Below are 137000 nucleotides of genomic sequence, written 5' to 3'. Positions count from 1 at the left end.
TGTGACCCCAGGATTCTATAACTCTATGGCCCCAGGACTGTAGGAGTCTATGAGTCTATGTTTCTATGAGTCTTTGATTCTGCAACCCTATGATTCTGTAACTCTCTGATTCTAGGGCTCCCTGATTCTATGACATCCTCAGGTGCAGGCAGTACCTTCCTGCATCTGTGCAAACACACAAGCAACACAAAACCACAGAATCATAGAATCAACCAGGTTGGATTCTATCAAGATCATCCAGTCCAACCTATCACCCAGCCCCATCCAATCAAACATGGCACCAAGTACCTCATCCAGTCTGTTCCTGAACACCTCCAGTGATGGTGACTCCACCATGTCCCCAGGCAGCACATTCCAATGGCCAATCTTTCTCTCTGGGAAGAACTTCTTCCTCACATCCAGCCTAAACCTCCCCTGGCACAGCTTGAGACACATTCCAACATCTTTCCTAAACTGAGGGGCCGAGAACTGAACACACAGTACCCAAGGCATGGCCTAACCAGTGCTGAGTACAGGGGGAATAACCTCCCTGCTCCTGCTGGCCACGCTATTCCTGATGCAGGCCAGGATGCCACTGGCCTTCTGGGCCACCTGGGCACACTGCTGGCTCATGTTCAGCCTACTATATCTATATCTATCTATATCTATCTCTATATCCCTAGCTCTAGCTCTAGCTCTAGCTCTACATCTATCTGTATATCTATATCTATAACCATCTCTATCTCTATCTCTATCTCTATCTCTATCTCTATCTATCTCTATCTCTATATCTTTATCTCTATCTCTATCTCTATCTCTATCTCTATGTCTATCTCCATCTCTATCTCTATCTCTGTCTTTATCTCTGTCTTTATCTCTATCTCTATCTCTATAACCATCTCTATCACTATCTCTCTCTCTCTCTCTCTCTATCTCTATCTCTATGTCTGTCTCTGTCTATCTCTCTGTCTATGTCTATCTCTATCTCTTTCTCTATCTCTATCTCTATCTCTATCTCTATCTCTATCTCTATCTCTATCTCTATCTCTATCTCTCTGTCTTTAGCTCTGTCTCTCTATCTCTATCTCTATCTCTATCTCTATCTCTATCTCTATCTCTATCTCTATCTCTATCTCTATCTCTCTATCTCTCTAACCATCTCTATCACCATCTCTATCTCTATCTATCTCTATCTCTATCTCTATCTCTATCTCTATCTCTATAACCATCTCTATCTCTATATCTATATCTCTATCTATATCTATAACCATCTCTATCTCTAACTCTAACTCTAGCTCTATATCTATATCTCTAAGATGCATGAAGAGATCTTTGCAGTTTTTAATGCAGCCAAACATCAACAGGAACAACAACCACAACAAAACCCCAACCAACCAACCAACCAACCAAAACAAAAAAGGAGTAAATTAAGTAAGAAAAGAGGGAAAAAAAAAGGCAAGAAAAAGGCAAGCAAACTCATTTTTAGGCCCTACAAGACAAATGCTCTTTTCAACCCACTGGCAATTACAGAGAGGTCCTGATCCTTTCTGCATGCTACTGTCAGGCAAGTTTTCAGTAGGAGTCAATAAAGTGATCTGACATTTCTTTGGAGATCTTTGCACACAGTAGCTCCAGCCAGGAAAGAACTTCACTTCTGGCAGCTATGTGAATATTTTATTTTGCCCAAAGCTAGACAGGTGTGATCAAGAGGAACAGGGGGGGTGGGGAGGGAGAAATCTATTAGCACAAGGCCCCTCAGTGGCAATACAGGTGTTTGCTGGAGCACAGTTGGGCTGGGTTGGGTGATGGCTTTTTTTTTACTCTATTTATTTATTTATTTTTTCTCAGGGAGAAGATCTTAGCAGAGCAAGATTAAAGGCACAGTGCATTCAGGCCTTGTAGACTGCAAGTTGGGGGAGCACTTAAAAACCAACCAACCAAGAAAAAGAGGTTACAGTGCTAAGGGATGAAGTCACTGACTCTGCATTTCTAGCCAGCTGCTATCACCTTTAGCCACTGGAAAGAGTAGTTTTGAGCCACCTCTGCAACAGAACAGAACAGAATAGAATAGAATAGAGTAGAGTAGAATAGAATAGACCAGAATGGAATGGAATAGAATAGACCAGAATGGAATGGAATGGAATAGAATAGAGTAGAATAGAATAGAATAGAATAGAATAGAATAGAATAGAATAGAATAGAATAGAATAGAATAGAATAGAATAGAATAGAATAGAATGGAATAGAATTGGAATGGAATGGAATGGAATGGAATGGAATGGAATGGAATAGAATAGAATAGAATAGAATAGAATAGAATAGAATAGAATAGAATAGAATAGAATAGAATAGAATCAATAAGGTTGGAAAAGACCTCAAAGATCATCAAGTCCAACCTGTCACCCAACACCTCCTGACTAACTAAGCCATGGCTCCAAGTGCCACATCCAATCCCCTCTTGAACACTTCCAGAGATGCTGACTCCACCACCTCCCTGGGCAGCACATTCCAGTGGCTAACAACTCTCTCTGTAAAGAACTTTCTCCTCACCTCCAGCCTAAACCTCCCCTGGCACAGCTTGAGACTGTGTCCTCTTGTTCTGGTGCTGGTTGCCTGGGAGAAGAGACCAAATCCCACCTGGCTCCAACCTCCCTTCAGGGAGTTGCAGAGAGCAAGAAGGTCTCCCCTGAGCCTCCTCTTCTGCAGGCTAAGCAACCCCAGCTCCCTCAGCCTCTCCTCCCAGGGCTGTGCTCCAGACCCCTCCCCAGCCTCATTGCCCTTCTCTGGACAGATTCAAGAGCCTCAATGTCCTTCTTAAATTCCTCATTCCTATAAGCTTGAAGAGGCTTTGGCACATTAGGGATGCCCTGGATCTGAGCCCTTCTCAGCAAGCACTGGGGAGTCACCAAAGAGTTAATGGAGTTCATAATTCACAGAACAAGTCAATGCACTCATTCAAACAGTTACAGAAAGGTCACAGGCTGAGATGCCTGAGACCTGCTTAAGCAACAATTTTGTTGCTCCCAGGGTAATCCAAAACACAGGACACATTTCCTGGGAGAGGTTGGAGATGTTGCTAAAGCCCCAGGATCAGGGGAAGGAGCTGCATGAGTTGTTTGAGATCTAGGAATCCAGCTTCCTCCTCAAGGGCTCAGGAAGTCTGTTAAAGAAGAGATGAGGAGAATGCTTGAGCAAAACTGATAATCAAGGGGATGGAGAAGGGAGGTCTTGAACTGAGCAATAAAGACAAAGTGTGAGAGAGGAGCTGGGACCAGGTCTAGCAGGAGTTAGATCCCCTGAAACCTACTTGCAGCATCTCTCTCTGGAGGTGGCAGACAGCCTGGGACCGTCTCTTCAGTTCAGCTTAAGGGGATGCCAAAGAGCAAAGGTGGAGGGCAGGGAGCAGCTGGCCAATAGGCCACAGTTGTGTCCTGGAGGAGGCGGGAGAAGGCAAAACCACCAACCACATCCAGCTGAGATGGCCTGCTGAGGTCATGCAAGATGTCAGTGACAGACAGACAGTGACCCAGAAGTGCAGGACACAGGACAAGGCAAAATGTCCACAAAGAAATAAGCTGAATCTCTTCTCCAAAGGAGCAAAGGAGGTTGTGCTGCCCAGGGAGGTGGTGGAGTCACCATCCATGGAGGTGTTCTAAAAAGGATTGGATGTGGCACTTGGAGTCATGGTTTAGTTGTGAGGAGGTGTTAGGTATTAGGTAACAGATTGGACTTGATGATCTCTGAGGTCTTTTCCAACCTGGCTGATTCTATGATTCTATGGTTCTATGATCTCAGGACCAGGAGAGCCCTAACCTTCCCTAACCTTCCCTAACCTTCCCTAACCTTCTAAACACTCAACTACTACTGAGTCAGGATGATAAATGTGGTAATTGCTTTCCCCATTGTGTCAAGCAATACCTGGTGGACAAGACATCTCTTGATGACCAACCTTCCTTCAGAAATGTCACAGAGGAGGAAGCAGATGGGCACTTTGGCCCTTTGGCTTGGGAAAGCCAGTTGGCTAAATGGCTAAAAGCCATCTGCAAGCATCAAAGAGATGTGAAACCTTCACAAGGTCTTCCATGAAGAATTCCAGACTCTCTGTATAGTCACTGAAGGGAAATGGAGAACAGAATAGACTAGAGTAGGATAGGATAGGATAGGATAGGATAGGATAGGATAGGATAGGATAGGATAGGATAGGATAGGATAGGATAGGATAGGATAGAATTAACCGGATTGGAAAAGACCTTGAAGACCATCCAGTCCAACCTGTCACCCAACACCATCTGATCAACTAAACCATGGCACCAAGTGCCTCATCCAGGCTCTTCCTAAACACCTCCAGGGATGGTGACTCCACCACCTCCCTGGGCAGCACATCCCAATGGCCAATCTCTCTTGCTGGGAAGAATTTTTTCCTCACCTCCAGCCTAAACCTCCCCTGGCACAGCTTGAGACTGTGTCCTCTTGTTCTGGTGCTGCTTGCCTGGGAGAAGAGACCAACCCCCTCCTGGCTACAACCTCCCTTCAGGGAGTTGGAGAGAGCAAGAAGGTCTCCCCTGAGCCTCCTCTTCTGCAGGCTAAGCAACCCCAGCTCCCTCAGCCTCTCCTCACAGGGCTGTGCTCCAGACCCCTCCCCAGCTTTGTTGCCCTTCTCTGGACACCTTCCAGCATCTCAACATCTTTCCTAAACTGAGGGGCCCAGAACTGGACACAGGACCCAAGGCATCTCTTCTTCACACTAAGGGAAGTCTCCCTTTGGCTGTATTGATCACACACACAGAGCACCACGGTCAGGGCTGATGGACCTCAACTGCCATCACCAGGGAAAAGTATCTCTGAGAGCCTTTAGAAAGATTGCAAAGCCATGAAGTGCCTCTGGGAGATGACTCAGAGCAAAGCCTCAGCTCAGGAGATCCAAATATTCTTCTGGAGGAAGTTTTGCCCTGAAGACAGAGCAACCCCAGGCAGATGAGCTGGTAGTTGAACCATCTCACGGACATCATAGGATCAGAGAATCATCAAGGTCAGAAAAGACCTCTAAGATCATCAAGTCCAACTGCAACCCAACCACCAGCACCACAGAACTGTCCTGCAGTGCCACATCTCTTGAGCCCCTACAGGGAGGGGACTCCACCACCTGCCTGGGCAGCCTGTTCCAGTCCCTGACCTCTCTTGCAGGGAAGAATTTTTCTCCTCATATCCAACCCAATCTTTCCCTGGCACAACTTAAGCCTTCATCTGGCTACTGCCTGCTCTGTGACACCTGCTGAAGAGGGCTGGCCCACAGCATGTCTCTGTGCTTTCTCAAGAGGAGATGGAAGCTGTGGAGCTGATGAGCACAGATGGGACAGGGTAAATCCCAAAGAAAGAGAGCAGCATTCATTCTGCAAATGCAGTGGGCACTGGAGGTATCTGGCATGGGTTCTGTCACCTCTTGGGCCATCTCTTGGCCTGTGCTCCCAAAGATAGCTCTGTTTCCTTGCAAGACAAACTGTAGACTGAACCACACCAAAGTCCTCTCCCAGCCACAGGGCGAGTGTGATGCACACAGACACAAGTCACTGGAGGTCAGCCTGCTGTGGTACATTTTGCAGCTGGGAAACTGAGGCAGGAGGCTTTTTGTGCCCTGCCAGCTGAGCAGGGGCTTGAGGCACCTCCAGCATCATGACTGGTCCAAGTTCTTTACCTACAAACCCATCCTCTGCACTTGCAAAGTGGATTTACAGTCCCAAGAATGGAGTTTCTTGAAGTTGTGGAGCCTTCTATCCATGGCTGAGAAGACACCCAGTGTCTCCCTGCACTACATCTGGTTTGATCTGGGGGACTGGAGGAAGATAAAGCCACTTCTCTTGCTGTACATGCAACGTGGCCCCTTGCTGAAGAGAGGCTTTCTTGCTCAGAACCTTGCTGCTGGCTCCAAGGACCTTCTCAGAAGCCTTTTAATTACTTTGGAAACAGGACAGGTCTCCCTCTTTGGGGAACATCATGAGACCTGAGAGCAGAAAAAAGCTGAGAGAGCTGGTCCCCACTGACTCCCAGCTCCAAGCCAAACAGGTTTGGCCAGCTCTAATTAAGGTAATTAATATCCTCAAGCCTGTTATTAAGCAAGAAGCAGTAAAAGGGAGTCCTCCCTTTACCTCAGGGTCCTGTTGAACGCCTCAGCCCAACAAGCAACCCATTGTCAGTCATGGGGCCAGAGCCTTCTGCCAGGGGGACAGTAGGAAGTCACCAGATGAGCCCACATCCCCTCCTTGGTGCTGAGAAGGCAGTTCCTGGCCATGTCCCATCCCATGTGCTGGATGCAGTGATGGCTGGTGAAACATTTAGGTGGTGGGAGGTGTGGTTATCAGGTGCTTGAAAGGTGACCCAGCCTGATCACAGCAAATGGGGAAAGTCAGGTGGGAACATCCCCAGAGCCAGGCCAGCTCTGCACATCACTCCCAGAGACCTGGAGTCTGCATTTGGACTTGAATTTGGCCCTTGAGCCAGAAGGGTGATGAGCATGAAGAAGCACTGGCAAAGGAGCTCATTTCAAAGACCTTAGGGCATCTTCCAAAGAAGATATTCAAGAGGACACAAGCTGGAGTACAAGAGGACACAAGCTGAAATGCAAGAGGACACAAGCTGGAATGCAAGAGATCTTACATCGATATGGAAGGAAAACTTTTTCACTCTGAGGGTGGTCAAACATCAGACTGGGCTGCCCAGAGAGGCTGTGGAGCCTCCATCCCTGGAGATATGCAAAACCCAACAGGACACACTGCTGGGCAACCTCCTCCAGGTGGCCCTGCTTGAGCAGAGGTTTAGGCTAGATGATTTGCAAAGATCCCTGCCAACCTCATCTCTTTCCATGACATTGTACCTACACATGCAGTAACCACATGCAGCAGATGAAGGGAGTGTGTAGGACACACCATGGTGGAACACAACACATTCTGCTCCTTCCTTGGCTGATAGACTAGACTAGACTAGACTAGACTAGAATAGAATAGACCAGGTTGGAAAAGACCTCAGAGATCATCGAGTCTGACCTATCACCCAGCACCATCCAATCAACTAAACCATGGCACCAAGGGCCCCATCCAGGCTCTTCCTAAACACCTCCAGGGATGGTGACTCCACCACCTCCCTGGGCAGCACATTCCCAAGGCCAATCTCTCTTTCAGGGAAGAATTTCTTCCTAACATCCAGCCTAAACCTCCCCTGGCACAGCCTCCTTTGCTTCTCTGACTGAGCTAGCTGTGGTTTCTTTCTCTGTGGGGGAGGGAGAGCTGGGCCTTCTCTCAAGCACCACACTGCTCTCCAGCCACTCTGCCCCCAGCCTGTAGCACTGCCTGGGGTTGCTGTGGCCAATGTGCAGAACCCTGCACTTGGATGTGTTCAATCTCATGCCCTTGGCCTCTGCCCATCTGCCCAGCCTGTCAAGATCCCTCTGCAGAGCTCTCCTACCCTCCAACAGATCAACTCCTGCCCCCAGTTCGGTGTCACCTGCAAACCTGCTGCTGCTGGACTCCATCCATCCCCCTCTGCCAGCACACAAGGGGAACAGAGCGAACAGCCCCAGGCACGGCGCGGTGCTGGTCCTGGGTGCGCAGCACACGCAGGAGAGGTGATGCTCTGCTGCCAGCCTCCCATTCTGCTCGTGCAAAGAAAGGCTCTGACAAATTTTTTCACCTCATGCCTGTCTGTTCAAGCCCTTTCCCCACCCCCAACCCCCCCCACTCGTCGCCCCCAGGTAGGAAAATTCCTGCCAGAGGAAAGCACTGTTGCAATCTATTTTGATTCGCAGTCAAGTGCAAGAGTTTGGTATTTTTCCACTGGAAATTCTTCTCTGATGCCTTCTTTCAAACGTGCCTGGAAGGAAAATGTGCTTTTTTCCCCCCCACTGCTGGTCTGTGAGAGCCCAAGGTGTCAGGCTGCCCGCAGGAATGTGGCGTTTGAGGCTGGTGAGAGGAGAGGAGCAGCCCCTGGAGCAGCACGCCAGGGGAAGAGCTGCTCCATCCCAGCCACCCTTAAAGAGGGAAAGCAAGCATTGTGGCTCAGCAGAGCAAGCAGCAGTGAGGTCCTGGATGAGTTCCCAGAGCTGAATGAAATAGGAGTAAGTCCCCTGTGCTACCTGCACCAAGCAGGTGGTTGCAGCTGGCTCTGCTCAGCATGCCAAGGAAGCACTTGCCATCCAAAAGTGGTACAACTGAAGCACACTCCTCATGGCAGCTGTTACCCTGAGCTGGAGAGATCACAGCAGAGAATCTGCGTGGTTTGGCTTGGAAGGGACATGGAAAAGCCAGCAGGGTGCTCAGAGCCCCAAACAATCTGACCTGGAATGGTTCCAGGGATGGGGCTTCTACCACCTCTCTGGCCCACCTGGCACAGGGTCTCACCATCCTCATTCTTCATCCTACATTCTCTCCAGTCTGAATCTCCCTCTTTCAGTTTCAAACCATCACTCCTTGTCCTGTCACAAGAGGCCCTGCTCAAAAGTCTGTCCCCAGCTTTCTGATCAGCCCCTTGAAGCACTTAAAGGCCACCAGAAGGTCTCCCTGGAGCCTTCTCTTCTCCAGGCTTGGCCTCACAGCAGAGGGCTTCCAGCCCTCCCATCACTGCTGTGGCCTCCTCTGGATCCACACCAACAGGTCCATGCTAAGTTCCTGCCCCCAAAATGTGTGAGCTCTCACCAGCAAAACTAGCAGCTGTTCCTGGGAGGGACAAAGCACTGTGACCACAGCTCTCAAGTGCAGGGAATAGGCAGATGTGCCCCTGGGCAATGCCATTCCAGGTACTGGAAGTTTGGCAAAGTTCAAGGAGACTGGAAATACCATCTTCTGATGGGAGATGTCACACCAACCTCTCTCAGAGTCCAACACAAACCAGGGCACAGTGCAAGCTGCAGCCTGCTGCTCTCTCAACCCTCCTCTGTGGTCAGGACCCCCCCACACAAAAACAGAAGTTTGCCTTTGATCTCTGTGCCGGGGCTCACATTAGCAGGAAGATGCTCCTCACACTTAAGAGAGGTCAGAGGCACTTGGTGGGAGCTCAGGGCCATGTCTGTGTCCTGGGGCACTCAGGGAAGTGTGCTGCTGTGGGGTGGGAAGAGACCTGCACAGATGCAGCTGCACCGGCCCCGAGGCAGGCGCTGAGTGAGAGCCAGGCTGGCCCTGGTCCCCCAGCCAGGTCATCTCCTTTGGTGGTCTGCAGGGCTCCATGCTGCAGCTCAGATTGCTGCCTGTTGATGTGTGCTGTGTTGCCAACACACTGCTCTGTGCCTGCAGCTGTCTGCAAAATGCAGCCACCCTCCAGGCAGCCCTGCTCAATGCTGAGAGCCAGGCTGACTTCCAGTCCCCTTCCATCTCCTCCTTCCCATTAGCCAGTGCCCCTCCTTGCTCCCAACCCTTCCTGACACCAGGCCTGTGTCCTTCTCTGACATTTTCAGCTCATTCCCAAGCTAAAGCCATTTCAAATGCCACCACCTCCCCTTCCCATGTTCTCCTGGATGATGCCACCAGCTCCTGTCTCTTCTCTTGCTCCCAGGTGCTGAGGGTCATGCTGGTTGTGTGTCAGCTCCACTCTGGAGCATGAGAGCACTTTCCTCCAAGCAAAGGCTGCACAGCAGGCAAATGGCTGCACCAGGCTGGCTCTAAGGCTGTCCCTAAGAGCTCCCCATCATGACACCAAGAGCACAGCACCCAGACCAGGTGCTAGGGCAGTCATAAACCATCCATCAGAGCACATCCATGCCCTCCAGCAAGGGGGGCTGCATCCAAACTGCCTCTTAGGGTGAGGCTGAGGTCTGAAGTCCCCTCTCTGCTTCAAGGAGATTGCTGGGGAGAGCCCTGGCCATGGTCCAAACCACATCAATGACAATATCAGATTTAGGTGATGGAGAGCTGAGTTTCTGTGAGCTGCAGAGCAGTGTCAGCCATGCTGCCTGCTGGGAATAGCCACTGCTGTGTCATGAAATCCTGCTAGCTGGTAGGCACAGGTCAAGGGCATGGCTTAGAGCATACCATGGGTTGGAACAGATGACCTCTGGAATTCCTTTCCTACCCACATCATTATTTAGTGAGTCCAGGAAAGGAGAATCCCCCTGCAGAAGACTCCAAAGCCTTTCAGCCCATTTTTCCTCCTCAGCTGTGAGCCTGTGGGCTCAGAGCCTGACTCCAAGTCTATGACAGCTTTGCATTGCCTTCAAGAAGCTTTGGAGCAGGCACAGAGTGAACTCAAAACCAACAGCTTCGAGCTCCCTGAGGAGAAATTCCCTCCCTTAACACTTCTGAAGCCAAGCAAACACTTTAGCACAGTGGCAGCTTTCAGGGCCGGGCTCAGGTACATGCCATCAAGTGCATTTGCCAGAGCAAAGGAGGAAGCTCTCCACACAAGTATGGGGTTTGGGTTGCTGGAGGAGGAATCTCTTGAACAAAAAGTGCCTGAATGGATAAACATCCTTCCTTGACACAGCCCAGCCCCGATAAGGTCCCAGCACTGGATGGGCAGAAGCTCTCCAGCAAGTTTCTCTCACTCCCTCTTGGGCAGATGCCAGTTACTCAACCTGGGTAATAATTTGCTTCATGAGTAAGTACAGCCAGGTCCCTCATGTCTGACTGCTGTCCTTGCCAGAGCCTTAAGACTACAGAATCATAGAATGATTTGGGTTGGAGGGGACCTTGAAGATCTTCTAGTTCCAACCCATCTCACCATGGGCAAGCACAGCTTCCACACCTTGAGTCCTGTGTCCAGTTCTGGGCCCCTCCATTTAAGAAGGACATTGAGACTCATGAAGGTGTCCAGAGAAGGGCAACAAAGCTGGGGAGGGGTCTGGAGCACAGCCCTGGGAGGAGAGGCTGAGGGAGCTGGGGTTGCTTAGCCTGCAGAAGAGGAGGCTCAGGGGAGACCTTCTTGCTCTCTCCCTGAAGGGAGGCTGTAGCCAGGTGAGGGTTGGTCTCTTCTGCCAGGCACCCAGCACCAGAACAAGAGGACACAGTCTCAAGCTGTGCCAGGGGAAGTTTAGGCTGGAGGTGAGGAAGAAGTTCTTCCCAGCAAGAGAGATTGGCCCTTGGGATGTGCTGCCCAGGGAGGTGGTGGAGTCACCATCCCTGGAGGTGTTTAGAAGGAGACTTGATGGGGTGCTTGGGGCCATGGTTTAGTTGTCAGGAGGTGCTAGGTATTAGCTAATAGGTTGGACTTGATGATCTCTGAGGTCTTTTCCAACCTGGCTGATTCCACTGGACCAGGTTGCTCCAAGCCTTGGCCAGCCTGGCCTCGGACACCTCCAGGAAGAGAGCAAGATCATCAAGTCCAACCATTACCCAGTCTGGTGCTAAACCAGGACCCTCAGCACCGCACTTCTGTGTCTTTTGAACACCTCCAGGGATGGGTATTCCTCTTTGTAGCCAGGCTCCCAGTACTGGAACAGGGTGCTAAGGTCTCCCCTGAGCCTTCTGCTCTGCGGGCTGCGCAGCCGGCACACGGAGCGGCGAAAGGGAGGCGGTGCGGAGCCCACGGAGACGAGCGTTCCCTTGGGGAGAGTCTGATTATATCATAAACCTCCTGGCTAGAGGAAAACAGCAGGCAGCTGTGCCAGCAGCAGGAGTTTGCCTGCTCACGAGCCTGTTGGAGTGGAGAGCCAACAATCTGTCGAGAGAGAGAGAGAGAGAGAGAGAGGTGGAGGGGAAATGCTCAAACAGCAGGTCTATGTTGCTGTTATTATTAATAATAATTGTTTTAATGGATTAATGAAATCACAGCGATTCACAGCACTGCATGCATTCAGCAGCTTGTCATGATGGAACACAAAAGGGGGGTGGGGGGGAAGGAGGGAAGCAGAGAGAAGCCAACTGCGCTACCTCGCAGGGTTAAGCCGATGCAAATCCTGCCCCCGGTGGAGCCCGGAGGCTGCTGCCAGCCTCCCCTCCGTGCCCTACCGAAGGATGCACAGCGTGCTGGGGAAGCCCATCCAGATGCCTGCGGGGAGAGACAAGTGACTAATTAGAGTCCTGACCATGAAGGGCGCTCACCAGCCCTCTGAGGGACTCTCCCAACACACTAAGGTAGCCTTGCCAAAGCAAACCCATGCCAAGCACGAGCTGGGAGCTCCACTCACACCATTCTTCGCCCCTGTTTTGCTGCTTGTTTCGGTTTGTTTGGCGGATTTTTTGTGGGGTTTTTTTTTTCCTTCCTTTTACTGGTGGCAGGGGAAATTTTAATAATTATCATCTTCAGTTGCCAGGCCTTAATCATCTCACAGCAGCACAGGGCTGGCACATCAACTATGCAGCAGCTGACAAGCGACGGAGCCCTGGGAGGGATGAGCGGGCTGGGGACGGGGAGGACTTCCAACACGTGTAATCGGTTTAGCCACCTAGGCTTGGGAGGCAGCCCCTTTTCTTTCAGCTAACTTTGAGTTTGTAGAGTCCAGCTCTTACAAGGCCTGCCATGCTCCTTTAGCAGCTGCAGGCTGCTGCCTTCTCAAAAGGAAAGTGTGGTGGCTTGAAATTGAAATCACTGTGTCCAGTTCTGGGCCCCTCAGTTTAGGAAAGAGGTTGAGATGCTGGAAGGTGTCCAGAGAAGGGCAACAAAGCTGGGGAGGGGTCTGGAGGACAGCCCTGGGAGGAGAGGCTGAGGGAGCTGGGGTTGCTTAGCCTGGAGGAGAGGAGGCTCAGGGAAGCCAACTCCCTGAAGGGAGGTTGTAGCCAGGTGGGGGTTGGTCTCTTCTCCCAGGCAAGCAGCACCACAACAAGAGGACACAGTCTCAAGCTGTGCCAGGGGAGCTTTAGGCTGGATGTTAGGAAGAAATTCTTCCCAGCAAGAGAGATTGGCCATTGGGACGTGCTGCCCAGGGAGGTGGTGGAGTCACCATCCCTGGAGGTGTTTAGGAAGAGCCTGGATGAGGCCCTTGGTGCCATGGTTTAGTTGATTAGATGGTGTTGGGTGATAGGCTGGGACTTGATGATCTCAGCAGTCTTTTCCAACCTGGTTAATTCTATTCTGTTCTATTCTATTCTAGTCTATTCTATTCTATTCTATTCTATTCTGCTTGCTTGTTGGGGTTTTTTCCTTGCTTGTTTGGGTTCTTTGCTTGCTTGTTTGGGCTTTTTCCTTGCTTGTTTGGGGTTTCTGCTTGCTTGTTTGGGCTTTTTCAGTGCCTTTTGTTTTCTAAAAGAAGAGCTTCCCCAGGCACATCTTAGTTCCCACCCAACTTGCCAGGAAATATTCTTTTGTCCCAGAATTTCTAATTCAAAGCAAAGGAGAGCAGTCCATCCCCAGAGCAGTTCCTAGCCACTCTAATGAGTCATGAAGTACTTGCACTATCAAATCCCTCCCTTCCTTAAAGAGTTTGTGATAAAGGCAAGGCAGAAGGTCGAAAGAGGCTTGAACTTGGATCTCTGACCTCTGGAAGGGCTGATCTGTCCACCAGTCCTCTTCCCACAGAGCTGCTCTGTGCTCTTTTCTTCATGGTCTGGAGCTCACCTTGCTGAGGAATGGGAAAATTTCCTACTATTATAATTCTTTCTTTCCCACCCTGTTCAAGCTGGAGGAGACACCTGCACACCTCACACCACCCACTGACCCCTGGAAGGGAAGGGAATAAAGACCTGTTCTTATCCTTCACCTGGGTCAGGGCAATCCCTGGCATCAATCCAGGCTTGGAAATGATGGGATTGAGAGCAGCCCTGCAGAGAAGGGCTTGGGCATGCTGGTGGATGGAAAGCTGGACATGAACTGGCACTATGCACTGCCAGCTCAGAGCCAGCTGTGCCCTGAGCTGATCCCCATCAGTGTGGGCAGCAGGAGGGGGGGGGGGGGGGATTCTGCCCCTCTGCTGTGCTCTGCTGAAGCCCCACCTGCAATTCTAGACCCAGCTCCGGAGTCCTCAGCACAGGAGAAACATGAACCTGTTGGAGTGGGACCAGAGCAATGCTGGGAGGGCTGGAAGCCCTCTGCTGTGAGGCCAGGCTGGGAGAGTTGGGCTTATTCAGCCTGGAGAAGGGAAGGCTTCAGGGAGACCTTCTGGTGGCCTTTCAGTGCTTCAAGGGCTGATCAGAATGCTGGGCACAGACATTTTAGCAGAATCAAAGCATGCTGGGTTGGAAAGGACCCCAAGGATCACCTGGTCCAACCTTTCTAGGTGATGGTGTAGTTTAAATGAGGTGGCCCTGCCAAGCTGAGCAGGGCCTGCTGTGACAGGACAAGGGGTGATGGGTTTAAACTAGAGGAGGAAGATTTAGACTAGAGAGAAGGAAGGAATGTTTTACACTTAAGAGTGGTGCAGCATTGTTACAGGTTGCCCAGGGAGCTGGTAGATGTCCCATCCCTGGAACCATTCCAGGTGAGGTTATCTGGGGCTGTGAGCAGCCTGCTCTGGTTGCAGATGTCCCTGCTGGCTGCAGGGGGGTTGAACTAGATGACCTTCACAGTCTCCTTCCAACCCAAGGCACTCCACGATTCTATGACCTTCCCAAGGCACTGGGTCAGGGTACCCAGGCACAGGAGCCTGGGTGGAACTAGCAGAGCCAGCCTTCTCAGGAGCCTTTAAGTAGCACTCAGGGGTGGATTAGCTGGCACATTTCTTTATTTTCTTAATGCTGAGTTTCTCTTTCTTGGCACTCGAGAGGCATCAAATCAATTACTTAATCCAGCAGATCTGCATCAGTAAATCATCCAAGTGTATTGGCCAAAAGGGGCGTGGAAGGGGGGGAGGAAGAAAGGGGGGCAGAGGGGGAAATCAGCTGCTGGTTTCATGGCTAAATAACCATGCTGCTTGACAGCTCCAGGAGTGAGCTTGCAACTCACCCACTGAGCTGGAGACTAATGAAAGTAACCCCAGACCACACAGCTGGTGGAACAGTGTCCACCCCATGCAGAGCCCACGGAGCTGGGCTGTGTCTGTGCAAGAAGAAAGAGCATGGATGCTCTGTGAGGACCTGGGGTGGAGGCCCTCAGTAGCAACTGAGGTGGGATGTCAGTAACTTAAGGGGGCTACAAGAAAGCTGGGGAGGGGCTTTTGAGGGTGTCAGGGAGTGATAGGACTGGGGGGGATGGAGCAAGACTAGAAATGGGGAGATTCAGATTGGCTGTTAGGGAGAAGTTGTTCCCCAGGAGGGTGGTGAGAGCCTGGCACAGGCTGCCCAGGGAGGTGGTGGAAGCCTCATCCCTGGAGGCTTTTATGGCCAGGCTGGATGTGGCTGTGAGCAACCTGCTGCAGTGTGAGGTGTCCCTGCACCAAGGGAGGTTTAGGCTGGAGGTGAGGAGAAAGTTCTTCCCAGAAAGAGAAACTGGCCATCGGAATGTGCTGCCCAGGGAGGTGGTGGAGTCCCCATCCCTGGAGGTGTTCAAGAAAGGACTGGATGTGGCCCTTGGAGCCATGGTTTAGTTGTCAGGAGCTGTTAGGTGTTAGGTAATAGCTTGGACTTGATGACCTCTGAGGTCTTTTCCAACCTGGCTGATTCTATGATCCCGTGAAAACCTCTGCCCTGCTTTCAGACCATCACGCAGGAAGGCTGCAGCCTGCAAAGAGGCAGACTCAAGCATCACCAGCCTTTGGGATTACCTGTCTGCCTGGATGGGCTCCATGTGACACAAACACAAGCACGCTGAAAATGCCAGGAATTGCCCCGCTTTGCTCCGGGGAGGGTCGGAATGAGATAACGTCTGTCCCGCGCGCGAGAGGAGCCACAGCCACTGCGAAGCATTAGCAGCATTTCAGAGCTGGGTTTGTCACTCAAGAGGGAAATGATCTGGGGGAAGATGGCAGCTTGCCACAAAAATGTTCCTGATCTCCACGTGGCATTCAAAGCTTCGTGCCGCAGACGTGCCCCGGCACGGAGCGCGGAGCCTGACGCGCTCCGCGGCGCTCGGCGGCACCTTCGGGGCTGGGGAAGGCCTGGAGTGGACAGCCCTCTGTTCAAACTGACAGCACCATCTCCCTGGGGAATTCCAGCAGAGAAACCAGACCTTGCAGGAGAAAAGGGATCCAAGGGCTTGAGCCAGTGTTAGACTATCCCACGTAGATCGAGGGTTTAAAGGACCATGGTGGTTGGAAGCGATGCTGCCCACGACGGGAACGTGTCCAAGAGGGGAGCCAGAGATTGGGGGAGTGAGTTGCTTTGGGAAGATGCCTCTCTCTGTGGACCATGATTGTTGCTCAAATGGGAACATACCCAGGAGACAAGGCAGAGGTGTGATGGGATGAGTTGCCTGGGGATGGTGCCTCTCTCTGCTGACCATGCTGCCTGTCCACTCACATTGGAGCATATCCAGGAGGGAAGGCAGAGATTTGGTGGGACAAGTTGCCTTGGGAAGGTTCCTCTCTCCACTGACCACTGCCAGGGAGAAGGCTCATTTCCATCTCAGGGCATGAATCTTGTCCTCAGTGGGGGAAACCTGAAGCAGAGAAGTGGCAAGTAGGTTCTCAGGTGGACCTTGTGCTGGTTCCTCTAGTGCTCACACTCAGCCATTTTCAGTTTAAAACCACTGCATGGTGGAGAGGCAAAACTCAAGGATGCAATCCTTCGTGCATGGAAGCATTCTGGGGTTGGACATAAAGGTTTATCAACCCCAAGGTAGACCAGGTCAGTACCAGGAGAATAAGGTGAAGCAGGTTAGTGAAGAGAGGAGGATGGGGGAGGAACTGGGTCAGTGCTTAGTCTGGGACACTCCTTACTCAAGGGGCTCTCCCAGCTACATCTCACTGTGTAACAGCAGTAGGATCATAGAATTGTGTTCTTTGGAAGAGGCCTTTAAGATCATGAAGTTCAGCACTGCCAGGGCACCACTAAACCATGTCCCTCAGCACCACAGCTATGCATCATTTAAATCCCTCCAAGGATGGGGACTCCACCACTGCCCTGGGCAGCCTGTTCCAGGCCTTGACAACCCCTTGGGGAAAGAAATTTTTCCTAATGTTGTCCAACCTAAACCTCCCCTGGTGCAATCTGAGTCCATCTCCTCTTAGTGTATCACTTGGGAGTAAATTCAACACCTTGGGAGATTTCAGGCTGTGAGAAGGCTGCATCCCAGGTACAGCTGAACAGAAACAGCCATCTCCACCCCCATCAGCACTGAGGAGACACAGAGAGCTGTGGATGCTGGAGCAGAGGAATCAACAGCATCATTCTTTCTCCAGTCCCGAAGGATTCAAGCCAGGGAATTGCCCTAGGAGCAGTTTGTGCTACAGCCTTGCTGGCCAGGATCAAGCTGAGCATGTCCAGCACTCCCACAGGGACCAAGATGAGGCCCAAGCAAGGCAAAATGAGGCTTAGACACTGAGTGGTGAGAAAGGGTTTGGAGGGCTTTTCCAAATGGAGAGAAGGGGAATTCACTTGTTGCACAATTAAGGTGCAGGAGGTAAAGTGAACCCTCCCTTCTTTCCCACCCATCACCTCCTGCCTTTCTCCTGGCTGGGTGGGTAATGTGCTTTGGCAGCAGCAGAGCTCCCCAGCCCATCTGGCAAGGCCACAGCCCCTCAGCATGTCCATGCACATATGGAAAGCTACTGCAAAGCCATCCCAGGCAGGAGATCAAGGGCAAGCCCTGGAGATGTGTTGCATCAGGCCAAGGTGAGAATAGGCTCCACAGGTCTTGCAGCCAATTAATGTTGATCCCCTTCTGGACCACCCCACATGTTTCTCTGGCACAAAGGCCAGGCATGGTTTGAGGACAGGTCACTCCAGCATTCACACCCAGTATGGACTGGAGAGAAATCTCAGTCCCTCCTTGGACCACCAGCTTCATGCCAGCAGGTTTTACACCTTGATAATGGAAGGTTCTTCACCCCATGCTGTCAGCTCTGCAAAGCCCAGGAACATCATCCAATGTGGTTGTCACCATGGCTGAGCCTTAATGGAGCTATTAAACACCCAAATTGGGGTGTTTAGCACCCCCAATTCAGCCTCAAGATCGAGACTGCATCAGACACTCAGTCCCCACTGTGTAGCACCTAGCCTTGGATCATGGTCTAGAGCCCTGTGACACATTGATCATTCTGGGGGGTGATGGCAGCTACAAGACCTAGGGCTCTGCCTCACTCAGTCAAGGAGAGTGATCCAAAACAGATGTCTAAGCCTCCCTGGTTGTCCCCCTGCAGCACTCACAGACTTCTGAAGCAAGTTTCCTGCCCTTGGTTGAGATGATACACAGGAGGTGAGGCACCCACCACGCTGAAACAGCTTCATTAAGGCTCAGCCATGGTGCCAACCACATTGGATGATGTTCCTGGGCTTTGCAGAGCTGACAGCATGGGGTGAAGCCTCCTATTATCAAGCAGGCAAAGCCCAGGGGCTCTGAGGGGAGAAAAGGAGGATTAGTGCCCATTTGCTAGAAGAAACAGGTATTTTGGGCAGGCTGGGAGGTCACCCTGCACACCAAGTGCAGCTGCCACAAAGTTCCTCTCAGGCATCTTCAGCCCATCAATACTTTGGGGATTCAGGCCACTGAGGAGGAGTATGTCAGAATTTCCTCTTTCCCTGCCCAATCAGCAATGGTCCCAAACATCCAGCCCCCAGTCTCTTTGCACTCAACTTCCTCAGGAAGACTTAAGTGCCACAGGTCAAAAGGTGGGGGTGCCCCCAGCTGGCTTTGCCAAGGAGGGCCCACTCCCAGCCCTGCTGAGCACCAGAGAGCTCAGCCCATGACACCACAGATGTGCTCAGACAGCCACACTGGCTCTGTGCTAGGAGGCAGCATGTTGGCACAGAGAGAGAGAGTTGTAGAGACATCCCATCAGCAAAGTGGTGACCAAGGGGAAGCAAAAGACACATCTAAAGAGTGGCAAACACCAGGTGCTGCACATCCAGTGGAGCTGAGGGTCCTGCAAGGGGAGTCTGAAGCCAGGAAAGTCTGCAGAACCCAAAGGGAGAGGAGAAGAAGGCAACCTCTGTGCCCAGTCCGAGATCAGGGCAAACTTGGCCATGGGCAATGCATGCAGGTGGGCACCAGAGATGGGGTTACTAACCCACACTGCCACAAACCAACTCCCTTTGCCTCTCTCAGTGCCTCACTTCTCCTACTTGCCCACATAGGCTAAAATCCCAACCTTGCACTCTCTGGAGGCAGAAAGTGCCTTTCCACATCTGTCTTCACCTGCAGAGCTCCAGCTAAGAGGCTGTTTGGGAGGATGAGATAAGGTGATGCCAAGGCTCTCTGCCAGCCTGCCCAGCAGCAACAAGCTGGTTTGACAGCCAGAAATTACAGGGAAAGGAGGAGAAATACAGCTGGCTGGCTGCCTTGGGAGCAAGGCAAGACATTGAGGATGCCCATGGATTTCATCTGGCAGGTCTGGTCACCTCTGAGGTAGCTGAGGATCATGAGTCGTCCACAGCACCTTACCATGCCCTGCAACACCCATCCCTTGCTCCAGGGACTGTTTTAAGTGGATAACCCCCTGAAAACTTGCTTCCCTGCTGGTGCCTGGGGTGGTCAGTGGACATTCTGGGGTCTTTGGGAGGGGCTTATTCCCCAGGAAAATGCTGGGACAGTGAAATTTCCAAGGGATGTTGTAACTGACCACAGATCATCCTCCTCAGCATCATTATTTCCATTATTGAGCTATTGCTCTAAGACACAGCTGAAGGCAGCAGTGGAGGAGGTGAGAGTGGCTTTCTCAGGCCCCCCAAAAGTAACAGAGGCTCCAGAACTGGACACAGAGCTCCAGCTGTGGTCTCAGCAGAGTGGAGCAGAGGGGGGGAATCACCTCCCTCGACCTGCTGGCTCTGCTTCTCTTGCTGCAGCCCAGGCTCTGCTTGGCTTTCTGGGCTGCAAGTGCTCACTGCTGGCTCCTGCTGAGCTTCTCATCCCCCAGCACCCCCAGGTCCTTTTCTTCAGGGCTGCTCTCAAGCCAGGCCCTGCCCAGCCCACATTGAATCAATTCAGTTTGTTTTGGCATTTTCATGCTTGCTTGTGGTTTGATTTCTCATTTGGTGACTATGCTTCCCCTGATGCAGCCCAGGATGTGATTTGCCTTCATTTTGCTTGAATGAGACCTTTAAGACCATCAAGTCCATAGGAGACAGGTGAGAAGAGCGATGGACGTGAAGGTGGTGGGCAGTGTTAGGATAGGATAGGATAGGATAGGATAGGATAGGATAGGATAGGATAGGATAGGATAGAATAGAATAGAATTAATCAGGTTGGAAAAGACCTCTGAGATCATCCAGTCCAACCTATCACCCAACACCATCTAATCAACTAAACTATGGCACCAAGGGCCTCATCCAGTCTTTCCTAAACACCTCCAGTGATGGGGACTCCACCACCTCCCTGGGCAGCACATTCCAATGGCCAATCTCTCTTGCTGGGAAGAACTTCTTCCTCACCTCCAGCCTAAACCTCCCCGGCACAGCTTGAGACTGTGTCCTCTTGTTCTGGTGCTGGTTGCCTAGCAGAAGAGATCAACCCCCACCAACCCCTGGCTACAACCTCCCTTCAGGGAGCTGTAGAGAGCAAGAAGGTCTCCCCTGAGCCTCAAAGCCTTTCCTCAACACCCATCACTTTAGGGGTGGGGTGGGGGGGAAAAGAGCTTTGATTCTTCTCAGTGATTAATATCCTCAATTATTATGATCTCCAACCACCACCACTACCACCCCACCCCCCAACCTGCTGGCATCCATGTGCTCTCAAAGTAAATTTGCTTTGCAAGGAGGCTTAGGAAAAAAAAAAACCCCGTGCACTTTGAGAGGAAGGGAATAGACCCAACTCGTTTACACAAACAAGCAGGAGAACGGGCTTGTCACATTCCAGGCGTGCTTCCCCCGGCCGCTGGCCCCCTCCTGCTCCACCGAAAGGGGGGAAAAATGCAAAAAAAATCTTTTTCTTTCTTTTTTTCCCCCCAAAGACATCCAGCACAGAAACCTCCCCCATCTGCCACCGTCCGGAGGGGAATCTGTTTGCAGGGTGATCTGGACACGCACTCAGGTCGCGTTGGAGCTCCCGGGGCATTGGGTCCCCGGCAGAGCAAATAGCAGGGGGTTGAATTTTCGATCTGCCCCCCGCAAAAGAGCAGCTGATCAGGAGGGTTGTCATCACCTCATCCCCTGCCCTGAGCAACAGGGGCTGGCCCCTGTCCGGGCAGGGAAATGGTTCAGTGCTTGCTGAAGAGTGGCTGCACCCACGCTGGGGGGCCACGCTCGCTGGGACGGCTCTGGGCAAGCCACCGGCACCCTGCTGATGCTCTCCCGAGACATCTCGGCACCCTGCTCATGTCCTCCTGGGACATCTCAGCCTGTGAGCCCGGAGGGGAACCTCAGCCTTGATCTGCAGGACTAGGAAAAAGAAAATCCAGGAGGGAAATCAGATAAGGCACATTCCTGGGTGCACATTACTGAGATGACTTCGCGGCGCAGCGCTAATGCCCATACTTGACCGGGGAGCTGCACAAATCCACTTGATTTATAGAGACGGAGGCAGAGAGAGGCTGAGAAGGGGTTTTTTTTAACCCACCCTATTCCCCCCTCCTCGCCTGGTAGCCGGAGGAACAGTGACAATGTCTCTCTTGTGCTTGAAGTGCTGCAAGAGAATAGATGGGAAATGCCGGGAGGGCGATAAGCAGCGTTCCAGCTGGCAAGGCAAACTCGGAGCACGTCCATCACTCCTCGGCTGTTGACCGGCCAGCCAGGCGCCCTGCACGAAGTGATTCCGCCTGCTCAGGGCTTGCTGCCGTGAGACGAGAGCCCAACAGCAAGGAGAGACGGGAAAGCAGCTTGTGGTTCAACTTCACCCCACGCTGCAGGGCTGTCCCTGCTTTGTCCCCGGGGCCAGCCGGGCACCGGGCAACACCAGCAGCTGGGATCGTGGCATCATAGAACTGTTCTGGTTGGAAAAGACCTCTGAGATCATCCAGTCCAACCATCGTGGCACTTCAGGACGTGGTTTAATGACCACGGTGGTGTTAGGTTGCCAGTTGGATGTGATGACCTTAGAGGTCTTTTCCAAACCGAACAATTCATGATGCTATGATTCCAAGCTCTCCATCTCGCCCAGGTGCAGCAGGTCTCCTCCTTACACCTCCTGACATGAAACTGAGTTTCCCCTCTCCCTGAATACCCAGCAGGGAACATTTTAGAATGCCACAACTACCCTCAGAGCATCCCTGAGGGAGCACAGTTTGATAGGGGAAACTGAGGCACAAAAGAGACAGGAGCATCTCCATCTTCAGGACTTGCAGGCAAGCCTGAGCACAGACTGGGAGCTCTTTAAGTGCTGCTTGACCTTTCTCACAGAGACATTTCCTTGCCCTCACATCTCAAGCTAGAGAGGAAATTCAGAGAGATGGGATAAGAAAAGTCTCTCTGGGATGCAGCCTTGACAGCAGAAATTTGGGGCTGTTTCTTTCCTGCACTGGTCTGGCAGAGAGAAGAGAAACTGAGGTCACAGTGGGGGCTCAGGAGCATGAACCACCATCTCCCACATGCTTCCTGCCTCAGGTTCCCCACTGTGCTGGCCTCTCACGGGGTGAACTTTGCTTTTACTCCCTCCCCACCTTGGAAATCCCAGGGGAGTGCTGTGATTTCACCCACCAGCCCAGCCAGTGATGCAGCCCCAGCAGCCTGGGTGTTCCTCAGCGGCTCTGCCTCAATCTGCCCTGGCTCTGCTCTCCCCAGCGAGCACTGCCCGGGGTGCTGCGATTAGCAGCTCAAATCTGCTGCCTGGAGTTTTGCTGCTATCCTGCAGACATACCAAGCCACTGACTTCTACCTTTGTCCATCTCAGCAGTGGAGTTTCCTGGCTGGCTGCTTGTTTATGCATGTTTCCTCCTGGAGCTGTGAGTCAAGCCTCAGGTATTTGAGAGTTTGGTCAGTGCAGAGCTAAGCCACCTCCCCAGCTCTGGGACTCACTTTTGAAGACCTCACTGAAGGCATGCACCCCAGTTCCCACCACCCCAGGGCTGTGGTATGGTTTCCCCTGCCCCACAAGGGTTTGCACCCCAGCATGATGGAGAGGCCTGCATGGTTTGGTAGCCCAAATATGTGCCTTGAGCCCAGAGGAAGGTTTTGGAGGGGCAGGACATGGAAGCCTGAACCACATCTACCTTCATGGAGAGGTCCAACTTCAAGAGGAACAAATAGCTCCATGTCCTGTAGGGTATGAGGGATGCACTCTGGGGGGTGAGGGAATGTCGTCCTGGGGCTCAGTTTGGATCTCTCCTTGCAGGCAGACCCACAGCATAGGGACACTGTGGGACATGGGCACTTAGAGCTATAAAATTGTTGTGGTTGGAAGAGACACTCAAGGCCATCAAGTCCAACCCTTAACCCAGCACTGCCAGGTCACCACTAAACCATGTCCCCACAGTACCACATCTACATGGCTTGTCAGTCTCTCCAGGGATGAGGAGGGAGCCTGGAGCAGCCTGCTCTGGGACAACCCTTTCAGGGAAGAAGTTTTCCAAATATCCAGCCTAAACCTCCCCTGGTGCCACCTCAGGCCATTTCCCCTTTCCTATCCCTTGCTACTAGGGAGAAGAGACCAATCCCCACCTTGCTGCAGCCTCCTTTTAGGGAACTATAGAGAGCCAGGAGGTCTCCCCTCAGCCTCCTTTACTGCAGGCTGAACACTCCCAGTTCCCTCAGCTGCTCCTCACCAGCCCTGTTCTCCAGACCCTTCACCAGCTTCATTGCCCTTCCTTGGATGTGCTCTAGCACCTCAATGTCCTTCTTGTGGTGAGGGGCCCAAACCTGATAGATTGCTCCTTGGTTTGCTGCTACCAGTACCCTCTGTGAAGTCTGCTTAAAGTCATGTTGATTCCCAGATCCATCCATCAAAGAGCAAGAGCTTGGCTGAGCTTCCACAGCTGGGAGCTGTGTCTGCCAGGATGTCTAAAGACCAAACAGCCCATTCTGAGCTGCAAGAACTCCACTGACTGCCATGGACAAACATCAATATAGGCACAGCTTCCAGGAGCCCAAAATGCAGGAAGATGGATCCAAAAGTAAGCCAAGAGGATGAAGGGAGTTGTTGCTATTCACCCTGCACAACATTTGAGGCCAAATCAAAGTCCTGGCCCTGGACTTCTCAGGCTGATGAAAATAACCTCTTCCTTGGGTGACTGGGGACCACTCAGCTCATGGTCCTGATCTTTTGCAGATGGTGAGGATGATGGGCCCATGGGAAGGAGGTGTGAGTGGACTGTGTAAAGTTGCTCAGGGGCATTAAAATCTATCAGCAACCTTATGAGGGTGACAAGGACAATCTCTACCATCAGGGTGATTTGACCTGCTGCATCATGGAAAGGAGAGTCTTTGGGTACCAGCCACACCTGGGCATACCAGCCCCCAAAAAGGGCTGATGGAAATACTCTCCTCCAATTCACATCAGCACATCATGCCACAAAGATATCAACCAGGTGAGATGCAGCCCACAAGCAGCACTGCAGGCATGAGATGAGAAAGACAGACACCCAGGTAAGACACCAACCACTCTTAAGAGAGAAGTTGCCTTGTAATTATAGCCCAAGGAACTCCCAAAGTCTTTCTCAGCACTCAAGCTGCACCAGGGGAGGTTTAGGCTGGAGGTGAGGAGAAAGTTCTTCCCAGAGAGAGTTGTTGGCCATTGGAATGTGCTGCCCAGGGAGGTGGTGGAGTCAATGTCCCTGGAGGTGTTCAAGAGGGGATTGGATGTGGCACTTGGTGCCATGGTTTAGTTAGTCATGAGGTGTTGGGTGACAGGTTGGACTTGATGATCTTTGAGGTCCTTTCCAACCTTATTGATTCTATGATTCTATGTCCTGAATCTCCCAACACCCCCAGGGAGCTGCAGTATCACTTTCAGCTTTCATCCTCAGAGGTAGACTGAGGCACCAACCAGAGGGAGCTTGCTCCTGGAGGCTCCTGCTCACCTGTCCAAGGTGTTTCCTACACACACCACCAGGAATGAGGCACATGTGTGCCCTCTCACCACTGAAGGAGCAGCATTTTCCTGCCTAAATCTGTGCCACTAGCCCAGATACAGATGTCCTGCCTGGATGAGAAATGAGAGCTACGACAGGGAAGGAGGAAGCTGCATCACTGCTCTCCCTTTCACTCTGCATGTTCAGAGGACCTACAGCAGGTAGGGGCAAGCCAGCACGGCCATGCTCCGTGCCACTCCAGTGGCCTCTGGGGTGAGAGCCAAGAACTCTCTGCTAGCCCTGGAGAGCTCCCCCCAGCTCCGTGCAGCCAGCTCAGGCAGGCAGCAGCCCGGCCGCCGCCGGACAGCCGGCCACAGCCGCGCTGTGCTTTGGCCGCAGATGTCCCTCCGTCACCTCTTAATCCTCAGCCTTTGACCTTCTGCCTTTGTGCAGCCAAGTTAAAACCACACGTGTTAAGGCAACAAGGAAATGACCCGGAGTCTGATCCTCCTGATCCCTGCCTTCATCTCCTGGGACGGGAGAGATGTCCCCCCCAGAGGAGAGACCCTAATCCCTCGGCCACCACGGCTGCCGCTCCCCGCCACAGGATGCTGAGCGCCCACCAAGAGCCTGAATGCTGGCAAAAAAAACCCCAAAGCCCAGTTGCTGTGCCCCAAATTCCCTTGGGGGCCGAGATGCGGGGCAAGAAAGGAAAGAATCAAAGCAGAGCCGAATCTTTTTGCTGCTTCATGCCTAGGGTCGCTGCTCCATCTAGTGTTGGAAGTGTTCCTTCAGCCGGCGCTGCCGCCCGGCCGGGAGGTCACCGCTGGGCAGGGACGTGCCAGCAGCCTCCAGAACATCTCAGTGAATCCTTTCTGGAGGAACACAAAGCTCTGATGTTTGTTTTTTGTCTGTTTGGGTCCTCCTGGGAGAGGAGCTGCCTCTTCTCTCTTATACATCCTGAGCTACTCTCTACAGCTACAGGAAGGGCAGTAGTTGTGAGATGGGTTTTGGTCTCTTCTCTCCATCCCTGGAGGTTTTTAAGGCCAGGGTGGATGTGGCTCTGAGCAACCTGATGCAGTGTAAGGTGTCCCTGCCCATGGCAAAGGGGTTGGAACTTGATGATCCTTGAGGTCCCTTCCAACCCTGACTGTTCTATGATTCTACACACTGGCCACAACAACCCCAGGCAGTGCTGCAGGCTGGGGGCAGAGTGGCTGAGAGCAGCAGGCAGACAGGGACCTGGGGGTAGCGGTTGACAGCTGGATGAACATAAGCCAGCAGTGTGCCCAGGTGGCCAAGAAGGCCAATGGCATCCTGGCCTGCATCAGGAATAGTGTGGCCAGCAGGAGCAGGGAGGTCATTGTGCCCCTGGACTCAGCACTGGTTAGGCCACACCTTGAGTCCTGTGTCCAGTTCTGGGCTCCTCAGTTTAGGAAAGATGTTGAGAGATTGGCCATGGGAATGTGCTGCCCAGGGAGGTGGTGGAGTCCCCATCCCTGGAGGTGTTTAGGAAGAGCCTGGCTGAGGCACTTGGTGCCATGGTTTAGTTCATTAGGTGGTGTTGGGTGATAGGTTGGACTCAATGATCTGTTGGACTAGATCTGTAGGGGTCCCTTCCAACCTCTACCGTTCTATGATTTATATGATTGGGTAGGCATGCAGCTGGGAGGCTCAGCCCACTGATGTCCATGTCTCAAGCATCTCACAACCCCTGTGAGATGCAGAGGGGGAAGCCAGCCTTGCTGTTGGCTTTGCTGGCCACAGACAGTGTGTGTGTGAGAGTGAAGGCTGTGGGCAGAGTGATTCATTTGTCAGGGGGTGCACACAGGCAGCCACCCCCTTGCTGCCACCTCTTCCTTGGCTGCTGTGCTCATGCAGCAGCTGCAGAGGCGTCTGCCAGCTAATGTATGCAAATCCATGCATAGAAACACACGGAAACCTATGGGAAGAAAAAGGGGGGGGGGGAACCCCAAGCTGTAGAATCACTGCAGCACAGAATCATAGCATGTTTTGAGTTGGAAAGAACCTTCCCAGGCCATCCAGTCCAACCCCCCTGCAATAGGCAGAGACATCTTCAACTGGATCAGGTTGCTCAGAGCCCCAAACAACCTGACCTGGAATGGTTCCAGGGATGGGGCATTCTCCACCTCTCTGGGCAGCCTGGCACAGAGTCTCACCATCCTCACAGGGAAAAAAAAGTCTTCCTTCTCTCCAGCCTGCATCTCCCTCTTTTGGTTTCAAACCATCACCCCTAGTCCTGTCACAATATGCCCTGCTCAAAAGTCTGTCCCCAGCTTTCTGATCAGCCCTTTAAGCACTATAAGGCCACCAGAAGGTCTCCCTGGAGCCTTCTCTTCTCCGGGCTGAGCCCAACTCTCTCAGCCTGGCCTCACAGCAGAGGGCTTCCAGTTCTCCCAGCATTGCTGTGGCCATCTCTGGCCCCACTCCCAGCAGGTCCATGTCTCCCCTGTGCTGAGGACTCCAGAGCTGGCCCCAGCACTGCAGGTGGGGTCTCAGCAGAGAGGAGCAGAGGGGCAGAATCCCCTGCCTCCACCTGCTGCCCATGCTGCTGGAGCTCAGCCCTGGCTGTGTGTGTGCATCCTGCTGAGCAGCCAGCAGGTCCCAGCCAAACCATCCTCACAAACCCACTGCTGCCATCTGCTGCAGGAGATTTCCCTGGGAACCAACGGCCCACGAAACGGGGCTGAAGAATAGAATAGAATTAACCAGGTTGGAAGAGAACTTTTGAGATCACCAAGTCCAACCTATCACCCAGCACCACCTAATCAGCTAAACCATGGCACCAAGCACCCCATCCAGGCTCTTCCTAAACGCCTCCAGGGATGGTGACTCCACCACCTCCCTGGGCAGCACATCCCAATGGCCAATCTCTCTTGCTGGGAAGAACTTCTTCCTAACATCCAGCCTAAACCTCCCCTGGCACAGCTTGAGACTGTGTCCTCTTGTTCTGGTGCTGGTTGCCTGGGAGAAGAGACCAACCCCCTCCTGGCTACAACCTCCCTTCAGGGAGCTGGAGAGAGCAAGAAGGTCTCCCCTGAGCCTCCTCTTCTCCAGGCTAAGCAACCCCAGCTCCCTCAGCCTCTCCTCCCAGGGCTGTGCTCCAGACCCCTCCCCAGCTTTGTTGCCCTTCTCTGGACACCTTCCAGCAACTCAACATCTTTCCTAAGCTGAGGGCCCAGAACTGGACTTACCAGCTGGGAGAAGAGACCAACCCCCACCTAGCTCCAACCTCCTCTCAGAGAGTTGTAGAGAGTCAGTGATTTGTAGAGAGCAATGAGGTCTCCCCTCAGCCTCCTTTTCTCCAGGCTGAACAGCCCCAGGTCCCTCAGCTGTTTCTCACCAGCCCTGCTCTCCAGACCCTTCCCCAGTCCTTCTCTGGACCCACTCCAGCACCTCAATTTCCTTCCCATACTGAGGGGCCCAAAACTGAATCCAAGATTCGAGCTGCGGCCTCACCAGTACCCAGTCCAGGGGGAGTAGAGCAGAATCACATCATCAAAGGGTTGATCTTTTTAATGCACTTAAAATCCCAGGAGCAGCCAGGCTGTTTCCCCTCCAGGAGGAAATACAGAGACTTTCCAGTGGGACAAGCCCTTCCCCACAAGTATGTTAACTCATGGAAAGCAAAAAGGCCACACTTGATGCTGTTGCTCCCTGGAGAAGAGTGGTCAAAACATTCAGTTGCAGGCTTCTTTGAGCTGCTTGTTTTTCTATTTCCCCCTAATTTTCCACAGTCTCCTACTTGATCTCAAGCCAGGCATGCTCAGAACATGTCCTCTGCTCTGGCATTGCAAAATAAAGCTGCCAGATGTTATTATTTGGCTCCAAATGGTGGGGGGTTTTAATTTCTCTCTCAGAAGCTTCACTTTTGCTTTCATTTCAGTTTGGAAAGGATGTGGGAGGGGGGAAAAAGAAAGTAAAAAAAGAAACCCAAAACTCACAGAAGAGCAAGGCCTGCCCTTGCCCTGCTCTGGTGCAAAGAGCAAGACTGAGGACTTGCAAATCATTAAGGGCCTTGTTAAAACCAGGGGAGCAGGCAGCATCCCCTGGGCACACATTGCAGTTCCCTGCAATCATGATTAGATCCCACAGGAGCTCAAAGATGAACTGCCTGGGGTGACAGGTTGGACTTGATGATCTTTGAGGCCTTTTCCAACCTTGTTGATTCTCTGATTCAGGGACTTCTTCAGGATGATGGTTTCTGGGTTGGGAGATGCCATGAGGACGAGCACTCTGGAAAGCTATTTATTTCAGGACACCTTGGAGCAGCTGATGGAGGGATCTCAAGCCAAGGAAAGTCATTGCTGCAGTTTGTTCCCTGGGAAAAAAAATGGGATTTGAGCCCAGGCTCCTTCTGGGAGGTATTGAAAGCAGCTGAAGTTAGACAGGGTCAGGCTGAGCTCCTCTGGAGGAACCAGCGGTGCAGGGGAGCTTCCATGCTGACTCAAACTTGGGATCTCATGGACAAATGGCTGCTCCTGGGGCCAATGGGCCAGTTGGGACTTTTCCCTACCAAAAGTATGGTCTGCATTCAAGGAGAAAGACCTTTCAGGCAGGTAATATGTGACAGGTAAAAAATACTGAAAGGGGCAAGTGCCAAGCCCATGCCTTCCCCTCTGCTCAAGTCACCAATCAACCTTGCCCCCAGGCCAGGGGAAAAAGATCTCCACAAGATCCATTCCCACCATTGCAGATCACACCAACTTGGGAGCAGGAGTTGATCTGTTAGAGGGCAGAAGGGCTCTGCAGAGGGAACTTGCCAGGCTGGACAGAGTCCAACAGGATGGCATTCAACAAGTCCAAGTGCCAGGTGCTGCACTTTAGCCACAGCAACTCCAGGCAGTGCTACAAGCTGAGGTCAGAGTGGCTGAGAGCAGCCAGGCAGAAAGGGACCTGGGGGTACTGGTGGGCAGCAGCTGAACAAGAGCTAGCAGTGTGCCCAGGTGGCCAAGAAGGACAATGGCATCCTGGCCTGCATCAGGAACAGTGTGGCCAGCAGGAGCAGGGAGGTCATTGTGCCCTGTGCTCAGCACTGGTCAGGCCACACCTTGAGTCCTGTGTCCAGTTCTGGGCTCCTCAGTTTAAGAAGGGCATTGAGACACTTGAAGGTGTCCAGAGAAGGGCAACAAAGCTGAGGAGGGGTCTGGAGCACAGCCCTGTGAGGACAGGCTGAGGGAGCTGGGGTTCCTGGAGAAGAGGAGTCTCAGGGGAGACCTTATTGCCCTCTACAACTCCCTGAAGGGAGGTTGTAGCCAGGTGGGGGTTGGTCTCTCCTCCTAGGCACCCAGCACCAGAACAAGAGGATTGTTCTTTATTTCCATCCCAGATGTTTTAGTTTCTTTCCCAGCCCATCAGTCCCTATCCCTTCTCCCCATTCTCTTCCCTTTGGGTTCACACAGTGTCTGTCGCTTGTCTAGTGGCCAGCCCAGCCCTAGCCCCTGACACCAAACAGATTTTCTCCCATTTATCACAGAATCATAGAATGGTTTGGGTTGGAAGGAACCTTTAAATGTCATCCAGTCCAACCACCCTGCAATCAGCAGGGACATCTTCCTAGATCAGGTTGCTGAGAGCCCTGTCCAAGCTTTTTACTCCCTTTTACTACCAGATCTCGTTCCTAATCCCAAACCCTTTTCTGTGCTACTTCCTCCAGCATCCTTCTGTCTCAAACTACTTCTGCCTTGCAAACCTTCGAATCACAAAATCAACCAGGTTGGAAAAGACCTCAGAGATCATCAAGTCCAACCTATTAGCTAATACCTAGCACCTCCTGACAACTAAACCATGGCTCCAAGTGCCACATCCAAGCCTTTTTGGAACACCTCCAGGGATGGTGACTCCACCACCTCCCTGGGCAGCACATCCCAATGGCCAATCTCTCTTTCTGTGAAGAACTTTCTCCTCACCTCCAGCCTAAACTTCCCCTGGTGCACCTTGAGACTGTGTCCTCTTGTTCTGGTGCTGCTTGCCTGGGAGAAGAGACCAACCAATTGCTGTTGTAGACAGCAAGAAGGTCTGCCCTGAGCCTCCTCTTCTGCAGGCTAAGCAACCCCAGCTCCCTCAGCCTCTCCTCACAGGGCTTGTGCTTGAGACCTCTCCCCAGCCACGTTGCCCTTCTCTGGACATTGCTGCAAGCAGCCCAGGATTCCCCTTGGACACTGCCATTTCTTGCTCCTGCCATCACACCTATTGCAGCAAGTTTTCCTGCAAGGTGTCACCTCAGATTTCTGGGGGGGAGAGGCGGGGAACACTGCTGGATGTACAAACCCCTTCAAGTTGAAGTTGCTTTCCAGCCTGGACAACCCAGAGCAGCCACATCCTGGGCAGTTGCACAGAAGATGGATCCTGAGAGCCACCATCTGGGCTGGTGGGTTTTTTCCCCTCCATTAGGCAGGTGTCCAGCAGGGGTATGTGACCTGACATTGATGGTATAATTAGGCTGCTCTCCATCGTGCTCCTGGCAAACGGAACAATCAGCACCATTCTCGCCGGCGGTCAGAGTTCAGCCTGGGTCTGGGGCAGCTGCCACGTTGATTGGCAGGTCCCAGGGCGACCTTCATCTTCTCCTTTAGAGGCAACTTGTCAGGTCTGGGCATATCAATTAGTGGCTGTGCAACTAAATGAGGTTTTGATGATGGAGAACAGCCAAAACCTCCTTCCCAGCCAGGAAAACACTGCAATACTCACCTCCAATACCTCTGTGTTAGCATCAGCTTAGGAAAGATGTTGAGTTGCTGGAAGGTGTCCAGAGAAGGGCAACAGAGCTGGGGAGGGGTTTGGAGCACAGCCCTGTGAGGAGAGGCTGAGGGAGCTGGGGTTGCTTAGCCTGCAGAAGAGGAGGCTCAGGGCAGACCTTCTTGCTCGCTACAACTCCCTGAAGGGAGGTTGGAGCCAGGTGGGGGTTGGTCTCTTCTCCAAGGCAAGCAGCACCAGAACAAGAGGACATAGTCTCAAGCTGTGCCAGGGGAGGTTTAGGCTGGATGTTAGGAAGAAGTTCTTCCCAGAGAGAGAGATTGGCCACTGGAATGTGCTGCCCAGGGAGGTGGTGGAGTCACCATCCCTGGAGGTGTTTAGAAGGAGCCTGGATGAGGCACTTGGTGCCATGGTTTAGTTGATGAGATGGTGTTGAATGATAGGTTGGACTGGATGAGCTCAAAGGTCTTTTCCAACCTGGTTAATTCTATTCTATTCTATTCTATTCTATTCTATTCTATTCTATTCCATCCCATCCCATCCCATTCCATTCCATTCCATTCCATTTTAATTTTTCTTCTAGACCTCTGTAGCCAAGCAACTTCAGAGAGAGAACATCAACAAATATGGGAGTGAGTTTCATCCCAAATCCATTCACGTGTTTTAACCCTCAAACATAGAACACAGAGGTTAAAGTGAGTTTTAATACTTAAGTGTTCAGCTCAAGCTTTAGCACTGCAGGGAAACAAGATCTAGTGAGACCCCACCTGCAGTGCTGGGTCTGGCTCTGGAGACCTCAGCACAGGAGACAGGGACCTGTTGGAGCAGGTCTAGAGGAGGCCACAACAATGATGGGAGGGCTGGAAACCCCTTCTGTGAGGACAGGCTGAGAGAGTTGGCAGTGTTCAGCTTGGAGAAGAGAAGGCTCCAGGCAGATCTGGTGGAGAAGGGGGCACTTAAAGGGGGCAATCAGAAAGCTGGGGACAGTCTCTTTAGCAGGGTCTGTAGTGACAGGACAAAAGGTGATTACTTTAAATAGAAAGAGGGGGAATTAGACTAGGGAGAAAGGAAAAAATGTTTACAGTGCAGGTGATGAGATCCTGGTCCAGGATGCCCAAAGAGGTGACAGATGCCCCATCCCTGGAACCATGCTGGGTCAAGTTGTTTGGGGCTCTGAGCAGCCTGCTTTTGAAGATGTCCCTGCTGACTGCAGGGGGGCTGGACTGGATGACCTTCAGAAGTCCCTTCTGTGATAAGATGCAGGTGACTGTAAATGCCTTTGCTACACAGCTCTGCTCCTTTACAGCTCATTAACTGGGAATCCTGGCTGGAAAAAGCCAGGGGTGAAAGGATACAACATGAATGTCTGAGAGGTAGCAGCTTTGATAGCAAAGTGAGGGGTTTCAGAATGCTGTGCTGCTAGAGGTGAAATGTTCCAGCTGAGGAGCATTTAAAGCCCAGGTCTGCTGTGCATTGGCTACTAAAAGCAGGAGGATTTTAATGGTACCACCTACCTGGCAGCGTGGTACCCTCGTGATGGGCAGACACCATTCCCTGTTGGAACTCTGTACAAACTACACAAAAGCTCTCCAAATCATTCTAGCAGGGTCTGTTGTGGCAGGACAAGGGCTGACAGGTTTAAATTAAAAGGAGGATATTAGACTGGAGAGAAGGAAGACTTTTTTTGACACTGAGGGTGGTGAAACCCTGGCCCAGGCTGCCCAGAGAGGTGGTAGATGCCCCAAGCCTGGAACCACTACAGGTCAGGTTGTCTGGGGCCCTGAGGAGACTGATCCAGTTGACTCTGCTGACTGCAGTGGGGGTTGGACTAGATGAATTTTAAAGGCCCTTTTGAACTCAAACCATTCTATTACTGGGGTGGTTCAGCCTGGAGAAGAGAAGGCTCATGGGAGACCCTATAGTGGTCTTCCTGTACCTGAAGGGAATCCATAAGGAGGCTGGAAAAGGCCTGTTTTACAAAAGCAGGCATGTGGCAAGAGGTCAAGGGGCCATGGTTTGAAACTAGAGGAGGGTAAATTTAGATTGGAGATGAGGAAGAAGCTCTTAACTATGGGTTTGGTGGAACACTGGAACAGGTTGCTCAGGGATGTGGTGGAGCCTCCATCCCTGGAGACATTCAAGGTCAAGCTTGATGGGGCTCTGAGCAACCCGATCTAGTGTGGGAAGTCCTAGCTTGCTGCAAGGGGGTTGGACTAGATGGCTTCTAGAGGTCCCTTCCAACCACTGCATTCTATGATTCTGTGAAATGGGATGTTGCAATGCTCCCAACTTTTGCTTTTCTCCCTGTTTCCACCTTTCTTTTGCTGCCAGGATGATAAAGCATGGGCAGCAAGAACAGATCTGTTGGCTTTTCAACAGTCCAGACCCCAGGACCACAAACCCAAGGAATAATTGCTATTTCTTCAGCAGATAAGGCAGCAAATTGCTCCCAGGGGGTAATTTCACAGCTCCTGTGAGCAATTGCAATTCTCACCCCAACGTGAGAGACTCAGAGGTGACAAATTGTCAACTCAACAGCACAGCCTCACAGAGCAGGAGGTTTAAGGCAGCAGGAAGAAGAGCAGTGACTGACACTGGTGTCCTTCAGCTCCTTTCACATGGGTGCTCACCCTAACATGCTCCCAAAATATCCCAAAATGACTTCACCAGCATCATCAGGAGGGGGTCAGTGGTTGGACATTGGTCAGAGGTCTCCACCACCCCCTGATAACAGATACCATCTCTGCTCTAGTGAGACCTCACCTGCAGTGCTGGGGCCAGAAAGAAAGCATGAAGAGGCCAGGAAAATGGTCAGAGGGCTGGAAGCCTTCTGCTGTGAGCACAGGCTGAGAGACTTGAGGTTGTTCAGCCTGGAGAGGAGAAGGCTCCAGGGAGATCTTCTGGTGGCCTTTCAATACTTAAGGGGCTTATAGTAAAGATAGTGAGGGACTTCTGACAAGGGTATGTGGTGAGAGAACAAGGGGTAACAGTTTAAAATGGAAAGAAGGGAGATTTAGATTAAATGCAGGGAAGAAATTCTTAAGCATGAAGGTGGTGAGACACTGGAACAGGCTGCCCAGATAGGCTGTGGATGCCTCCTCCCTGGAAGTGTTCAAAACCAGGTTGGATGGGGCTTGGAGCAACCTGGTCTAGTAGGAGACATCCCTGCCCACGGCAGGGGGGTTGGAGCTATATGATCTGCAAGGTCCCTTCCAAGCCAAACCATTCTGATTCTATGACTATCATCAGGCTCTATCTTCTTGATAAAGAGAAGTGTGCCCACACTGGGGGAAGATTCTTTTTGGGGCCCCTGGAGTCAGAGCACATCCAGGCCAGGGTATCTTTCCTGGGGCAGATGCAGAAGGAAAAGCATCGCTCGGGCCAAGCGCTCGGTGACTCCAGCTGATATTTTTATAACCTCAGAAAATCTCCTTGCACAAACACTTCTTTTTTTTTCCCTCTCTTTTTTTTTTTTTCCCCTTTTGCAAAAGGCAGTGAGAACAGGGTGTAGCTCAGCAGCAGATTTGTCATCCCAGGCTCCCAGCGGGGAGGAAAATTCTCCAGCTCCAAAGGGGACGTGAAGGAAAACCCAAAGGGCTCTGTGCGACCCCTCAGGAAAGGAGCTGAGCCTCCCTGAGGGACTCCTTCCCCCTTCATCCTTCTCCTTCATCTCACACAGAAGTGAGAAAACAAGTGACAGGTCTCCTCTCCCAGCTGTGATAGAACTGGAGGCCCTCTTTTCCCCTCATAAATGTCATGAGTCACTGGGCAAAGTGTTCCTTATGCATCATGGCAACCATCGCTCACGCATCAGACCAACGAGGCCAGATTTGAGCAGCTCCACACACACTATGTGGACTTGGGTCTCCACAGAGATGATCAGAACAAAATTACAATGGTAGAGGACATCTCAAAGATGCAAACAACGAAATAAACCTCCCTCAACTCGCTTTGCAAGCCTGGCTGTCGCCTTCATCAGCGGGGTTTTCACTAGGGAAGGGAGGTGATGGGATGAGCATCTTCTCCCAGCCCTGTGAGCTAAAGCTCTGGAATTGCTCTGGGTTAAAAATAAAGCAAGGGAAGGGGGGGGGGAAAGTAAAAAAGGGAGAAGGGTTATTTTTAACCCAGAGCAGTGCCCTGATCTGGTTCATCGTCCGGGCATGGAGCAGGGCTGCAAAACAAGCAGTTGCTCAGCTTGGCTCTGGCCAGGAGGGGAACTGGGGCTGGGGGATAAATGCATTAATGGGGTTTTGCTGTTGCCTTGAGAGCAGCTTCCCCATATCAGCCTACACACAGAGACACAGAGTGTGGCCTCCCAGCACAGCTCCCACCCCAGGGCTTAGCCAAAAAGCCCCCAGTCAGCGAGGACGGTGGCAGAGATTGCCCAGAAGCCCCAAGCAAGCACAAAGTCTCCTTTTTCAGAGGCATCACCAAAGGATTCAATCCCACTTTGTGTTTCAGGTTTAACTTGGTATCTCCTAAACCAGGTCCTAAAGGATGCTGTGCCCCAGAGGGTTCACAGAGACAGGGACATCTGCCATCCCAGTGGGAGACGTCCATGCCTGGATGTCGAGGTGAGCAGCAATCTGTTCACTGCAACACTTACTCTCTTCCTGAAATCCCCCATTTGAGACAGGTTGGCTGCTTTTTGACTGTTAGGGGGAGATCTGAATGCAAATTAGGTGCTTCCTTAAGGAAAATCCTGACAACAGCAACTGCTTGCTCAGTCACAGGACTGGTGCCTCTCTGCAAGAAGCACAGGGCAGATCTTAACTCCAGCCCAAGCTCCCTCTGGGCGTTTCTCAGCCCTGTTGCTGCCTTCTCTCTTCTGCCTGACCCAGTTTTTGAGGAAAAGAAGCTTTTGGGCTCACATCCATCTGTCTGTCTGTCTTCTCTCAACTCTGTGCAATGTTCTCAGCTGCTGGGCGATTTCCACTCCATTTGACAGGGGGATGGAGGACTTTTGAGGTATTAATTTCCTAAGAGCATTGGGGGAAATCTAGAAATAAGCAGGTTTTGTGGCTTCCTGCTGTCTCTCAAAACTCCTCTTCCTGTCTTTAATAAAGGAAGTATTTAGTATTTTAGCATTTAGTGTTTAGCCAGGAGCAGCACATGAACTAGATTTATCTCAAAGTTACCCCACAAAGCAAAGGAAATAATCCTCAATGCATTGTGCACATGTGCTAATGGTTGCTTCTACTTCTACACTGATCTCTTGAGCTCTACGGTTTTTTTTCCATGGAGAATTAAAACATTGCTCCATAATCAGCTAGTGTGTGTCTCCCCCTCCCCCCATCTATGTACTATTAAGGTGAAAAAACTTTAAAAGGGCATTTCCCTAGATAGGGAAACTGAGGCATAGAAGGTCCAGTGCAGCACTTGATACATTCCACCCTGTAGGTCCTCTCCAACTGTTTAGTGTTTTCTAGCTCCAGGAAGAGTGACACTTCTGGTCTGGCTCCAGTTTGTACCCACTGTCCCTTGTCCTGTCACTGAGCACCACTGAAAGGTGTCTGGCCCAATCCTCTTGCCCCCTACCATTTAGCTATTGATGAGCACTGAGCAGATGCCCTCTCAGGCTGCTGTTCTCCAGACTAAACACCCCCAGGACTCTCAGCCTTTCTTCCTCACACAGATGCTTCAGTCCCCTCAGCAGCTCTTTAGCCTCTGTTGGACTCTCTTCAGTAGTTCCCTCTTGTGAACTAGGGAACCCAGAACTGAAGCCAGTCCTCCAGATGTGGCTTCACTAGGGCAGAGTAGAGGGGGAAAAGAACCTCCCTTGACCTGCTGGCCACACTTCTTGTAATGCACCTCAGAAGACCATTGGCCATGAGGGCACATTGCTGGCTCATGGTGAACTTGTCCACCAGCACTCCAGGTCCTTCTCTGTGGAGCTGCTTTCCATCAGGCCAACCCTTCACCTGCACTGGTGCAGGGGGCTATTACTCCCCAAGTGCAAGGGAGTGTCCTTGTTGAAGCTCATGAGCTTCCTCTCCACCCAGCCGTCCAGCCCGTCCAGGGCCGGCTGACTGGCAGCACAGGCTGACAGGAGTGTCACTCCTCTCAGTTTTCTGTCATCAGCAAACTGGCTTAGGGTCCACTGTTTTTTCATGTGCTGGTCAGGCACTGGAAGAGGTTGCCCAAGGAGGTGGTAGAGTCACTGTCCTTGGAGGTGTTCAAGAAACACGTGGACTCGGCACTTGAGGACGTGGTTTAATGGCCATGGCTGTGCTGAGAGTTATGATCTTAGAGGCCTTTTCCTACCAAAACAGTTCTGAGATTCTGTGATTCATGCAGCTCACTGATGAGTATGTTGATCAAGACACAACCCAGCCGTACCCTCTAGGGACCACCACCAGCCAGAGGCCTCCAACTACACACTGCGCTGCTGACCACAACCGGCCAAGCTTTGCCCTTCAGTCAGTTTCCAACCCACTTCATCTAACCCGGCCTTCCCAGCCCTCTCTAGGTGTACGTGATGCGCACCAGAGCCCCGGGCCTGGCCAGCCCCCCCAGCCCACGCCGCCCCCGACCCTGCACACGGAGCTCCGCACTTCCGGTCACGAGCGACGCGTGGGCGTGGCCACCCGCCCACTCCGCGCGCTCCCCGCTCTGCGGCTCCCCTGCCGTAGCCCCGCCCCCTCCCGCGCGCTGCCCTCCTCGGTTACCCATAGTGCCGCGCGCGGGGCTGGCACTGACGTGGCCGCCGAGCGCCGCCATCTTGTGTGCTTGGGCGGAGAGCGGCCGAGAGGCGGAAAGCGGGGAGCCGGCTCCGAGCGGGACGGTCTGAGGACAGTCACAGTCACTGTCCGGGGCAGCAGCTGATCGCCGGTGGGTTCACCGACACCTTCCCTTTCCTTTCCTTTCTTTCAGCCCTTTTTCTCCCCTACCCGCCGCCCCACCTCCCCCGCCCACACCCTGCGGCGGTCCGCGGCCGGGTGTGAGGCGCCGCGGCCTTGGCGCTGAGGGGAGGGGGCGGCGGGGCTTGGAGGAATGGGCTCAGTCGCGTCTTTCCGTCTGTCTTTCTCCTCTTCATTACCGGCCCCGTTCGGCTGCTGCCAGCGGGGGGTGGAAGCCGCAGCCAGGCCGCAGTGCAGGCCTTGGGGAGCGGCGGGGCTTGGGTCGGGCGCTGCCCCATTTCACCCCCCTCCCTCCACGGCTTCGGGGTTGGGTGGCTGGGCTGGGGTTAGGGGGTGTCAGCCCTTTCTTTTCCCTGCTGGGGCGGCGTGAGCACGGGCGGGGACAGGGGGGGCGGGGGAGAGACGGACACAGTTCCAAGTCCCCAGCAGCTGTACAAGGCCCGGCTCCGCTCCCCCTACTGGGATGCGGCGGGATGGGCTTCTCCTCCCTTCCCCGAACTCGCTCATTCCGGCCTCTGCCCCGCCCGTGAACGAGTCTAAGGAGAGAGGTATTTCCTCCTTTTCCTTTCCTCTCATAGTGAGGAATGTCGGAGATCTCTTAGCCCTGTAGTAGGGGGTGTCGGAGATCTGTTAGTCGAGTAGGAGAAATGAGGCTTGAACTAAACACGTAGGAGAGGGGGTTGGGATTGGGTGGTTTTTTGTTTTTTTTTTTTTTTAAGTCTTTGACTGCTGACTAGGACTTAACTGCTGGACCGTGGGGGGTGATGGTAAGAAGTTGAGCTTTAGCCTGGAGCAAACTCTGCTTTGCCAGCCATGGCTTGGGTTTGATGGTCTAAGAGATCAGTTTCCCTTGGCATAGCAGCTCCCCTTGGGAGGATATTACATTCTGCCTGAAAATACTATATCGTGGCTCTCTGAGTAGTTAACATGATACTTTGGGCTGATAACCTCTTTCAGATAAAGTGATAGGCCAGCTATGCAAGCCTTTTCACGGAGGAGTCCGTTTGCCTCAGCGGAGCACAACTGAAAACCCTGCTGGGTCATAAAACTGTCTGAATGTTGTGTTTGACATTGACCTTGCTGCTTTGCTGCTAGGCTCTTGCCAAACCAAATTCCACAGGTTGATTAGCCTTGTATCCAGAGGTCTTGTTTTGAAATGTGGCTTTGTCAATAACTAAAATGCAAAGTATTTATCTAATACTTTGAACTTTGTTTTGCAAGAAGCAGGGCTTCCAACACCCCTTTGCAGGGTATTCTATTAACCTTCTTTTTCAGGCAAATAAGTCAGAATACAGTGTCCAAGGTCATTTGGTACTGCTGTTATTACTATTTTTGCTCCCCATTTGGAGCGCTTCTGCAGGGAAAAAAAAAGAACTGTAGCTGAAGCTAGAGAATTGCTGATGGGTTTTACAATCATATGATCAGCATAAGCTCTCACAATCCTGCAGATACAGAATGGGATCTCAAAGTTTTATGGGGCTGGCACAGCGCGTCTGACTGCCTCTGTTAAAAACGTACCTGCAGTGCTCGGGAGCCCTGTTGGGCTGCTTCCCCTGTTGTAATTACGTTGGGTGAAAGGGTGAGGAAACTCGCCTCACTTGAACCTCTTCAACTAAATTGCTTTGCCAAGTTAATTGGCACTTCTGCCATGGCAGAGCATCAGGAGTCAAAAATGACTCGAGCCCGTGTCGCCCCTGCTCGGAACATTTGCTGCTGAGGTGGTCTGCCGTAGGTGTAATAGCCTCTGGATCCTGGTAAAAGGCAAACACCTGAAGGTAAAGCAGCCCCCGGTGGTGAGGATTTTTCAGCTTCCTGGGTTGTGAAATAGAGTTGGAATCTGCAGAGGGACTGGGCAGGAGTGGTGTGTTTTTTTTTTCTCGGTGCCAGTACTTCCCTCTGTTAGTCATGCTGACCCGAGTCGCGGGGGGAGGAGGACTAGTCGCAGGTTTTCAAGGCAAACAAAGTGTGTGTGTGTGTGGGAGTCCTTATAATTCACCAAATTGCATTGAGCTCCAGTTACACCTGTTTGAAAGCCTCTTTAAGCAGCAGTGTTCATATATCTGAGGCACAATTATCAGAGAAGCTATTGATTACAGTAGCTGGTAGAAGGAGGACAAGCTCACAGCCCAGGATTCCAGCTGCAGTGGTGGAGTTTAAAAATCAAAGATAATTTAGGGAAAGAAGCTGCTGAGATGTGTAAGGATGGCCTTCCAAGCAAGAATTTTAATGGATTTCCCCAGCTTTCACAAGGATCTCCATTGCCTTGCCATGGATGAATTAGGTGAACCAAGTTAGCTTTCTCTGAAAAGAAATACTTCCAATTCTTTATTTAGAAATCTCTCCAAAGTTTGCTGCTGGAACTCTGTGGAGCTCGTATTAGAGCTAGCACTGTCCTCAGCCATTACTCCCTTTCTTTAACTGATGAGTAAAGAAGTTTATAATCAGCTTCCTACTACAGCAGCTGTTTTTCTGTGTTATTCAGCAATTTTTTATCTTTGTGTTTGTGAGTATCCAGTTTTATTTCTGGTTTCCAACACATGCAGACATTGAAGGACTGTCGTGCTACTTCTGCTGATGTTTCAGTTCTAATAAAACCCTCGTGTCTGGTACAGCCCTTAATTCAGACGCTGATCCCCTACCTACCAAGGAGCTGTGCAGGCTCTGCTTTGACATTTCCCCCAGCCCAAAAGCCAGTTTCACTGCTGGAGCTCCCCTGTGAGTTCTTGCCATTTTTCCTAGGAGTGTAAATGTTGACTTACTGCCCAGTTCCTGGGAATGAATAACAGGATATTTAGCTTCAAATTTAAGATTTGGAACCCGTGAATAGTTGGGCCTGTGCAAGGCTTATCTGAAAAGAAACACTGTAATAAGTTTCTCACAGCAGTTGAACGGGTGACTATGAAGTCAGCTCAACCTTGGGTGTCACAACCACATGTTCAATGCTGCTTTTATTTCCTGAGCAGCTAGGGGCAGCCTGCAGGGAGGGAGGTGGTGGATCTGAAAGTATGGATGGTGACTCGCCCTGTGCTTCCCAACCTGTCCTTTAAATAAACTGCTTTTCAGGTCAGGCTTTTCCTCTGTGTTGGTTTGTATGCTGTTGGGTTACACCTGGTAGCATAAAACTGCTGGAAATAGTTGGAGGTTTTGCTGTGAAACAGAAGTAGCTTGTTCCTCCTCTTGAAGGTGGGAATAAGGGAATAACTCTGGTTTGGATTTGAGTATCAAGTTGAGCTACAACTGACTGTTACTTTTATTCTGACCAGTATTTTAGGAGTGAGTTGTTCTTGTCTGAGAAACAGCCATGACCCCAAAGGAAATTTTTCCTCTTTTGCCCTTGTTTTGATCTTGTAAGTGGAAATATTTCCTGTTTGCCTGCCACTCTGAGCTCAGTGCTCTCAGGAGAATGCTACAGCACGTGGAAAATGGGTAATGTGGATGGACAGCAAGATGTTCAACCTACTTAGGTTGTACAAAGGTGCTACAGAAGGAGCAGCTCCTTGCTGGATTTGCTTTCATCTAGCTTCTTGTTTGTGGTTGGCTTGTCCTCCATCTGCCCTGAACATGCAGTCTGCTTCTGGGCGCTTCTTAGCTGGTCACGCAAGCCTTTGGTGGCCAAACCCGGCTGTACCTCTTTAGATGCAGCTACAGCTCTGTGTATTTTAACTTTGCTTTCACGTGACACCTCAATGTCAGCACCTTTCCTGTAACCTGAAAGACAAACAACGAGGTTATGACCCTTCAGGACACAGTTTCTATCTTGTGCTTGGGAGAAGCACTCCCGGTGTGAAGTGGGGAAAATTCTCGCAGCGATAGGTTTTGATCTCCACACTTAATGCTCCCCTAGTTTTAATGGGTGTAGCTATTAAGAGGATGGGACTTAAGAGCTTTGTGAAAAGGTTCTTGAGGTGGCTTTTGTTACAATGGTAATTAAGTCCAAGAAAAAGCCTGGACAGCTTGGTAGCTGTCCACAGATTTTGTGCATAGTCTGGGCCTAATGGTGTTAATATGGTCTGAAGTCCTAGGTAGCTCTTAAACAGTTACTTAAATTTGAGTGTTAAGACCCCAAAATTAAAGGTTTGAGTTGATATGTGGTCAGCTTTCACACAGGTTATCAAATGTGGAAGGCCAGTAAACAACTTCCAAAAGTAGCAGAATATAACTGCTCAGAAATTGTCCTGTATTGGGCCACCCTGACTATGTGTAGAGTGTTTTGATCAGAATTCACTCTTAACAACACTTCAATCTGTAAAGGAATTAATCCAAGTTGAAAAGGAGGCAGCTGTGCTTAACTGACGGTGCCTGCTGAGTGGTGGGGTGAGATCCTGCAGCCCTGGGTGATTCCTGTGTTTCAGCAGTGTTCTATTGTTGGATCACTTCTCACATCCTCTTTTAAATTGCACTTTATATCGTAAGGAACAGGCTGCCAAGTTACATTTACACTTTAAATTATTTGCCAGTTGTTCTTGCATGTAACACCAGTAACAGCTGTTGGACTGGGTTATTTTTCTTCCTCCACAGAAAGCTTTTTCGCCTCTTGTATGCACATGGGTTCAGTGACCTTTTGTAGGAATATTCTGCTTCTCAACCTCTTAATTCAAGACCTTCAAGATGTGGAAACATGATATGAGGCCAACCAGTGACAACTGATTGGATTTCAAATGAATTTTTCTGTTAAATAACAAATTCATGCATTTTTGCTCTCTCCTGACTGGCACAACTAGTGTGTGAGTACCAGGTTAGGAATTGTTAGGGATTTGGGGCTCTTCCAGGTGTATTCTTCACTGGAGGGGTTCTCAAGCATTGGAGGTGTTAAAAAGCTGCTAAGATCTGGTGCTGGAGCGTGTCCTTGAGCACCAGGCTTGAAAGAGTTAGGTAATAGTTGGACTCAATGGTCTTAAAAGTCCTTTCCAACCAAAAGGATTCTGTTAGAGATAGAGTTAATGCTCAGGCCAATGTCAAACAGACTTTCTTTAAATGGAGATATGCTTTTCATAGTCAGTTGTCTTAAGTGCACCAGTTTTACTTGCCATGGGTGTATAAGCAAATAGAATGAGGGACAAAAAGCTACTAGGAAGAAGGTCTTGGGTAGACCTGCAACTGTTCCAGGGTTTAGCTAGTTCTTACAGCATTCATATTTTGAATGGCTGTATAGCATTATTGGTAGTGGCTCCAAGTCTCTCTATCCTGGAAATGGGCATTTAAACCAAAATATAAACATCCTGAGGAGCTCCCAGAGACATCCCTCTGTATTTCTGTATCTCGGTGTGCTGAGAAGGGACAGAATTAAGCTGTTCTTGACAGATCTTCATCGCTGCTGGTATTTTGCAGCTACAGGACACAGATTGCCAAAACTATTGTGCCCAGTGGGTGTGGTCTTGAAAAGTTCTGAGCATCATTTTGTCACTGTGGGAGCCTTAGGTGGCAAGTGCTTGTACATAGAAGTGAAATAGAAGTATTTCTGTATCACAGGCGTAATTTGACTGAATAATGCATAGGGCATCCTCTGTCTTAGACTCCCATTTTGTCTGCTGTGGTTTGCCTGTAAAAAAAAAGGCACAAACCTGAAGGAAACCATGGCATTTGCCACAGCTTCTGGCTCAGTGAAATTTAGTCTCTGTGGTCAAGAAGAACTCTTTCAGAGGTGCAGAATTCCAGGTGTAGTTGTACTCTAATGTGCTTATACCCTTGTTGTTGTAGTACCTCTGTGGGACAGCTTGTTAACCAGCAGCTCATCCACGAAATTCAGAGGTCAAGAAGCTGCTTTGACTTCTTAAGATAAGCAGCCTGAATGAAATGACCTGATAAATGCATTAATGGATGGTTCAATACACAATGCTGCAGAAGATTAAGTGTTGAATGATCTTTAGCGTTGAGATCCTCCTCAGAGCTTTTCTTCTAACCACCTACAATTAATAAGAGCAAATTCTAATTGTTACTCCTGGGCCATATTGCTTTAAGAGACTCCAAGCTCATTTTTAACTCAGGAAAAAAATACTCTGCCTCCTCTCCTAATTGCTTATCTAAATATATCACTTATTGGAGAGCCAGCTGCTGAAAATACCTTGTTTCCTGAAACAAAACTGCAGTCTTAGCCAGTCATTGTGTCTCTTGCTGTTTGCCAATGGTGTATTGTGTCTTACCCAAACCTGCCTAACAGGTTTGTACTGCTGTGAGGATCTCGAGGTGGAGCAGACTGAGCTAAGGTGTGCTTCAGGGCTTCTAAGGGCAGGGAAAACCAACATATAGTTCAGTTTTGGGGTGATCTGGGTTTGTTGGGCAGAGGTGAGCTTCCATTTCTAGAAGCTGGAGATGTGCTGAGGGAACAGGCCCACGCTAAGCTCTGCAAAAATAGCTTGTGCTGTTTATTTAAATAGTTCCCTTTCATACACAAATCTTCCTACTTAGCCTGACATACCTCTTTTGAAGCTGTGCTGAAGTACTACAAGCAGCTCACGAGCCGAAGTCTTTTATGTCTTTCATGTTTTCAGGCGTTTTATTGAACTAGTGCTTCTAAAACCATCAGTGCAGCGATTACAACGTTTGGATTGAGGAAAAGAGAAAGCTTCAGTATAGAGTGTAGGCAATATATAGGCAAGATTTGATGGAGATTCCAAATCTTAAAGGTGCCTGAAAAGTGATTGGATTGCTTGGAACACCTAAAAGCTTCTTAAATTGCCTCCTGTTTCCAGCCTGTGTGTTGGCTGTCGTGGTCCAGCTAACAGAGTAAGATGAGAATTAAGCAGTTAGCTCTGAAGCATGGTGGAAGTGATCCCATGACCCCTCAGCTGACTTGTATTAATGGGCAGCAGCAAGTCCTGGGAAGCAGCTCTGAACTGCTTGTGTCATGAGAGCTTCTGCTGTGGTAGTGTCCATGCTGTGTCACAGCATGAGTAGTCCCAAAAGCAGAGACCTGATGGCTGGGCATGGCTGTGGTGGTGGATTGGTTAAGGGTTTTAATGATACCAAAGAAGGAACTTGAGGTGCTTTTGCTCAGATAATAGAAAGTAATGAAATGCTGGCAGGGACAGTATGGGGAGGGGAGTGTGATGTACAAAACTGCAAGTGTTCTGTGGCAGTAAGTGAACATGATCCTAAGGATGGGCCCAGCAGTGAAGACAAGACTCTCTTTTGCTCCAGCAACTCCCTTTTGCTCCAACAGGTGACTGGTGGGACCCAGAATGGTTAGTGGCAGTTGTGCAGATTATAGCCTATTTCTTCCAGTCAGCAGTGATTCTGCTACTTTCTAGTCAACATCTGAACACTGCTCTAGCAGCAGTGATTTGTAAGTTGCCCTTTGCTACCTATAAAAATGAATTGGACTGCTGGCAATGTCTCCTACCCTGAAGAACAAAATAAGCTACACAAGTAGTTTAGATCATAGGGATGTGGAAGAGAAGAGGAAGGAGATGGACCAAAGTGCTTAAATGTTTTAACCTACATCTTCATGGAGTGGTTTGGGTTGGAAGAGACTTTAAAGATGGTAGAATCACTAAGGCTGGAAAAGGCCTCCAACATCGAGTCCAACTGTTAACAGTGCTAAGTCCAGCACTAAACCATGTCACTAAGTGCCACATCTACATCTAGTTTGAACACTTCCAGGAACAGTGACTTCACTTCTTCCTTGAGCACCCTGTCTCAGGGCTTGACAACCCTCAGGGGGAAGAAATTTTTCCTAATATCCAACCTAGATCTGCCCTGGCACAACCTGAGGCTGTTTCTTCTTGTCCTATTGCTTGTTCCCTGGGAGACCAGCTCCCTCTTTGCTTTCAGGGACTTGTTGAGAGCTGGAAGGTCTCCCCTGAGCCTCCTTTTCTCCAGGCTAAACAGCCCCAGTTCCCTCAGGTGCTTCCAACAAGACTTGTTCTCCAGACCATTCACCAGCTTCATTGCCCTGCTTTGGACATACTGCCACAGCTGAGTGCCCTTGTAGAAAGGGACCCAACACTGAACCCAGTATTGAAGGTGCAGCCTCACCAGTGCCAAGTACAGGGGCACAATCAGGTTGTTCTTGACAGGAGAAGAAAAAGAGTATGGATGGTAGAGAAGCAGCTTCAGTGGTGGAGGGCAGCTGTGACCTGGCCATAGCTGCCAGGAAAGCAAGGATCTAACGGGATTCACCACTGCTAGTGCCAAGTTCAGCAGACTCTGACTTCCCTGGGGTGTGGACAGATGTGGATGTAAAGGCTGAGAGTGCACTCTGGGACCTGATGACTGCTGTTGACTCTAGCATTTCATATTAATTAATTAAATATTAGGTGTTTGAAACATACAGAAAGCAAAGCAGTGCATTCTTGTGCAGGGCTTGTAAAGGTCTCTTGCAGCAAAAGTTGTTGCCCTCACCTTGAAGGGCTCCAGAGCTCTGGTGAAAGGTCACAGCTCAGCCCTGCCTGTTGCTGTTCAGGAGCAGCAGAAGATGGAGGCAGCATGAGCAGGAGGACAAAGGAAAGCCTTGCAGCCTCCCTCCAGCCCAGGCCGAGCTGCTGTTGTGGGCTGGGCAGGGAGATTTCCTGCTGTGTGTGTGATTTGGCTAAACAGGGACTCCAGCAAAACTCTTTTCTCCACTTCCTAATTAGCTTTCCTGTTTATCTAGCTTTCCTATAGTCAAGTGGGAGTTGAAAGTTGTGGTCATGCTGCAGAATGATGAAGGAAATGGAGGCATAGTCAAACTTGGGAACCTTCTGTTTGCTTTCAGTTCCCAGGCTGCCCTGCCTGGCTTAGGGAGGAGATGAGTTTTCCAATTTCACTCTGGGTGAGCTGGACTCAGACTAAATAAATGAAACTTTGAGTGGAGTTTCATCAGCAAGTTGAAGTGGTGATGTCATTCAGGACCTGGGGAGTGGACTCTGAGCTCCACTGTGGAGCTGATAGTGCTGGGTGGGACTTGGGACTTAGTTAATGGTACAGCACTGAAGCGCTGGCTTAAAAACCACCTCCAGCCTTGCTGCTTGGAGCCTTCCTGGAGCTGAGGGAGGAAGCCAGGCTTCAAGCATTCCTAGCACAGTGCTGAACGGAGCAGGACAGGGCTGCTCAGTTCAAAGCTTGGTTTAACTGTGTGAACCAGATCTCCTGCAAAGTGTTTCCAGTGAGGATTGCACTTCAAGAGCACAGCTTCATGGTGAAACTCAGAATATCTTCAAGAGGTGATTCAAACTTCAGACTGCTCTTTGGGTGATTTGGCTTCCAGGAATCTCATCCTTTCAACTTTGGACATCTTGGCTGTATGTGCTTGTACTGTCTTGAGCTTCTCTTTTCCGTTGTCTCAGCTGCTTCTTCTCAAAGGGACATCCAAGAGCTTCTAGAGAAAGCAACAGCAGAGGTGTAAATTGTCATAATCTCCATGGAAGGTCCTTATCTACACCTCACTGTGGAACTTTCAGACTGCTTTTTGATGCCTTGTGGGACTAATTCTCTTGATGATCTCAACATGGCTGTAACCTGTGTAGTTTTAAGTTTGGAAAAGGGGGGAAAGTGTGGAATTTGTGATGGGGTGGATGGTGTGTCGCAGGGAGTGTCGATGAGAGAGCTGGGGTGGTGAGGCAGTTTCTCCAGGAAGGAAACAGCTGAGCAGGAGAGAAGCTGAGCTGTATTCTGAGCTTCCTTACCCAAAGCAGGTCCAGCTGTTGGTGTGCTCAGCAGCAAAAAGATGAGCATGGGTTTAAAACATTTTAGCTGCAAGTTGACTAGGAAAAATGCTGATTAGAAAAAGTGTGTTTGATGGTGACACTTGGGGCTGCAGATAAATTGTCCAACAATAGGGGACAAAGTCATTACCTGGAGGGGTCAGGTGGGTTGAAAGCAAACCATGAATTCTGTGAACAAGTTTGAGAGCAGCATTTAATACTCAAGTCTCTGAAGGCATACTTGAGTCCTCAAAAGCCACATTTAATGAGCTCAAAATTTAGGCTTACTTGTTCATTTGTTGATTATGCTCTGGTTGGAGCACAGCTGTTGAGAACCCATGAGTGATAACTGATTCTTTCCCTCTAGATTTCACTGGCCAGTGAGAACATATCTCAAAGATGGGCAATATTTTTGCAAACCTCTTCAAAGGCCTTTTTGGCAAAAAAGAAATGAGGATCCTAATGGTTGGGCTGGATGCTGCAGGGAAGACTACTATTTTGTACAAACTTAAACTGGGTGAAATAGTAACTACTATTCCTACTATAGGTAAGAGCTTTACACTTCTCCTACTGCTTGCTTTGAGATTTGGGTTGTGTTGTTTGTAGCAGGATCTGAGCTGCTGCTCTAAGTGACTTGACTCAAACCATGGTGTAAGGGTGGCACAGCCAAATGTTCTGGCATGAGAGGAGATTATCTGACTCTTTTCACTCCATGCCCTGTCTTCAGTCACTTGTGGAACAAGGATTTATGGGCTCCAGAAGGGCAGTCTGCCCTCCCAGAGCATGTTGTGGCATCAAACAGATCAGGCTGAGAAGCCATAAGAGATCTGTGATCCTTAAAGCCCATATTTGCCTGCTCTGAGGGCTTCAGTGTCAATTTTGCTCATTTGAAATAGATTTGAACTTGCAAGCTGACTTTTTAATGATGGCATTCTGAGTATGAGTTGGTCAATACAGGAAGTTCAGAGCTAACTATGCTTGGCTGAGTTTTGTGCCCTGATTTCTGCTTTAGGTTTCAATGTGGAAACAGTAGAATACAAGAACATTAGCTTCACAGTCTGGGATGTAGGTGGTCAGGATAAGATCAGACCACTCTGGCGCCACTATTTCCAGAATACACAAGGTGAGTCCAAATCCTTCAATCAAAGCATCTCAAAGGGGGTTTGTTTGTATCCTTCCTCAGGTAAATTTGCAGGTTTCTGAGAGGGGAAGAGAAATATTTATTATCCTAAAAGACTGTGTTTGTCTGCTGCTCTGGCTCTGCTGTTATGGTAGTGCAGATGCACAGAGGGATGGGAAGGCACCTAGGAACCAGTCTGCCTTGTCCAGCTGACTCAGAGTGAGCTCAGCATTTTGCTGATCTTCGCTCTGCCTTCACTTCAGAGCAGTCTCTTCACTACAGGCTCAAACACCCCCATGAGCCGAGAGCTTCTCACTCGTTCCACTGCTGCACCTTCACATTCTGCACGCATCTGAATCTGTCACAGGCTTTCGAGAGTTGCTGCTCGCAGGGAACATACCAAGTGGTTCTGTAGGTGAAGCACAGAGGTTCCAAACCAGAAACACAAAATAGACATTTGAGACTGAGTCCAAACAGGAACCCAACAGTACCAAGCCCACCACTAAACCATGCCCCCCAGCACCATGTGTACACATCTGCTACATCCAGGGCTGGTGATCCAAACACTTCCCAGCGCAAGATTACAGTCAAATGAAAATGGTATTTTGCTGATACATGCTGAACTGGTTTAGATTATTTTCTCCTCAAGGCCTCACTCTCATACCCAGAACTAATGATTATTGGTAAATGTCTTCTGCTGAGTGCTTATCCTGATTGTTTGCTTGTTTCTAGGTCTCATTTTTGTGGTTGACAGTAATGACAGAGAACGTGTGAACGAGGCCAGAGAAGAGCTTATGAGAATGTTGGCAGAAGATGAGCTTAGAGATGCTGTTTTATTAGTGTTTGCTAACAAACAGGTATGCCCCACAATGGTGGAAGACCTCTTGACACACTTGTGACTGCTTGAGCTTGAATTTGACACTCGTGTCTTCCAGTGTGAGAGTAGATAAGCCCTCAGTAAAGATCCATTCAGCTCTGTTGAAGACAGCAAAGTCATAGATTGCATTTCCCTGTTCTCATCTGGAAGGAGCATCCTTCTAAACAGCCTTGGCTGATAGGAATGCTTCTGTTTCCAGTTTTAAGGAAGAATTCTTCCACTTTGAGTTCCAAGGCTGGCTTTGGCTCAGGTACAGCATCTGCCCAAGCTTCCTCCAAACAGGACTGCCAGAACCTCCCTGAAATCTTCAGTTAGGGCGTGTGAGGGCTCTGCTGGTGGTGGTTGAAGCACTGGGCTGACATCAGGATACTTGTGTTGACCTGTGAGCTCTGCTCTTCCAAGCCCCAAAGCAAGTTGAGAGTTCTGCCTTCTGTTGCTTGTGAAGGCTGTGGTAGCTTGAATCTGAACACTGAGGGCCTTAAATGATGTCTCGATGACTCGGTCCAAAGATCAGCTGTGTAGCTTCTGCAGTGAGCTGTTCCATAGTGGGTGCTTTTGATTGTGGTGGTAAATCTCTGAGGCTTGAGCCTAGAAGTAATGCCCTGAGTCTGTCTGAAGGAGAGGCTCCAGGGGCTCTTGACTTTCTCGTAATGGCTTTAAAGCCGCTGAGCAAAAGCGGCTGAGGCAGTTGGACGTTGTGTGAGGCAGCAGGGCAGGCACTGACTCTTGCTCCTTCCTGCAGGACCTGCCCAACGCGATGAATGCAGCAGAAATCACGGACAAACTGGGACTGCATTCTCTCCGTCACAGGAACTGGTACATCCAGGCCACCTGTGCCACGAGCGGGGACGGGCTCTATGAAGGACTGGACTGGTTGTCCAATCAGCTCCGAAACCAGAAATGAAACCATCGCCCTTCCTCTTCCCTCTTCTGCCACCCTCCCCTCTTTATTTCCTCCTCCTGTTCGCCCTTCGCTTTACTCTAATGTGGCAAACTGTGCTACTTTGTGGTATCGAGTGCCGGAAGCTGTTTTCATTTCTTTTGTCACAGTATATATTGCATCATGCTGTAAATGTGGCAAACACAAGCCTGAAAACAGTTAGGTTTCTTATTTAATGTAAATAGTTTTTGTTTCCAATGAGGCAGTTTCTGGTACTCCTATGCAATATTACTCAGCTTTTTTTATTGTAAAGAATCCCAACTCACCGTTTAGGACTCGGAAGGGATTGGAGTGGGTTAACGCGAGGGTTGTCAGCAGGCCTCGTGCAGCAGAGCTCAATAGTATTCTGGCTGGGTTGTGAGAGCTGTTTTGGTGGTTGCTTTTTAATCTGAATTCTGTCTGTTTGTTTTTTAAACAGTTAAGGAAAGGTAAAAACACTTCTATGTACCAGCGTTTGACACGGCTTCTGCTGTCCTGGCTCTTAATGTGGTGACTTCTGATTCTTTTGCACTGCTGAAGCAATGAGCAACACCCAGTTAGCTTCATCTGGTTAAAGAAATGATCCTGACTCCGAGCGAGGTCTCTGGCTCTCTCTGTAGCTCAGCATGTGCTCATGTTTGTTCCTACTTGTTAAAAGGTTGGCTGGGCCTGGTTTAGGTGAGCTTCGCAGACTCACGCTAAACATTTGACTTCGGTTCAGGTGAGACTTCTCACTTCCATTCAACTGGAATCACTTCCAGAAGTCAACATTTTTAGCCTGTTGCATTTATCAGAAAGTGTTTTGTGCTTTTTCCTTGGGTTGTAAACCACTCCAGAGGGCAAACCCTGTCCACAGAGAGCACAGCCTCTGCTAGCCCTAAGCTCTGTAGGCAGACAGTACTGTACTCTAACGTTAAAGATTGCCATGAAGAGCCCCCCCCCACCCAACATCAATGTATGAGCATCTAGGAAAACCAAGCCACCAGACAAAAGCAAAACAAAAAGCATGACAGTTTGGAGAGCCATTCCACTCTAGAAAGTTACTCAAGCCCATGTCTGTATATGTGTGGAAAAAACCCCCCCTTGGCATCCCTCATACTGCAAGGTTCAGATTTGCCATCAGAATTTCAACAAAAAAACAAAAAAAGAAAGAAAAAAAAGAAAAAAACACTCTTTAAAAAAAAGAAAAAAAAAAAAGAACCTCTTTACTTTGTTTGTTTTGGTTTGGTTTTTTTTTTTCCTTTTGTATTTTGATAAAACACTGAAGAAGCTGGAGCTGTCCAACTCGACCTCGAGGAACTATCAGAGCTGGTTTGTTTAGCGGCGTGGAAACCTTTCTGGCTTTGGGACACCCGATCAGTAATCAGCTGTTTTGTATTCTTGTTTTCAGTTTCCATCTCCACAAACAAGCACTGTAATTAAAGCTGGTAGAGGAATTAAAAAAGAAAAAAAAAAAAAGACAAAAAAAACCCCACAAACACAAAAATCTCTTTAACTATTTCATGTTTTTTATGCCTTGCTGTTCATTTGATCATCTTGGCAGAATCATAACGAGATACTTGTTGAAATAAAACCGTTTCATGAAACTCGCGCTGGTAGCCGCCTTTGCTTTGTGTCTGCCCTCTCCCAGGGCAACCTGCTCCGGGGTTTCACCACCCTCAGAGTGCAAAGCCTGGGTGGGCCACACCTTGAGTCCTGTGTCCAGTTCTGGGCCCCTCAATTTAAGAGGGACATTGGGACTCCTGAACGATGTCCAGAGACTGGGGAGATGCCGTGAGCACAGCCCTGTGAGGAGAGGCTGAGGGAGCGCTGGGGTTGCTTAGCCTGGAGAAGAGGAGGCTCAGAGGAGACCTTGCTGTCTACAGCTACCTGAAGGGAGGCTGTAGCCAGGAGGGGGTTGGTCTCTTCTCCCAGGCAACCAGCACCAGAACAAGAGGACACAGTCTCAAGCTGTGCCAGGGGAAGTTTATGCTGGAGATGAGGAGAAAGTTCTTAGCCATTGGAATGTGCTGCCCAGGGAGGTGGTGGAGTCACCATCCCCGGAGGTGTTCAAGAGGGGATTGGATGTGGCACTTGGTGCCATGGTTTAGTAGTCATGAGGTGTTGGGTGACAGGTTGGACTTGATGGTCTCTGAGGTCTTTTCCAACCTCATTGATTCTGTGATTCTATTCTACGATACCTTTGTGCAGTGCCCTGCCCTCCAGCCCTGCAAATCCTCCAGTGGTTTTGTCACAGTCTGCTCCAAAAGGGGAAGTTTAGGCTGGAGATGAGAAAGTTCTTCCCAGAAAGAGTAATTGGCCATTGGAATGTGCTGCCCAGGGAGGTGGTGGAATCACCATCACTGGAGGTGTTCACGAGGGGATTGGATGTGGCACTTGGTGCCATGGTTTAGCAGTCATGAGGTGTTGGGTGACAGGGTGGACTTTGTGATCTCTGAGGTCTTTTCCAACCTTGTTGATTCCATTAAATTGTTCCTGTGTTCCCTTCATTTTCCAAATGATGTATCACTCCTGGTTGGGTGAAGAGTTGTGCAGCAGCTTTGGTCCTGTTGGCTTCTGCTGGAGTCCCTTCATTGCCTGAAGGGTTGAGCTTGAGTAGCTCCATCTCTTCCCACAATTGTTCTTCCTCCTCATCCCACTTAGAATCCTGATAGAACTGTGGAGGTTTGAAGAGACCTTTGAAATCCTCAAGTCTCACCACTTGCCTAGAGCTCCCACTGCCACCACTGCTGCTAAGCAGATGAGCAGCACTTCACAATAGCCTTCATCTATGAGAAGATTTTTTTGGGAGGGAAAAATATGAAGTCTACCTTCTTAAACATCTTGTTTTGCATGTTTTCATTCTCCAGCTGCTTCTGGACTGTGCACAGAACTCCTCCCAGCTGATCTTCCTGCCTTCCACCATCAGCTGCAGCTTCTCATTGCTGCTGCTCAGGCTTGGGCTGCTGGCCAGCTGCTGGCTGTTCTAGCTGGAGCTGCAGCAGATTCCTCATTACACAGGCTGGAGATCTAAGAGGAATGGTGCATTGTGCAGGTTAGGGAGTGATTTCTATTGAGGAGACTTGGGGCTGTGGATGGGTATGGGAGGGGGTTACAGCTGTGCTTTTTAGGCTGTTGACATGGGAGATGTGATTGCTCTCCTAGTTGTGTTTCCTCTGGATCCTTCAAGCGGCAGAGCAGCTGGTTAACGTGTTTGTACAGACCAGCCTTCATCAGGAGGACAGCTGGGACTCTCCCCTCGTGCACAGAAGTTCATTGATGCAATGGGTGCCATCTTCAGCTGGTGGGAGGGTAGGGCTAGTTGGGCTTCCCAGCAAGGGCTTCCTGAGTCCTGTGTCTGGTCCTTGAGCTTGTCTCAGTACTGAAGAGCAGCAGTGGGCAAATAACAGGTCTCTAATTCAGGGATGGTTTTGAAGCTCTTTGTCTTGCTTTGAATTTCCAGCTCTGAATCAGGATCCTTGCATGCCCAATAGGGTGGGACATCTCTGTTCCCCTTCTGGGAGGGAATTGAACAGACCACTAAGGCTGGCAAAGGCCTCCAATACCACTGGTTCCAACTGTTAACAGTGCCAAGCCCAGCAGTAAACCATGTCACTAAGTGCCACATCTACATCTGGTTTGAGCACTTCCAGGAACAGTGACTTCACCTCTTCCTTGGGCAGCCTCTCTCAGTGCTTGACAACCCTCAAGGGAAAGAAATGTTACCTAATATCCAACCTAGATCTGCCCTGGCACAACCTGAGGCTGTTTCTTCTTGTCCTATTGCTTGTTCCATGGGTGACCAGCTCCTCGTTTGCTTTCAGGGACTTGCAGAGAGGCAGAAGCTGTCCCCTGAGCCTCCTTTTCTCCAGGCTAAACAGCCCCAGTTCCCTCAGGTGCTTCCAACAAGACTTGTTCTCCAGACCCTTCACCAGCTTCATTGCCCTGCTTTGGACGTATTGCCACAAGGTAGAGAAGCAGCTTCAGTGGTGGAGGGCAGCTGTGACCTGGCCATAGCTGGCCGGGATTCACCACTGCTAGTGCCAAGTTCAGCAGACTCTGACTTCTCCAGGGTGTGGACAGATGTGGATGTAAAGGCTGAGAGTGCGCTCTGGGACCTGACTGCTGTTGACTCAAACATTTAATATTAATTAATTAAATATTAGGTGTTTGAAACATGCAGAAAGCAAAGCAGTGCATTCTTGTGCAGGGCTTGTAAAGCTCTCTTGCAGCAAAAGTTGTTGCCCTCACCTCGAAGGGCTCCAGAGCTCTGGTGAAAGGTCACAGCTCAGCCCTGCCTGTTGCTGTTCAGGAGCAGCAGAAGATGGAGGCAGCATGAGCAGGAGGACAAAGGAAAGCCTTGCAGCCTCCCTCCAGCCCAGGCCGAGCTGCTGTTGTGGGCTGGGCAGGGAGATTTCCTGCTGTGTGTGTGATTTGGCTAAACAGGGACTCCAGCAAAACTCTTTTCTCCACTTCCTAATTAGCTTTCCTGTTTATCTAGCTTTCCTATAGTCAAGTGGGAGTTGAAAGTTGTGGTCATGCTGCAGAATGATGAAGGAAATGGAGGCATAGTCAAACTTGGGAACCTTCTGTTTGCTTTCAGTTCCCAGGCTGCCCTGCCTGGCTTAGGGAGGAGATGAGTTTTCCAATTTCACTCTGGGTGAGCTGGACTCAGACTAAATAAATGAAACTTTGAGTGGAGTTTCATCAGCAAGTTGAAGTGGTGATGTCATTCAGGACCTGGGGAGTGGACTCTGAGCTCCACTGTGGAGCTGATAGTGCTGGGTGGGACTTGGGACTTAGTTAATGGTACAGCACTGAAGCGCTGGCTTAAAAACCACCTCCAGCCTTGCTGCTTGGAGCCTTCCTGGAGCTGAGGGAGGAAGCCAGGCTTCAAGCATTCCTAGCACAGTGCTGAACGGAGCAGGACAGGGCTGCTCAGTTCAAAGCTTGGTTTAACTGTGTGAACCAGATCTCCTGCAAAGTGTTTCCAGTGAGGATTGCACTTCAAGAGCACAGCTTCATGGTGAAACTCAGAATATCTTCAAGAGGTGAGTCAGACTTCAGGCTGCTCTTTAAGCTGGGTCATTTGGCTTCCAGGAAACTCCTCCTTTACCAAATACTGGGTTTGATGGTTGATTATGCTGTGGATGGAGCAGAGCCATTGAGAACCCATGAGTGACTCTGTGACTCCTTCCCTCTAGATTTCACTGGCCAGTGAGAACATATCTCAAAGATGGGAAATATTTTTGCAAACCTCTTCAAAGGCCTTTTTGGCAAAAAGGATATCAAGTTGCTGATGGTTGGGCTGGATGCTGGAGGGAAGACTACTATTTTGTACCAGCTGAAACTTGGTGAAACAGTAACTACTGTTCCTACTGTAGGTAAGAGCTTTACACTTCTCCTACTGCTTGCTTTGAGATTTGGGTTGTGTTGTTTGCAGCAGGATCTGAGCTGCTGCTCTGATTTGAGTGCCTTGCCTCAAACACTTGGTAAACCCATGGTGTAAAGGTGGCACAGCCAAATGTTCTGGCATGAGAGGAGATTATCTGACTCTTTCCACTCCATGCTCTGTCTTCAGTCACTTGTGGAACAAGGATTTATGGGCTCCAGAAGGGCAGTCTGCCCTCCCAGAGCATGTTGTGGCATCAAACAGATCAGGCTGAGAAGCCATAAGAGATCTGTGATCCTTAAAGCCCATATTTGCCTGCTCTGAGGGCTTCAGTGTCAATTTTGCTCATTTGAAATAGATTTGAACTTGCAAGCTGACTTTTTAATGGTGGCATTCTGAGTTGGTCAGCCCAGGAAGTTCAGAGCTAACTATGCTTGGCTGAGTTTTGTGCCCTGATTTCTGCTTTAGGTTTCAATGTGGAAACAGTAGAACACAAGAACATTAGCTTCACAGTCTGGGATGTCTGTTCTCAGGATAAGATCAGACCACTCTGGCGCCACTATTACCCGGATACACAAGGTGAGTCCCAATGCTTCAGTCACAGAATTTAAAGGGGGTTTGTGTGTCCTCACTAAGGTAATTCTAAGAGGATGTATTTGTGTGCTGCTCTGGCTCTGCTGTTAAGCTCGTGCTGCTTCACAGAGGGATGGGAAGGCACCTAGGAACCAGTCTGCCTTGTCCAGCTGACTCAGAGTGAGCTCAGCATTTTGCTGATCTTCACTCTGCATCACAGCTCTGCCTTCACTTCAGAGCAGAGTCTTCACTACAGGCTCAAACACCCCCATGAGCTGAGAGCTTCTCACTTGCTCCACCTTACATTCTGCACATATCTGAGTCCTGTCACAGGCTTTCAAGAGTTGCTACTCACAGGGAAAATCCCAAGTGGTTGTGCAGATGAAGCACTGAGGTTCCAAGCCAGAAACACATCCTAGCAGCACCTTTCTGCAAGACCAGGCTTCCTGTCAGACACACAACCATGGAATCATTCAGGCTGAAAAACACCTTTAAGATTGAGTCAAACCATTATCCCAACACTACCAAGCCCACCACTAAACCATGCCCCCCAGCACCACGTCTCCACATCTGTTACATCCCTCCAGGGCAGGTGATATAAACCTTTCTCAGCACAAGATGAGAGTGAAAATGGTGTTTTGCTGATGGACACTGAACTGGTCTGAATTATTTTCTCTGCAAAACTTCATTCTCACCTCTGAAAGTACTGACCACTGGGTAGTGACTTCTGCTGAGTGCTTATCCTGATTGTTTGCTTGTTTCCAGGTCTCATTTTTGTGGTTGACAGTAATGACAGAGAGCGACTGAGCGAGGCCAGATATGAGCTCATGAGAGTGTTGGAAGATGATGAGCTGAGGGATGCTGTTTTATTAGTGCTTGCTAACAAACAGGTATGCCCCACAATGGTGGAAGACCTCTTGACACACTTGTGACTGCTTGAGCTTGAATTTGACACGCGTGTCTTCCAGTGTGAGAGTAGATAAGCCCTCAGTAAAGATCCATTCAGCTCTGTTGAAGACAGCAAAGTCATAGATTGCATTTCCCTGTTCTCATCTGGAAGGAGCATCCTTCTAAACAGCCTTGGCTGATAGGAATGCTTCTGTTTTCAGTTTTAAGGAAGAATTCTCCCACTTTGAGTTCCAAGGCTGGCTTTGGCTCAGGTACAGCATCTGCCCAAGCTTCCTCCAAACAGGACTGCCAGAACCTCCCTGAAATCTTCAGTTAGGGTGTGTGAGGGCTCTGCTGGTGGTGGTTGAAGCACTGGGCTGACATCAGGATACTTGTGTTGACCTGTGAGCTCTGCTCTTCCAAGCCCCAAAGCAAGTTGAGAGTTCTGCCTTCTGTTGCTTGTGAAGGCTGTGGTAGCTTGAATCTGAACACTGAGGGCCTTAAATGATGTCTCGATGACTCAGTCCAAAGATCAGCTGTGTAGCTTCTGCAGTGAGCTGTTCCATAGTGGGTGCTTTTGATTGTGGTGGTAAATCTCTGAGGCTTGAGCCTGGAAGTAATGCCCTGAGTCTGTCTGAAGGAGAGGCTCCAGGGGCTCTTGACTTTCTCGTAATGGCTTTAAAGCCGCTGAGCAAAAGCGGCCGAGGCAGTTGGACGTTGTGTGAGGCAGCAGGGCAGGCACTGACTCTTGCTCCTTCCTGCAGGACCTGCCCAACGCGATGAATGCAGCAGAAATCACGGACAAACTGGGACTGCATTCTCTCCGTCACAGGAACTGGTACATCCAGGCCACCTGTGCCACGAGCGGGGACGGGCTCTATGAAGGACTGGACTGGTTGTCCAATCAGCTCCAAAACCAGAAATGAAACCATCGCCCTTCCTCTTCCCTCTTCTGCCACCCTCCCCTCTTTATTTCCTCCTCCTGTTCACCCTTCACTTCGCTCTGCTAGGCCTAAGCTCTGTAGGCAGAAAGCTCTGTGCTTAATGCTGATTCCCAGCAAGGGCTTCCTGAGCCCTGTCTCTGGCCCTTGAGCTTGTCTTGGTACTAAAGAGCAGCAGTGGGCAAACACCTCACTCCTCTAATTCAGAGGAGCCTGCAGTGTGCCCAGGCAGCCAAGAGGGCCAATGGCATCCTGGCCTGTATCAGGAGCAGTGTGGCCAGCAGGAGAAGGGAGGTCATTGTGCCCCTGTACACTGCACTGGTTAGGCCACACCTTGAGTCCTGTGTCCAGTTCTGGGCCCCTCAGTTTAGGAAGGAGGTTGACTTGCTGGAATGAGTCCAGAGAAGGGCAATGAAGTTGGTGAGGGGCTTGGAACACAAGCCCTATGAGGAGAGGCTGAGGGAGCTGGGGTTGCTTAGCCTGGAGAAGAGGAGGCTCATGGGAGACCTTCTTGCTCTCTGCAACTACCTGAAGGGAGGTTGTAGACAGGTGGATGTTGATCTCTTCTCCCAGGCAACCAGTACCAGAACAAGAGGACACAGTCTCAGGCTGCACCAGGGGAGGTTTAGGCTGGATGTTAGGAAGAAGTTCTATACAGAGAGAGTGATTGTCCATTGGGATGTGCTGCCCAGGGAGGTGGTGGAGTCACCATCATTGGAGGTGTTCAGGAGGAGACTTGATGGGGTGCTTGGTGCCATGGGTTAGTTGTTTAGGTGGGTTGGAGTGGTTGATGGGTTGGACTCAATGATCTTGAAGGTCTCTTCCAACCTGGTCTATTCTATTCTATTCTATTCTATTCTATTCTATTCTATTCATCTTTCCTTGAATTTCCAGCTCTGAATCAGGATCTTTGCATGCCTAATAGGGTGAGACCTCTCTGTTCCTCTTCTGGGAAGGAATTGAACAGGAAGGGCCAGCTCTTCTGCTGGCACAAGTCACTGTGCTGCTGAAGTGAGCAGAGACCCCACTGCACCAGGGGAAATTCAGGCTGGAGGTGAGGAGAAAGTTCTTCACAGAGAGTTGTTAGCCACTGGAATGTGCTGCCCAGGGAGGTGGTGGAGTCACCATCCCTGGAGGCGTTCATAAAGGGATTGGATGTGGCACTTGGTGCCATGGTTTAGTTAGTCAGGAGGTGTTGGGTGACAGGTTGGACTTGATGATCCCTGAGGTCTTTTCCAACCTTGTTGATTCTATGATTCTCTCATGCCCCATCCCTAAAAGCTGCTGTGACACATCCCAACCCCATCAGCAGTGGGCAGGCTCCTCTGAACCGATGGTTTTCACCCAAGTGGTGCCCTCACTGCCATGGCCACACCACAGATCCTGCTCCTCTGTTGGCAACCTCTGCTGCTGGCTGGGAGTGGAGGAAGGAGAAGATGGGGAATGTGCTGATGTTACCTGAGATTAGCTAGCTGTGGGAGCCATGTAGCTGTGCCCTCTGCTCAGGGCAGCACAGGCTTGGCTCTGGGCTCAGCCAGGCAACAGGCAGCTCACACCCAGGGGAAAGGTTGCAGCTGGTGTGGCTCCTTCCCTGTGTACCCAGGAACTGGTGCAGCAGCTTGTCAGGGAGATAAATGGGCTGGGCAGCCCTGGTGCAGGGGTGGGGCTGGGCTCCTTCACCCCTGCTTGCCTGCACCTTTATCTTGTCTGGGTTCCTCAGAACTGTTTTGCTCACATCTTGGTTTTAAAAGCGAAATAGTCATGGGCACCTCCTTTGGACAGTGCAAGGGCTAAGAGCTGCTGCCTGGTCACAGAGCCATGAAATGGTTTGGCTTGGAAGGGACCTCTAAAGGTCATCTAGCCCAAGGCTTCTGCCATCAGCAGGGACATCTGCCACTGGAGCAAAAGCTCCAAGAGAGCTCCCCCAAGCTTGGTGAGGAAGGGTCAGAACCCCTAACCAGGCAGCTCAGGGGTTACCCCACCTGTGCTACATGGGCAGTCACATGTGGGGTCCCTGGGCTGCATTTAGGGCTGCAGCTGCCCAGACCAAGAGAACCCTACCAAGAGGTTGTAAACTCCCCCCAACCCCTCCCCTTGGGCTGGGGAGGAGCAGCAGAGCTGGCAGCCCCTCCGCATCATCTCTCGCTGCCCGCGTCGGTGGGGTGAAGCAGGCGCTGGCAGCCAGGGAGGGGAGGGGGACAGAGGAGCTTTAGTTCAGCTCAGCACCCCGATTCCACTGGCTGTGTCCCCACCCAGGGCTTTTGTCCACCCAGACACACAGACCCCCCTGTCTCAGACAGCAGCAGTTGCATCATTGCTGACACAAACCAGGCCCTTGTGCTTGGCGCTGCCCGGCCCGGGGCGGCCTGGGCCAACCCTTTCCAGCTGGAGCACTTTCTGTTCATTGAGCTCAAACTCCCCTTGCTTGGTGCACCAAGCACAGGAACATTCGTGTTGGGGGGGTTCACATCTTGGATGAGCTTGCTGCTCCCTGCCTGCTGATCCCTGGGATGGACCTGCCCAAGCCAAACCCCTGCAGAAGCTGCTGAGGAAGGACTTCAGAGGCTCTCCTTGCTGCCCTGAACTGGGGCAGGTTCCTTTGTTTTAATAAAACAAAAGCCATTTTCAACCCAAGGGAAGATCCAGCACCCTTGATCATAGCTGCCTGACTCTCACAGATCCTGATTTGCCCCAATTTGGGGCCAGAAAAGTACCTGTCCCCACAGGGGGTGGGCTGCTTCATCCCCACACAGGAGCCACGGAGACAGACCCCAGGGTGTGAGCTTCCCCGTGGTGTTTTCTGCCACCTCCACTTTACATTCCACCAGGGACACAGCAGCTCCAGGGACACAGTGGGCCTGAGTTAAAAGCTTCTTGGGGACAAGGTGAGGTGAATGCCACCTTGGAGCAGCCTGAGCAGGGCTTTGCCCTCTCCTGGGGGTTTCAAGGTGGTGTCTTGAGTTCTCCTCTGCTCATATGTGTGTGCCCCATGGGATGTAGGTGATTCCCCATGGGATGCACATCAACCTGTGTGGAACACACAGGACTCTTGAAATCACCTGGAGCCCATGGAGGGCATGAGCAGCCCTGTGCAAAGCACAGGGAGCACCTCTGCCCCCATGGAGAACACATCACCCTGTGGAGAAGACCAACATTTGAAGAGCACCCAAAGGCCATGGTGGGCATCACTGCTCCCTGCACAGCCCTATGGAAAGCAGGTGTGGCACCACAGGGAGCACATCACCCTGTGGAGAACACCCATAGCCCAGAGAGGACATCAGAGAGCACCTGTAGCCCCTTGTGAAGAACCCACCACCCCATGAAGAACATCCATAGCCCTCTGAGAGCACCTTTAGCCTCGTGTGAAGAACCCACCACCCCATGAAGAACATCCATAACCCTCTGAGGGCACATTTAGCCTCGTGTAAAGAACCCACCACCCCATGAAGAACATCCATAACCCTCTGAGGGCACATTTAGCCTCATGTGAAGAGCCCACCACCCCATGAAGAACATCCATAGCCCTCTGAGGGCACCTTTAGCCTCATGTGAAGAACCCACCACCCCATGAAGAACATCCATAGCCCTCTGAGAGCACCTTTAGCCTCATGTGAAGAACCCACCACCCCATGAAGAACATCCATAGCCCTCTGAGAGCACCTTTAGCCTCATGTGAAGAACCCACCACCCCATGAAGAACATCCATAGCCCTCTGAGGGCACTTTTAGTCCACGGAGGGCATCGCTCCTCCACGGAGAGCATGTCTCGCCCCATGGGGAGCACCCATTACCCCCCAGAGAACAATCCTGTGACATGAAAAGCATCCACCACCCTATGAACAGCAGAGGTGGCCCCATGGAGAGCCCCACAGCCTGCCCACCATAAAGCCACCAGGTCCAAGATGCAAACCCCTCCCAGCAGCGCGTGAAGCCCCAGGCTTTATTCTGCAAGGTGATGAACTTGAGTGTTTAAGGAAAGCAACTCCCCTCCAGCCACTTGGCTGACAAGTTACTCAGAGGCACTGAAAGAAGGTATTAAAACCAATAATTAATAGTGACTCATAACTGCACCCAAAGTCTCTTTACACAACCACGAAGCATCTGCAGCATCGCAGCCATCTCGGTACCCACCCCGCAGCACCCCCTGTGCTACAGCACCCCTGGAAGGAGAAATCCAGGCAGCAAGAAGGGTGGCCAGGCACCTTCTGTCCCCCACCATGGCTGGGGACAACAGCTGGGGAGCTGCTGGTGCTGCCCTGGGGTTGAAGGCAGGAGCTGCAGGCAGGGCAGGGGAGCACTGGAACCACCGACCGCCAGGCTCGGCCCCGGCCCCCCCAGCTGCAGCTCTTTTTGAATGGAATAACCTTAGAAACCGGACAGCCTCCTCAGACCTCCCCACAACCCCCCCCGGCTCCATCTCAGCCCTCTGAGTCGGTGTCGTGGCGCTGCCGGACCCCTCGGGCCGGCGGGGACCTGCTCCTGCTCCTGCTCCTGCTCCTGCTCCTGCTCCTGCTCCTCTTCCTGCCCTTGTGCCGCGGGGACGGCTGCCGGCCGCGGGCGTCCCGGCTGCGGCTCCGCCGCCGAGGGGCAGGGCGGTGAGAGGGGCTGCAGCCAGAGCCCGAGCTGCTGGCAGAGGAGTCTGTGTCCTGCCCACGCTGCTGGCCGCGCCGGGAGGCCTCAGGGCGCCTCTCGGGGTGGGATTTCCGCCGGTGGTGCCTGTGGGGATCACAGAAACGTTCGGGTTGGAGCAGACCCTCAGGATCACCAAGTCCAACCCAGAGCCCTGCTCTGCAACCAGAGCCCCAAGCACCGCATCCAAACCACCCCTGAACACAGCCAGGCTTGGGGACCCCCCTGGGCAGCACATGCCAATCCCTGCAGCCAACGTTTAAAGGCGTAGCCTGAAACGGTCACACCACTCTCAGCTGGGGAAAAAGTGTTTCCTAAGGTCCAGTGGCAGCTTGAGGCCACTCCCTCTTCTTCTGTCACTAATTCCCTGTGAGAAGAGACCAGCAGCAGCCTCTCCACAACCTCCTTTCAGGTAGCTGTAGACAGCAATGAGGTCTCCCCTCAGCCTCCTCTGTTTCACACTAACCATCCCCAGCTCCTTCAGTCTCTCTTCATCATTCTCCAGGCCCTTCCCAGCTTCCCTGCCCTCCTCTGCCCTGCCTCCAGCACCTCCACAGCTCTCCTGTATTGAGTGCCAAAAACTGGACACAATATTCAATGTGTGGCCTCCCCAGAGCTGAGTCCCAAGGGACAATCCCCTCCCTGCTCCTGCTGGGTGGAGGGGTAAGAGACAGAAGGGATGCTGGGGACACCAGTGAGGGGATTATGGGGGTGAAACACAGGAGTTGGGGCCAGCTTAACATCTTGCTCAGTGATGTGGAGAGTGGGACCCAGGGCACCCTCAGAGCCTGCAGCTGACACCAGTCTGGGTGGTGTGGTCAGCATGCTGGAGGGAAGGGTCATCCAGAAGGATCTTGGCAGGCTTGAGAAGTGGGCCTGTGTGAACCTCCTGAGGTTCAAGAGGGCCAAGTGCAAGGTCCTGCACGTGGGTTGGGGCAATCCCTGGTATCAATCCAGCCTGGAAGATGAAGGGATTGAGAGCAGCCCTGTGGAGGACTCAGTGGGGTGTTGGTTGAGGAGCTCAGCATGACCTGGCAGTGTCACATCTCCCTCTCTGGAGATGTTCAAGACCTGCCTGGATGTGTTCCTGTGTGAGCTGCTCTGGCAGGGGGTTGGACTGGATGAGCTTTTGAGGTCCCATCCAGCCCCTAACACTCTGTGGTTCTGTCATGTGCTCTCACAGCCCAGAAGCAACAACATCCTGGACTGCAGGTGGAAGGAGGGGATTCTGCCCCTCTGCTCTGCTCTGCTGAGACCCCATCCCAGTTTCCCAGCAAGGGTGCCCCATGGGCAGGGCTCAGCCCCCACCCCACCCAGCTACCTCTCATCTCGTTCTGGAGAAGACTCAGAGGACGAGGGGGCAGCCTCCTTCTTGTGGTGCTTGTCTTTCTTCTTCTCCTTCTTATGTTTCTTCTTTTTCTTCTTCTTTTTCTCCTTTTTGGATTTCTTGCCACTTTCTGGTCTGCAGGGAAGAGCTCAGTGAGGATCCCTGCCCTGCACATCCCTCTGGCTCCTCCAAATCTCACGTCCACCCCTCTCACATCCCCGCCCCCAACTCCCTCCTTGGGGCAAAGCAGAGGGTTTGAAGGTGGTTCAGGAGCCACAGAAGCATTTACCCCCCCTAAACCAGGCCATCTCTGGTGGCTTCCCACCAAATTGCTGCTCCCTGTTCTCACCTTTTCTCCTCCACCTTCTCCTCCTTCTCCAGCTTCTTCCTGGAGGTGGATGTCTCAGGGCTGCTGGAGACTTTTTGGTGCTAAGGTTGGAAGAGAGGGGGAAAAGACAGCAATGAGTGCATGAGCTTGCAGCTTGACATTACAGGGACAAGGGGCTTCAGTGCTTTAAAAATTGATTTAGGGAAAAAAAGAATGAAAATGAAATTAAAATGAAACTGAAGTGGGGGAGGAAAGGATTAAAACTCAGTAAAAAAGAAATGGGATTTGGAAAGGAAAGAAAAAAACCTCCTTTGGGAAGGGCAGGTCCTGCCTGACCAACCTGATCTCCTTCCATGCCCAGGTGACTGCCTGGTGGATGTGGGGCAGGCTGTGGATGGAGTCTGCCCGGACTGCAGCACTCTTGAGCTGGGTTAGGAACTGGCTGGAGGCTGAGCCCAGAGAGTGGTGGTGAATGGTGCCACAGCCAGCTGGCAGCCAGGCACCAGTGGTGTCCCCCAGGGATCAGTGCTGGGCCCCAGCCTGTTCAATATCTTTATTGATGATCAGGATGAGGGGATGGAGTCTAAATCAGTGAGTTTGCAGATGACACCAAGCTGGGGGCAGGAGTTGAGCTGTTAGAGGGTAGGAGAGCTCTGCAGAGGACCTTGACAGGCTGGACAGATGGGCAGAGTCCAAGGGCATGAGATTGAATACATCCAAGTGCCAGGTTCTACACTTTGGCCACAGCAACCCCAGGCAGTGCTACAGGCTGGGGGCAGAGTGGCTGGAGAGAAGCCAGGCAGAGAGGGACCTGGGGGTAGTGGTTGATGGTAGGCTGAACATGAGCCAGCAGTGTGCCCAAGTAGCCAAAGAAGGCCAATGGCATTGTGGCCTGTATCAGGAATAATGTGGCCAGCAGGAGCAGGGAAGTCATTGTGCCCTGTGCTCAGCACTGCTCAGGCCACATCTTGAGTCCTGTGCCCAGTTCTGGGCCCCTCAGGTTAGGAAAGATGTTGAGTTGCTGGAAGGTGTCCAGAGAAGGGCAACAAAGCTGGGGAGGGGTCTGGGGCACAGCCCTGGGAGGACAGGCTGAGGGAGCTGGGGTTGCTTGCCATGGGTTAGTTGTTTAGGTGGTGTTGGATTGGTTGATGGGTTGGACATGATGATCTTGAAGGTCTCTTCCAACCTGGTTTATTCTATGTATCTTCTATTCTATGCTTAGCCTGGAGAAGAGGAGGCTCAGGGGAGACCTTCTTGCTCTCTCCAACTCCCTGAAGGGAGGTTGGAGCCAGGTGGGGGTTGGTCTCTTCTGCCAGGCAACCAGCACCAGAACAAGAGGACACAGTCTCAAGCTGTGCCAGGGGAGGTTTAAGTTGGATGTTAGGAAGAAGTTCTTCCCAGCAAGAGAGATTGGCCATTGGGATGTGCTGCCCAGGGAGGTGGTGGAGTCCCCATCCCTGGAGGTGTTTAGGAAGAGCCTGGATGAGGCACTTGGTGCCATGGTTTAGTTGATCAGATGGTGCTGGGTTATAGGTTGGACTGGATGATCTCAGAGGTCTTTTCCAACCTGGTTAATTTTATTCTATTCTATTCTATTCTATTCTATTCTATTCTATTCTATTCTATTCTATTCTATTCTATTCTATTCTATTCTATCCTACTCTACTCTAAATTACCCTTGGGGATAAAAAAGAATCAGCATTAATGTGAATTGAAGTGAATTCAGCAAATGCAAATGAGATTAAATTTCAAAGAGAATTAAATGAAACTTCAGTTAGATCAGGGGGAAAAAAAAAACCCAAACAACAAAAATTTCCAACTCTTGCAGGTCTCTGTGCTCCAACCACCAGGCTGGTTTTTAACCAAAGCATCCTGAGGGCAGGGCAGGGCAGGGCAGGGCAGGGCAGGGCAGGGCTCTGGGGCTTTTTGCCCTTTTCCATCCCTTTTCCTCCCCAGCAGGATGGGAGCCTACCGTGAAGATTGAGAGTCCCATCTTGGCTGCCTCCTTGTCCTCCTTGGAGAGCAACAGCCGTCCAGCACTGCCACTGAGACATCACCAAACGAGAAATCAAACCACAAGCAAGCAGGAAAATGCCAGAACAAACTGAACTGGTTCGATATGGGCTGGGCAGGGCCTGGCTTGAGAGCAGCCCTGAAGAAAAGGACCTGGGGGTGCTGGGGGATGAGAAGCTCAGCAGGAGCCAGCAGGGAGCACTTGCAGCCCAGAAAGCAAATCACATCCTGGGCTGCAGCAAGAGAAGCACAGCCCCAGGGCCAGGGAGGGGATTCTCCCCTCTGCTCCACTCTGCTGAGACCACAGCTGGAGCACTGTGTGCAGTTCTGGAGCCTCTGTGCCAGGAAGGATCTGGAGGTGCAGGAAGGTGTCCAGAGAAGGGCCACGAGTCTGGAGAAGAGAAGGCTCCAAGGAGACCTCATTGTGGCCTTGCAGTATCTGCAGGGGGCTACAAGAAAGCTGGGGAGGGACTTTTGAGGCTGTCAGGGCATGATAGGACTGGGGGGGAATGGGAGCTACATTGGAAATGGGTAGGTTCAGATTGGATTTTAGGAAGAAGTTGTTCCCCATGAGGGTGGTGAGAGCCTGGCACAGGTTGCCCAGGGAGGTGGTGGAAGCCTCATGCCTGAAAGTTTTAAGACCAGGCTGGATGTGGCTGTGAGCAACCTGCTGTGGTGTGAGGTGTCCCTGCCCATGGCAGGGGGGGTGGAACTGGCTGAGCCTTGAGGTCCCTTCCAACTCTACCAAGTCTGTGCTTCTATGAATTGCCCTGAAATGAGCTGTTTTGGTGTGAGGATCACCCCCTACCCCCAAGCCCAGTACCTGGAGCTGCCCAAGCCCACCAAGCGGTCCACGTCCTTCTCGTCCCGTTCAGCAGCATCCCTCTTGCACACCTCAGCTAGGTCCTGTGTGTGGGGAGAATGTCCTGTGACCCTCACAACAGTTAACCAGAGCCAAGCACGGGGACACTGGCATGGGGTGATGCTGGGGGGACACGTGGTGCCCCTCTTACCTCCCTGCTGAGGCCAGTGGGCTGCCTCTTCACGTTCTTGTAGCCCCTGTAAAGCCAAAACGATGATGCACAACTGGGAGGAGCAGCTGACCCCCTCCTATCAGGCTGTGCTGCCATTCAGAGGGACCTGGCCAGGCTGAAGCTGGGTGCAGGAAAACCTCATGAATTTCAGCAAGGGTGAGTGTAGAGTCCTGTACCTGGGGTGGAATTACCCCCTGCACCAGCACAGGTAAGCAGTGACCTGCTGGAAACCAGCTCCATGGAGAAGTTCACCATGAGCCAGCAATGTGCTCTTGTGGCCAGCAATGTGCTCTTGTGGCCAGCAAGGCCAATGGCCTCCTGGGGTGCATGAAGAAGAGTGTGGCTGCAGGTCAAGAGAGGTTTTTCTCCTCTTCTACTCTGCCCTAGGGAGGCCACATCTGGAGGACTGGGTCCAGTTCTGGGCTCCCCAGTTCAAAAGAGACAGGGAACTAGTGGAGAGTGTCCAGGGCAGGCTGGGAAGCTGCTGAGGGGCCTGGAGCAGCTCTGGGAGCAGCAAAGGCTGAGAGCCCTGGGGCTGAGAGCCTGCAGAAGAGCAGCCCCAGAGGGCAGCTGAACAATGCTCAGCAAGAGCTGAAGGGTAAGGAGCAAGAGGCTGGGGCCAGACTCTGCTGAGTGGTGCCCAGGGACAGGACAAGGGGCAGTGGGCACAAACTGAAACCCAGAAGGTTCCATCTGAAGATGAAAAGAAACTTCTTTGTTGTGAGGGTGCTGGAGGCCTGTCCCAGGCTGCCCAGAGAGGCTGTGGAGTCTCCTGGTGTGGAGAGCTTCCAACCCCACTTTGATACTATGACCCTGGGCAGCCTGCTGTGGGTGCCTCTGCTTTAACAGGGGGGGTGGACTGGATGATCTGCAGAGGTCTCTTCCATCCCCCACCACGCTGGGGCTCTGTGCAGACTGGGTATGGAGGGGTGACGCTCTGCACCCCGTGTGTTTGGGGCTGTAGACTCACAGGGCTGCCATCATGGCCTCCTGCTCAGCCAGGCGCACAGCAGCCAGCTCTTCCTCACGGGACATGGGGGTGGCAGTCTCCTTCTTGCCCTTGGCGTACCAGGTCAGGTCCTTCCCCTTCTGCCACCGGCCCACTGGTGCCATCAGGGAGTTCCCTGTCGGAGAGCAAGACCCCCACAAACGTCCTCACGCCTAGAGCACTCCCTTGGGAGCCCAGCACCCTGCTGGGGGACAGGGAAGATGGGGATGAGGAGGGCGGTTGGCCGAGGGGAGCCCTTACCGAGGTAGTTCTCGCGCTGTTTGTCCGTCTTGACATCCTCCCAGCTGAACTGGTCCTGGCCCCCCCGGACCCCACCTCGGGATGAGCCAAACATGGCGCCAGCCCCCACGCTGGTGTCACAGCCGGGGTGCTGGTGACCTGCAAAGGCATGGGGGTCACGTCCCACGTTGGTGTGTGTCCCCTCCCACGGCTCCTCTTTGCGGCCCTGGGGGGAAACCTCCAGCTGGGGGGAAGCAAATGGGTCCCTTTCCAGAACTTGGTTGGGTGAGGACAGTTCTGGGGAGGGGAGGGGTGAGGAGGCTGGAAGGGGGTAGGGGGAGAGGCTGCAGAGCCCAGAACTGGGGAGGTGCAAGTGTGGGGGCGCAGTTGCAAGTCCCGAGGGAGTGCTTGCAGGACTGGGGGGTGGCTGCACTGCCGGGGCGGGGGATGATTGCGTGACCTGGGGGGTGGTCGCTCGTCCTGGGGGTGCGGTTTGGGGAGGGGGATACACGTCCTGTGGGGGTGGTTGCAAGGGCGGGGGGGTGGTTACGAGGGGATGGATTCACGTCCTGGGGGCGGTTGCTCGTCCTGCGGGGCGCTGGGGGGGAAGCGTGACCGCGCTCCCCGGGGGTCACTGCACACCCGGAGCCTGTACCCACGGGGGGTGGGAGGAGGTCCGAAGAAGGCGGCTGCGAAGCGCAGGACCACCAACGCCCCCCCCGCTCTGCACCCCCAGCGCCCCCCTGCCCCCCCCCCCAATCACCACGCACCTCGCGCTCCGCGCGGCTCACGCTCCCTCCCGCCCCGCCCCCGAGCGCTACCACCGCGCTCAGCCGCGAGGGGGGCACACCGCTGGTGGCTTGCGAAGCGGGCGGTACCACCGCCGCGCAAGGCGGGGGGGAAGAAGCAGCGCTGTCACCCACCGTGAGCAAAGGCAGGCAAAATGCCCCCAGGCAGCTGCGCCAGGGCGAGCTCATGAGCCCGAACAGGCGCGAGTGGAGCGTCCTGCCCCTGCGGAGCAATCAGCCCCCTCCACCCTCACAGGAGAGGTGCTGACCTGCTGCCAAGCAGCTCTGGGAAGCAGGACCTGGCAGTGCTGGGGGACAGCCAGCTGCCCATGAGCCACAAAGGTGCCCTCGTGGCAAAGAATGACAATGGTGTCCTGGGGTGCATTCAGAAGAGTGCGACCAGCAGGTTGAAAAAGGTTCTCCTCCCACCTCTACGCTGCTCTAAAGAGGCCACATCTGGAAGACTGAGTCCAATTCTGAGTTCCCCAGTTCGAGAGAGACAGGGAACTACTGGAGAAAGTCCAGCAGAGGCTACAGAGATGCTGAGGGACCTGAAGCATCTCTGTAAGGAAAAAAGGCTGAGATCTGGGGCGGCTGAGCCTGGAGCAGCCTGACAGGGGCTCTTCTCAATGCTCAACAAGAGCTACAGGGCAGGGAGCAAGAAGATGGGGCCAGATTCTTTTCAGTGATGCCCTTCAACAGGACAAGGATCAATGGGCACAAACTGGAACCCAAGAGGTTCCACTTGAAGATGATTCTTTGGTGTGAGAGTGCTGGAGCCCTGGCCCAGGCTGCCCAGAGAGGTTGTGGAATCTCTTTCTTTGGGAGAGATTCCAAACCTGTGTGGACATTGTGATCCTGAGCAAGCTGCTCCGTGTGACCCTGCTTTAGCAGGGCTAGATCTCCAGAGGTCCCTTCCGACCACCATCACTCTGTAATTCAATTCTTGCCTTTATTTAGAACTTTATTCTACATCCTCACTTCTTCTTCCAGAACTTCTTGTAGGTGTCCAGGTCGATGCTCTTGAAGGTCTCCTCTGTCTGAGCCTTGGGCTTGCCAGGGAACTGCCGCCGCAGCCGTGCCTTGCGCTCCGCCTCGGGCAGTGTGCTGCTGTCCAGGGGCAGCTGTGGGGGAACAGCGTCAGACTCACCCTGGGGCCTCACCTCGCTCCCAGCTTCCCCCCAGCAGCCTCCTGCCTCACCATGAGGATCCTCTTTGGCTCCTTGTAGCGGAGGTGGATGGTGGAGCCATCAGTCTTGACCAGGAGGACGTTGTAGAGCCGGCCGTAATGCTGCCGGTGGAGGTGGGAAATGGAGGCACGGTTGGAGTTGCTGCGGATGCAGGTGGTGACGGGTGGCAGCAGCCTGGGGATGGCGTCGAGGCGCAGGCTGCTGGTGGGAAGCAAAGGGCACCACAGCTGGTCAGGATAGTGAGATGTCATCATAGTGGGTTAAATGATGGGGGATATAAACCTCCACCACAACCCCAGCTCCACCGAGGCTCCTGCTGAAGGACCCAGCTGCTCTCCTGGCTCCTGCTGAAGGACCCAGCTGCTCTCCTGGGTGATCACCACCACCCACACCACGCTCACCTCAGTGCCCGGCGTGCAGCTGCCATCGTAGTGCGGGCAAACGAGGCTGGGTCCTCCACAAACGCCTCCAGCAGATGGTGAGGCAGCCTCCTGGGGACACCCTGGGGCACAAGGAGCTCTCCTGGGCTGGCCCTGGGATGACAACCTCACGTCCTCATCACGGTACATACACCCAGGCTGCCATCACGACCAACCCAAGCACGGCTCCCTTTTGCCCCCACCCGTGGTTCAGCACCATGATAGCTCCCCCCCATCCCAACCATGGTACGTCCCCATGACGGGACCCCCTCAATCATGATTCGTCTCTATGATGGGGCCCCAAAATCATAGTTCATCTTCATGATGTCCCCCCCACCCCCAATGGTTCATCCCTCATCACGGTTCCCCCATTCTTAATCATGGTTCACTCCCCACGGCTTCCCCCCACGATGCCCCCTCCACACCTCCAATGTGGTTCAGCCCACGACAGCCCCTTCCGCTCCGTCCCGCAATGGTTCAGGCCAGGTTGCCTTCTCTCCCCTCACCCTGCCGGCCCTCCCCACGGCGCTGTCCTTCGGCCCATCGCTCCCCCTCATTACCGCCCCCCGATCCCCGTCATGGTTCAGCCTCAGGCGCCCCCAGACCCCTCCAATCGCCCCCCTCCCCGCACCCCTCCCACCCCGCGCTCATGGTCTGACCCGCCGCCCGCCGCTCACGTGACCGCCTGCTGCGGGATTCCGCCCTCTGTGGGTGACGTCAGGGCGCGCGGCGGGAGCGCGGGGGCTGCTGGGACCGATCCCCCTCCCGGCCCTTGCTCCCCCCGCCCCGTCCCCCATGAGCTGGCCGGGGCGGCTCGGCGCCATCGCCCGGGCGGGTGAGCGCGGCGGCTGGCGGGCGCGGCTCGGGGGCTGAGGGGCACCAGCTGCTTCCGCCGTCACTCACTGGGGTCTGGGGTTGAACAGCTGTCATCGGCCCCGGGCCTCTTCACAGGGGTCCTCGACTGAGAGATCAGACGCCCCCCGCCCCCCGAGCGCCTCCCAGGGGCTGAGGGGGGCTAGCCGGCACGGCCGCCCCTTCAAGGAGTGCTCGGCTGTCGGGGCCGGGGCGGCTCCGAGGCCACATGCAGTGACCCTCGTTCGACGGGGACCAGCCGGTCCCGGGGGCTGAGGTCCTGGGCGGGGGTAGCCCTGCTGAGTGACCGCACCGTCCGTCAGGCTGCCGAGCCCCTCACAAGGGCGCTCCGCTGAGGGGCTCCCAGCCGCCTGTGGGGGCGCTGAGCCCCCTCGTTGCCCCTCCAGGTGCCGGCGTGAGCTGCTGTTACCCGTGTGCAGGGTGGGTGTGGGTGGTGGGACCGGCTCGAAGCCCAGCGGGAGAGGCGGTCCCGAGGCTGGCGGTGCCCCCATCCCGCCAGCCGCACCGGGCACCATCGCGCTGCTGCTGCTGCTGCTGCTGCTGCTGCTGCTGCTGCTGCTGCTGCTGCTGCTGGGCGCTGGCGGCCTGCAGGTGTGCCCGGTGCGATCAACCACAGGAGGCCTTGCATGCCGAAGCGGTCGGGTTTGGTGGGTGCTGTGGGAGGCTCGGCGGGGGTCGGGGTGAGCCCCTGCCCGGGCGCCCGAGGGCGAAGCGGGGTGTGCTGGAGCGCAGGCGCTGCGGGGAAGCAGGTGGCGGAGCCGCGCCTGGCTGAGCTTCGCATCCGCCGGCGTTCACCTGGCCGGGTGAAGTGCCTCAAACCTGTTGAGTGGTTAAAGTGGTGCAGTTCTGTGGTAGGACAGGGGCTTGGAGGGATGCCTGGACCCGGCTGGTTTCTGCGGTGACCTTGAGCGAGTGGTTCTTGTGCCTCCTGCTGCATCGCTGCTCCCTGCAGAGAGGAGTGCTGAGCAGTGCAGCCAGGGGAGGGTCTAATTAGTGCTTTTGAGATCGTTTTGAGACACTTGAATGTGTCCAGAGAAAGGCAACAAAGCTGGGGAGGGGTCTGGAGCACAGCCCTGGGAGGAGAGGCTGAGGGAGCTGGGGTTGCTTAGCCTGGAGAAGAAGAGGCTCTGGGGAGACCTTGCTCTTCACAACTACCTGAAGGGAGGTTGTAGTCAGGAGGGGCTTGGTCTCTTCTCCCAGGCACCCAGCACCAGAACAAGAGGACACAGTCTCAAGCTGTGCCAGGGGAGGTTTAAGTTGGATGTTAGGAAGAAGTTCTTCCCAGCAAGAGAGATTGGCCCTTGGGATGTGCTGCCCAGGGAGGTGGTGGAGTCCCCATCCCTGGAGGTGTTCAAGAGGGGATTGGATGTGGCACTTGGAGCCATGGTTTAGTCCTGAGGTGTTGGGTGACAGGTTGGACTTGATGATCTCTGAGGGCTTTTCCAACCTCATTGATTCTATGATTATTTCCAGGCAAAAGGTGGCTGAGTGGTTCTGCCAGCTCTGGGCACAGCACTGGGGATGCTTTTGCTGCTGCTTTAGAATTCCATTCATCTAAGCAACCTGCTGGTTGTTGGGGCAGCACCTCTGAGGCCAGCATCATCTCTGCACGCTGGGAAGCTGCAGGTGAAGCCCTGGAGCTTTCATTCACTCATTCCTTGACTGAATGAGGCTGCCCAAAGGGGTTGTGGAGTCTCCTTCTCTGGAGGCTTTCCAGCCCCATCTGGATGTGTTCCTGTGTGACCTGTGCTGGATTCTATGGCCCTGCTCTGGCAGGGGGGGTTGGGCTTGATGATCTTTGATGGTCCCTTCCAGCCCCTGTGAGCCTGGGACCAGTGACCTTCTTGTGCTCTGAGGAAAACTGTCAGCAACACCTGGGGCTGCTGCCTTTGGAGCAGCTGGTGCCATGGATATGCTGAAGGTCTTCCATGCTCTCAGTGTTCAGCTTGGTTGTTTAGCTGTAGCTGGGTTGGCTTTCCAGAAAGCATCACAAGCTTCAGAAAGGTGGGACTGGTGGCTTTGTAAGGAGCCTGCTAAAAATAGGGAGTGGGATTTTAATCCTAATCCAGGAGACAATTCTTGGTGCTCCAGGGAAACTCTTCTAATCCTCTTTTCTGCTTTGTGAGGGGCCCTCTACCTTCTCTGCAAAGCCTCTCTGCTAATCAGCATTAATTTTGTTTAACTCTTCTGATGTCTGTCCTTTGCTGGTTGTGTTCCTGCCTCCCAGGTAAAACCCAGGGTGAGTTCAGCAGACCAGGAAGTGTTGCTCACCCTGCTGATAAGCTCCTGTGTCCTCCATCAGTGACCACCCCATCAGGAGCTGTGTTTGCCTTCAGTCCCAGGTTTGGCCTCCTGGCCTGCATCAGGAGCAGTGTGGCCAGCAGGAGCAGGGAGGTCATTGTGCCCTGTGCTCAGCACTGCTTGGGCCACACCTTGAGTCCTGTGTCCAGTTCTGGGCCCCTCAGGTTAGGAAAGATGTTGAGATGCTGGAAGGTGTCCAGAGAAGGGCAACAAAGCTGGGGAGGGGTCTGGAGCACAGCCCTGGGAGGAGAGGCTGAGGGAGCTGGGGTTGCTTAGCCTGGAGAAGAGGAGGCTCAGGGGAGACCTTCTTGCTGTCTCCAACTCCCTGAAGGGAGGTTGTGGCCAGGTGGGGGTTGGTCTCTTCTGCCAGGCACCCAGCACCAGAACAAGAGGACACAGTCTCAAGCTGTGCCAGGGGAGATTTAAGTTGGATGTTAGGAAGAATTTCTTCCCAGCAAGAGAGATTGGCCATGGGAATGTGCTGCCCAGGGAGGTGGTGGAGTCCCCATCCCTGGAGGTGTTTAGGGAGAGCCTGGGTGAGGCCCTTGGTGCCATGGTTCAGCTGATCAGATGGTGCTGGGTGCTAGGTTGGACTGGATGATCTCAAAAGTTCTTTTCCAACCTGGCTAATTCTATTCTACCTCCTCCCAGATGAGTCTTTACTTGGCCATCTTGCTGGCTGACTCCAGCTTGCTGTGCCTTTGGTGATACCTGGTGGCTGGGCTGGATCCAGAGCCATTTCAGGAGGTGAGAGACCCTCTGTGGTGGCAGGCTGGTTGCTCTGAAAATGCCACAGTCTGAGCAAAGAGAGGCAGGGAAGAATGAGCTGCTGCTGAAAGTGCAGATGTTGCTGCTGCAGCAGCTTGAAGATGTAACAGGCAGGTGCCTCACTGGGCTGGGCACTGAAGAGGAGATCTGAAAAGCCCCAGAGGCACCAGATTTGGGTTCTCAGGCCTGCTTTTTTGTGTGCTTTACTTGTGGCTGTTGAGGGCTTCAGGTTGCTGGATGAAGAGGAGCTGTGTTGGGCAGGGCTGGGGAAGTGGAGGGTGGGGGTGCAGCCTGGCTCCTTCTTGGGAGCTGTTCCTTGGGGCATGTGTGTACCAAATCTGATGCTGGAGGTGAGAGCTTCTGTGTGGGTTCTCACATCTTGAGGCAGATCATTTCTGGTCACCTTCCCATTGCATCTTCATCTCTGCCTCTCCAGCCCCAAGCATCAGCCCCCAAAGCACTGCACTGTGTTGGGTGCCTTCCAGAAGGGCTGTGTGGGAGTTGGATTTGCTGTGGGCTGGCAGAGATTGCCTCTCTGCCAGCTGGGTGTTTGCCATCTGCTGCCCATGAGCTGCCAGTGGAAATGGCCTTTTTCCCCCCCTCTAAATTAAGTCTTGTTTTCCTCTTCACTTCTGCAGCAGAGGAGGAGGGACATGTTTGGGGAGCAGCCACCTGCATGGCTGTTAGTTTATTTGCAGCCTGTTTGCCAAGGAAGTGTTATCACAGCCCATGGGGCTCCTCTCCCTCTAGTTCTGAGTGTCTGGGGGTGGGGAAAGGGGCAGAAGGTAAAGGAGAGCATCTCCATCATACCCTGACACCTCTGCTCTTCCAGGAAGAAAAGCACCACCAGCACCAGGGTGGCACAGGCCCTGCAGGGTCCCCCCATGGAGGGACATGCTGTTTGGAGGCTTGGCTTTGGTGTGTGTGAGCAGGAGAAGCTTCACTGTCACCTCTGTGGATGGTAGCTTAACTGCTGAGCTGAGGTGAAGGAGTGGCTGGAGGCAGGAGCTGTGCAGGCTGCAGTCCTGAAGGAGAGGAGCATTGCAGGAGGCTTGTGCCAGCAGCAGTGTGGCCAGCAGGGCCAGGACAGGGATTGTGCCCCTGGGCTGGGCACTGGTGAGGCCAGGCCTCGAACATGGGGTGGAGTTTTGGGCCCCTCACCACAAGCAGGACATGGAGGGGCTGGGGCAGGTCCAGGGAAGGGCAGTGAAGCTGGGGAAGGGTCTGGAGAACAGGGCTGGGGAGGAGTGCCTCAGGAAGCTGGGGCTGTTCAGCCTGCAGAAGAGAAGGCTGAGGGGAGGCCTTCTGGCTCTCTGCAGCTATCTGAAAGGTGGCTGGTGCCAGGTGGGGATCAGTCTCTCCTCCCAGGTAACAAGTGGTAGGACAAGAGGGAATGGCCTCAAGTTGTGCCAGGGCAGGTTTAGGTTGGAGATTAGGAAAACATTCTTCCCTGCAAGGGTAGTCAAGGCCTGTCCCAGGCTGCCCAGGGCAGTGCTGGCATCCCTGCCCTCCAGGGATTTGCAGGCCATGGAGATGTGGTGCTGAGGGACAGGGTCTAGTGGTGACCTGGCAGTGCTGAGCCAACAGTTGGGCTTGAGGATCTAAAAGGTTTCTGCCAAGCAAACCCAATCTGTGATTCCAGGGTGAGCTGCTGGCCACAGCCAAGGCTGAGGGAGTCTCTGGAAGAGCTGCCTCAGCTGTGCAGCTGCTGGGTGCCTCTTGGGTGTGCTGTGAGTTTAGCAGCATCATGGCTTGGGGTTTATGCCTGAGGGGCATCAGTGTCATCCAAGAGCCCATCATCAGTCCTGGATGTCTGTTGGTGCCACTGGAGGAGGATGGTGAGCTGTAGACCTCCCAAGGCCATGTCCAGCTTGCACTGGCTGGTGGTCTCACCCAGGAGGTGCCCCAGGCTAAGAAGCTGTGTGCCTTTACACTGCTGTCTGGAGGGGCTGTGGGACCCCTGAGGCTCTGTGCAGAGACAGAGACCCTTCAGCTCTTTGCCCAAGGCCAAGCACCCAGCAGTGAGTCTCCCTCTGGCTTTCCCAGCAGGAGAGCAGGGAGTGGAGGAGAAACCAGGAGAGGAGATTAAAGAGCAGTGAGTGCTTTTCATTGGCCATCTTAAAACTGCAGCTGGGTAATTAAGGCTTTGGCAGCTCACAAATAGCCCAGCTTCTGCTCTCTCCCTCCTGTTGAGCCTGGCCCTGCTGTGAGGAGCTGAGTTTTGGACCTTGGCAGGAAGGGAGTGAAAGCAGAAGGTAAGGAAGCATTGCAGCCTGCTCCCAGGCAGTGCTTTGCCTGCTGCTCCTTCCCCTCCCCACTCTGGGAATGAATGAAATGGTTGTGAGTGATCTGGGCAGCTTTCAAGTCCCTTTTTCTTGTCAGTGCCTGTGGAGGGGTGGCTGAAGTGCTGAGGGAGGAGAGGTGAAAGCTCTTTCTCCTCTGGCTGGGGTCTGCAGGCAGGGCCCAGGGACCTTGTCCTCTGGAGCAGTTCCTGCTGGCACAGAGCACACTGGAGGGGAAGCTGTGCTGGTGGCAGGGTCTGTGCTGGTGGCAGGGTCTGTGCTGGTGGCAGGGTCTGTGCTGGTGGCAGGGTCTGTGCTGGTGGCAGGGTCTGTGCTGGCATCCAGATATCATGTGTGGGGACTTCTGGTGGTGGCCAGGCAGCTGCTGTGATGAAGGAGCAGCAGCTGGGAGCAGGGGTGTTGGAAGGAGCTCTGGGTAGCTCCTCTTTCTTTCCTGGAGTGTTCACAAGCCATGGTCAGGGCTCAGCTGTTTTGGTTCTGTGGGCAGGAGGCACTGGCAGAGGAGAAAGAGATGCTTTAGACAACCAGCCCCCCCCTGCTTCCTTGCTCTGAGCAAGGAGCACTTTGCTGGTGAGGAGGTGCAGGAGGGTGAGCTTTGCTCTGTTGGCATTGCTCATGGAGGCCATGTGGCAATGGGAAGTGAGCAGAGCTGCAGAGTCCAGGGTAGCACAGGCTCCCCAAAGGGCTTCCTGGAGTTCATGCAGCCCCATTGTGTTCCTCAGATGCTGGAGCAGAGTCCAGCAGCACAGTCAGGTACCTGTGGGACTGGGCCTCAGAGAATCCCAGAATGGTTTGGGTTGGAAGGTGCCTTCAAAACTCCTCTAGTCCACCCCCTCTGCACTCAGCAGGGAGGTTGGCACCTAGAGCAGGCTGCTCAGAGCCCCAGACAGCCTGACCTGCAGTGGGTCCAGGGATGGGGCAGCTCCCACCTCTCTGGGCAGCCTGGGCCACTGCATCACCACCCTCAGCATAAAAAGTCTGCCTTCCCTCAGTCTGAATCTCCCCCTTCTGGTAAACCCATCACCCCTTGTCCTGCCACAGCAGGCCCTGCTGGAAAGCCTGTCCCCATCTTACCTCTGAAATGCCACCACAAGCTCCTCCCCAGGCTGAGCAAGCCCAAATGGCTGATCTTGGAGGCTCTCTGTGGCTCTTACACCCACTTGAGCTCAGCCTTGGTGTATGTGCTGCCCAGGGAGGTGCTGGAGTCACCACCACTGGAGGTGTTGAGGAGAGCCTGGATGGGGCCCTTGGTGCCATGGGTTAGTTGATTAGATGGTGCTGGGTGAGAGGTTGGACTGGATGATCTCAAAGGTCTTTTCCAACCTGGTCTGCTCCCTCCTGCTCCCTCCTGCTCCCTCCTGCTCCCTCCTGCTCCCTCCTGCTCCCTCCTGCTCCCTCCTGCTCCCTCCTGCTCCCTCCTGCTCCCTCCTGCTCCCTCCTGCTCCCTCCTGCTCCCTCCTGCTCCCTCCTGCTCCCTCCCTCATCCTTTCCTGCAGGCTGGGGTAAGCTCTGCTCAGACAAGCAGAAGGCATCCCGAGGGAGCCAGGGAAAGCTGCAGTGCTGCCTGATGAGGGGATTTAGGGCTAAGGAGGTATCCAGCTGAGGGTCAGGGAAGCAGCCTGGCTGGATTAGCCTGCCCCACCATCCACAGCTGATTTTGTAAGAGGCAGCCTTTGGCTTAAGGCTGTCTAAAAAGTGATTTGTAAGGTCAGGCTGACATTGCTATGATCTCATTCAAGATGGAAAGGCATTGCACTGCCTGGCAGCTGATTGCTCTCAGGTCACACCCAGCCCAGCAGCTTCAAACTGGAGGGAAAAAGCCCCAACGTTTCCAGGGGCTTTACCTGTTCCAGAAAGGTAATGAATGAAATGGGAGGGGGGGGAAAGGCTTGTTTGATTTGCCCCTCTTGCTTCATCACCTCTGGTGCAGAAGCTGCTGAGTTGCTGTGGATGGGTTGGCATCTTTATTCCCATGGTGAGAATGAGCCTCCTTTCCCTCCCCAGAGAGGCAGCCCCAGGAAGACACCCAGGTTTTGGCAGCAGGGCTTGGACTCTTTGGATCTTTAGAGGTCCCTCCCAGCCCCTACAGTTCTGTGCTTCCATGGCTTGTTTCTTTCTGGCTGGCTGCAGCAAGGTCTGTGTGGCCCCAGGCTGCCTGTTGGGGATTTTCCTGTAACAGGACCCAGACTTGAGCTGGAGTTTGCCTGGAGCTCCAGGCAAAAGGTTATCTGTATCCCAGGTAAGCCCAAAGCCTCACAGGAGTGCTCTGGGGGAGGACACACTGAGCTTCTGGTCTAGGTTTCAGCACTTTGTCTGTCTAGGATAAAGACTTTTGAGTGTGGCTGTTTATCCCTGCACTGATGGGAAACCTGTGACTGCCCCTCACAGGCTTGTAGTTTGTCCCCCTTGGGCTGTAAGTGGGCATCATGAGGGGTGGTCTCCTGGGCATCCCTCATTCAGAGCTGCAGGTGTGTAACACTGGCTGATCTCTGCCCTGGTTTTTGCTGCCAGTGTCTCCTGGAAACCCTCCCCCCATGAAAGGGAAGCAGCTGTGACTGTTCCATCCCCTCCAGTCCTGTCACTCCCTGACAGCCTCACAAGTCCCTCCCCAGCTTTCCTCCTGCTAGAGAAAGTTTTCTCTAGGATTTGGGCCCTAGAGGGACAGGGAAGAATGCTAGGAGAGAACTGGCTGGAGTGACCCCAGTTTGCTGGCAGCTGGACCCAGTCTCAGGCTCCTTTAAGCTCAGTCCCTTGAGAGCAAGTGTTCACCCTGCAGCATTGCACCTCCTGTATTTGTCTGAGGTATTTGTTCCCCAGGTAAGGATCAGGGCCAGCAGCAAGGCAAGGTGAAGCTGTCCTGCTGCATTGCTGCTGGCCTCTGCTGCCTGCTCTCCAAAACAGTGTCCAAGTGCTCAGAGTTGCCAGCCTGGGCCTTGTGCAGCAGCACAGAGCTGGCAGCTCCCTCTGGCTGCAGCCAGTCTGCTGATTCAATACTTCTTCACATTTCCTTCTAGTTCCTGCTCTCCCACTTCCCTCCTCTCAGCTCCAGGCCTGTGTTTCACCACCACTGCAGGTTTGCCTGCAGAAATTCATACCCAAGGGTGAAGGATAGGCACTGCTGGGCTTGAGCCCCTCTGGGAATCCACAGCTGTGCTTTGGGCAGTTCTGGGCCCCTCAGGTTAGGAAAGATGTTGAGATGCTGGAAGGTGTCCAGAGAAGGGCAACAGAGCTGGGGAGGGGTCTGCAGCACAGCCCTGTGAGGAGAGGCTGAGGGAGCTGGGGTTGCTTAGCCTGGAGAAGAGGAGGCTCAGGGGAGACCTTCTTGCTCTCTACAACTCCCTGAAGGGAGGTTGTAGCCAGGTGGGGGTTGGTCTGTTCTCCCAGGCATCCAGCACCAGAACAAGAGGACACAGTCTCAAGCTGTGCCAGGGGAGGTTTAGGCTGGAGGTGAAGAAGTTCTTCCCAGCAAGAGAGGTTGGCCATTGGGATGTGCTGCCCAGGGAGGTGGTGGAGTCACCATCCCTGGAGGTGTTTAGGGAGATCTTGGATGAGGCACTTGGTGCCATGGTTCAGCTGATCAGATGGTGTTGGGTGCTAGGTTGGACTGGGTGATCTCAAAGGTCTTTTCCAACCTGGCTAATTCTATTCTACCTCCTCCCAGATGAGTCTTTACTTGGCCATCTTGCTGGTTGACTCCAGCTTGCTGTGCCTTTGGTGATACCTGGTGGCTGGGCTGGATCCAGAGCCATTTCAGGAGGTGAGAGACCCTCTGTGGTGGCAGGCTGGTTGCTCTGAGTGGTTCAGGTGATCAGAAGGTGTTGGGGGAGAGGTTGGGCTCAATGATCTCTGAGCTCTTTTCCAGCCTGCTTCATTCTATTCCAGCTCTGCTTTTCTTGGCTGTGTCTGACTGGCAGTGTGTATTTCTGGTGTCTTTGCAGCCATGCAGGGACCAAGACCAGTGGTTCTGAGTGGCCCATCAGGTGCAGGCAAGAGCACTTTGCTGAAGAAGCTGCTCAGGGATTATGAGAACATCTTTGGCTTCAGTGTCTCCCGTGAGTGCCTCTGGGGAAGGGCTCTGGAGGAGCTGGGAAGTCCAGGGGAGCAAAATGAGCTTCCCTTTTGTGTTGCTCCCTCCTCAGCCTCTCACCTCACTCCAAACTAAATCTTACCTGTTTTCCTCAGGATTTCATCTTGGTAGATGTTTCTTTTGCTGCCCCCTGCCTAGGCTGCTTGGACCTTGGCAGCTGCTGCTCTACAAGTGCTTACAGGGGATCAGAGCCTTGTGTTGGGCTGACTCCTGGTCCTGAGTGAAATCATCATCAGTGTTACCCTCCCTGCTCACCACCAGGCCCTGCTAGGTGTGCAGAGCTGCTGCTTAAAATAATCCTGGTGTGGAAAGTTCCCAGCAGGTTCCCAAGGTTTTTCTGCACCCAGAGAAACCATCCACAGCATTTGTTCACCTGCCTTGTGGGGGGATTTGCCCTTAAGCTTGTAGGTGCTGCCACAAGCCTTTAAGATGAAGAGCACAGTGAAGTAGGGCACCTCTGATTCCCTTCACTGAGGCAGAGGTTTGAGTAACAGCTCTTGGATTACACAGGAAAGCTTCAGCAGAGCTGGAAACTGAGCCCAGCCTCCACACTGGCTGCTTAGCCCCTAGCAATCCTCACTGATTGTGCTCAGGTGATTTAGGACTCTTGGCTGGCTATGTTTAGTCCATGTCCAGGGCTAAACTCCAGCAGTTGCTTTATCAGCCAGTGACTCCTCCCTAGCAGAGAAAGGATCAGGAAGAGGAGAGCAGAGCCATGGGCTGAGCTGCAAGTGGGTGTGATGAAACAACAGAGCTGATGCTAATACAAAGGGAACCAAGTTACACTCAGCCCAGTCAAGGTTCACACCAAATGGGAAGGCAGCCCTCAAGAGTAGGGGAAGGACTGGGGCCAGAGGGAGAAGGGAGCTCAAGCAGGAGGCTCCTCTTCCTCCACAAACTTCTCCCTTTACACTGAGCATGATGTTGCTGGTCTGGGATACACTGGGTCACTCTGCTGCCAGTGACCTGCAGCCATGGGACTCTGTCCCAGCAAGAGCAGGCCAGGCTGGCTGTGTGGTGCTGTGTTCCACTGCCCAGTTCCTGAGGCTGGGCTTGTTTGAAATAGATCCTGGCTGATCAATTGACTCCTGATTGGGTTAGTCTGCTGTGGCTGTGGGTTTAGTTCTTTGATGCCATGAGCACTTACAAGGCTTTGGTGTTGTTTTCCTTCACAGATACCACAAGGCAGCCAAGACCTGGAGAAGTAAATGGCAAAGGTGAGTGTGCTGCAGCTGGGCCTGGCTCCTCTGGCTCAGCAAGGAGGCAGAGAATCAAGAAGGTTGGAAAAGACCTCAGATCATCAAGTCCAACCTGTCACCCAACACCTCATGACTACTAAACCATGGCTCCAAGTGCCACAACCAAGCCTTTTTTGAACACCTCCAGGGATGGGGACTCCACCACCTCCCTGGGCAGCACATTCCAATGGCCAATTACTCTCTCTGGGAAGAACTTTCTCCTCACCTCCAGCCTAAACTTCCCCTGGCACAGCTTGAGACTGTGTCCTCTTGTTCTGGTGCTGGTTGCCTGGGAGAAGAGACCAACCCCCACCTGGCTACAACTTCCCTTCAGGGAGTTGGAGAGAGCAAGAAGGTCTCCCCTGAGCCTCCTCTTCTGCAGGCTAAGCAACCCCAGCTCCCTCAGCCTCTCCTCCCAGGGCTGTGCTCCAGACCCCTCCCCAGCTTTGCTGCCCTTCTCTGGACACATTCAAGTGTCTCAATGTCCTTTCCAAACTGTGCACAGGACTCCAGCTGTGGCCTCAGCAGTGCTGAGAACAGGGCACAATGACTTCCCTGCTCCTGGTGGCCACACTCCTCCTGCTGCAGGCCAGGATGCCCTTGGCCCTCCTGGCCACCTGGCTGTTCCATCACTTTCTGTGTAGTCCCTGCATGAATCCCTCCAGTGGATAAGTCACAGAATCACAGAAGTGTTTGGCTTGGAAAGAGCCTTAAAGATCATCCAGTTCCAATCCCCTGCCATGGGCAAGGCCATCTCCTAACAGACCAGGTTGCTCAGGGCCCCAGCCACAGCTTCTCTGGGCAGCCTGTTCCAGTGCCTCACCACCTTCAGGGGAAACAATTCCTTCCTGCCCTCTAGTTCTGTGTTTGCAGGGTTCATTTCCTTAGGCAGATGTTCAGTGCTGATGTATTTGGGTGTGTTGGGAACCCACAAACACTTCTGCTCTTCACCTCAGTGGCAATGAGGCTGCAGCCACCTGCAGCTGTTCTGCAGCATGTGCCCTGCCTTGAGGAGGTAATGAAGAGGGATGGACTTTGCAGACCAAAAGCCAACTGAGTGGTGCAATGCTGGCAGGGGCAGAGCACAGGCTGCAGCTTTCTCTTCTGGACACCATCTCTGTGAGCTGCTGGCTGAGGTGTGCAGGGCAGGACTCTCAGTTTAGGCACCCTGGTGCCTGACTTGTTTGGTTTTTCTCCCCCAAGGTAGCTCTGGTGAGGTCCCTCCAAAGTGCCCCAGGCTTTGGGAGATGCAGCTGCTCAGTGAGATGCCTTTGTCTGAGTTGTGCCCAGCTGCTCTGCTCTGCTCTTTTGTGGCTGGTGTCTTTCAGAGGGAGCCACATGAGGCTTGCTCTTCATCTCCTCTGGCAGGTTGCAGTCTGAGGGGAAAGGCAGGAATCTTTGCAAGACAGAGCAGCATTGCTTTTTAGTTGGATTGGTTTTGATGTCCCTTTCATCTGCCTTTGTCCCACCCCAGGCTTTCATCACAAACCCTTTCAGATGAAGGGCCCTGGCAGTGTTTTCCACACCTGTGGGAGTGGGGAGGGGGAGCTCCCACTGCACCAGAAAGGGGAAAGGGCATGAAGGAGAGGGTGCAGCAGCTTTGTAGCCACACATCTAAGCTCCAAAAGATGTTGAGCAGGTGCCTGGGCAGTTGGTGTGGAGAGAGGCTGTGATGTGTGGTAGTTAGGAAGGAGATGGTCTGCAATCTGACAGCGCTCTCCACGGTGGGGGTTGTGTTGTTTGTCACTGGCTTCCTTCCTGGGTATCCTTCTGAGCACAAACTTCACCTTCAAAGCTGTTCATTCCTGCCTGCCTTTCCTGTGTTGCTCCTCCAGATTATCACTTTGTGTCCAGAGAGGAAATGCAGAAAGAAATTGCTGCTGGAGAATTCATTGAGCATGCAGAGTTCTCTGGGAACATGTATGGGACAAGGTAAGTGCTTCAGCTGCTCTCACTGCTGAGCTCCAGTGGTGCTGGGCAGCTAGGAGGGGGGTGAAGGGAGCAATATTTTAACCTGGCTGCACTCTTTCCCCCCCCAGCCACACAGATTCTCCTCTCCTTTTGATGCTGGGGGCCTTGACAGCTTTATTAAGGCAGCAAAAACAATCATAGAATCAAGCAGGTTGGAAAAGACCTCAGAGATCATCAAGTCCAACCTCTTACCTAACACCTCAGGACTAACTAAACCAAGTGCCACATCCAGTCCCTTTTTGAACACCTCCAGGGCTGGTGACTCCACCACCTCCCTGGGCAGCACATCTCAGTGGCCAATGGTAGCACATAAGACCCTTAATGGGAAGCTTGTGAGTTCAAGCCTGCAGTGGGCACTGTTGTCCTCCCTACTCTAATCATGAGGTCTGTGGTGACAGGTTGGACTCGATGATCTTTGAGGTCTCTTCCAACCTTAGTGATACTGAATACTGAATACTGAACTTTCTCCTCACCTCCAGCCTAAGCTTCCCCTGGTGCAGCTCTTGTTCTGGTTGCCTGGCAGAAGTGGCCAGCCCCCACCTGGCTACAGCCTCCTTCGAGGTAGTTGTAGAGAGCAAGAAGGTCTCCCCTGAGCCTCCTCTTCTCCAGGCTAACCACCCCCAGCTCCCTCAGCCTCTCCTCCCAGGGCTTGTCCTTCCCAGTAGCTTGCAGAGTTAGCTCCTCAATGAAGTCATCATTGGGTTAAATTCTTTTTAGCTTCCAGTGTTTGAGGGCTGCTGGAGTGGTTCCTACACTTAGCACCTTCCTCACACAGAGATGATTTTCACAGGTTATTTACACTCCCTAATATTCTCCAAGTGCTTGCAGAGAGCAGGGGCTGGAATGGAGACTTCCTCTCCTCACCCTTGCATTGCCTGATGGCCCTGAGTAGGAGCAGTTCAGGAGGTGACATCTCTGTTGTCTGCCCTCAAGCAAATATCTCTGCTGCTTACAACCAGCTAAACTGCATGGCCCCTTTGAGTGGGGCTGCAAGAATGAGGTGGGGTTTGAGGCAGCATTGCCTTGGGGCTGAGGCTCAAGACAATACTTGGCTGCAGTGTTAATTAGCAGTCAGATGTCTAATTACTGGGAGAAGATTGTGGCACTGGAGGAAAGAGCCTGCTGAGGGGGAGAGTGAAATGTTTCTTGAGATGCTTCCTCAGTTACATCCCAGAATGGTAGGGGTTGGAAGGGGGACTCTGGGGATCATCCAGCCCAAAGTCCCCTGCCAAAGCAGGGCCACCCTGGCAGGTCACCCCTGGGTGATGAGGTTCTGAAGGAGGGCAGCCTGGGCCAGTGATCTGTCATCCTCACAGCTAAGAAGTTTCTCCTCATGTTCAGCCAGAGCCTGCTGTTTCCTTCTGAGCATGGTGTCCCCATGGGAGGTGCCAAGGTGTTCCAGAAGCCTGGAGGTGATGGCACTCTGGGGCATGGCTTGGTGGGGTTGGCTTGGTGGCTGGAGTTGGTGATCTCAGAGGCCTTTTCCAAGCCTGTGGTCAGGCCCCAGACTGAGCATGCAGGAGGTGTGCTGAGCATTTTGCCTTGCAGTAATGTGGCTGTTTCATACAAGGTGTCCTGCTGTCCCCACAGCTAAGGGCAGCCTCACAGGGGTCAGGCTGTGGTCCCTCTAAGCCTGATGAAGGAGCACCAATCCCTTCCCTGCCCCAGCCTTGACACCTCAGTGTCACTGCTTTGGCAAGAGAAAGAAAACCTGACAGCTCATCCTCCAGCTACTCAGAACCATGGAGAAACTGAGTTCAGGCTCCCTAATCCCTGACTCATCCTGTGCAGGACAGGCTTCTGTCCTTCTGGTGTGTCCTTAATCCAGCCAGCCACAGGCTGGAGGAGCTGGCTGCTTTCTGATGTGCACCCACAGTTGATTGTGGGTGCCTGCAGTTCCCTTGAACTCTGCAGCCATCTGGGACCTCAACCACATGAAATTGCACACCTGGCTTTGTTTCAGAGCTGCTTGCCCTCCCTTTGGTCCCCCCTGCATATTCCTGTCTGTGGTGGTGGCTGGGCAGGGGGAGAGGCTGGAATTAACCCCAAACCCCACAGACACCACAGCTTCTTTGAAGCCCCTGGAAGTTGGAGGCTGAAATCAGAGTGCAGACCTGGGGCTTCAGGGCAGGGTTTAGTGGGCATGGTGGAGTTGGGTTGGTGTTGGACTTGATTGTCTCAGAGGCCTTTTCCACCCTGAATGGTTCTGTGATCTCTTTCCCAGGGCTCTGGGGGCTGCTGGCTCTTTGTGGATCAGTTGCAGCAGTTGATGCCTTCTGACCCCAGACACAGCCTGCAGCTTTTAAGTGGCAGACCAAGCCCTTTGGGGGGGTTTGTGGCTTTGCAGTGGACAGGGCTCAGATCTGGGCTTGTGCTGCTGCTCAGCCAGGCAAGGCAGCAAACACCTCTGTGTGTATGGGGCACAGACTGGTCTGGTGGCTTCACCTCAGCGTTCTCCTTGGGGTTTGTGCTCTGTGTTGAGGGACTCCTGGGTCAGAAGGAAAGTCACCAGCCACCTCTATGCCCCTGCATGGCTCCATCTCAGCAGGGGCTCTGCAGGCAGTAGATCTGCTGCACTGACCAGGCCTGGAGGCTGCCTGCCTGCTCTTCCCCACCAGCCAGCATGAGGAGCTAAGGATTGGAGCAGTGATAGTCCCCCTGATTGGCACCAGTGAGGTCAGCCCCAAATGCTGTGTTCACTTCTGGGTTCCTCACTCCAAGAAGGACACTGAGGTGCTGCAACATGTCCAGAGAAGGGCAGCAAAGCTGCTGAAGGGTCTGGAGAACAGGGCTGGGGAGCTGAGGGACCTGGGGTGTTCAGCCTGAAGATTGCTGAGGGGAGGCCTTCATGACAGGAGGTTGGAGTGAGGTGGGGTTGGCCTCTTCTCCCAAGGCACAAGTGATTGGACAAGAGGAAATGGCCTCAGGTGGCACCAGAGGAGGTTTAGGTTGGACATGAGGAACAATTTCCTCTCCAAAAGGTTGTTAAGCCCTGGCCCAGGCTGCCCAGGGCATGGTGGAGGGCCTGAAAAGCCATCAGATGTGGTGCTGAGGGCTGTGCTTTAGCAGTGCCCTGGCAGTGCTGGGTTAAGGGTTGGATGTGATCTGAAAGGTCTCTTCCACCCAAACCAATTCTGTCACTGCCTCAGGCTGCTCTGTGGCTCAGCCAGGTTTTGCCAGCCTCTCTAGAAGGAGACAGCAGCTCACTGCCTTGCAGTTAGCAAGAGCAGAGCAGACTCTCCCTTCATTTCCACCACAGTTTGGATGCAGAGGAGCCCTGGGAGGTGAAGACCTGCTGCTGAGGGGGACACCCCAAACCTGCCCTGCTCTGCCTGGGTGCTCTGAGCCCCTGAGACACAGGCTCCAGCTGTGCCAGGGGAGGTTTAGCCTGGATGTTAGGGAGAAGTTCTTCACAGGAGGAGAGATTGGCCTTTGGAATGTGCTGCCCAGGGAGGTGGTGGAGTCCCCATCCCTGGAGGTGTTTAGGGGGAGCCTGGGTGGGGTGCTGGGTGCCATGGGTTAGCTGATCAGGACGCTGCTGGGTGCTAGCTTGGGCCGGATGATCTCAAAGGTCTTTTCCAACCTGGTTAATTCTATTTCTATTCTTCCCTCTCTCCTCTGTCCCCAGTAAAGGTGCAGTGCAGGCTGTTCAGGCCCAGAACCAGATCTGTGTCCTGGACATTGACATCCAGGGGGTGAAGAACATCAAGCAGACAGAGCTGAACCCCATCTACATCTCGGTGCAGCCTCCCTCCATCGCCATCCTGGTGAGCGCCTGCCTTCCTTTGCCGTTAGGCGCTTAGAGGTAATCAGCACCTCGCTCTGAAGCCACAGGGCTTCCTCCTTCCCCCCTCCCTGTGCTCTGGGGGGGCTGCACAACACGTGGGGAGGACATTCCTGAGCTCACTGTGACCTCCAGCTCCCCAGGGCCAAATCCCTCCTGTGCCGCGGGGTTCGAGTCTCTCCTGAGCGGTTTCCACCCCTTGGCTTATGGACAGCTTTTAAGGGCAGGAGTTGTGCTGGGGAGGGAAGGGGGTTTGTGCTGAGATTTACCTCCAGGAGCTGAAGTTCAGCCAAGGGAGGCTGGGTCCCTGCAGCACCACAAGTCTTATACCCACCCAGGTCTTGTGACTGCGGTGTGCCTCTCGCCAGCGGAAGTCGCTGTCGTGGTTCAGGGAGGGATGTGGCCTTGCTGAAGCCACACAAGGAGTGCAGGGTGGTGAAGGCCCCCACTCCTGCTCTCCTGGCTTGCCCTCAGGAGATCAGGCACTCTGGTTCCCTGTTGAGTTTGTGGAGGAGGAAACCACCAGCACCAGACACCATAGCCCAGCAGATTGTCTCTCCCAGCACTACCTGCAGACAAAACCACAGTGACAAAACAACAAACTCCCACCCCCAAACAACCAAACAACCCCAACCAACCAAAAACCCAACAAAACACCACCAACCCCCCCCCCCCCAATCAATCAAAACACCACCAACCCCCCCCAATCAATCAAAACACCACCAACCCCCCCCCAATCAATCAAAACACCACCAACCCCCCCCCCTATCAATCATAGAATCAATAAGGTTGGAAGAGACCTCAAAGATCATCAAGCCCAACCTGTCACCCAACACCTCCTGACTAACTAAACCATGGCACCAAGTGCCATGTCCAGTCTCCTCTTGAGCACCTCAAAACACCACCAACCCCCCCACCAATCATCACAACACCCCCAACCCCCCCAGTCAATCAAAACACCCCCAACCAATCAAACCACCACCAACCCCCCAATCAATCAAACCACCATCATCCTCCCCAATCAATCAATCAAAACCCCCCCAACCAATCAAACCACCACCAACCCCCCCAATCAATCAAACCACCATCATCCTCCCCAATCAATCAAACACCCCTAACCAATCAAACCACCTCCAACCCCCCCAACCAATCAAACCACCACCAACCCCCCCAATCAATCAAACCACCATCATCCTCCCCAATCAATCAAAACCCCCCAACCAATCAAACCACCACCAACCCCCCCAACCAATCAAACCACCATCATCCTCCCCAATCAATCAAAACACCCCCAACCAATCAAACCACCTCCAACCCCCCCAATCAATCAAACCACCATCATCCTCCCCAATCAATCAAAACACCCCCAACCAATCAAACCACCTCCAACCCCCCCCAGTCAACCAATCAAACCACCTCCAACCCCCCCCAGTCAATCAATCAAACCACCTCCAACCCCCCCAACCAATCAAACCACCTCCAACCCCCCCAACAAATCAAACCACCTCCAACTCCCCCCAGTCAACCAATCAAACCACCTCCAACCCCCCCAATCAATCAAACCACCTCCACCCCCCCCCAACCAATCACACCACACACACACACCTCCCCCAGCCAAACAAAAGGGGATCCAAAGAGCCTGGGAGGCAGAGCCCTGGCTTGGGAGATCCTGAGCCCAAACTCAGCTTGGCCTCTGCTTTGCTCAGGGCTGTAAGTGATGCCCCCTGCAGAGCACTGCTTCCCAGGCCCTTGGTGGGCAGCAGCAGCAAATGGCAGGCAGCCCTGGGTGGGGGTTGGCTTCCTGGGGCAGCCCTTGGAGCCTGCCCCTCTGGCATGTGCTTGTCCTTGGCTGCAGGAGCAGCGGCTCCGGGACCGCAAGACCGAGACAGAGGAAAGCCTGCAGAGGCGGCTGGCTGCGGCGCGCGTCGACTTGGAGCTCAGTAAGGCCAGGCAGCTCCCAGGCTCTGCCCCCTGGGAGGAGAGGTGCTGGGGGTTTAAGAGCCAGGCTGGGGGGGAAATGCTGTGGCTCACAACATTTAGGAGCTGGGGGGTTTAGTGCATGAAAGGTTTGGATCGCCACAGCCTCGAGCGCTGCTCCGCGCCTGGGGAGCATGGCTGGAAAGCTGCCCAGCAGAGAAGGACCTGGGGGTGGTGACTGGCTGGCAGCCAGCTGAAGAGGAGCTAAGGGGCTGCCAAGCAGGCCACCAGCACCCTGCCTTGCATCAACAGTTGTGTGGTCAGCAGGGCCAGGGCAGGGATTGTCCCCCTGGACTTAGCGCTGGTGAGGCCACAGCTTGATTCCTGGGCTCAGTTTTGGCTCCCTCGCTCCAAGAAAGACATTGAGGGGCTGGAGTGTGTCCAGAGCAGGGCAGGGAAGCTGGGGAAGGGTCTGGAGAGCAGGGCTGCTGAGGAGCTGCTGAGGGAGAGCTGGGGGTGCTCAGCCTGAAGAAAAGGAGGTCGAGGGGAGACTTTCTGTCTTGCTGCAGCCTGGTAGGAGCTGGTGTCCTCTCCCAAGGAATGAGGAAATGGCCTCAGGTTGTACCAGGGGAGGTTTAAGCTGAGCATCAGGAAAAATTGCTTCTCAGAAAGGGCTGCAAAGACCTGGCCCAGGCTGCCCAGGGCAGTGGGGAAGGCCCTGTCCCTGGAGGGGTTTCCAAGCCATGTAGATGGGGTGCTGAGGGCCATGGTTTAGTGGTGACCTGGCAGGGCTGGGTTAAGGGTTGGACTTGACAGTCTGAAAGGCCTTTTCCAGCCTGAAAGATTCCAGCTGACATTCTCCAAGGAGTTAGAATCGATAAGGTTGCTAAAGGCCTCAAAGATATCAAGTCCAAGCTGTTACCTAATACCCAACACCTCCTGACAACTAAACCATGGCTCCAAGTGCCACATCCAATCCTGTTTTGAGCACCTCTAGGGCTGGTGACTCCACCACCTCCCTGGGCAGCACATCCCAGTGGTCAATCTCTCTTTCAGTGAAGAACTTTCTCCTCACCTCCAGCCTAAACCTCCCCTGGCACAGCTTGAGACTGGGTCCTCTTGTTCTGGTGCTGGGTGCCTGGCAGAAGAGACCAACCCCCACCTGGCTACAACCTCCCTTCAGGGAGTTGGAGAGAGCAGGAAGGTCTCTCCTGAGCCTCTTCTGCAGGCTAAGCAACCCCAGCTCCCTCAGCCTCTCCTCCCAGGGCTGTGCTGCAGACCCCTCCCCAGCTTTGTTGCCCTTCTCTGGACACCTTCCAGCAGCTCAGTGACCTTCTTAAGGAATGATGAGAGATGACATGGCAGAAATGTTCTCCTCTGACTCCTCTGTCCTCTCCTTCCCAGGTAAAGAGCCTGGCCTGTTTGACTTGGTCATCATTAATGATGACTTAGAAAAAGCCTATTCTGAATTGAAGGAAGTGCTCCTGGAGGTGAGTTCCTGGGGGTTTCCTGCCTCACTGCCCAGGCAGGCCTGACCTCTGGGCTGAGCAGGTGAGGGGCTGCTATAGGAAGCCACTGAAATGTGACCTCATGCCCACACTTGGTCTGGTTTGAGCTGCTGAGTGGTGCCCTTGAGCACAGGTCCTGTGTGAATGATGATGGAGCAGTGGCCTAAGAGTGGGAAACAGATCTCTGAGAGGAGGAAAGGTTGAGACACCCTGGGGCTGTTGAGTCTGGAGGAGAGCAGTCCCAGAGGGGATCTGAGCAATGCTCAGCAAGACCTGAAAGCTGGGGGGCAAGAGGCTGGGGCCAGACTCTTCTCAGTGGTGCCCAGGGACAGGACCAGGGGGAACAGCACAAACTGGGAGCCAGGAGGTTCCATCCAAACATGAGGAACAATTTCACCATGAGGGTGCCAGAGCCCTGGCCCAGGCTGCCCAGAGAGGTTGTGGAGCCTCCTTCTCTAGAGAGTTCCAAACCCACCTGGACATTGTGCTCCTGGGCAAGCTGCTGTGGCTGCCCTGCCTCAGCTGAGGGCTGGAGTGGATGATCTCCCTTCCAGCCCCCACCAGTGTGGGGTTGTGTAATCCAGCATGATGCTGGGTAAGGATCAGGACAAACAGTGTGGAAGAGATGTGCTGTCTCTGAAGAGCCTCCAAGGCAAGCCCTGCCTTGCCCCAAGGCTCAGCTGGGAGCTCTGAGCTTGGTGCTGTGGAGCTTCTGAGGAGAGGATGGCTTGTGGTCTGCAGAGCTGGGAAACCAGGAGCTGCTCCCAGGGAGTGGCAGGGGCTGAACTGCTCTCCTGATCTCCTTGCAGGAAATCCAGAAGACCCAGGAGTCCAGGAAGTGCTGAGCTGAGGCTGCTTGGACCTGGTCACTTTGCACAGCATCCCCACAGCACGTGGCACCCCCTGGTTCCGAGAGACATTCCCTCTAGCCTGCCCCTCCTCCCACCTCGCTCTAGGACGTTTCTATTAAAAGGAAAGAAAACCACAAGGTGGCCACAGCTGTGTGTCTGTTCCCCACGTGCTCAGCACAGCCTCTCCCAGCCTTGCTGCTTGGGAAGTGAGCACCATGGCAGCTGGCCCAAGGGCAGAGGTGTCCCCCGGGGCTGGAGGGGAGCTGCCAGGCTCGGGAGGTGCACAGCACCTGCAGACAGCACCTTCCATCTTGGCACAAATGTTGGCACCCCCTTGCTCCTTCTGGTTCCTGCTTCCTTCTGCAGATCTGCCTGCAGCTCCCTGGGGTGTTTCTGCTGCCCTTGGCCTCTCTGGTGGTGTCTTGTGTGGCCCTGGTGAGCAGCTGGGGAAGCCTCGAGGAGGAGGTGGTGTGTTGGCAGGACGTGAGCTGTCCACTGCCTTTCTTCTGCTGGAGCAGGGTTGTGAGTTTGTCCTCCTCAGCCAGTCCTGGCAGCAGTCTCTGCTTCTTGTTCCACTTCAGTTTGGGTGGGGTTTTAGATGCTCTGATACCTACAGGTTGAGGGATAAAACAGTTCCCTTGCCAAGCTCTGCAGCCTTTTGGATTGCTATGCTTGAGGGCAGCAGTAAATCCTTCCTGGCCCAGGGCCATCTGATCCAGCCACTGTTCTTGTCCTGCTCTCTGCCTTGAGCTGTGGAGAGCTGTGTCTGACTTGTTGGGAGAGGATGCTTTGCACTCCAGCTTTCTTCAGCCTTCTCTTGATGCTCTCAAGTCACTCCTGAGCCCTTTGGTCCCTCTCCCAGCTTGTGTCCTGAGCTTCCTTGGAAGGGCTGCGTCCTCACTGCCCTTGCACTCAAAGCACCTCAACTTGTGCCAGGGGTGAGGGTGGGAGAGAGCTGAGCAGTGTTGTCTCAAGTACCTCCAGGTGGTTGACCTAGTTTTGAGCTGCAGGGAAAGAGCAACCACTTGTGAGGTCACTTGTCCCAGAGCTTGTCCTGGAGGATGCAGATGGTTTGTGCTTGGTCCTGAGGAGAGGCAGAGCTGCCATCCCCCAGCCAGCTGCCAGCTGTGTCCCCACCAACCAAACCCCCATCGAGCTGGTGTCATGCAGGCCATGGACAGCTGGGCCATGGACATGCAGGCCATGGACAGTGCCAGGCTGTGGTGTTTTGGCACAGGCTCCCTAGGCAGGGTGGTTCCATCCCTGTCCCTGGAGCTGTTTCAAAGATGCAGAGATGTGGTGCTGAGGGATGTGGTTTAGCAGCAGACTCAGTGGAGTTAGAGACTGCTTGGACTTGGTCTTAAAGGCCTTTTCCAACCAAAAGGATGCTGTGGTTCTATGACTTTGTCCTCTCCAAACCCACAGCTGGCCAGGCCAGGCTTGGACCTTAACACTCAGCTCTTCATATCCCATCTTTCCCCCTCACCCAGCTGCTCTGCTCCAGCAAGCTGAGCCCCTCTCAGCCCATGTCACCACCACCCAACCTATCATCCTCTGTGTTGTGGACACCAGCAAGCAGAACCAGACCTCAGCAACCCTTTCAGCACCACGATTTGATGCTTGTGTTGATCACTGACCTCCCTGGGGCTGTTTCTGATGGCTCTTTCCTACAGAAGACTCTGAAATCATTTATGTTGCCATAAGTTCCCTGCTGGGAGGTTCTCAGTTTGGTTAAACCACCAGGAAAAGGTGGTCAGGTATGGAAAAAGGTTGCCCAGAGAGGTGGTGGAGTCACTTGGGGTGGTGGAGTCACTTGGGGTGGTGGAGTCACTTGGACATGGTGTGCACTTGCAGCCCAGAGAGCAAATCACATCCTGGGCTGCAGCAAGAGAAGCAGAGCCAGCAGGGTGAGGGAGGTGATTCTCCCCTCTGCTCCACTCTGCTGAGACCACAGCTGGAGCTCAGTGTCCAGTTCTGGAGACTCTGTGCCAGGAAGCATCTGGAGGTGCTGGAAGGTGTCCAGAGAAGGGCCGTGAAGAGGAGCAGAGGGCTGGAGCTGCTCTGCTCTGAGGACAGACTGAGGGAGCTGGGGCTGTTCAGTCTGGAGAAGAGAAGGCTCTCAGGAGACCTCATTGTGGCCTTCCAGGATCTGCAGGGGGCTACAAGAAAGCTGGGGAGGGACTTTTGAGGGTGTCAGGGACGGATAGGACTGGGGGGGATGGAGCAAAACTAGAAATGGGGAGATTGAGATTGGATGTGAGGAAGTTGTTCCCCAGGAGGGTGGTGAGAGCCTGGCACAGGCTGCCCAGGGAGGTGGTGGAAGCCTCATCCCTGGAGGTGTTTGCAGCCAGGCTGGATGTGGCTGTGAGCAACCTGCTGTAGTGTGAGGTGTCCCTGCCCATGGCAGGGGGATTGGAACTGGCTGAGCCTTGAGGTCCCTTCCAACCCTGACAGTTCTGTGATTCTGTGGTTTCATGGGCACGGTGGTGTTAGGTCAGCAGCTGAACCTCTAAGAGGTCTTCTCCAAACCAAACAATTCTCTGAAGCTAAGAAAATGCTCCCCGGGAACGTTTCTGGACGTGGAGTGGCTTCACAGCACCTGGCACTGCCCATCCTGCAGGGGGGCAGCTCTGTGCCCGGGCTCCTCCGTGGGTGCCGAGTGGCTCGGCGGGGCTGTTCGGGGCCCGGCGGGGCCGTGCGGGGCGCGTCTGCAGTGGGGACACCTCCCCTCTAGGTGGCACAAATGGCAGGAGCGCAGCGCAGAGCTCGGCCGCTCCGGAGCCGCGCAGCGCCGGGCTGCAGGACGCGGCGCTGACCTCGGTCTGGTGGTCTCCGGCCACCGCGTGGGACCCGCGGCGCTGTCCCCAGATGGAAGTGCCCAGCTGCTGCCTGCTCAACCCTCCTGCCAGCGCCCCGAGACCTCGTGTGGCTGCCAGCCCCCGGCCCAGCCTCCAGGAGAGGTGAGTGGGACCTGGCAAAGGGGAAGGGACTACGCTTCAGCCGTGTGACAGCGCTGCCAGCGCCTGGAAAACGAGGGGCGGGAGCGGGGGGGAGAAGGTAATTTAGCTCATTGGTGTCCCTTTGCCCTGGGGGGAATAGAGGAGGGAGTGCTGAGCAGCCTGCCCTGCTTCGGGCGACCTGCTTCGAGCAGCTGCTGGAGCGCGGCGCTGCTGCCCGGCTGCTGCCCGGCGCTGCTGGAGGGACTGGGAGCAGGCTGCTGGAGCCAGGCTGCTCACCAAAGGGTGACAATGGCCGCTGAGCATCTTCCATGAGGTGTTTCTGGGTGCTTTGGTGTTTTGGAGGGACCGTGCTGCCCCTCAGACGTCAAACCCGGGTGGGCGAAGGTACCTGTTGAGGGGCTGAGGCTCCCCACGGGGCACCCTCCAAAAGTGGGGCATCTGTTCCATGAGTGGCCTCTGCAAAGAGAAATCCCTTGGTGGATCCCTGCTTTCCATCCTGGCTCGTTAGGGATGCAGCCATCCCTGCATCCCTGGGGCACACGGGGACCGTGCTCAGCGTTGTGGCTGTGGCAGCCACCACATTTAGGGTCCTGCACGGCCACAAACAGTGTCCTCATGTGGGGATGGGATCGAGGGATCACGGCAAAGTTGGGGCTGCAGGAGTCTTGCTGCCCTGGGATTTCCTGTGCTTAAGATGCTGACCCTGGGGCACCTGATTTCCCACCTAGGAGACAGTCCAGGCAGGATGGTGCTGAATATGCCAACCAACAGGCTTGGGGTGCTCTGGGGGGAAGGATGAGAGGGAGCTAGAGCTGTCAGGTGGGGGTTTATTTAGCTGTCCCCTAAATGTCATCACCTGGCCCCATGGGACTATGGGGATGGATTTCTCCCCCTGAGCATGGCTGTGATTCCAGCTGAGATGTTGGTTGCTCCGCTCTGGGGTACCCCCAAGTGAAGGGATGGGCTTGCTCCTGTTGCTCCCCTCTGAGGTACCCCCAAGTGAAGGGATGGGCTTGCTCCTGCTGCTCCCCTCTGGGGTACCCCCAAGTGAAGGGATGGGCTTGCTCCTGTTGCTCCCCTCTGGGGTACCCCCAGGTGAAGGGATGGGCTTGCTCCTGTTGTTCCCCTCTGGGGTACCCCCAGGTGAAGGGATGGGCTTGCTCCTGTTGCTCCCCTCTGGGGTACCCCCAGGTGAAGGGATGGGCTTGCTCCTGTTGTTCCTCTATGGGGTACCCCCAGGTGAAGGGATGGGCTTGCTCCTGTTGCTCCCCTCTGGGGTACCCCCAGGTGAAGGGATGGGCTTGCTCCTGTTGTTCCTCTCTGGGGTACCCCCAAGTGAAGGGATGGGCTTGCTCCTGCTGCTCCCCTCTGGGGTACCCTCAAGTGAAGGGATGGGCTTGCTCCTGTTGCTCCCCTCTGGGGTACCCCCAAGTGAAGGGATGGGCTTGCTCCTGTTGCTCCCCTCTGGGGTACCCCCAGGTGAAGGGATGGGCTTGCTCCTGTTGTTCCTCTCTGGGGTACCCCCAAGTGAAGGGATGGGCTTGCTCCTGCTGCTCCCCTCTGGGGTACCCTCAAGTGAAGGGATGGGCTTGCTCCTGTTGCTCCCCTCTGGGGTACCCCCAAGTGAAGGGATGGGCTTGCTCCTGTTGCTCCCCTCTGGGGTACCCCCAGGTGAAGGGATGGGCTTGCTCCTGCTGCTCCCCTCTGGGGTACCCCCAGGTGAAGGGATGGGCTTGCTCCTGTTGCTCCCCTCTGGGGTACCCCCAGGTGAAGGGATGGGCTTGCTCCTGTTGCTCCCCTCTGGGGTACCCCCAGGTGAAGGGATGGGCTTGCTCCTGTTGCTTACAGGAATGCCAGGAGGAGGGAGGATTTTTGGTGGTGGGTTTTGTGTTGTTGGTTGGTGTGGTGATTTTTTCCCCCCAGTGTTTCATCAGACTGGGATAGAATCAGACAGATCTCCGCTCCATGAGATGCTTAGGGAAGCGTGGCTGCACCTCATCCTCCATCCCTGCAGGAGGAGGATGCTGAGGGGGGGAACGCTCATCCTCATGAGGAGAGTGGGTGAGATGGTGTCAGGAGCCGTGCCAGGGGATAAAATCTGCCCCAGGGGCTGCCCCCAGCTGGAGCTGAGGCTCCTTTGGAGCTGATGCCAAAAAAAGACAGGTAAAATGCATCCCTTCAAGGGCTAAAAATAAATACCCCTTCAGAGGGCAAACACGGGGCTGGGGGTGGCTTTAGAGGCAGAGGTGACCTTAGCTTTGACCCAAGGACACAGAGATACTGCCTGGGAAGGACATCATGCAGGGATGCATGAGGGCAGGCAATCCCCAAAGCCAGTGCCCAGATCACAGAATCACTGAATGCTGAGGGGTTGGAAGGGACCTCTGGAGGTCGAGGTGCACCTGGAGAAGGTCACACAGGAACAGTCCAGGCAGGCTTTGAATGCCTCCAGAGAAGGAGCCTCCACCACCTCTTATCACCCTGGGGGAAGCCAAGAAAAGGCTGGAGCCATGCTCCAGGGTAGCTTCAAGCAGCCAAAATTAGCCCAAAGCCCATCCATTGGTGGCTCCTTCCAGCATCACTGCTCCCATCCTGATGATTCCGTGCTCCAGAGGCTTGTCCTTGCCTTTTCTTGGCATCTCAGTACTTCTGGAGGCAGCCCTGATGGTTTTCATGCTTCCTTCCATGCAGAGAGGCACTGCAGGGCAGAGCCAGCCTGGGAAATAATTGGGTGGCTGGAGTACAGAATAAACAACCAGGGGAAAAGTAGGACTGGGGATGGCCTCTTGATTGCTCTTTGGTGTCCAGCTCTGTGAGCTTTGGGCTTTAGCATCCTGAGTGTCAGAGTGTGCTGGGGCTTGCTGGTGTTGGTGCATGAGGCTGGCCTGTGATGGGGAGAGCTGGAGCTACAGCCCCCTGAGTGCTGCCAGAAGTAGTAATCAGGGGACAAAAACCTCCCAGGAGGCCAGCCTGGGCCCTTTGCATGCATTTAGGACCTTCTGGAGAGGCTGCTGTGCACTTCAGTGGGGTTAGTGCTGCCTGACCACAGCATGGAGTGGGATCTGAAGCCACCAGCACTCAGCTCCTCTGGGAGCTTTGATCTCTCTACCCAGTGCCTGCCGGTGCTCTCCAGCTCCACCACAGTGCCAAAGCCTCTGGCACCTGACAAGCCACACAGAAGTGGCTGCCTTCAGGTGGGGACTGTGCCCACAGGAGCAGGAGGGGGGGTGGGTTGGAGATGGCTTTCCCTAGCTGTGGAATCCAACCACCCTGGATTGTGGGCTTGTTTATAAGGCAGCTGCAGCTGACATTGGGTTTATGCTGGGGAACGTGGTCCTTGCCTGGAGATGCTGATGCCCATGTGTAGGTGTGATGCTGAAGGACATGGTTTAGTGAACCTGGCAGTGCTGGGTTAATGATTTGGCTCAATGATCTTAAAGGTCTTTACCAACCCAAAGGGTTCTCTGGTGCTATGCCCTTTGTGTGCTCTCCCACAGGACAGCCAGGTGACCACCACGTGCTGCTGCTGCTGCCTCACACCCAGACACCAACACCCACCACAGGTAGGTTCCTGTAGGTTCCACAAGAGCTAATAACCCCGGAGGGACCTGACCCCAACCTGTGTTAGCATTCCTTGGCCAACTCATCCCTCCTCTGGGGCTTGTTCTCCTTGCCCATACTGCTGCTGGAAGCAAGCTGTGGAGCAGGAGTGAGTTTTCTGTCCAGCACGGGGGACTGGGGAGCATCCCAACAGGACAAGAGGCTCCAAGGTGCTTGGAGCTGGAGATGGCATAGAATTGTTAGGGTTGCAAGGGACCTGAAGGCTCAGCCAGTTCCAACCCCCCTGCCATGGGCAGGGACACCTCACACCACAGCAGGTTGCTCACAGCCACATCCAGCCTGGCCTTCAAAACCTCCAGGCAGGAGGCTTCCACCACCTCCCTGGGCAACCTGTGCCAGGCTCTCACCACCCTCATGGGGAACAACTTCTTCCTAGCATCCAATCTGAGTCTCCCCATTTCTGGTTTTGTTCCATCCCCCCCAGTCCTGTCCCTCCCTGACACCCTCAAAAGTCCCTCCCCAGCTTTCTTGTAGCCCCCTGCAGATCCTGGAAGGCCACAATTAGGTCACCTCAGAGCCTTCTCTTCTCCAGCCTGCACAGCCCCAACTCCCTCAGTCTGTCCTCATAGCAGAGCAGCTCCAGCCCTCTGCTCCTCCTCATGGCCCTTCTCTGGACACCTTCCAGCACCTCCAGATGCTTCCTGTAACAGAGGCTCCAGAACTGGACACAGAGCTCCAGCTGTGGTCTCAGCAGAGTGGAGCAGAGGGGAGAATCCCCTCCCTCGACCTGCTGGCCACACTTCTCTTGCTGCAGGCCAGGATGTGATTGGCTCTGTGATCAGCTCTGTGAGGATAGGAGCCACCCCAGCAGCCAGCCCAGGAGCTGGGATGTGCCTTCCTTGCTGAGTGCTGTATTTGGGTCAGCCTCATCGACTGGGTGTGCAACTGTGTCATCCCTGGAGAGCGCGGGACGCCCAGCCGCGCGCCCGCCCGGCGTGCCTCGCGCCGCGCCGAGCCCCGGCCGGGCTGAAACACCACCACCACCACCCTGCTGGCTGCTGCTGCAGCTCAGCCCTGCTCCAGAAACCCAGCCCAGGCTTGGCTTTCCCTGACAGGAGCAGCTGTGACCCTGCTCAATGCCCTGTCGATAGCCAGCAGCCGTCTGCAGTTCAGCTTGCGTGCGGCGGCCGCTGGTACAACCGGGCGCTCGTGGAGCCGGGGAGACAGCCCTCTCCTGACCCCCCTGAATCCTCTCTGCCCCAGGCATGAAAGGAGGCAGGAACAGGAGGTTTCCCCACCTCTTACTTTCCTCACCATGGCTGCTGGAGATTCATAGAATGGTTTGGGTTGGAAGGGATCTTAAAGCTCATCCAGTTCCATCCCCCCTTGCCATGGGCAGGGACACCTTTCACTAGCCCAAATGGCTCAAGGACTTCTTTCACCTGGCCTTGAACACCTCCAGGGAAGGGACATCCACAGCCTCCCTGGGCAACCTGTTCCAGTTTCTCACCAGCCTCGCTGTCAAGAATTCCCTCCCCTGGAGCTGGGAGCAACAGCAGGCTCAGGGAAGGACAGAGTGGCTGAAGCACCGTGGCTGCTGTCCCCGGGGAAGAGCAGTGCTCAGGCTGCTCCCCTGAGCGTGGAGGAGGCTCTCACATGTTTCATCGATTCAGTATCTGATTGCTAATTATTTCAGTAGCTTGACCTGCAGAGGCCAGCAGGGCACAGTGCCTACAGTCAGCTCAGCCAGCATGGACATCCTCATGGCTTCAAACCTGGGCTTGAACGCCCCTTCTGCTCCCTCCTCCTGGCCTTGGGCTTCCAAGTGCTGCCTGCACACTCTGCCAGCATCCCTGGGGAGCCACTGAGCTCCCTCACAGCAGCTTTGCCACACAGAATTTGGGTTTGTTATTTTTCTTCTTGGTTTTCTCACCCTGTCCACCCTCCAAAGCCTGGGTGCTGCTGCTCCTTGGCACCATCACACTCTAGCTTCCCCCCATCAGCTTGAGGACCAGCTTCCAGCCCACAGCCACCAGCCAGGTAGGAATGAAAGAAAACAGATGGCAGGGTGATAGCACCTCTGGGCTCTTTGGTCTTCTTATCACTGCAATCCAGCCTGTGACTGCCCTTGTCCTGCCCACCATGCTGGCAGAGAAGGAGTTCCTCTGATGTTGCAGCAGTTTCTGGTGTTGCTAAAGACAGGTAAAAATCTTCCTTCGTGCCCTCTCATCATCTTGGCTGCAGCAAACCTGCTGCCTCTCTGGTCCCTGGGTGCCTCTCAGTAGAGTTTGGCTCCACTTTCTCTCCACCCTCCTATTAATAGCTGTGTTTATCAACAAGGACTTCCCTTCCCTCTTCTGAAAGATCAGACCCAACTCAGTCTCCTGTCCTCCAGCCCTGACCAGCTTGGGAGCCACCACAGGACCTTCTCCCTGTCCTCAGTGTGCTCCTCCACTGGAGGCAGGGTTCAGATGCAAAACCCCTGGAAGGGACCCCCCAGAGCACCCCTGTCTTTAACACTGTTAACACCCAAACCTGTCTGGATGTGTTCCTGTGGCCTGCCCTAGGTGATGCTGCTTTGGCACTGGGTTGGAATAGAATAGAATTAACCAGGTTGGGAAAGACCTTTGAGATCATCCAGTCCAACCTCTCACCCAGCACCATCTGATCAACTAAACCATGGCACCAAACATGGTGCCATGGTCCAGGCTCTTCCTAAACACCTCCAGTGATGGTGACTCCACCACCTCCCTGGATAATCTGCAGAGGTCCCTTCCAACCTCCACCATTCTGGGATGCTGTGATCTCAGCCCCATCTTCCCAGCCCTTCTGTTCCTCTGATGTGATTGAACTAAGATCCTACTGCCTTCCTCTCTTGTAGGGACCTCCTACCAGGCAATAGCATAACAGTGCTGGCAAGGCAAGACTGAGCTCTCTCCCGTTCCCCAGATCTGTTATCCCACCCTAGGGCCAGAACAAAGCCTCCTGGTCCTCTCCAGTGGTAGGTTCAGGCGTTGGAATGTGCTGCTCAGGGAGGTGGTGGAGTCACCAACCCTGCATGTGTTTAAAGGTGGTTTGGATGTAGTGCTTGGGGCTATGGCTTAGGGGTAAGCCTTGTAGAGCAGGGTCAGTGGTTGGACTTGGTGATCCTGAGGGTCTTTCCCAACCTGAGTGTTTCTGTGATTCTGTGATCACAGGAGGCTAGGGGCTGGGAGGGACCATTGAAGATCACCAAGCCCAACGCCCCCTGCCAGAGCAGGGCCACAGAATGCAGCACAGGTCACACAGGAACACATCCAGATGGGGAATAATGAGAACAGGATGAAGCCTTTGGGTGCTTGCAGAAGAGCAGAGGCTTCACCCTGTACCACCACACACAGGACCCAGGGCTGGGGAGGGGACAATGGCAGCATTGAGCGCGGGCACTGGAACGCTGCCGTATTGTGCCTGGCAGAGAGATGCCCGGGGAATAATCACCTCCTCCTTGGCTTTGTTGCAGGGCTGTGGCTGGTGGTGCTGCAGGGCTTCTCCCCCACCTCCCCTGGAGGTCTCTGGTTATGCAGTGAAGACCTGCAGCTCAGACACACCTTTTTTTCCTGGCTGTGAGAGGTACGGCTCGGGGCTGGGGGGGAGTGGGGAAGGTCACTGCTGGGGAGAAAAGGAGGATCTGGGGCACCAGTGATGGCTCTGCTCCTCATCCTGGGGGAAGCTGTCACTCCTTCAGTGACCCTTGGAGCATATTTCCATCTATATTATGCTGTGTATATACAATATTCAGTATGTTGTGATGCATCTGTAGGATGTCAACCCTGAGAGGTCTTCTTTTCATGCCTGCAAAAGAGTTTGTGTTGAATCTCTGCTGGAACTGCAGAAGTGATGTCCCTGCCCTGGGCCAGGGGGCTTGGTGTTAGGTGATCTTTAAGGCCCCCTCCAACCCAAGCCAATCCATGGGTTTTAAACCCAACTCCACTCAGCTTCTGGGCACCCCCCTTAACATTTGGATCCAGGGGTTGCTTCAGACTGGGCTGAAGGAGCCTTGGCTTTAAACTGGGCTGAAGGAGCCTTGGCTTTAAACTGGGCTGAAGGAGCCTTGGCTCCAGCTCCCAAACACAGCAAGGCTGGGATTGTTGTTGTTGTTTTCAGGAGCTTATGGAAAGTTGTTTTCCACTAAGGTACCTACAAAAGGAGTTAAAAAAAGCAGTGTCATGTTCAAAGTCTGCTTGAAAGCCTCCAATCTGGGCTGAAGTTTTGGGCTTGTGACCGGGTCAAGGGCAGCACCAGCTGCGGGAGCCAGCGCTGAGGCGATGCCTCCCTTCTCCCTCCTCCTCCTCCTCCATCCCTGCAGCATCCTAGGAGCTGATTTTCCTCTGGCAAACCCCTCCTGGGAACGTGTTCCCCCCTGCAGGGTCAGCCAGGCTGTTTCCCAGCTCTTTCCCCTCTGAGAGCAGCTGGAGAGAAGAAACACACTTGAAAAAATGAAATAAGAGGACGAGATCTTGGCTGCCCTATCCCAGCTGTGCTGGGGTGCAATGACATCCTTTCAAGCCAGGGAAAAGAAGTCGTTTTGAGTAGTTTCACATGGTGGGTGCTGCTTAGGGAAGGCTGAGGGACGTGCTCTGGGGTCCTGGAGGATGAGGAGATTGAGGAACCGTCGGATTTAAAGGTTCAGGACCATCTTCCTCCTGGCTTGGTGAACTTGTGGGGGCTTTCCTGTAACAAAACCTCTCTGGCCTGGACTCCTGGACTCCAAATCTCTCCTGGCAGCACGGGGCCTTTAAGGAAAACATCAATTATTGTGAGATCAGCCAGAAAATCATGCGAGCTGGCAAGGCCAAGGAGCAGCCAGCAGCGCGCCAGAGCTCCCAGCCTCCAGCCAGGGGCAGTGACTTCAACCCTGCTGGGGGTGTTGGGCTGTGGGGTAACTTCACCCCTCCCTCCCCCCTCTTCATGGGGGTCTTCAGACCTGCATGGGGTGAAAAACCCTCTGGCAGAGGGGAGGAGGAGTTAAGGGGGGGGAGGAAAATGTCCCCTCTGTCCCCTTCCAGCTGTTGTCTCTTCCAGCTGTTGTCTGCAGAGCACAGGGTGATGCTTCCAGCTGTCCCCCTGGCTGGCAAAACAGGGGTGGGAAGGGGGCAGAGGGATGGAGAGGAGCTGGAATGAGGCTAGCAGAAGCACCCAGGCACCATGAACTACTAAACACATGAGAGTGGAGTGAGGAGAGCTGGTTTGGAATGGTCATTTAGACCTAGAAATCGGGGGGGGAAGGGGGTGGGGGGAGAAAAGGGTTTTAGTGCTGCTGGAGAGTATCTCTGCAGCTGTGAGGAGAGGCTGAGTTTGCAGAGACTTTCTTCTCTGCTTCACTCTCTGTTTGCTGGGAAGGCAAAAGAAATCCCAGACAAGAAGGAAGCTGTTCTTGTCCCGTGGCAGCACCTCTGCTTTCCACCTCTCCTGCTCCCAGGAGCTCTCTCTTGGCTATCATTAGCCCCTAAACTCTCAGACAATTTGTATGCTTTGATTGGGTTTTTTTTCTCCCCCGCTTCAGCATTGCTCTTGGCTCCTGCCAGCGGCACCACATCGGTTTGCCTGGGCTTGGGGTTTTGGGGTGGGGGGTTGGGGGGATGCCTATAAGCAAATTCAATCCCGAAAGGAAGGGAAATAGACCTTTGGCGTCCCAGGGAAGGCTGAGGTTGCAGCGTCGGGCTTGGAGGAGCTTCTCCCGTCTCGGGAAGCTTCCCTGGTGGAGGTCTCTCCACGTCATCGTCTCCAGGCTGGTGCAGGAGGCAGAGCCGGGCTGGAAGGAGTGGGAGGGGAGGAGAAGCAGCAGCCGGGGAGCTCCCGGGGCACCGCCTGCAGCTCTGCGCACCGCGGCGGGGAAGGATGGGACCCTTTGGCGAAGGACCGAGCCCGAAGCTTCTCCGTAGGTTACTTTTCGGTTGGGTGGGTTTGCGTTTCCCCTCCTCTCCCCGCCGCTTTATTTTGGGGTTTCACCGGACGGCTTTCACTTGGCCGATCCCCAGCACTCCACAGCCCTCCCCTCCCTCTGCTTGCACCCACCTCTGCTCCCCCTGCTCTGTTTTCTGCCTTTTCCCCATCTCTGCGGCGGGCAATGCCTTTGCCAGGTCCCCACGCTCCCCTGCTGCCTTTCCTGCTGGTGGGCAGAGACTCAATATCCCTATTTGGCCTCGCTTTGTGCTCGCTTCATGCCGGCATAAATCATCCCCTGTTGAGCAGGGCACTGCGGTTCCACCTCCTGGCAGTTCGGGATTAAACCCAGGGAAGGCTCCAGGGAGTCTGGGATTAAACCCAGGGAAGTCTCCAGGGAGTTCAGGATTAAACTCAGGGAAGTCTCCAGGGGGGTTGGGATTAAACCCAGGGAAGGCTCCAGGGAGTTCAGGATTAAACTCAGGGAAGTCTCCAGGGGGGTTGGGATTAAACCCAGGGAAGGCTCCAGGGAGTCTAGGATTAAACTCAGGGAAGCCTCCAGGGAGTTTGGGATTAAACTCAGGGAAGTCTCCAGGGAGTCTGGGATTAAACTCAGGGAAGTCTCCAGGGAGTTTGGGATTAAACTCAGGGAAGCCTCCAGGGGGTTTGGGATTAAACCCAGGGAAGTCTCCAGGGAGTTTGGGATTAAACTCAGGGAAGTCTCCAGGGAGTTCAGGATTAAACTCAGGGAAGTCTCCAGGGGGTTTGGGATTAAACTCAGGGAAGTCTCCAGGGGGTTTGGGATTAAACTCAGGGAAGTGGTGGAGTCACCACCCCTGGAGGGGTTTACAGGGTGTGGAAATGTGGTGTTGAGGGACATGGTCCCGTGGTGGACTTGGTAGTGTTGGGTTAATGGTTGGACCTTTGGACCTGATGGTGTTCAAGGTCTTGTTCAACCAAAAGCAGTGAAGCAGTTGGTGGTTTAGCTTTCTTCCTGATGAAACCTCCTGCGTGCTCTGGGACCTTCTGTCCAGCCCCCATCCCAAACCTCCTCCCTGCCTCAGGGCACCAGAGGTGGAGGGAAGGAGATGCTTCATGGTCTGGCTTTCCTGCTTGTCCTGCTCTTGGTCCCTTGGGTTGTGTTTCTGAGACATGTTTTAGGGTCTGCAGCCTGCTTGCTCTTGGAGCATCAGCTTAGGTGGTCCTTGCTCATGCATCATCAGCTGGGCTTTAAAGACACAGTGTGGGCAGAGCCCAGCATCTGTGGGCGCTCAGCCCAGCAGGAGCTGCAGCTGGTGTCTCTAAGCCGTGGACAAAAGGTCCTTTGATAAGTTCCTGTTCTCTGTGAGGTGCTGTGGTGCTGGTTTGAGGTGATACCCAAGGGTGTGAGCACACATCCCTGCTTCTCAAAGCACTTCACAGAGGCTGCCTTCCCTCCTGCCCAGCTGGGGAACCAGAGGCACAGGCAGGGCAGCGGCCCAGCAGCATCACCAGCAGCAGGAGCTGAACCTGCTCCTTGGTAGCCTCCTCTTAGCCCACCAGCCTCCCTGGAGACAAAACTCTCCTGTGGCTACCAAACACTCAGGATGCTCCTCTGGGGTGGGATCTCCTCCTCCTGCTTGCATCCCCAGCAACACCTCCAGGTCCTTAGAGCGATGTCATGTGGAGATGCTGTTGCATTTCCATAGCCCTTACTGGTTCCACTCTCATTGAACCCCTAAGATGTGCCTGGTGGTTGGATGGGTGACCTTTGGCTGTGTCCTTCCTGGCTCCAGGTCACTGCTACACTTATGGCAAACTTGGTTGCAACCAGCAGCTGTCCAGAGGGATCTCCTGAGAGTGGGACTGGAAGGTTCCTCCATAGTCCATGCTGAGCCTTGTATGTGAGAGGGAGACATTTCTCACCCATACCCTAGGAGGTCTCTCAGAGTGTCCTTTCCATCTACACCAAGCACAGGAGCTTGGCTTAACAAATGTACTTAAGCTGTGCTTAAGGGCAGAGAGCTGTGCCCTCTCCTGGGAGGGGGGCTGTGAATACCCCCACACGCTGAACAGATGGAAACACAGTGTCCCCCCACCGCAAGCCTCGGGAGGCCTCAGGCACCTTCTCCTTTCACCCCAATTACCTTCAAATGCCACAGGAGGGCAACCTGTCCTCTGTCCCAAGCCTCCCTAGGAAGCCGGAGGAAGGCTCTCCAGCGGCAGCCCGGCTCCAGTGACTCACAGCCGGGAGGGAACCGGGGGAAGGGGCATGGTGGTGGGGGGCAATCCGTGCCTTGCCCTCCCGTGAGCCATGGCAGCCGTTTCTGGGACAATCCCTTGGGTGCTGTCCAAGACCAGAACACCAGGAGAAGTTTTTCGGCTCCTGCAGCCTGCTCCTGCAGCCTGCTCCTGCAGCAGCCTGCTCCTGCAGCAGCCTGCTCCTGCAGCAGCCTGCTCCTGCAGCAGCCTGCTCCTGCAGCCTGCTCCTGCAGCCTGCTCCTGCAGCCTGCTCCTGCAGCCTGCTCCTGCAGCTCCCAGCACTGCAGAGGGCTCTCCCCTCCCGGAACTGCTCTTTGCTTTGGAGCTCTTCCACCCAAGGGGCAGCCAAGCAGCTCAAGGGTCGTTTCTGAGGCTGCTCAGCTCCCTTTGACCTGCTGTGTTGCTCGGAGGTGGTGGTGCTCTGTCACCTGGTTTCTGCTCCTTGCTGCCAAGAGGGAAGCAAGGAGCTGGTGTGGGGTTGGAGCTCAGCAGCAGCAGAACTTGGGGCTTGGAGAGGAGAGGGGAGATGGATAGAAATGGAGGAGCCCCAGCCTGTGCATTAATTAAGATGTGGGGTAAGTTGCTGTTTGTCTCCTGACTGCTAACTCCTTCACCTCTAACCTTGCCAGAGCCATTTGTTTATCTCCCTGACTCTGCAGAGGGGCCTGGGGGCATTTTTTGGTGCCGTTGGGGTGGTCAGTCAGCTGTCTGCCTGCTTGCCCTGAAGGTGAGGACCCTGGGGCTGCATGCCAGGTGTCCTGGGCTGTCCCCAGGGCATGAGGTGGCTCAGCACAGGGCGATTTGCATCCTGCACAGCCTCTCCTGTGGACAGACAGTGCTCTGTCTCCTTGCTCACCATGCAGTCTCCGAGGGGAGCTGCCACCCCGTTGTGAGTGCAGGGGTGTGGGAGCTGCTGGGCAAGGAGGGACTGGTGGGAATCACAAGCACTGAGTTGTGTAACTGCAGGACAGCAGAGGCTGAAGGTACATGAGGAGATCATGGAGTGGGGCCAGGTTTGATGTTGGATGAAGCTGCCCAGGGCCCTGTCCAGCTGAGTTATCTCTGAGGGTGGAGATTGCCTCAGCTCTGTGCCAGTGTTTGTCATGGAGACGTCTTCACTTGGTATCCAGCTGAACTTCTGTTTGCCTCTTGTGCCTTTGCTGGGTGCTTTGAGAAGCATCTGAGTGCTCCTGGTGTCTCCTGAGGCTGCATTGCTCCTTTGCTTTGTTATTTCTGACCACAGCTTCCTTCTCCAGCAGACGCTTGGCCGAGAGCTTTACAAGAGTGGCTGTGGTGTGCAAAGTGCTTCTCAAACACGAGCTGGAGGCCAGCAAAGCAGTCAGCCACTGAGGGCACATGTGAGGCCACCAGCCAGCTGCTGGGGGGATCCTAATGGACCATCTTCTGGGGCCCTCGATTTGAGAAGGACATTGAGGCACTGGAATGTGTCCAGAGACAGGCAACACAGCTGGGGAGGGGTCTGGGAGGAGAGGCTGAGGGAGCTGGGGTTGCTTAGCCTGCAGAAGAGGAGGCTCAGGGGAGACCTCATTGCTGTCTACAACTCCCTGAAGGGAGGTTGTAGCCAGGAGGGGGTTGGTCTCTTCTGCCAGGCACCCAGCACCAGAACAAGAGGACACAGTCTCAAGCTGTGCCAGGGGAGGTTTAGGCTGGAGGTGAGGAGAAAGTTCTTCATAGAAAGAGAGATTGGCCACTGGAATGTGCTGCCCAGGGAGGTGGTGGAGTCACCAGCCCTGGAGGTGTTCAGAAAGGGATTGGATGTGGCACTTGAAGCCATGGTTTAGTTAGTCATGAGGTGTTGGGTGACAGGTTGGACTTGATGATCTCTGAAGTCTTTTCCAACCTTATTGCTTCTATGATTCTATGAATGGCATCCTGGGGGGCAGCAAGAAAAGTGTGGCCAGAAGGGCTGGGGAGGTTCTTCTCCCCCTCTGCTCTGTCCTGCTGAGACCACAGCTGCAATCCTGTGTCCAGTTCTGGGCTCCCCAGTTCAACAATGACAGAGACCTGCTGGAGAGAGTCCAAGGGACAGCCAGGAGGATGCTTAGGGGACTTGAGCATCTCCCCTGTGAAGAGAGACTGAGAGCTCTGGAGCTGTTTAGCCTGGAGAGGAGAAGGCTGAGAGGGATCTGATCAATGTCTATCAACAGCTGAGGGGTGGGGGGCAAGTGGAGAGGGCCAAGCTCTTTCCAGTGGTGCACAGCAATAAGCCAAGGAACAATGGAGACAAACTGAACAGAGAAGGTTTCAGCTCAACATGAGGAGAAGCTTCTTTACAGTGAGGCTGACAGAGCCCTGGAGCAGGCTGCCCAGGGGGGTTGTGGAGTCTCCTTCTCTGGAGACTTTCCAACCCCCCCTGGATGCCTTCCTGTGTGGACTCCCCTGGGTGATGCTGCTCTGGCAGGGGGGTTGGACTGCATGATCTCTGCAGGTCCCCTCCAACCTCTCAGATTCTGTGATTCCATGAAAAGCACAGGAAAAGGCTGCAGGAATGTGCCTTCCAGCCACAGGCTGCTTTGGGTGCTGAAATCCCTTGTTCCTGAGCCAGTGCAGAGTTAATCCAAGCCATGACCCTAAAGTGATGTCCTCCACCGGTTTCACCCCTGGAGATCACCCTGAATAGAACAGAATTAACCAGGTTGGAAAAGACCTTTGAGATCCTCCAGCCCAAGCCCTGCCCTGGGTCCGGAAGCTTCTGCTTTGGGAAGCTGCTGGTGGCTCAGACCTGAGCCTGAGCCAAAGGCCTCCAGGCACGTTTTTGTTAGCCCTTTTGCTTGTTTCTTTTTGTCTCTTCTTCCTGCCAGGACAATAGTGTTGCTCCTGCTCTGCCCAGCCCTTTCCTCTGCCTTCCCAGACAGAAATAGTTAACTGGGTCCAGCACAAGATGAATGTTCCTCCTTTCCTTCCCAGGGCAAGCAGCTCCCCTTGCCCCAGGGAGGAGCCACTCTCTGGTGAGGTGATGCAAGAGCAGCCCGTGTCCCTCTCACCCTGGCAGCGCCTGGGTGACCCAGTGGCCCCTGCAAGTGCTGCCAGCTGCCTCAGGGGCTTGCAGCAGCAGCAGCAGCAGCAGAGCACAGCCCTTTGCTCCCCTCTTGTGATGGCTGGGGTGGGATGGGAGCACCTCGTGGCTCCAGGGAAGCTGTGAGCCAGCCCCAGCTCTGCAGAGACTCAAGTCACAACAGATTAAGCTAATACAAATGAAGGGATGGGAGAGGAGAGGAGGGGAGGAGAGAGGGAAAAGAGGCCACCATGGGCATTGCAGAGCAATCCCTCTTGCAGGAAGAACTTCATTTGGCAGTGTGGCTTCTCCTGGGCTTGTGGTTGGGTCTCCCAGGACTACCAGGGCCAGGACCCTCTGCTGATCCCAGCAGCCAGGCCCCACAGGCTGCTTTTGGTTGCTCACATGTGGGTGTTTGAGGTCCTCTGGGATGTCACAGCCCATTAGCTTTGGGGCTGAGGGGAAGCCTGCTGGCTGGAGAGATGCTCCAGCTGCCAGAGCAGTTGGGAGGAGCTGCTCATGTAGCCACTTCTCCAAGGGCACCCAGAGGAAGGCTGCCTTTCAATGGGGCTTTGTTGTGTGCCTGGCTTGGCTTTGCAGGGGGTGGTCACTCTCAGGCTGCAAACTGCCTGGACAAAGCATTTTTCTTGCTGTGGGGCCAGGGAGAGATGGGTGAGAAGAGATCAGCTACAGCTTCCTCTCCTGGCTGAATGGACCCAGAATTTTGCACAGGATAGACAGAGTGTTCAGTGGGGAGTGCTGGTTTGCTGAAGCATGAGATGTCCAGCTGCTGCAGCCAAGGTATGGAGACCTGCTCAACACAGCCATGTGAGTGGAGAGGTGAGCAAAGCTCTCCTGGCCCTCCCTGGGGCAGAGGGGGTTGCATGCTGCTGTGATTTTGGGAGAGGGGGAGCATGGCTGTGCCTTCCCCCTTGGCCTGGGAGGTGGCCTGGGGCTGATGCTGGCTGTGCTGCTGCACTCTTGGTCTTTTGGCAGGTAGGACCCATGGCAGGAAGGGCAGAGCTAGGGCTGGACCCTGCATGAGGCTGCTCCAGACCTGCCCCTTCTCAGCCCTCTGGGCTGCTGTAGGGTTTGCTCTGGGGTGTTGTACACTGCTGAGGCTGCCTCTGTCTGGAGATCACAGAAACATCAGGAAGAAGTTCCTTACTGAGGAGGCTGTGGAGCACTGGAACAGATTGCCCAGGCAGGGAGTGGTGGCCCCATGCCTGGAGACATTGGAGGTCACCTGAGCAGCCTGTTCTAGCTGAAGATGTCCCTGCTTATTGCAGGGAGTTGGACTAGATGACTGCTAAAGATCCCTTCCAACCCAAAACTACTCTGTGGGAGCTCTGGTAGCAAGTGCAGGAGGTTGTGGTGTCCATGGGGCACTTCTGAAGCTGCTTTGCAAGACACCAGCTGTGTGTAAGGTTCTAGCAGAGGGAGATGCCCTGGGAAATGAGATGAGATGAGATGAGATGGGTGCAGCCAGGTCAGAAGAGCAGCAGGGAGAAGTCATCAGCTTTCTGCAAGCAGCACTGTCTCACATGAGGTTTCACATGCTGGCCAGGACAGCTTTGGGCATGGAGATCATTTATTTAGCCCTCCATGAGCAGAGCTCACCTGGGGATCTTGAGCTGGGAGGAGGAGGAAGCTCTGCTCCAAGCAGCTGCTCTCCTGCAAGCTTTTGCACCACACATCTCCCTCTCTGCTGCATCTTGGCCTCTTCTCCCAGGCAACCAGCACCAGAACAAGAGGACACAGTCTCAAGCTGTGCCAGGGGAGGTTTAGGCTGGATGTTAGGAAGAAGTTCTTCCCAGCAAGAGAGATTGGCCATTGGGATGTGCTGCCCAGGGAGGTGGTGGAGTCACCATCCCTGGAGGTGTTTAGGAGGAGCCTGGATGGGGTGCTTGGTGCCATGGTTTGATTGATTAGATGGTGCTGGGTGATAGGTTGGACTGGATGATCTCAAGGTCTCTTCCAACCTGGTTCACTCTATTCCTTGCAAAACAATTCTAGTCTATTCCTTGTGGCTCTGGAGCCTCCTGGCATCCCAGGGTGCTTTTTGAGCCATTCCAGCAGGTTTTCCTGGTTCTGGTGAGGGTGAACTGCACTGAGGGCTTTACAGGGAGTGGTTTTAGGCTGTTCCTGTTGGCAGGTTGCAGTTTATGTGTGGTTTGAGACCTTCCTTGAAACCTCTTCTCACTGGGGCTTAAACCCCAGCAAGCCCTGCTGAGGAGAAGGGTCAGTTTGGGGCTTGGGCTGCTCTGTGAAATCCTTGGCCTTCTGCCTTGCTGCTGCAGCCTGCAGTCCCCATGGGGCAGGAGAGGTGATTTCACCCCTCAGCACAGTGGGGATCCAGCCAGCTCTAGCTGTTATGCCAGTGAAGGACATAGTTGGCACCAAGAGAGCCAGAGCAGGATGCCTGGGGCTGTGGTCCGTGCTCACAGCCTCCCTGTCCTGGCAGAACAAGATGTTCAGCAGATGCAAGAGGCAGCAGCTTGGGAAACCTCCAAACCCAGCTGCTGAAATGTGCTTCTTGTTATTAACCAAGCAGCTCCTCCTCAGGCTGAGGCACAGGGCAATACCTTGCAGTGGAGATAACAGAGCAGCTTGCTTCCACCCCCAACCCCCTCACTGCACCTTTACTGAACCCTGGCTCAGTGACTTGAACGAGGTCCCAGCAGCATCTGTGCAGTTTGGAGTAATCCAAGCTCACAGATGTCTCACCCCCCCCCCAAAACCCACCACCCACCCTGCCCTTCTAACATTTCCCACTGAGAGGCAGGACTGTCCCTCTCCCCCCAGCCCTGCAGCTGAGCTCTGAGCCAGGTCTGCTTCAGATGCCAGCAGTGGATTGGTCTGGGGGCACAAGGAGCAATCTCTCCATCTGCCATGATGTCCAGCTGATGAGCAGTTCCTGACCCCTCTGCTTGGGTCCAGCAATGTGCCCTGCTGGCCAAGAAGGCCAATGGGCTCCTGGGGTGTATTAAGAAGAGTGTGTCCAGCAGATCCAGGGAGCTTTCCTCCCCCTCTACTCTGCCCTGGGGAGACCTCATCTTGAGTGCTGCCTTCAGTTCTGGGCTCCCCAGTGCAAGAGGGACAGGGATCTGCTGGAGAGGGTCCAGCAGAGGGCTATGAGGATGATGAGGGGACTGCAGCACTGCCTGGGGAGGAGAGGCTGAGGGACCTGGGGCTTTTTAGTCTGGAGAAGAGAAGACTGAGAGGGGATGGAATCAATGTGTATAAATCTCTGAGGGCTGGGGGTCAGGAGGGAGGGGACAGGCTCTGCTCACTTGCTCCCTGGGAGAGGACAAGGAGCAAGGGATGGAAGCTGCAGCACAGGAGGTTCCAGCTCAACACAAGGAGGAACTTCTTTACTGTGAGGCTCACAGAGTACTGGAAGAGGCTGCCCAGAGAGGTTGTGGAGTCTCCTTCTCTGGAGACTTTCAAGGCCTGTCTGGATGTGTTCCTCTGACCTGAGCTAGATTGTATGGCCCTGCTCTGGGAGGGGGTTGGACTGGATGATCTCTTCGGGTCCCTTCCACCCCTGACACCCTGTGAGCTGTGATCTTCCCTCCTCCAGCATCATGGGTGCTGAGAAGTGGTGAATGAACAGTGGGGTGCAGTGGGAGGTGTCCTTGCCCATGGCAGGGGGGGTTGGATCTAGATGGTCTTTAAGGTCCCTTCCACCCCAAACCTTTCTGTGATTCTGTGATATTTTTAAGGGTAGTTAAAATGTAAAGTAGGAAGAGAGTGTTGCAGGAGGGTGCTGCAGCTTGGGCAAGGCGTGCTTGTGGCCTCAGGGAAATCTAGAGGAGCTGGAGACTGAGCTGTGCCCCACAACAGCCCTCAGAGGTTGGGCAGATGTTGAGTTTAGCTGCAGGGAGGGCTGAGGACCCAAGCTGGGGCAACTAAATCCCATCCAAGTACTTCAAGCCAGTCTTGGAGGAGACCAAGAGAGATCTTTCCCATTTGAGGAGAATGCCCTACACTGCACTTGGTCCTGGCTCCACATCACCCCACAGTTGCTCCATACCCCTGCAACCCTTTTCCTAGAACCAGCTCCTGGGAGCCTCCTTGCAGGCAAAAGGTTGAGTTACTCCAAGGGAACTGATTAGGAAAGATCCTGACTTGCTTTAAACCTCCTGCTGCAACCAAGCATCTCTTCCCACCAAGAGGATTCTGTGAGATCATCAGGTCCAGCCATTGATGCAGCCCTGCCAGGTCACCACTAAGCCATGGCCCTCAGCACTGCCTTTAAACCCCTCCAGGGATGAGGACTCCACTGCAGGGCAGCCTGGGGAAGTCATTTTTCCTGATGTTGTTCTCCTGGGGCAACCTGAGGCCATCTCCTCTCATCCTCTCACTTGTTCCTTGGGAGAAGAGACCAACCCCCAGCTGGCTCCAAACCTCCTTTCAGGAGTTGTAGGAAGCCAGGGGGTCTCCCCTCTACTGCCTCAGATGCTTCTCACAAGGCTCTGAGCCCTTCCCCAGCTTTGCTGCCCTTCTTTGGACATGCTTTGGACCCTTCTTTAGATACTAGGTGTAGCCTCCTAGGTGTAGCCTCCTAGAAAGGGAGGGAGGGAAAGCTGCACTGTTAGTGGCACAGCCACAAGCTTCCAAAGAGGGGACACATGCTAGAAAACTGAGCAAATTTGGTTGGAAGTGCTTCAGTGGAGCAGGAAGCCTTCTGTTTGAGGAGGTTTCTGATGGCTCTCAGTCTTCACTGCACCACAGATGGGAAAAAATAACAACCCCACACACACTCTTCTGCTACTAGCAGTAAAGGTTTGGCTGGGCTGTGTGACCCTCCATTAACCTGTGGCCCCTGCTGATGTGCTGGTGCAGGGACTAAGCCTTACAGTAGGAGAGTCCATCCTGCTGTTCTTCCTTCTAATGGGAAGCTCCCACAAATCAAGCCAAGCCAAATATTTGCAGCAAAGGCAGGGGCTGCCCAGAGGGAGCTGAGGAAGGCAGGAATGCTGCTGCCACCAGGCAGGAGGTGACATCATCCAGATTCCTTCACTGAGGAATGCAGGATTTGCCTCTTCCTTGCCAGTAATTGCAGCTCAAAACCAGAGCTGCCCAGGGGTGCAGGTTCCATCCATCCCCTTCCAGCACACAGCAGAGAGGCCAAATGTCACAGAGTCATAGAATGGCTTGGGTTGGAATGTGCTGCCCAGGGAGGTGGTGGAGTCCCCATCCCTGGAGGGGTTTAGGAAGAGCCTGGATGAGGCCCTTGGTGCCATGGTTTAGTTGATCAGATGGTGCTGGGTGATAGGTTGGACTGGATGATCTCAAAGGTCTCTTCCAACCTGATCTGTTCTGTTCTATTCTATTCCATTCCATTCCATTCCATTCCATTCCATTCCATTCCATTCCATTCCATTCCATTCCATTCCATTCTTTAAAAGCCCAACCCTGCCAGCAGGAGCAGGGAAGTCATTCTGCCCTGTGCTCAGCACTGCTCAGGCCACACCTTGAGTCCTGTGTCCAGTTCTGGGCTCCTCAGTTTAGGAAAGATGTTGAGATGCTGGAAGGTGTCCAGAGAAGGGCAACAAAGCTGGGGAGGGGTCTGGAGCACAGCCCTGTGAGGAGAGGCTGAGGGAGCTGGGGTTGCTTAGCCTGCAGAAGAGGAGGCTCAGGGGAGACCTTCTTGCTCTCTCCAACTCCCTGAAGGGAGGTTGTGGCCAGGTGGGGCTTGGTCTCTTCTCCCAGGCATCCAGCACCAGAACAAGAGGACACAGTCTCAAGCTGTGCCAGGGGAGGTTTAGGCTGGAGGTGAGGAGAAAGTTCTTCACTGAGAGAGTTGTTAGCCATTGGAATGTGCTGCCCAGGGAGGTGGTGGAGTCCCCATCCCTGGAGGCGTTCAAGAGGGGATTGGATGTGGCACTCAGAGCCATGGTTTTGTAATCAGGAGGTGTTGGGTGACAGGTTGGACTTGGTGATCTCTGAGGTGTTTTCCAACCTCATTGATTCTGTGATCCCATCTGCAATCCCTTCAGCCCCTGCCTGGCTCCAGCTCCAGCAAACACCCCTGGAAACGAGCAGTGGTGGCCAAGGCTGGGCTGTCAGCAGCGCTTCCAGCAGCCTGGGCGACACCAGAGGGGTCACTTCCCGTGGCATGGAGCCTGTTGCTGTCATTTCAATAGGTGGAACTAGGTGTAGTTCACCAACAAGGTGATTTAGTGGTTGGGAAGACCCAAAGGCTTTTTTCCTTGCCCTCAGTGGCTGGCTGAGGATGGCTGGCAGGAAGCAGGAGCTGGGCTCTCCGAGGCAGGGCTGGGCTCTGCTCCTGCCCAGACTCTTTCATTTGCTGCCAGCTTTTGGAAACTCTTGGCCACTGCAGCTGGGCAATTAAATCAAGAGCAGAAAAGGAGAGCTCCAGCCAAAGGAGAAAACCCACTTGGGTCAGCTGGATTTCTGGAACAGGGATGGAGTGAGGACCTTCAGAATGGGCAGCAAGCAGAGCAGGGGCTGTTTGGGGTCTGGATCTGCAGTTCTGCAGGTGGTGAGGCCATGGAATGGGTTGGCTTGGAAGGGACCTTAAAGATCATCCAGTTCCAACCCCCCTGCCCGGGCAGGGACACCTTCCTCTTGACCAGGTTGCTCAAGGCTGCATCCAGCTGCTAGACAGAAGGCAAATCCACATCTCCCTGGTGCTGTGGCCTTTGGGAGAGGTGGAAAGCTTAGAACCACAGAATGCATTGGGTTGGAAGGGACCCTTGAAGGTCATCTTGCCCAACTCCCCTGCACTGGGCAGGGATATCTCCAGCTGCATCAGGCTACTCAGGGCCCCATCAAGATTGACCTTTAGTATCTCCAGGGATGGAAGAGGTAGGAGTGCTCTGCTCAGTTCTGTCTGGTGTCACCCTAGAGACAGCAGAGAGTTGGCCAAGCAGCACTGACACTGGCTCCAGAGGGTTGAGGTGAAGGCTTCTGGGCTTTGAAGTCAGCAGGGACCCAAAAAGTAGGCAGGGGAAAGAAAGCTAACAAGGGAGGAAGATCTGTCAGCTGATGCAAGGCAGCTCACAGGCCCTGTGTTTATCATGGCTCAGTGCATCAGGTACCACCTGTGGGACTCTGCCCCTCTGGCTCCAGTTCCTCATGGCTGCACACATGGCCCACAGGGCTTTACCTTCTCCATCTGTGTGCACAGCAGCCCATCTGACAGGGTGCTGCAGAAGAGAAGCTGAAGTGTTGGGTTCCACCCCTTCAGTTGTTCCCTTCTTGATGCTTCTCAGAAACACAGATGGTGCTGTGGTTTCTGATTTATTTCTGTAGGGAGGATGACTTGGAAAGGAAGGGAGGGAAAGAACCAGAGATGGAAAGAGTGACTTCTCAAGAAGAGCTTCCCACAGCTTCATCTTCTTTCCCCAGCTTCTGGACACTAATTGCAGCCACTGACTGCAGACATTTTCCAAGGTGTCTCCTGGAATACCAAAATGTGGTGGGCTGGGTGCCCATCAGAGCCAAGAGCACAGGTCTGAGCCCCTGGCTTGGCATTCCTAAGGGCTACTTGTCACACAATGAAGGAGGATCAGGGCTTGCTCTCTTTGCATGGTGATGTCCATCCTCTTCAAACTCAGCAGAGGAGGCTGAGCCAGCCCTGAGCTGCTGGGGGCTCATGGAGGACAGAAATGTGAGCACCAGCCTGGGGGATGAGGAAGGGGCTGGCTGCCTGTCCTGGGGGAGTTTTTGGTATCCTTGTGGATTAAAGTGGGACTGCAGCACCCTCTGTGTCCAACCCCCAGCCTCACAGGGCAGCTTCATGCATCCCTGCTTGAGAAACAGCCAAGGTCTGGAGGTGTGCAAGCCCCAGGGATGCCAGGGGTGACTGCCCTGGCATCAGGAGCCCACCACACGCCCGTGGGTGGTGTGGGGGTTGGTGTGAGCAGAGCAGCATGCACTCCAGCCTCCCTTTGCTAGCACAACGTGCACCCACGTGCCTGCAGCTGTCCTGGGAAGATCTCAACCTCCAGGCCCAGCCTGTTGTGTAAGAAAAGAGAGAAACCTCCTCCAGCTGCCTGCCTGAGGCCGTGGATCAGCCTCGGGCACTGGAGCATCGCTGGCTCAGCCCCATGGCCCTACCCCTCCGTGAACTCCAGAGGTTCCCCTGTGTAAAAGGCATGGAAGGGCTGGCCACCCCCTCCTGCTGCATCTCCCCACCCTTCCCCTTCCTCTTCAACGTGCTCATTCATGAAAAATATCTGCTGGCTGGAGGTGGGAAGAGGAATTGCTGCTGGCAGGCTGCTGCCTCGGCCCAGGGAGGCTGCAGGCTCAGAGGGGTTTCATCTCTGTTTTCACAGCTGCATTCAATATTTCCCTTTCTTCCCTCCAGCTTTTTATTGCTGCTCATTCCCTGGACCAACCTGTTGCAAAGCAGCATGTGCACTCATCCTGAGGCACAACAGGCTGCTGGCTTCTCAAGCCCCCCCTTGGGACCTGCTCAGCCCTGTGTGCTCATGAAGGGTTGAGGCTCTCCTGTGGGGAGGGAGCTCTGTGTCCAGGAGGGCAATTACACCATCACTGAATGACAGGGATTGGAAGGGACCTCTGGAGATTGTCTAGTCCAACCCCCCCTGCCAGAGCAGGTTCACCTACAGCAGGGGCCATGGCAGAGGGAGAATTAGATGATCCTTGAGGTCCCTTCCAACCCTAACAATTCTGATTCTAGGTTGCACAGGATGGCATCCAGGCAAGTTCTGAATGACTCCAGAGATGGAGACTCCACCACCTCTCTGGGCAGCCTGTTCCAGGGCTCCACTGCCCTCAAAGTGAAGAAGTTCCTTCTTATGTTTAGTTTTGTTTGTGCCCATTACCTCTTGTCCTGTCACTGGGCACCACTGAAAAAAGCCTGGCCCCATCCTCCTGACACCCAACCTGTAAGTACTGATCAGCACTGAGAGGAGCCCCCCACCTCAGTCTGCTCTTCTTTAGGCTAGAAAGCCCCAAGTCCCTCAGCCTTTCTTCATAAGAGAGATGTTCCAGTCCCCTAAATGTCTTTGTAGCTCTTTGCTGGACCCTTTCAAGCAGAGCTGGGGAGCCCAGAGCTGAACCCAGTCCTCTAGATGAAGCCTCACCGGGGCAGGGGGGAAGGAGAACCTCCCTTGACCCTGTTGGCTACACTCTTCTTGATACAGCCTTGCTGCAGCAAGGAAGGTGCTGTCACCATGGGACACTCCTCTGAGAGCACCTGGCTGCAGCCAAGGCCTCCTGGCACCATGTGGGGTGAGGGCAGCAGGGACCAGCTGGCTCCATCCTTTGGTAGGAGGGGTCAGGCAGGAAGGCTGAGGAATTGTCTGCCTTAGCCCTGTGCAGGGGCAGGATGAGACTATGGCAAAGGCTCAGCCCCATGGTCCCAAATTCAGGACATCATGGGCTGGGGCGGCTGGGGGGGCTGGGGGTTTGATGGGGGGGGCTGTGCAGCTTGGCTGTGGGGATGCAGGGCTTGTCTGTGCTGGGGTAGGGTTCAGTGGAGGCTGTGCAGGGTTTGGTGCAGGAGGTGTGCAGTTGGTTTGGTGGTGCTGGTGCAAGGTTCAGTGGTGGCTGTGCAGGGTTTGGTGCAGGTGGTTTGGTGGTGCTGGTGCAAGGCTCAGTGGTGCTTGTGTAGGGTTTGGTGGTGCTGGTGCAAGGCTCAGTGGTGCTTGTGTAGGGTTTGGTGGTGCTGGGGTAGATTTGGAAAGCCTGATGGCCAGCTCAGCAGGCAGGCATGTGCTCAGGCATGTGCTCATGGCCAGTGTGGTGGAGAAGCTGCAGGCAGCTCCCCCCTGGGTGCCCAAGGGCTTGGACTTGGAGCGCTGCAGATCTCAGAGACTACCTTTGCTTCGAGCATCAGCACGGCCTGGGGCCAGATGACACCGGCTCCATTCCCACCTGGATGCCAGCCTTCTGCAGCCCACTCTCTACCTCTGGAGGGGAAGGAGAGGCACTGATCCACCGGCCCTGCAGTCCTGTGAGCTGCGGGGACAAACACGGCCACCCTTCTTGGCACGGGGGAGCCAGCGGCGCCCAGATGTGAGGTGTGAGCTGCTGACCTCTGCGGCGTCAGCAGGCGGAGGCACACCTATGTAAATACATCCAGGAAGGCTCCCAGCCCTTTGCAGCCCCAGGCTCGCCTCCAGACCAGAGCAAGCGGTCCGCACCGATGCTCCTGTCCCCCGGGCTGCTGGGCAAGGTAGGCTGCCGCTCGCCCCGCGCCGGGCTCTCCCCCGGGGCATTTCTCTCTCATCTTCCTCTTTCCTGCATGTAAACCTGACCTGATCGTTATCTCTCCCTGCAATTAGCTCGATGGGGATTTCATTATTTGCTGGTGATGCTGGTGCCGTGATAACTCCGGGTGAGCAGAGCAGAAACCTGCCTCAGCCATGCCGGGAAGCCGGCCAGGATAGGAGAGCTCTCGTGGTGATAGCATTTCCTTTCTCCCTTGATTTGCTTCTGTGTCTGCTGTCTAAGAACAGCTGGCAGGAGCACGTCCAACCCCTTTGGTTCCTCATCTCTCACCTCTGAGGCTCTTTCTTCCCCCTCAGCTCTGTTTAGATCTTGTTAGTGATGGGAGAAATGGACCCTGAAGTCCCATCCAGGGGGCTGGGATTTTCCTTTGGGTGTTTCTGGGCTTCGAGCCCCTTGTCCGGCTGGCGTTTGACAGGGAGGAGGGCTCTGGTGACCAGGTGGCCAGGGCTGAGCTCAGGAGGACGTGGTGGTGATTTGAGGTGGAAGGTCTGCAGCCTCCAGTTTAGCTGGGGATGGAGCAGGGATGGGTGTGTAAGGTGGAGGGGAGGGTTTGCTCTCGGCTCTTTCCCCTGGTTGCACCACACTTGGGGCCTCATTGTTATGGCTCTGGAGAGTTAGAGGCTCCTCCAGAGCCAAGAGATTGGGGAATAGATGCTCCAGCGATGAGTGCTGGGATCTGCAGAGTGGTTTGGTGTCTTAGATGTCCCAGTTTGGGTAAGATTTTTGTCTTACCTTATGAGCCCTGCTCCCTGAGCTTCACTCCAGCTCCTGAGAGCAGGCCACCTGCTGATAGAACTAGAATACAATTAACCAGGTTGGAAAAGACTTTCAAGATCATCCAGTCCAACCTATCACCCAGCACCATCTGATCAACTCAACCATGGCACCAAGTGCCTTAGCCAGGCTCTTCCTAAACACCTCCAGGGATGGTGACTCCACCACCTCCCTGGGCAGCACATTCCAGTGGCCAATCTCTCTTGCTGGGAAGTTCTTCCTCACATCCAGCCTGAACCTCCCCTGGCACAGCTTGAGGCTGTGTCCTTGTTCTGGTGCTGGGTGCCTGGGAGAAGAGACCAACCCCCTCCTGGCTACAACCTCCCTTCAGGGAGCTGTAGAGAGCAAGAAGGTCTCCCCTGAGCCTCCTCCTCTCCAGGCTAGGTAACCCCAACTCTTTCAGCCTCTCCTCACAGGGCAGTGCTCCAAACCCCTCCCCAGCTTTGATGTGGTGGATGAGGGCTTTAGGAGAAGGGCATTGTGCTCCTGGCAGAGCAAAGTGGGACTCAGCACCCTGAGCAGATGCCACCCCAATGCTAAAGGACCTTAAATCTGTTCAGAAGTGCTGCAGCTCTTCCAAATCCCCTGCAAGGGCAGTGTAGGGCAGGGCAGCCACTCAGTGGTCACAGAGTATGGCCAAGGATGTAGGAGGGAGCACTGTGAGAACCACACAGAGCATGGGCTGGATTCAGACACCCAGACTGGATCCTGTGGGTCCTGTTCCTGAACCAGTCTGGGGGGCACTTGCTAAGTACAAGCTCCTGTCCTTGTTAGAGCCCAGGCATGGTTCCTCTAACCTGCACTTTGGTTGGCACATTGCAGATATCTTTGGGGTGGTAAGGAAGTGAAGATAACTTTGGACCAGTTTCCAAACTGGGCTTCTGTACTCAGGAGTGAAAGAAACCTCCATCAAATCCCCACACCAATGTGCTTTGGGCAAGGGGATGTCAGCCCAGAGCCAAGGTTGAACCTGTAGGGCTGTGTCTTCACCTTGGCAGATGGGGTTATGGTTCATGGTGGGTCACAGTGTCCTTTGCAAGGGGCAAAATGCCCTTCAGCCAGAGCCAAGAGCAGCAGCAAAGTCTCCCTGGGCTTCTCCAAGCCATAGAAACCTGGTTTAAATCCTGGTGGGAAAATCCCTGCTGAGGGCTGCTCTGTGTCATGGGGCTGGTGGAACTCCCCCATCCTGGCCAGGTGAGTGGATGCTGTCCTGCCTCTTGTGGTGGCTGTTCCCATGCCTGGCAGATGAGGCAGGAGCTGCTGCTGCAAAACCTCAGGAGTCAGACTCCCAGAGCCAGCAGCCTGCCTGGGTGGCTGCAAAGCATCTTCCACAGGCAACCCAAACCCACTGTGCATCTGAAGGGGGCTGCAAGAGTGCTGTGGTGAGGGGAGCTGGAGGAGGTGCTGAGCACATCCTGCTTTGCTTGTGTGGATCCACAGCAGGCACAACCACTCCACCTTTGCTTTCAGGGGTGGCTGTGTTTGCCCTCAAGCTGTGTCTAAGATGTTTGTCCCTCCACAGGGAGGTTGGTTGCTCCCACCCTCTTCCCCCTCCCCCCAGTGACACTGGGAGCATGGTTCTCAGGCAGCTGAAAAGCAGTGGGAAAGGTTCCAGTGTGAGCCAGGGACCTCACCCAGCAGCTCTTCCGTGGAGCCCAGAACTTCCATCCTCTGTTCCTGCTCTCCTCACTCCTGCCCCCTTTTCCTGGGGCTTTGGGAAGGACTTTCCTCCCAACACAGCATCTCTGCCCACCCCCAGGTGTTAGGGGGGGAAAGGAAAAAGGTGCTCCACACCTTGCAGGAGCAGCCAAACAATGTGGCTGCTTGACTTCTTTTTTCCAGTGCTCTCTCCTCTTTCCCATGTCCCCTGACCTCTCTCCTCTCCCCCTGCCCACTGCTGCTCAGTGAACTGCAGATGCAGGAGCAGCCATGGAGGCAGGGGCAGGAGATGATATGCCATGGACTTTGGCAGGACCTTTGTCACCAGGGGCTGGATTGCCTTTGGTTTGTTATTTGGGGTGGGGTTTGTTGTTTCTCTTCCCCCCTCACTCTTTTGCACAAGTTCAGGAAGGACTACAGCAAGTCAAGCCTGGCTTGGCTTCACAGGGTTGCCTAGGCCTGGCAACACTGGCTGGAAAGTTTATTGCTTCCTGTTATGAGAGCCTGGAGAGCTGTGATGAGCTTGCAGGACAGAGGTTGGGAATCACTCACAGCCAGCATGACCCCAATGGGTGTGACTGGAGCTGCCCTTTCATTCCTGTTGCTTCTCCAGCTACTTCAGGAAAGGGAAGCAAATAGAGGAGGGAATAATTGGTCCATCTGCCCTCTGCTATTGAGGCAGATGCTTGCTTTGGAGCAGGAACAGACACAAGGGGAAAACTCATAGAACCACAGAATGGTTTGGGTTGGAAGGGACCTGAGAGATCATTGAGTTCCAACCCCACTGCCATGGCCAGGGACACCTCCACTTGAACAGGCTGCTCACAGCCTCATCCAGCTTGGTCTTCCAGGGATGAGGTGTCCACAACCTCTCCAGGCAACCCATTGCAGTGTCTCACCACTAGACAAGACCTGCCTGGATGAGCTCCTGTGTGACCTGCTCTAGGTGATCCTGCTCTGGCAGGAGGGGTTGGACTGGATGAGCTTTTGAGGTCCCTTCCAGCCCCTAACATTCTGTGAGCCTGCTGTGGGTGTCCCTGCTTTAGCAGGGGGGTTGGGCTAGATGATGTCCAGAGGTTCCTTCCAAACTCTACCACCCTGTGATTCTGTTTGGTGATGGATCCACTCAGTCTCTGCCAGTGTGATGGCCAGACCTGCTGGGCAGGAGGCTGGAGCAGGAGCAGAGGTTGCTTGGCTTGCCTGAAGAGCAGATGTCCCCCAGGCCCCTGCACCAGGCAAGATTGCTGGGTGTATAAATAACCCTTAGGGTTAGAAAGCAAAGCATCTGGACCCATGGGACAGGACCATGCTGAGCTGCCTTTTATCTCTGAGTTGTTGCCTGTGGCCCTGCAGAGCCTGGGAGTTGTTCTCATCCAGTTATGTTTAAGTAACTAAGAATACTTCCCTGCAGCTCCATCCTGCACTGCCTGCAGTGGGTGGAAATTTCACCACAGCTCTCTGGTGGGAATGAGATCCTGGTGGCTGTCCCTCAGGTCTGGTGGATCTCACAGGGCTTGATGGAGCTCACAGGACATGATGGTATGACATGCTCTGGATCCCCACTTAGGGGCATGCATCCATGGACCATGTGGTGGCCCTGATGGAGGTCACCACGAGGTGACCACCACACTGTCTCCAGACTAGAAGGACCATGTGGGCAAGGAGCTGCCTGCCCCAGCATGGCCTCAACTCACTGCATATGTTCTGCCCCTCACAGGGATCTCGATGGGAGAGTTTGAGCCAGCAGAGTGCCCAGGTGGCCAAGAAGGCCAAGGGCATCCTGGCCTGCATCAGGAACAGTGTGGCCAGCAGGAGCAGGGAAGTCATTGTGCCCTGTGCTCAGCACTGCTCAGGCCACACCTTGAGACCTGTGTCCAGTTCTGGGCTCCTCAGGTTAGGAAAGATGTTGAGCTGCTGGAAGGTGTCCAGAGAAGGGCAACAAATCTGGGGAGGGGTCTGGAGCACAGCCCTGTGAGGAGAGGCTGAGGGAGCTGGGGTTGCTTAGCCTGCAGAAGAGGAGGCTCAGGGGAGACCTTCTTGCTCTCTCCAACTCCCTGAAGGGAGGTTGTAGCCAGGAGGGGGTTGGTCTCTTCTCCCAGGCACCCAGCACCAGAACAAGAGGACACAGTCTCAAGCTGTGCCAGGGGAGGTTTAGGTTGGATGTTCTTCATAGAAAGAGAGATTGGCCATTGGAATGTGCTGCCCAGGGAGGTGGTGGAGTCACCATCACTGGAGGTGTTAAGAAGACACTGGATGAGGCCCTTGGTGCCATGGTTGATAGGTTGGACTCGATGATCTTTGAGGTCTTTTCCAACTTGGTCTATTTCTATTCTATTCTATTCCATCTCCAGGGAGGCTGGGACAATGCTGGAGAAGATCTCCATCCCCTAGTGCTCTCCTCTGAAACCAGCTCCTTATCTCCCCATGTCCTTTGGGAGTGCAAGCCTTGGTGGTGTGCTGTGTGCATGCAGCCAGAGTTGTGACAATTCAGCTTCCTCAGAAGCTTCTTGTCCCCCAAAGACCTCCCAGCCTCTGGTCTCCCCAGTGTGGCAGCTTGCCCCAAGGTTATGTTCTGCCCTACAGCTAACCTTGCTGGTGGAGCTTTTCCAGTTGCTTGTCACAGATGGGTTCCTGGCAAAATGTATGGTTTCAACCATCCCCCTTGAGGAAACCAGACATCATCCTGTGCCTCATCCCAGCAAAGGCTGGATCTGAGCCTTTTCCTAACTTCTTGGTTGCTGTTTGTTTCTCCTCCTCACTGGCTCTTGGGGTCACTTTCTGCCTTGACTCTCCACTTCCATCACAGCAGATACCTGATCCCCCTGGGGTGGCAATGAGAAGGCTCTGCAGGGATGGAGCAGGGATGAGAGGCAGTCCTTGGGCTGCATGAATGGAGAATTTCTTCTCCAGCTGTTTCATGCACATTCTCATGTGTCTTATTATGTCTTCTTTCAGAGATTCATAAGATATTTTGTCTTGGAAGAAACCTTTAAAGCTCATCTAGTCCAACCCCACATCTTCAACTAGGACAGGCTGCTCACAACTCCAAACAACCTGGGATATAGTTCCAGGGATGGGGCATCTACCACCTCTCTGGGCACACTGGGACAGGGTCTCACCACCCTCAAAGATTTCTTCCTTATCTCCAGTCCGAATCTCCCTCTTTTATTCCAAACCATCACCCCTTGTCCTGTCACAACAGACCCTGCTAAAATGTCTGTCCCCAGCCTCCTTTAAGCACTGAAAGGAGGTCTCCCTGGATCCTTCTCTTCTCCAGGCTGAACAGCCCCAACTCTCTCAGCCCGGCCTCACAGCAGAGGGTTTCCATTCTTCCTGTCACTGCTGTGGCCTCCTCTGGCCCTGCTCCAACAGGTCTGTGTCTCTCCTGAGGGCTCCAGAGCTGGCCCCAGCACTGCAGGTGAGGTCTCAGCAGAGAGGAGCAGAGGGGTAGAACCCCCTCCCTCCCCCTGCTGCCCACCCTGCTGGGGCTCAGGCAGGCTGGCACCGTGCTGGCTCATCTCCAGCTTTTCATCCACCACTAAGGCCACCTACAAAGAAGCCAAAAACTTTCTCTGTGCGCTCCAAACCCCTTCCCCATGCTTCACCTGCTCTCTGCTCCCATCCACCAGGCCGGAGAGCTGCTCACAGGTCCTTCAGAAGCAGCCTGTCCCGGGCTTGCAGCGGGGCAGGAGCTGCAGAGTGCTTTTCCTCACTAGTGAGCTCTGCCTCTCTTTCTTTTTCAGTTCCTTATTATTTATTATATTTTTTTTTTCCCCCAGCAACCAGGGAGCTTTTGCCAAAATGTGTTTTCCACATGTTCCCCGTTAGTCATGCTCTCTGTCTCGCAAACCTCCTACCAGCCCCACTAGCTGATGCTATTAATTTACTCCCGACCGGCTCAAGAGCTCAGGCAGCCGAATTCCAGGCAACGTTCCTAAAAGCGGACCCGGCGGCGTGTTTGGATTTAAAACCAACGCTCCCTTCGTCCACCTTCCCTCCTTCTCCCGAGGCTCGGAGGGGCGAGGAGGGCCGGGGAGCGGCGGTGGGACCGGCGGCGGGGGCGCGGAGCGCCGGGGCAGCGGCGGCGGGCGGTGGGTTCCGGGGCAGCGGCGGCGGGCGGTGGGTTCCCGGCCAGCGCAGAGGCGGGGTTTGGGAGCACCCTTAAATACTCGCCCGGAGCTCCGGTTTCCAGCGGCTGGGCCATGGCTGGATGGAGGCGGCAGGAGTTTATCTAGGGCAAGGCGGAGGGCTGGAGGCACAGGAATGTCGGAGGAGGAGGGAAAGCCGCCGCAGAAGCACCATGTCTCTGCTGTGAGTAGATCCTTTTCTATTGTTTTCCCTGCAGCTCAAGCAGAAAGGAAGAGCATCCAGCCAGCACAGATGGCTTTTTCCTCTTCAGTTTTTTAGTGTTCCTCCCCGCCTTTCCTCGGCTTATTTTAGTCTCAGGTTTTAGAGTTTTCCCTGTTCCAACCGCTGTGGATGGAGGGATCAGCAAGTTTTGGGGTGCCCGGGGAAGTGGTGGAGCTCTGGAGGGATTGAGAAGCTGTGGTGCTGAGGGAGGTTGGTTTAGTGGTGGACTTGGCAGTGCTGGGTTAGCAGCTGGACTTGAAAGTCCTTTCCACACTCAATGAGAACGTGGAGCTCATTCCTGTGCTTGGCTACGTGCAGTGTTGGCTGCCTGAAGTGCTGCTGCTGGGTCGAGTGGTGCAGCTTCTCCTCTGCAGCTGCTTTGCAGTGAAACTTGTACCCTGTGTGCATTTCCAGGGCAGCATGGCAGCTAGTCTGGAGGTGACATGTGAAGCTGAATGACTGAATGAATGGATTTCAAAGCCCAGAGGGCTGGTGGGACCTCTCATGTGCTCCCTCCAGCAGATAAATTAGCTTCACAAACCCAATCATAGAATTGTCAGGGTTGGAAGGACCTCAAGGATCAGCCAGTTCCACCCCCCTGCCATGAGCAGGGACACCTCACACTGGAGCAGGTTGCTCACAGCCACATCCAGCCTGGCCTTCAAAACCTCCAGGGATGAGGCTTCCACCACCTCCCTGGGCAACCTGTGCCAGTCTCTCACCACCCTCATGGGGAAGAACTTCTTCCTGACATCCAATCTCAACCTCCCCACTTCTGTTTTTGTTCCACTCCCCCCAGTCCTATAATGAATCTTCATTACAGGACTAATCCACCTGCCTGCTGCAGCTCCAGGCAGGGGGCTGCACTGTGTATTTTCTCCACTGTGTGGAAAAGTTAGACCTGAAACACAGGGAAGAGGCAAAAGCCCACTGGAATGTGCTGCCCAGGGAGGTGGTGGAGTCACTGTCCCTGGAGGTGTTCAGGAGGGGATTGGATGTGGCACTTGGAGCCATGGTTTAGTTAGTCAGGAGGTGTTGGGTGACAGGTTGGACTTGATGATCTCTGAGGTCCTTTCCAACCTCATTGATTCTATGATTCTGTGAGACATGGGCTCCTCCAGGTACCATCCTGCTCACCAGCAGAAGTGATGTGTACAGAACCCTCCCTGGGAAGCTCACTTGTAATTTAGGTGCAGATGTGGTGCTCAGGGACACGGTTCAGTGGGGGACTTGGCTGTGTTGGCTTCACTGTTGGACTTGATGATCTTAGAGGTCTTTTCCAACCCAAATGATTCTGTGATGGAATCCAAAACATGATGTTCTGCTAACCCCTCCCAAGCAATTAAAGATGTTGAAATCTCATGGTATGGCTATGTGGCAGTTTGGGGCTCTGCCTGTAAAATTCAGCTGCAGACTTGGAGCAGAAAAGTAGAGAAATAGAAACAAATCACTGCTGGGTGTGAAAAGGGAAACAAAAGATTGCCCTGAACAAACTCATTGGATGAAAGGCTGGGATAAGAGTCCTGGGAGCTGAGCTGGAGTGGTTGTAGGAGGGTTGTTGTTTAACCCATTTCCTTCTGCTCCCGCTTTCAAATCCGGTGCCAGGAAAGCGAGTGGACACACAGGGGTGGAACCTCAAGGTGGGATTCATACACAGAGGCAAAAGCAGGGTCCCAGGGGCACTGGAACAGCCTGATGCTGCTTCCTGCAGATGCTCCTGCAGGTCCAGATGCGCACAGAGAGCCAAGCCCTGGCGTCAGGGGCAGGACTAACAGCTTGGGCTGGTGTCAGGAAAAGGTCTCTCTGCTTAGAAGTTCCTGCTCAGGACAGAGCCAGAGGAGTTTAGTTAGGCTTTATTCGAAGGAAGGGAGAGTCCACGGGACAATTCTTGGTGGGGGTCTCTCATATTGCTGGGAGAAGCAGCTCCCCTTTTATCCTAAATTCCTGGCAGCATGTTTCCCTCTCCTTTTCCCTAGAGGTGTTCAGGGTCGTGTCAGCCTCTGACAGCCTCCTGCTGCCTTACCATGCTGTGTAAGACAAAAGGTATCTTGCAGATGCCCCTTTGTTGTTTATGCACATAGATAAGGAGAAGGGTCTGGTTCCCCCCTTCCTCTCCCTGCCTTCTTCAAACAACTGTCCCATTGTAAAGGCACTAATTACTTTTAATCCCATCACTGGTAACCAGAGGAGGTCTTCTCAAAGCACCAACCCCTGAGTTCTGTTCTTTTGCAGTGTTTGCTTTTCCCTTGATTCAGGAGGTTCATGTTTTGAACCATGGATTTTGAGTGCTCCTTTCCAAAACCTGTCTCCCAGAGCAGACAGGGAGTGCTTTGCTAACAGCCTGGACCAATATCAGACCAGAACTTGAACATTTACTCCAGAAGCCATCATTGCCTTGGCCAGACCCTGCCTGCCCCTGCAAACAGCTGGTGGGAGGTGAGTCTGAGCTTTGGGAATTGTGCCTTTGAGTAGCACTTGCAAAACAGCAACTCAGCCTGGGTGCAGACCTTGCTGACCCTTTAGGTGAGCACTGAAATGATGACAGAAGTGCTGTGTAGGACCTTTGAAGCCTGTGTTTTAGAACAGTTTGGGGCTTGCAGCTAACTGGGGATGCAGGTGGGAGCTGGTGGGTGGCTGAACACCCACGTGGGACCAGCCGAGCTGGGGCTGATGTCTGCTTGATCTAAGCCCCAGCCCATCCTTGGCTGGACCTGGATGCCCCACAGACAAATGTCTCATGTCCCACAGCAGACCATCACCACACCCAGCAGGATCTTCCCTCCCCAGCCTCCCTTCAGCTGGCCAAGTGCCCAGATAATCCTGCAAACCACTTACACCCCGTTTTGCCCAGATCTGAATGGGGACACAAACCAGAGGAAGGGTTAAAGACACTTCAAAGTGCATCCACTGAGACTAAAGAAGCCAAAAGGCACTCAGAAGGGATGGTTTCCCATCTCACCCCTAAATAATCCCTGTTTCCCCAGAGTAAAGCTCTTGTGGGCATCACTCCCCACATTCTCCTGCAGTGGCTGAGTTGTCTTATCTGCAGCAGCGTTTCTCTACTGACCATTGGGTCCAAGGCATCACTTCTGGGGCAGGAGCTGGGGATTCTGGTCCCAGAAGCTTTGAAGCTTCTTCATTAGGTTAAGGGCAAGGAGGTGAACTTCTCCATCTCTTCTTCTGGCTTACTACCAGCCTGGAGGCAGCAGTTTCTCTGCTCCCTGTCTCAGTGTCTCCAGCCACAGGACAAGAACAACACCATCTGCAGGGCGCTCCTGCAGCCTCAGTCTGCCGTGTGAAGACTTGGGGGTTTGGGTTCACAGAGGATTTGTTTGATCTAGAAATAGCAGGGTTAGAAAATTCCATCTGCCTGCTCTTGAGAGCCCTCAACAGCAGAAGAATTCCACTGCATCTCAAGCCTTGGGCCGTGCTGATACCTCCCGGGGCAGCACGGAGGCGAGTGCTGAGCAAACCAGAGCTGTTTGGCTCCTGGCCTGAGAAGCAGCATGAGCAGAATCACATTCCAGAAAGGCTCAGCACTGAGAGCAGACCCAGGCCTGTTTCTCTTCTTGCTGCCACGCTGGGCTGTGCCCATGGATGCTGCTGGTGGCTGCTCCCACCTCGTGCCTGGCACGGGTGATGGGCTCAAAGCCCGTCCCGTGCCATGGAAACCCAGGGGCATGATTTTGTGTCTCCACATAAAAGTGCTATGCCAGGTAAGGGCCAGGCTGTGTCTCATGGCATCATTTTCCCTCTGGGTTATCTACCTCCACTCAGCACAGAGGGGTAGGTTTGATGGCCATACTCATTCGTGTGCACTCCCAGCACAAAGCCATCTGTGTCCTGGGCTGAGCCCCAGCAGTGTGGGCAGCAGCAGGAGGGAGGGGATTCTACCCCTCTGCTGTGCTCTGCTGAGACCCCTCCTGCAGTGCTGGGGCCAGCTCTGGAGTCCTCAGGAGAGACACAGACCTGCCAGAGGAGGCCCCAGCAATGCTGGGAGGGCTGGAGGACCTCTGCTGTGAGGCCAGGCTGAGAGAACTGGGGTTATTCAGCCTGGAGAAGAGAAAGCTTCAGGGACACCTTCTGCTTGCCTGACAGTGCTTAAAGGAGGCTGGGGACAGACTTCTAGCAGGGCCTTTTGAGACAGGAGGAGGAGGGATGGTTTTAAGCTAAACCAGGGAGATTTAGACTGGAGAGAATGAAGAGATGGGTTTTTTATGCTGAAGCTGGTGAGACCCTGTCCCAGGTTGCCCAGGCAGCTGCTAAATGCCTCCTTCCTGGGACCATTCCAGGCCAGGTTGTGTGGGGCTGTGAGCAACCTGCTCTAGTTGAGGATGTCCCTGCTGACTGCAGAGGGGTTGGACTGGATGACTTTCAAACCCAAACCCTGACAACCCAAACCATTCTACAATTCTAAGGTTCAACACATGGATGTGTTCCTGCTCTGGCAAGGGGGTTGGACTTGAATTCATCTCCAGAGGTCCCTTCCAACCCCTAACATCCTGTGGTCCTGTGACAGCAGCTAATTTCTCTCCCTTTGCTTGACTGTGGAGGATTCCAGAGGAGCAGCCTGTGCAGGGCCAGCTGCTGCTGAGCCATCCCATACTGTTGCCCCATGCTACTCCCAGGTTAACTCCCTTGTGTCCATACTCAGGTGCTTGGCACCTGTGTCTGCCACCAACACATCTACTCTTTTCTTCTGGGTGCAGTGGTAGGCATCAGGGTTTGGGTGGGATCGGTCTAGCAGATGCCTGATTTAGTGCCTGCCATCAGGTGTCTGTGTGGAAACAAGGTGGGTATGTCCATTAGGAGCTGGAGGATGACTGGGAGGAGTCATGCAGGGGAACAGAGGATGAGCCCATCCTCTGGTGCCCTAAGGTGAGAGCCCTGCTGTCCCATGCCACAGTGCTCTTTGGGTCTGGGTTGCTTTCCTTGTTGTCTTCTCCATCAGGGCTGCTGCCAGTCAAGCAGCAAAACTGTCTTCTGCCCTCAGTGATGCCTGGGGTCACCCAAGGAGGCAAGATAAGGCAAGCACCAAATGGCTGTGACAAGCTCTTCCTCCCCAGCTGCCCAGGTCTCACATGCATGGTTGTCTCTGAAAGCTTCTCAAGGGTTTATTTTCGAAGCAGCCTGTGTTTGATTAAAGGTTTAGCTTGGTTTGTTTTGGTTTGTGTTCTCAAAAGGCACTTGAAAGGGCCAGCAGCCTGTAAACATAAATATTCCCATTCTTCCCCTGATTCCTTGCATTTTTCTGGGTTTGCTCACGAAGGATCTGTCAGCCCTGCAAGGCTCTCTGCTGTGGGCAGCATCTTCTGCTCCTGCTTTCAGCACAGAGCTGTGTCATGACCATGGTGGCCTTAGGTTGATGCTGGATCTTAAAGATCTTTTCCAAACAAAAGGATTCTGTGGTTCAGAAGCTTGAGGCTACAGCATGCAAGAGGTTACCACCAGCTGAGCACCTGTGTGTAGGTGGCTTCCATGGTGCCCTGTGTTCAGCCACCCAAACCCTGCTTACAGCTGAGCAACATCTTGAAATTGGGGTGAGTCTAGCAGGAGCAGGGAAGTCATTGTGCCCTGTGCTCAGCACTGGTCAGGCCACACCTTGAGTCCTGTGTCCAGGTCTGGGGCCCTCAGTTTAGATGTTGAGTTGCTGGAAGGTGTCCAGAGAAGGGCAACAAAGCTGGGGAGGGGTCTGGAGCACAGCCCTGGGAGGAGAGGCTGAGGGAGCTGGGGTTGCTGAGCCTGGAGAAGAGGAGGCTCAGGGGAGACCTTCTTGCTCTCTCCAACTCCCTGAAGGGAGGTTATAGCCAGGTGGGGGTTGGTCTCTTCTCCCAGGCAACCAGCACCAGAACAAGAGGACACAGTCTCAAGCTGTGCCAGGGGCAGGTTAGGCTGGATGTTAGGAAGAAGTTCTTCATAGAAAGAGAGATTGGCCATTGGGATGTGCTGCCCAGGGAGGTGGTGGAGTCACCATCCCTGGAGGTGTTCAAGAGGGGATTGGATGTGGCACTTGGTGCCATGGTTTAGTAGTCATGAGGTGTTGGGTGACAGGTTGGACTTGATGATCTCTGAGCTCTTTTCCAGCCTTACTGGTTCTATGATTCCACGGTTCTATTCCCTTTCTCCCTCTCCCCGCAGGTCATAACTGAGTAGCCCTTATGACCAACATGAGCTGGAGCTTTCTCACCCGCCTGCTAGAGGAGATTCACAACCACTCCACCTTCGTGGGGAAGGTCTGGCTGACCGTGCTGATCGTCTTCCGCATCGTGCTGACGGCGGTGGGGGGGGAGTCCATCTACTCGGACGAGCAGAGCAAGTTCACCTGCAACACCAAGCAGCCCGGCTGCGACAACGTCTGCTACGACGCCTTCGCCCCCCTCTCGCACGTCCGCTTCTGGGTCTTCCAGATCATCATGATCTCCACCCCCTCCGTCATGTACCTGGGCTACGCCATCCACCGCATCGCCCGCTCGGCCGAGGAGGAGAAGAAGCTGAAGGGCTTCAAGAAGAAGAAGCAGTTCGCCCTCAACTGGCAGGCGGTGCGCGGCGGGGAGGACCCGGCGGAGGCCGACGAGGAGGACCCCATGATCTCCGACGACGCGGCGGAGCAGGAGAAAGCCAAGGCCAAGAGCAAGGAGCCCCAGAAGCACGACGGGAGGAGGCGCATCCAGCAGGAAGGGCTGATGAAGATCTACGTCTTCCAGCTGCTCACCAGAGCCTCCTTCGAGGTTTGCTTTTTGATAGGGCAGTACTTGCTCTACGGTTTCGAGGTCGAAGCCTACTACGTCTGCAACAGGGTCCCCTGCCCTCACACCGTGGACTGCTTCGTGTCCCGGCCGACGGAGAAGACCATCTTCCTGCTGGTGATGTACGTGGTGAGCTGCCTGTGCTTGCTGCTGAACATGTGCGAGATGTTCCACCTGGGCTTCGGGACCATCCGAGACGCCATCCGCAACCGGAAGATCAACAGCTTCAGGCAGCCCCCTTACAACTACGCCTACCCGAAGAACATCTCCTGCCCCCCCGAGTACAACCTGGTAGTGAAGTCGGAGAAGTCCACCAAGATCCCCAACAGCCTGATGGCTCACGAGCAGAACTTGGCCAACGTGGCTCAGGAGCAGCAGTGCACCAGCCCGGACGAGAACCTCCCGGCGGACTTGTCCACCCTCCACAAACACTTGCGAGTGGCCCAGGAGCAGCTGGACATAGCCTTCCAGAGCTACAGCAGCACCCAGGGCAACACCCAGCCGTCCCGAACCAGCAGCCCCGCCTCGGGCGGCACGGTGGTGGAGCAGAACAGGGCCAACACCGCCCAGGAGAAACAAGGTGCTAAACCCAAGGCCTGCCTGGAGAAAGGGAGCTCGAGCAGTAAAGATGGAAAGACCTCTGTATGGATATAGCTTCATCTTACCAGGAGCCAGGGCAGCCTCAGTGGGGATGGGGGGGGTGGGAGGGGGAATTATTTAGGTTCGTTTCTGGGCTTTGGTTCTGAGCTGGTTTCACAGGCACAATTTTTTTTATATGGAAGTCAGGAGAGCAAAGCAATTTCTGACCAGTTTAATGCTGTCTTCCAGTGCATTAATTACAGACGTTTCTTCCATGTTTCCAACACGTTCTCCAGTTGGGAACCTCCAGCAAGCAACAGCAAACCCCTGGCATCTCCCAGCCCTCCAGTCATCACCAGAGCCCCCCAGCGGAGACTGGACAAGGTGTTGTGGTGGGTGGTGGAGCTGCTGGTGGCTCAGGAAAGAAGTCAGGCAGAGAGTGAGCAGCTTCCCCCCTGCATGGCAGGGCCAGAGTGCTGTAGGTCAGGCAGTGTTTAATTACTCAACATCCTTAATCCGAATGAATTTCTGCTCCCTGGAGAAGCAAACAGCTGACACAGTGCACGAACCTTGGCTCCATGCTTCCAGCTGATGTCTTCCTGAACGCTTGGAGGCCCCAGCAGGCATCACCTGATGCTGTGAGCCACAAGCTGGCACCCGCCTCAGCTCATGGGACAGAAACGCAGCCACCATCTCACCCAGGGAGACCCTCAAAACCCAGCAGAGGGCTGAAGGTTTCTTGTCTTTGATTCCTCTGCGTTGCAGCAAGAAGCAAAAGGTGATCGACCCCTTGGCAGTGCCGCTGCCTCGTACCGGTGCCTGCGTAGCGCTCGCTGCAGCCCTGCTGGGAACCGCTCCAGTCACAAGAGTCTTTAACACACTGCTGCTTCACATCATCAGAGAAGTGCCTTTATGCAAGCAGGAAAACAAACTCACCACGGGTTTGGACTTGGTACTTTGGGTGGATGTTAGCAGAGGTGGGAGGATGGGTGTTGGGAAGGCTGTTTTGCTGTCCAGTCAAACCGTCACAGCGCGGGGGCAGACCTGTGCAGGGCGTGGGTGTGAGGGGTGCCAGTGGTGTACGACAGACACACGTGGACACGTGGCTGTGAACACAGACAGAAGCCTAATATCAACCCTCTGGTCATTTTACAGCCTTCCACCACCCCTGGGAAAACCCAGCTGCTCCAGGACTGTGGCCAAGCTCACCCTGGAGAAGTCTTTTTGGTCTTTGAGCCTCGCTTGGGGATCTGGCAGGCTTCACACACACTTGTCTGGAGGGCTTAGAAGAAGATCTGTCTTAAGTGGGGACAGGAAGAGAATGGTAGCAGAAAGGTTTTCACTGGCTTATGGGGAGCTTTTGGAGCATGGCTTGGTTTTAGGGTGGTTTTCATGCAGTTACAGGAATCTGGGGGCATGTTAAAACCCTGCTGCTGAGCTCCAGGGCTCCTTGTAGTGCTGAGGATGTGGTGCTTTGTGGTGCTTTGCCAGGGTGGTTTCATCCCATGGCTCTTGCACAGTTTCAGGGCTGTGGCTTTGCTCCCTTCCACTAACACAAAGTAGAAAGCAAACCTCAGCACTGGGAGCACAGGGAGCATCTCCTGCTGAACAGCAGAGGCTGAAACCAGTCACTGCCCCACTGTGCCATGTCTCAGAGCGGGTCTCATCCCTGAGGTCGTCCCAAGTTGCCTGTAGCAGATGCTCACACAACCTCCCAA

At 53.8% G+C, this 137000-nt stretch overlaps 6 protein-coding genes across 10 annotated transcripts; 4 read left to right on the top strand and 2 right to left on the bottom strand.

Moving 5' to 3' along the window:
- Positions 1-38231: 38231 nt before the first annotated feature.
- On the top strand, positions 38232-51282 carry ARF1 (ADP ribosylation factor 1). Its single transcript, XM_054171435.1, has 5 exons — positions 38232-38347; positions 48364-48543; positions 49009-49119; positions 49849-49973; positions 50736-51282. Exons 2-5 carry the CDS (start codon positions 48396-48398, stop codon positions 50895-50897), a joined length of 546 nt encoding a protein of 181 aa, XP_054027410.1. The 5' UTR covers positions 38232-38347; positions 48364-48395; the 3' UTR covers positions 50898-51282.
- On the top strand, positions 38259-58726 carry LOC104298100 (ADP-ribosylation factor 1-like). Its single transcript, XM_054171436.1, has 5 exons — positions 38259-38347; positions 56096-56275; positions 56752-56862; positions 57622-57746; positions 58509-58726. The coding sequence occupies exons 2-5, from the start codon at positions 56128-56130 to the stop codon at positions 58668-58670; spliced, it is 546 nt and encodes a 181-aa protein (XP_054027411.1). The 5' UTR covers positions 38259-38347; positions 56096-56127; the 3' UTR covers positions 58671-58726.
- Positions 58727-63102: 4376 nt separating this feature from the next.
- On the bottom strand, positions 63103-70044 carry C21H1orf35 (chromosome 21 C1orf35 homolog). Its single transcript, XM_054171283.1, has 9 exons — positions 70014-70044; positions 69265-69402; positions 68986-69139; positions 67995-68040; positions 67805-67887; positions 66941-67013; positions 64990-65069; positions 64635-64775; positions 63103-63400 (listed from the first exon to the last, which is right to left on the bottom strand). Exons 2-9 carry the CDS (start codon positions 69356-69358, stop codon positions 63103-63105), a joined length of 969 nt encoding a protein of 322 aa, XP_054027258.1. The 5' UTR covers positions 69359-69402; positions 70014-70044.
- A 924-nt stretch (positions 70045-70968) lies between these two features.
- On the bottom strand, positions 70969-71811 carry MRPL55 (mitochondrial ribosomal protein L55). 2 transcript variants are annotated; one of them, XM_054171366.1, is made up of 3 exons: positions 71623-71811; positions 71233-71422; positions 70969-71155 (listed from the first exon to the last, which is right to left on the bottom strand). In XM_054171366.1, the coding sequence occupies exons 1-3, from the start codon at positions 71646-71648 to the stop codon at positions 71009-71011; spliced, it is 363 nt and encodes a 120-aa protein (XP_054027341.1). In that variant the 5' UTR covers positions 71649-71811; the 3' UTR covers positions 70969-71008. The 2 variants fall into 2 exon arrangements, with proteins under 2 accessions (XP_054027341.1, XP_054027342.1); XM_054171367.1 differs by having other exon boundaries at positions 71233-71419.
- Positions 71812-72355: 544 nt separating this feature from the next.
- Positions 72356-93371, top strand: GUK1 (guanylate kinase 1). 3 transcript variants are annotated; one of them, XM_054171420.1, is made up of 8 exons: positions 72356-72475; positions 81824-81937; positions 83148-83189; positions 85046-85142; positions 88810-88948; positions 90821-90905; positions 92287-92372; positions 93200-93371. In XM_054171420.1, the coding sequence occupies exons 1-8, from the start codon at positions 72436-72438 to the stop codon at positions 93233-93235; spliced, it is 639 nt and encodes a 212-aa protein (XP_054027395.1). In that variant the 5' UTR covers positions 72356-72435; the 3' UTR covers positions 93236-93371. The 3 variants fall into 3 exon arrangements, with proteins under 3 accessions (XP_054027395.1, XP_054027396.1, XP_054027397.1); XM_054171421.1 differs by lacking the exon at positions 72356-72475 and adding an exon at positions 77610-77837; XM_054171422.1 differs by lacking the exon at positions 72356-72475 and adding an exon at positions 81548-81642.
- A 9887-nt stretch (positions 93372-103258) lies between these two features.
- On the top strand, positions 103259-135388 carry GJC2 (gap junction protein gamma 2). 2 transcript variants are annotated; one of them, XM_054171269.1, is made up of 2 exons: positions 103259-103371; positions 134096-135388. In XM_054171269.1, exon 2 carries the CDS (start codon positions 134116-134118, stop codon positions 135355-135357), a length of 1242 nt encoding a protein of 413 aa, XP_054027244.1. In that variant the 5' UTR covers positions 103259-103371; positions 134096-134115; the 3' UTR covers positions 135358-135388. The 2 variants fall into 2 exon arrangements, with proteins under 2 accessions (XP_054027244.1, XP_009896438.1); XM_009898136.2 differs by lacking the exon at positions 103259-103371 and adding an exon at positions 127816-127918.
- Positions 135389-137000: the final 1612 nt, after the last annotated feature.

Source organism: Dryobates pubescens, chromosome 21, assembly GCF_014839835.1.
Source record: "Dryobates pubescens isolate bDryPub1 chromosome 21, bDryPub1.pri, whole genome shotgun sequence".
Classification (NCBI taxonomy): Eukaryota; Metazoa; Chordata; class Aves; order Piciformes; family Picidae; genus Dryobates; species Dryobates pubescens.
This window is presented reverse-complemented; position numbering and strand designations above follow the sequence as displayed.

Excerpts from the sequence above, each read along its gene's own strand:
- MRPL55 (XM_054171366.1), bottom strand. The coding sequence starts at position 71,648 with ATGGCAGCTGCACGCCGGGCACTGAG. Across the intron at positions 71,423-71,622 it reads GCTGCACGCCGGGCACTGAG|CAGCCTGCGCCTCGACGCCA; the intron begins GTGAGCGTGGTG and ends GCTTCCCACCAG. Across the intron at positions 71,156-71,232 it reads AGCCAAAGAGGATCCTCATG|CTGCCCCTGGACAGCAGCAC; the intron begins GTGAGGCAGGAG and ends GTTCCCCCACAG.
- C21H1orf35 (XM_054171283.1), bottom strand. The coding sequence starts at position 69,358 with ATGTTTGGCTCATCCCGAGGTGGGGTCCGGGGGGGCCAGGACCAGTTC. Across the intron at positions 69,140-69,264 it reads ACAGCGCGAGAACTACCTCG|GGAACTCCCTGATGGCACCA; the intron begins GTAAGGGCTCCC and ends GCTCTCCGACAG. Across the intron at positions 67,888-67,994 it reads CCACTGGCCTCAGCAGGGAG|GACCTAGCTGAGGTGTGCAA; the intron begins GTAAGAGGGGCA and ends CCCCACACACAG.
- GJC2 (XM_054171269.1), top strand. The coding sequence starts at position 134,116 with ATGACCAACATGAGCTGGAGCTTTCTCACCCGCCTGCTAGAGGAGATT.
- GUK1 (XM_054171420.1), top strand. The coding sequence starts at position 72,436 with ATGAGCTGGCCGGGGCGGCTCGGCGCCATCGCCCGGGCGG. Across the intron at positions 88,949-90,820 it reads CTCCCTCCATCGCCATCCTG|GAGCAGCGGCTCCGGGACCG; the intron begins GTGAGCGCCTGC and ends CCTTGGCTGCAG. Across the intron at positions 92,373-93,199 it reads TGAAGGAAGTGCTCCTGGAG|GAAATCCAGAAGACCCAGGA; the intron begins GTGAGTTCCTGG and ends ATCTCCTTGCAG.
- LOC104298100 (XM_054171436.1), top strand. The coding sequence starts at position 56,128 with ATGGGAAATATTTTTGCAAACCTCTTCAAAGGCCTTTTTGGCAAAAAG. Across the intron at positions 56,276-56,751 it reads AACTACTGTTCCTACTGTAG|GTTTCAATGTGGAAACAGTA; the intron begins GTAAGAGCTTTA and ends TTTCTGCTTTAG. Across the intron at positions 57,747-58,508 it reads TAGTGCTTGCTAACAAACAG|GACCTGCCCAACGCGATGAA; the intron begins GTATGCCCCACA and ends TCCTTCCTGCAG.
- ARF1 (XM_054171435.1), top strand. The coding sequence starts at position 48,396 with ATGGGCAATATTTTTGCAAACCTCTTCAAAGGCCTTTTTGGCAAAAAA. Across the intron at positions 49,120-49,848 it reads CTATTTCCAGAATACACAAG|GTCTCATTTTTGTGGTTGAC; the intron begins GTGAGTCCAAAT and ends GCTTGTTTCTAG. Across the intron at positions 49,974-50,735 it reads TAGTGTTTGCTAACAAACAG|GACCTGCCCAACGCGATGAA; the intron begins GTATGCCCCACA and ends TCCTTCCTGCAG.